The 144,179-nt window shown below is 37.0% G+C and overlaps 1 non-coding gene and 2 pseudogenes across 6 annotated transcripts; 1 reads left to right on the forward strand and 2 right to left on the reverse strand.

Annotated features, from left to right (window-relative positions):
• Positions 1 to 10,657: 10,657 nt before the first annotated feature.
• On the reverse strand, positions 10,658 to 10,764 carry LOC144309370 (U6 spliceosomal RNA). Its single transcript, XR_013375387.1, has one exon. It is a non-coding gene; the product is annotated as a U6 spliceosomal RNA (small nuclear RNA).
• A 40,716-nt stretch (positions 10,765 to 51,480) lies between these two features.
• Positions 51,481 to 112,465, reverse strand: LOC144307654 (protein GUCD1 pseudogene; annotated as a pseudogene). 5 transcript variants are annotated; one of them, XR_013374428.1, is made up of 4 exons: positions 108,137 to 108,290; positions 104,791 to 104,857; positions 63,492 to 63,571; positions 51,481 to 55,555 (listed from the first exon to the last, which is right to left on the reverse strand). The product of XR_013374428.1 is annotated as a protein GUCD1 pseudogene, transcript variant X1 (transcript). The 5 variants fall into 5 exon arrangements; XR_013374430.1 differs by lacking the exons at positions 104,791 to 104,857; positions 108,137 to 108,290 and adding an exon at positions 112,157 to 112,465; XR_013374429.1 differs by lacking the exon at positions 104,791 to 104,857 and having other exon boundaries at positions 108,137 to 108,291.
• On the forward strand, positions 78,080 to 79,422 carry LOC144308837 (F-box/WD repeat-containing protein 2 pseudogene; annotated as a pseudogene).
• Positions 112,466 to 144,179: the final 31,714 nt, after the last annotated feature.

Here is a 144,179-nt window from a genome sequence, read left to right on the forward strand (position 1 = left end):
ATGGAGAGATGTCAGTCAAAGGTTACAATCTTCTGGCCATAAGATAAATAAGTTTTGTAGATCTAATGTGCAAAAGGTGATTATAGTTAATAATACTGTATTACATACTTGAAAAATGCTAAGAGAGTAAATCTTAAGTGTTCTTACCACAGAAAATAAATGGTAATTATGTGATGTGATGGAGACATTAGCTAATACTATGGTAGTAATCATTTTACACTCTGTGAATGCATCAAATCAATACATTCTATACCTTGAACTTACACAGTGTTATATCTCAATTTTATCTCAACCTGGAAAAAAAAGTAAATCCACAATCAACCTTGAGTTAATTTTTGAATAAGAGGTGAAGTTGAGGATGATGTTTTGGGTTTTGGTTTGTTTGTTTGTTTTTGCTTTTGTCTATTGGTATCCAATTGCTCCACCATCATGTGTTAAAAAAAAGCCATCCCTTATCTCATTTAATTGTCTTTACTTTTTTTTTTAAATTAGCCATATTTGTACTGATTTAGTTCTAGATTTTCCATTCTATCATATTGGTTTATGTGTATATCCCAAAACTAGTATTATGACATCTCAATTATGGTAACTATATCTATCATACAACACATACAAGAGAGTGCATATAGGAAAAAATGGTTTCTTCTATAAATTGTGTTGGGAAAACTGGATATCCACATTCAAAAGAATAAAATTGAACCTTTATCTTACACCATATATAAAAATCAATCCAAAATGGATTAAAGTCTTAATTATAAGACCTGAAACTTTAAAACAACTAGGAAAAAATAGGGAAAAAGCATTTTGACATTAGCCTAAGCAATAATTTTTTGGATTTGATCCCAAAAGCACAGGCAACAAAAGCAAAAATAGACAAGTGGAACTACCTCAGAACTAAAAGCTTCTGTACAGCAAAGGAAAGAAACAACAGATTGAAGAGAAAACCTATGGAATGGAAGACAATATTTGTAAACCATATGCATGATAAGGGGTCAATATCCAAAATATATAAGAAACTCAAACATTTCAACAGCAAAGAATAAAAGAAAAGAAATAACCCATTTACAAAATGGGCAAAGGACTTGAATAAACATCTTTCCAAAGGAGACATACAAACAACCAATATGTATGTGAAAAGGTGTTCAACATTACTAATGATCAAGGAAATATAAAATATAAATATAAAATGAGATATCACCAGACACATTAGAATGGCTATTTAAAAACCACAAAAGATGACAACTGTTGGCAAAGATGCAGAGAGAAGGGACCCCTTGTGCACCCCTTGTGTAGGTCGCTATGTAAATTGGTACTGTCATTGTGGAAAGTAGTATGGAGGCTCCTCAGGAAATTAAAAATAGAACTATCATGTGATCCAGTAATCCTACTTCTGGATATATGTCCAAAGTAAATGAAGTCAGGATCTCAAAGAGATGTGTGTACTCTCATGTTCATGGCAGCATTATTCACAACAGCTAAAAGGTAGAAACAATCTAAATTTCTACTGGCAGATAAACAAATAAAGAAAATATGGTACATTTCAGGTATGGCATATATGTGATGGAATATTATTCAGTCTTACAGGAGAAGGACATCCTGCCTATTACCACGGCAAGGATGAATCTGAAGGACAGTATGCTAAATAAAATAGAGAGACAAATATTGTATGATCTCATATGTATGTGGAATCTAAAAATGTGAAACTCATAGCAGAGGGTGGAAGAGTGGTAGCCAGGGACAGGAGGGTGGGGCATCTAGAGAGATGCTGGTCAAAGAGTACAAAGTCTCAGTTATGCAGGATGAACAAGTTCTGGGAATCTGATAAACAGCACGGTGACTATATTTAATAATTGTTTATATACTTGAATTTTTTTAAAAAACTAGATCTTAAGTATTCTCATTGCAAGAAAAATGGTTAGTATGTGACATGATGGAAATGTTATTTAGCTTGGTGGTCAGGATTTCAGAGTGCATACATATATCAAAGCATCATGTTACGCATCTTAAATATATAAAATTTTTATTTGTCAATTATACCTCAATGAAGCTGGAAGAAAAGGCATATCATGATTATTTATGGGGTGCTTGGGTGGCTCACTTGCTAAGTGTCTGACTCTTGATTTCAGCTCAGGTTATGATCTCAGGGTTGTAGGATTGAGCCCTGAGTCACTCTCCTTCTGACCCTTCCCTCCCTCATGCATGCATGCTCTCTCTCTAAATAAATGAATAAATAATTTAAAAAGATGGAGAGACATTCCATGTTCTTTGATGCAATAGCTTAGTGTTTATAAAAATGTCAATTCTCTCTATAATAGTCCAGTTAAATTAAAATCCAAGATTTATATTTAACAAAAGACACTACAGACAAAAGTAAGGCGCAGTGACCGAATGGAACTAAATAAATTTAGTGTTTATAACCACACATATGATCCGTGTCTAGAAATCAACAACACAAAGAGAAGAGCCTCAATAGAAAAATGGTCAATGGATACAAACGAGTGGTTAACAGAAATGGAAACCTCAAAAGCTAGCAAACATATGAAGAGTTGCTCACACTCATCAGTAATGAAGGAATTACAAATTAAAATAGTAATGAGCTTTCACTTTAAATCTAAGAGACTAGTGAAAATCAGGAGACTGGATGAATCTGTGTGTTGGTAAGGAAATAGGGCTGTGGGAACTATGCCAGACATTCTGGTGTTGCTCCCATAGTTTTCTACCTCTCCTTTGATTTTAGTTCTGTGGTATGTATGAAGATTTACATCTCCCCTCATGCACATATAATGTGTCCCTACTTTCTATGCTGGGTTCTTCCAGTGTCTTCTCCCTCTCGGCCTCCCCTGGAAGCTTACTCTTGCCTTCTGAGATTACCTTCCAGATAAATGACCTGCAAATATGTACACCGTGGAATATTACACAGCTGTTAGAAGCATGTACATGTACCAACATGGATGGATCCTAAAAACACAATACTAGACGACAGTTTTAAAAAGGAACGGAATGAGATAAGATAGTATTGTTTACATAAATTATAAAAATATGCACAGATTAATACATGTTTCACAAAACACTCATTCAAATATGTGAATATATATTTAACATACTAAAATAGTTGCCTGTGGGGTAAAGAGAAATGGAAGTCAAGTGTAGGCCAAGTGTGAAGTTTAAAAAAAGGATAAATAAATAAGAGGGCCTTCTTTGACCAGTAATAATAATGAGTTATGAATTAAGAAATAAGATGAACTCAAACCTTTTTTTACTTGAGGTCCAAATGAAGAAAACATCATATTTTTCCTCAAAGATAGATAGATTTCTTTATTTCTTTATTTCTTTGAAAGTGAAAGGGAGAGAGTGGGGGGAGGGGCAAAGAGAATCCTCAAGCAGACATCCCACTGAACACAGAGCCCCACGTGGGGCTTGATCTCAGGACCCTGAAATCCTGAGCTGAGCAGAAATCAAGAGCCTCCTGCATAACCAACTGAACCACCCAGGTGCCCCCCAAATACCATATTTTTATATATATATGTATTGCCTCATATTTTAAATGATTTATTTATTTTAAAGAGGGTGGGGGAGAGAGTGCTTGAGCAGGGGGAGAGGCAGAAGGAGAGAGAGAGAGAGAGAGAGAGAGAGAGAATCCTCAAGCCAACACCCTGCTGAGCCCTGATCCCAACGCGGGGCTCAATTTCATGACCCTGGGATCATGACCTGAGCTGAAATCACCAGTCAGACAGGTGCCGTGCATTGCCTTATTTTTATCTTTAAGAAATTATATGCTTTTGGGGGTACTTGGGTGGCTCAGTTAGTTAAGCATCTGCCTTCAGCTCAGGTCATGATCCTGGGGTCCTGGGATGGAGCCCCGCATCGGGCTCCCTTCTCAGCCATTAGCCTGCTTCTCCCTCTCCTTCCTGCTCGGGCTCTCTCTCGCTATCTCTTTCACTATCTCTCTCTCTCTCTCTCTCTCTCTCTCTCTCTCTCTCTCATAAATAATTAAGGGGATCCCTGGGTGGCGCAGCGGTTTGGCGCCTGCCTTTGGCCCAGGGCGCGATCCTGGAGACCCGGGATCGAATCCCACGTCGGGCTCCCGGTGCATGGAGCCTGCTTCTCCCTCTGTCTGTGTCTCTGCCTCTCTCTCTCTCTGTGACTATCATAAATAAATTTAAAAAAATTTTTTTAAATAAATAAATAAATAAAATCTTTAAAAAAAGAAAAATTATATGCTTTTACTACTTAGAGTTTGATTCACTCCAAAGTCTTTCATCCTTTGAAATATAAATAAAATATTCAAGTCTCTTACTATGTACCAGTCCTCCTCCAGATACTTCCAATAAGTCAGTGAAGAAAAAAACAAACTTTGCCCTCATTAGGCTTACCTTCCGGTTAAGAGAACAGGTGCCAGTAAACATAAGTAATTATTGTGTTATGTTAGATTATTTTTTATGGTATGTTAAATGGCCATCAGAACTATGGGGGAAGATAGAGCAGAATTATAATAATAATAATAATAATAATAATAATAATAATAATAAGCAGATAAGAATACCCCCAGAATAATGAGGGTAGGGGAGTCAAGTGGGGAATGGTTTACAATTTTAAACAACATGAAAAGGGTAGGCTTCATGAAAAATTTGATGTATTTTATTTCCTTTCTCACAATATGCTCCATTTTAGTGGATATAACTTGGGTGGGGTATTTTTTTTCATTATGTATCTTTTTGTTTAAGAATATTTTTGTATTTTCTTACAGATTGACATTTTTATAAGGTCAATTCTATAGTTCAGTGTTTCTGGTAACATTGTACTGTGTTATGTTATTACTAATTTAATTATGTTAATTCTGGAACATTCCTACCTCTCTTTCCATATGAATCTGTTGCCTTATTTCATCAACGTTCACAGTTTTTCTCATGGATCCATATAGTAGTTCACTTAAACTTTATTGAATGCAGAAAGCAGATGTTTTCTACAAGTTACTTCTGCTTACTCTAGTAAAAAGTTTTTTAAATGTTCTCTTTTTTCTTGTTTTTTTCCAGGTTAAAAATAGGATGAGAATTTATTAATGGCATCAGATCATTTTCAGATAATAAAAACATACCCTTAATAGCTGCCCCTTTTACATGTTTTCACATATCATTGGTGGCATATATAAATACCCATATGGGATTTAAAAATATTTTGAAATATGGATTTCAGTAGTATACATTTTTAAAAAGCCAATTACAATTTTACTAGGTTAAAAATCTCTAACCTAAAATATGGGATCTACCCTCTTAACAATTTTTAAACGTACATTATTGTTAACTATGAGCTCTGCGTTATACAGTTGATCTCTAAAGCTCTTTCATCTTGCATGACCCAAACCTATGCCTATTGGACAGCAGCTTTACTTTTCCTCCTCCCAGCCCCTAGCAATCACCATTCTACTCCGTGCTTCAGAGAGTTTTACCACTTTAGGTACCTCATTTGTATAAATGGAATGACGCATTATTTGTCCTTCTATGACTGGCTTATGTATCACTCATCGTAATGCCCCCAAGATTTATCCACGTTGCTGCCTATGACAGGATTTTCTTCTTTTCGTGGCTGAATAATATTCCATTGTATCATATATCACATTTTCTTTATCTATTCATCCTTTTTTTTAAAGATTATTTATTTATTTATTTATTTATTCATGAGAGACACACAGAGAGAGAGGCAAAGACACAGGCAGAGGGAGAAGCAGGCTCCACACAGGGAGCCTGACATGGGACTCAATCCCTGGTCTGCAGGATCATGCCCTGGACTGAAGGCAGACACTCAACCGCTGAGCCATCCGGGCTGCCCTATCCATTCATCTTTTGATGGACATTTGGAGTTATTCCCACCTCTGGGCTGTTGTGCATAATGTTGCAATGAACATGGACACACATATATCTCTTCAAGATACTGACTTTATTTCCTTTGGATATATACCCAGAGGGGGGGTTGCTGGATCATACAGTGGTTCCATTTTTTAAAAGATTTTATTTATTCACGGAGACAGACAGAGAGAGGCAGAGACATGGGCAGAGGGAGAAGCAGGCTCCCCACAAGGAGTCTGATGCAGGACTCAATCCCAGGACCCTGGGATCACACCCTGAGCCAAAGGCAGATGCTCAACCACTGAGCCACCCAGGTGCTGCCAGTGGTTCCATTTTTTTTTATGTTTTAAGGAGATTCCATACTATTTCCGTAGTTGTGGCATTACTTCACATTCCCAGCAACAGTGTACAAATGTTGCAATTCCTACACATCCTCACAAACACTTATTTTCTGTTTCTGTTTTATAATGGCCATCCTAACAGATGTGAAGTGATATCTCATTGTGGTTTTGATTTGCATTTCTCTGATGATTAATGATGTTGAACATCCTTTCATATACCTGTTGGCCATTGGTATATTTTCTTTGTAGAAATGTCTATTTAAGATCTTTGCCTGTTTTTTTTTAATTGGGTAATTTGTTTTTTGCTTTTTCACTTTGATTGTTTCCTTTGTTCTCTACTTCTCCTACTTAAGTCTCATGCTTATCTATTTTCCTTTCATTTTGCAGGATACTTTTATAAGCCACATGCTGGTTTTACAAAATAAGTATTTATCTCTTAATTAGAGCAGGTCCATAGTAAACTGGTCAATGACCCAAATAAGCATAGAAGGAGTCTCTGCAAGCTTGCTCGTTGCGTCTCAACACTATTAGACTTAATGACTCAGAAGTTTTGCAGAAGGCCTGCATTGATGTGTATTTATATCACCAAATTCATGATACTGAGACCTGAGTGGGGAAGAGTTTAGAATTTGGGGGCTGTCCTTTTAGGGAAAATTAGTCTCTGCTTGCTTCCTCTTCATTGTTTGGCGAAGTGAGATTCCATGATTAAGAATTGTGTACCTATTTTTCCTCTGCTCTAAACTCTACTCCAGTTACAGAACATGTCTGTGTCAAGTCTCTTTCCTAGTGTCACTGTCAATTATTGCAGGTAACTGGTGGAAGCTGGGAGAAGGAAAATCCTACCACCGCCAGATTTGGGGTTAGATGTGGTCAGACTCAACTTTGCAGTCAGCTCACTGGTGAGACCAAGTGGTCTGCATCTGCAGTAATGAATTTGCTCCAAGTGCCTGTTCCACATTGGTTTCCAGTCTTATCCTATCTGCAGCCCACACCTTCCAGTTCAGGAGGTTCTTTCTGGCTTGGATTGGGCTGGGACTTCTCTAATTATCCACACACTGTATTGTGTATCTATGAAATAATATTTGGAAGTTTTTCAGGGCCTCTGATTAATCTTATTCTACCTTTAAATTAGCTAGTGGTAAGTCTTTAAATTATATATAGCATGTGAGTGTTTGCCCTCTTTTTAAAGATGCTTTTGGGATCCCTGGGTGGCGCAGCGGTTTGGCGCCTGCCTTTGGCCCAGGGCGCGATCCTGGAGACCCAGGATCGAGTCCCACATCGGGCTCCCGGTGCATGGAGCCTGCTTCTCCCTCTGCCTGTGTCTCTGTCTCTCTCTCTCTCTCTCTCTCTCTGTGACTATCATAAATAAATAAAAATTAAAAAAAAATTTAAAGATGCTTTTGATTATTTCAGTTGATTTTTATTACTGTGATTATAAAGGAGTATGTTAGAACGCAGTGTTCTAACCTCCATCTTTCTGGTAAATATTGTCATTTAATATATAGTATATGCCTTAACCACATGCTTTAACCACATGTTTACTAATCACAGTTATTGTTAAAATATTAACCAACTCCAAAAGTACAAGAAAATAAAATAACCCACTGTTTACATTTTTTTACATTTTTGTGTATCTTTTCCAACTACTTCTCTGAGTCTGGGAAAAATTTGTGTTCTTACCTTTTTTTTCCACATAACTGCTCTGTTTCATGAAGTAGATCACAAAGACTGTGTGTGTGCAAGTGCACACATGTGTCTATGCTTAATCAAACCCCATTACGTTCTACAGACAGTCTTTACGTTATACAGACATCCCCAACTTAGGATGATTTGACTTACAGTTTTTCACCTTTACAATGGTGCCAAAGTGATACCTGTTCAGTAGAGACTACAAAATCCAAATTTTGGATTTTGATCCTGTGATGGGCTAGCAATATGATAACTCTCTTGGAATATTGGGCAGTGGCATGTTCCAGTTAGCCATGCCATCACAATGGCCTATAACCATCTGGCTGTTCACTTCCAGTAGAGCATTTAATAAATTATGTAAGATAGTCAACACTTTATCATAAAACAAGCAGTGTTAGATTGTTTTGCTTACCTGTGGGCTAATGTAAATGTTCTGAGCACACTTAAGGTAGGCTAGGTTAAACTTTGATGTTCAGTAGGCTAGGTAGAGTAAATGCATTTTCGACTTAGGATAATTTTTTAAAGGATTGTTTTATTTGAGAGAGAGAGAGAGAGAGAGAGAGAGAGAGAATGAGTGGAGAGAGGGGCAGAATGACAAGCAGACTCCCCACTGAACCCGGGGCCTGGTGCCCCCCACCCCAACCAACCATGCGTCCAATACCAAGACCCTGGGATCATGACCTGAGCCAAAGTCAGATGCTTATCCACCTGACCCACCCAGGCGCCCTTCAACTTAGGATATGTTTAACTCATCCTAAGTTTAGGAAAATCTGTGGTTAGTGGACATTCCTTCCTAATTTAGGCGAAAAGATGTCTATAATCGTAGTTTTCTGAGGAGTTGTGTGTTTTACTTTGTACAAAATATATTCAGGTATTTCAGAAGGCAGGAGAGGCAGGGCACCTGGGTGGCTCAGTGAGTTAGGCTTCTGCCTTCGGCTGTCATGATCTCAGGGTTCTGGGATCTAGCCCCAGATTGGGCTCCCTGCTGAGCAGGGAGCCTGCTTCTTCCTCTGCCTTTCCCCTCTACTTGTGATCTCTCTCTCTCCTCTCTCTCTCTCTCCTTTTCTCTCTCAAGTAAATAAATAAATAAATAAAAAATAAAATCTTAAAAAAAAAAAGAAGGCAGGAGAAGCTATGACAGCAGCTGCTGGCCAGATGCCACTTATTAAAGACTCTGTTTTTGCTTTTTTGGTGTCAGGGGTATACCAAAGCAAGAGAATTCTTTTTCTTGTGCTCACAAAATAATTAAATCTGCAGGCATTGACTAGAAATCTCCTTCTATTACTTCTTTGACAAGATCGTTTTTCTTAGCTTTATGTTAAAATGTTTATTTTTTGTGGAAAGATCTTTCATGTGGAAGATTAAAATATATGCAATAATTTTATTCATATATGGCATCAAGTATCCCTCAGGATTGCAAAGTTGCTTTTAAGAATGTAATGAATGTAACAAAGTAAAATAAGTAAAATATTTTGTTAAAAACAAAGACCATGCATGATCTGTAATCAATTTATTCCAAATAACTAGACTGCTATGCACAAGCAGTTTCTATAATACATTATTGCCTTGAACTTTCTCTTTCTTAAATTTTCCCAAATGAACAAGTAAAATTCTCTTAAGTTTGAAGGCAGCAGGTAAACACATATCCTCCTGTTATTGTTTTTATGATGGATTTTAAGATTAGAAAAGTGAACTTCTGAAAATGGTCTAGCTAACTAATGCTGAGCTTATAATTTATGGGGTTCTCCTTTGACACCTTAATAGCACTGGTATATCTATCGACCTAATCTTGTTACTGCATTTACTTCAAGGGAAAGCATATTTATAAATACTGGATTGCTGCCCTTTCTTCAGGAAGGCTGCAGGAACCAGCAGCTGATTGTAACTCTCTTCTAAGTACCCTATAAGCATTTTCACACCTATGACAGATGCACATCCTGTGATTCTAAATTTCTAAAAGTGAAATCATCTATGTGAAATCACTCTGTGAAATATTAAAGGTCCTAGATATATTGAAGGTGTGAGATGACAATATGATGGCTTTATCAGAATACTGATTTTTTTTTTAAACTACGGGTTCATTCTCTATTCTTAATGGTTCTGGGCATAAAAAAGTTATAAAGTTATTCTCAAGGCTTTGAGGGGTTACCTGGGTATCTCTCCTAATTGGATGTAGGTAATTCTGTTTTCAGCTCACAAGAATTTTCTCCAAATCATATTTGATGTGTTTATTTATTAACACTTTTGAAATGTCATCCACCCTTGGTTTACTGATTCTCTCAAGAGGTTTTGGTGATGCTTCTAGTAGTTGAATTTTCTAATTTTTTTTTTTACTTCCCTCATGCTCCCCCACCCCACTCGTCTTTGGTTCTTTTCCTAGCTTTTTTATTTCAATACTCAATTATTTTCTCTACTTTTTGTTTTTAAGTATATATACTTAATGTTGCATATTTACCTGTAAGTACCACTTCAGTTTTGATATGTAGAACTTTCATTGTTTTGAAGGGAGTTTTAAATTCACTAAACATGTTTTTTTCCTTATAGTTAGACTCTGTGTCTCTCATTTAATGCAATGTTTTCAGACTATAATTTACATGATATTAACTCTTTGAAATTTCCACTTAACTCCAGTAAATTGTTTTTTCTTTTTTGAAAGATAATGTTCACTGAGTACTGGGAAAGATAATATGTGTTGAGTTGTATTTTAGATTAACTTTATTTCTGCTACTGCTCAAAATCTTTATATCTTTACTTACATTTTGTTTGATTTATCTTTTTTTTTTTTTAAATATGGAACGCTTCACGAATTTGCGTGTCATCCTTGCGCAGGGGCCATGCTAATCTTCTCTGTATCGTTCCAATTTTAGTATATGTGCTGCCGAAGCGAGCACTGATTTATCTTTTTTATACAAGTGACTTAAATATCTTCAACTATAATTATGAGTTTGTCAACTTTTGCTTCCAGTTTTATCAACACACACATACCTAATACACAAACACACACACGATGGTATTATATGTATTTGGGTTCATACTAATAATATCCTTCTGATTGGTTTTATTTTTTTAATATCAGATGGTAAACCTCTATCACTACGAATGCTTTTTAACTCAAATTTTATATATTTTAGTGTTAAGATTTTTGTGCCATCTTTTTTTGGCTAGTATTTACCTAGTATAACTTTTTAAAAATTATTCTTAATTTTAAACTTCCTGTGACCATTTATTTTAGTAGGTTTCCTTATAGCAATGGATTTCTGGCTTTAAAATATATATATCAATTAATCTTTGTTTCCAATAGGCAAGTTTAATCCTTTTGCATTTATTTTTAATGTGGATATGTTTTGAATTACATATATATTTTTAAAGATTTATTTACTTTGAGAGAGAGATAGAATGTGCATGCAGGGGGAGGGCAGAGAGAGAGGAAGATGGAGAATCCTGAAGCAGACTCCACACTGAGTGTGGAGCATGACATGGGGCTTGATCCCAGGAACCCCAGATTATGACCTGAGCCAAACTCAAGTCATCAGCTTAAATTACTGAGCCACTCAGGCATCCCTATTTTGAATTATATTTTAACATTAAAAATTTTTTCAATCTATCATCCCTTTATTCTTTTTTCATTCTCCATTCCTTACCTTAGCTTAGATTTATAATGTTCTATATGAACTCCTTCTCTTTCATTTGCTAATGTAGAAACAATGAGTTGTATTTATTATTATCTGTTTATTTGACAATTATAATATACACTGCATGCTACTCTTTTGTCCCATCCCCTTCAATCCAAAAGTAGCCAGTACTCTGGAATGCTTTTCTGTTTGTTAAAGTTGTATTGTTTTATGCATTTGGTTTTTTGGTATATTTTAAAAGATACAGCACCATATAAAATTTTGCTTTGTCATTCAACATTATGTTGCTAAGAGTCATGCATTTTGTTGCGCATATCTCTAGAATATTATTATATAAATATACCATAATTTATCTATTCTTCAGTCACTAAGCATTTGGATATTTCATCTTTTGTGACAGTGCTGCTGTAAATATTCTTGCAAATGTTTCTGGCACACGTGTACAAGAGTTCTCATGTTATTGTCGATTTATAAAGTATGTAAATATTCATCTTTATAGAAATACCTGAGTGTTTTCCAAAGTAGCTATACCAATTTATACTCTCAACAGCAATATATAAGAGATCCTGTGCATGTGACACTAGATCCTCTCCAACACTTCTCACTTTTTGTAAATCAAAATGAGGACATACTGTTATCACATTGTAGTTTGCACTTGTATTTCCCTTACTTGTAAAGTCGAACATATCTTTTTTTTTTTTTTAAAGATTTTATTTGTTTGAGAGAGAGCAAGTACAGAAGGAAAGGGAGAAGCAGACTCCTGGCTGAGCAGAGAGCCCAACGCGGGGGCTCAATCCCAGGACCCATGACATCATGACCTGAGCTGAAGGCAGACACTTCACCGATTGAGCCACCCAGGTGCCCCTGAAGTTGAACATACCTTATATGTTGATTCCTCACAAGCATTTCTATCCTACAAAATATTTGTTCAGATTTTGGCATCATTTTTTCTTTTGACTTTATGAGAATTCTTTATGTATCCTGACATAATCCTTTGCTAGTTACTTGTGTTGTAGTATCTTCTCTCAGTTTCTACATTATCTCTTAATGGACAGATATTCACCCTTTTACTATAGTCACATTTACCGAACTATTCAATTCTGGTGTTGTGACTCGTTTTGAAAATTTCTCCTTATCCTAAGGTCAGAAAGATATTCACCTGTATTTTATTCCAAAGTTTTAAAGTTGTTCCTTGAATTTTAAAAGGCTTAATCGACTGAAATTTATTTTTCTAGATGGTGAGATATAAACATATGCTTTGATTTTTTGCAAATAGATAACAAATGTTCTCAGCTCCGTTTATTAAATATTCTCTCTGTCCTCTAGTGACTTATTTATAATTATTATTTTATTTTTTATTGTAGTAGAGTTGACACAATGTTACATTAGTTTCAGGTGTACTAGTGATTTGACAAGTTTAAACCTTATGCTCTTCACCACAAGCGTAGCTCCCATCTGTCCCATTACATAGCTATTTCAGTATTATTGACTGTTTTCCTTATGCTTTACTTTTTATTCTTGTGACTTAGTCATTCCATAATGGGAGGCCTGTAACTCCCTCTGCTGTTCAACCATTTTGACCAACTCCCACCCCTTTCCCTTCGGGCAACTATCAGTTTGTTGTCTGCATTTATAGTTCTGATTCAGCTTTGTGTTTGTTTATTCATTTTTTAAGATTCCATTCATGAGTGGAATTATAGAATATTTGTCTTTTTTGGTCTGATTTATTTCACTTAGCACCATACCACCTAGGTCCATCCATGTTGTCTCAAATGGGGTAATATCATCCTTTTGAGGGCAGTGTAATATTCCATTGTGTATATATATCACATTGTCCTTATCCATTCATCTATTGACAGACACTTAGGTTGCTGTTGTAAATAATGTTGCAGTAGACATAGGGGTGCATATACCTTCTTGAATTAGCGTTTTCATTTTTGCTGGCGAAATACCCAAAAGTGGAATTATTGAATCTTAAGGCATTTCTGCTTTTAATTTTTTGAGAAACCTCCATACTGTTTTCCACAGTGACTGTATCAAGTTACATTCCCACCAAGAGTGCACAAGGGTTTCTTTTTTTCCACATCGTCACCAACACTTGTTTCTTCTCCTCTTTACCATTCTAACAAGTGTTAGATGACATCTCATTGTGGTTTTGGTTTGCATTTCCCTGATGATGAGTAATGATGAGCATCTTTTCGTGTGTCTGTTGGCCATCTGTATGTCTTCTTTGGAAAAATGCCTGTTCAGGTCTTCTGCCCATTTTTTAATTGCATTGTTTGTTCTTTTGGTGTTGAGTTGTATGAGTTCCTTATTTATTTTGGATATTAACCTTGTATTGGATATATCATTTACAAATATCTTCTCCCATTCAGTAGGTTGTCTTTCTTTGTTGTTGATATTTTCCTTTGATGTGCAGATGCTTTTGTTTTGATGTAGTCCCAATAGTATATTCTTGCTTTTATTTCCCTTACCTTAGAAGATATATCTCGAAAAATGTTGCTATGGCTGATGTCAGAGAAATTAGTGTTTGTGCTCTCTTCTAGGAATTTTATGGTTTCAGACCTCACATTTAGGTCCTTGATTCATTTTGAGAGGTTTTCTTTTGTATAATGTTAGAAAATAGTCTAATTTCATTCTTTAACATGTAGCTGTCCAGTTCTCCCAATATCATTTGCTGAAGACACTGTCTTCTTCCCATTACATATTCTTGCTTCCTTTTTCATAGATTAATTGACCATATAATATGTGGGTTTATTGCTACAGTCTCTATCCTGTTCCATTGATTTATGTGTCTGTTTTTGGGCTAGTACCATACTGTTTTGATTACTACAGCTTTGTAGTATATCTTGAAATCTGGGATTTTAATGCCTCAAGCTTTGTTCTTCTTTCTCAGAATTGCTTTGGCTATTTGGGGTCTTCCATGGTTCCATACAAATTTTAGAATATTTTTTGTTATAGTTTTTAAAAAATATACCTTTGGTATTTTGATAAGGATTGCATTGAATCTGTGGATTTCTTTGGGTAATATGGAAATTTTGACAATATTAATTCTTCCAATCCATGAGTATGGAATATCTTTCCATCTGTTTGTGTCATCTTCAATTTCCTTCATAACTGTTTTATAGTTTTCAGAGTACAGGACTTTCACCTCTTTGGTTAATTTTATTCCTAGGTATTTTATTCTTTTTCATGCAATTTTAAATGGTATTTTTTTTAAATTCCTCTTTCTGTGACTTCATTGTTAGTATATAGAAGTGCTACAAATTTCTGGATATTGATTTTGTATCCTGCCACTTTACTGAATTTATTAATTACTTCTAGTAGTTTTTTAGTGGAATATTGTGAATATCGATCCATCCTTTCATCCCAGTAATGAATCCCACCTGATTGTGGTAAATGATCTTTTTAATGTATTGCTGTATCTGCTTTGCTAATATTTTGTTGAGGATTTTTGCATCTGTGGCAATCAGGTATATTGGTCTCTAGTTTTCTTTTTTGGGGGCCATCTTTGTCTGGTTTGGGTATCAGGGTAATGCTGGCCTCATAAAGTGTATTTGGAATTTATCTTTTCTGTATTTTGAAATAATTTGAGGAGAATAGGTATCAAATCTATTTTAAATGATTGGTAAACTTCACTTGTGAATTCTGGACTTTTATTTTTCAGTAGGTTTTTTTAATTACCAATTCAGGTTCATTACTTGTAATCAGTCTATTTATATTTTCTATGTCTTCCTGGTGCAGTTTGAGAATATTGTATGTTTCTGGATTTTATCTACTTCTCAGTGGTCCAATTTGTTGGCATATAATTTTTATAGTATTCTATTATAATCCTTTGTATTTCTGTGGTATCAGTTGTTACTTCTCTCTTGATTCTGATTTTACTTATTTGGGTCCTTTCTCTTTTTTTTTCTTGATGAGTCTGGCTAAACGTTTGTCAATTTTGTTTACCTTTTCAAAGAACTAGCTCTTGGTTTCATTGATTTCTTTTCCCTTGTTCTTTTAAAGTTTTTATTTATTCATAAGAGACAGAGAGAGAGAGAGAGAGAGAGAGAGAGGCAGAGAGAGAAGCAGGCTCCATGCAGGGAGCCCGATGCGGGACTCGATCCCTGGACTCCGGAATCATGCCCTGGGCCGAAGGCAGGCACTTAACCACTAAGCCACCCAGGCGTCCCTCCCTTGTTCTTTTAGTCTCTACATTATTTATTTGTGCTTTGGTCTTTATTATTTTCTTTATTCTACTCACCTTGGTCTTTGCTTGTTCTTTTTTCTAGTTCCTTTAGGCATAACATTAGATTAGTTTTTATTGCTTTTTTTTTCTTGTTTCTTGAGGTAAGCCTATATTGCTCTATGCTTACTTCTTCAAACTGCTTTCACTGTGTCCCAGAGATATTGGATCATTGTGTTTTCATTTTCATTAGTTTCCATGTAGTTTTTTATTTCTTCTTTGACTGCTTCATTGACACATTGGTTGTTTAGTATCATATTGTTTAGTCTTCACATGTTTCCGGTTTATTTCTGGTTTCATACTATTGTGGTCAGAAAAGATGCATGGTATGATGCAATCTTCTTAAATTTATTGAGGCTTATTTTATGGTCCAATATGTGATCCGTTCTGGAGAATGTTCCATGTACACTTGAAAAAAATGTGTATCCTGCTGTTTTGGGATGGAATATATCTGTTACATCCATCTGGTTAAGTGTGCATTCAAAGACATTGTTTCCTTATTGATTTGCTAACTAGATTATCCATCTATTGATGTAAGTGGAATGTTAAAGTCCCCTATTATTATTATCTTACTATCAATTTTTCTCTGTATGTCCATTAATATTTGCATTATCTTTTTAGGTACTCCAGTGTTGGCTGACTAGATATTTACAATAGTTATCTCTTCTTATTGGATAGACCCATTTATCATTATGGAATGCCCTTCTTTGTCTCTTGTGACAGTCTTTTTTTAAAGTCTATTTTGTCTGATATAAGTATTGCTACTCTGACATTTTTTTTTTGGTTTTATTTACATGATGAATATTTTTCCATCTTTTCACTTTCCTTCTGTATGAGTCTCTAGGTCTGAGGTGAGTCTCTTGTAGGCAGCATATAGATGGGTCTTGTTTTGTTTTTCTTTTTTTAAAAATTTATTTTAATTCAATTTGCCAACATATAGCATAACACCCTGTGCTCATCTCATCTTTTGTTTTTCTTTATCTTTCCCTCACTCTGTCTTTTGATTGGAGCATGTAGGCCATTTACATTTAAAGTGATTATTGATAACTTTGTGCATATTACCATGTTAAAAATTTGTTTTTGTGTTGTTTTTTTAGTTCCTCTCTGTTCTTTTCTTCTTTCCTTGCTCTCTTTCTTTGCAGTTGATGAGTATCAGTATCCTTAGTGTTTCATTTGGCTTTCTTCCTCTTTGTATCTATGACTGGTTTGGGGTATGTTTACCATGAGGTTCATATATAGCATCCTAAGTAAATAGCAGTCTGTTATTGATTTGATGGTCATGGAATGCCTGGGTGGCTCAGTGGTTGAGCATCTGCCTTCAGCTCAGGACATAATCTTAGGGTTCTGGGATCGAGTCCCACATTGGGCTCCCTGTGGGGGACCCTGCTTCTCCCTCAGTCTACATTTCTGCCTCTCTCTCCATGTCTTTCATGAATAAATAAATAAATAAAATCTTTTAAAAAATTGATGGTCATTTAAATTTAAACACTTTCTAAAAATAAACAAAAAATACCCCCTTACTTTTATTTTTCCCTTCTCTTCTCTTTTTACTCCATGCTCCATATTTTGTGTATATGTTGTCATATTTTACATCTTTTTATTCATATTTTTCTTATGTCTGATTATGGCCATTTCTTTGCCACTTAAAGAAGTACGTTTAACATTTTGTGTGAGACTGGTTTACTAGTGATAAACATCTTTATATTTTGTTTTTCTGGGAAACTCTATCTCTCTTGTGAATCTGCATGATTACTGGGTAGAGTATTTTTGTTGTACGTTTTTTCCTTTTATCACTTTGAATATATCGTGCCAATCTTTTTTGGTTTGCAAAATGTCTGGTGTAAAACCAACTGATAATCTTATAGGTTTTCTCTTGTAGGTAACTTTTTATTTCTCTCTTGTTGCTTTTAGGAGTGTCTCTTTATCTTTAATCTTCAACATTTTAATTATTATGTGCTGTGGTCTGGACCTCCTCGGGTTCATCTTGCTTGGAATTCTATGGGCTTCAGGGAAGTTTTCAGTTATTTTTTCAGATATGTTTTCTACATTCTTCTTTCATTCTCTTCTTTTGAGACCCTTATAATACCAATGTTTTTTGCTTAATGTTGTCCAAGAGATCCCTTAATCTATTCTTATTTTTAAAAATTCTTTTCTCTTTTTGCTGCTCAGCTTGTGTGCTTTTTATTACCCTGTCTTCCAGATCCCTTATACATTCTTCTGAATCCTCTCATCTACTATGAATTCTCTCCAGTGTGTTTTGTATTTCAATTATTGTATTCTTCAGCTTTGATTGATTCTGTTCAATATTTTCTATCCCCTTATTGAAGCTCTCACTGAGTTTTTCCATTCTTTTCCCCAGCCCAATGAGTATTTTTACAATCAATACTTTAAATTCTTTTATCAGGCACATTGCTTATCTCTGTTATATTTAATTCTTTTACTGAGATTTTTTTCTTGTTCTTTCTTTCGTAGCATATTCCTTTGTCTCCCCATTTTGCTTGACTTTCTGTGTTTGTTTTTATGGATTAGGCAAAAGGGCTACTTCTCCTAAAGTTGCAGGAGTGGTTTTATGTATGGTAACCCCTATGCAGACTTTGGGTGTTTGATGACTTGCTTGCTGGCTGGAGCTGTGGCTGTGTATGCTAGTTACTCTTTTAAACTGTGGCTTTTTACAAATAGAATAAAGAAAAATAATAATAATAAAAGGAAAAGGAATTCAGAAAAAGAAAAGAAAAAAGAGAACAGAAAAGAATAAAATAAAAAACAAAACCAAAATGAGACAAATTTAAAAAGTAAAAGAAAATAATAAAGCAGAAAAATTTACAAAAATAAAAAACACAAAACCATGGTTTGTTTGCTGTGCCCCAGCACCATAGGGCAGCTGGTGTGGGCTTGTAGATCCTGGGCTCAGTGAGGTCACAAACTCACTGTGAGCTGGACTTGGCTCACATCTGGGCTTTTAAGATGGAGGGGGGAGAGAACATTCCAGCAGTTTCTAAACTCTTTTAATTTGGCTTTTTTTTCTTTGCCCCAGGGTGACTGGGGCTGGCATGAGCTTCAGGACCCTGGGCTTGCTGAGGCTGAAAGCTCCCTCTGATTACTGAAGCCACCCTATGGCATTAGGCTTTCCAATTATGGCATCTGAACCTGCCCCTTATGGCAGTCAGATCCTGCTCCAGTCTGGGCCCTTGAAATGGAGGGTAGAGAGCATTGCCTCAGTCCTCTGGCCCCTCTAAACCACAGCTTTTCTTCTGCATCTCAGCACATCTACGGCTGGTGTGGGCATGTGGATCCTAGACTCCCTGAAGTTGGAAGCCCACCGAGATGACTGGACCTGCCCACCGCGGTGTCGAAACTCTTCTTCATATCAGGTTTCCAAGGTAGAATGAGAAAGCAGACTGTATCCTCCAGTCTCTCTGACCTGGAGAGCTTTTCCACAGCAATTCTGCCACTTGGCAGGGTTCTAGTGTTGTCTTTTAAAAATACTAGTTGCTCTTTTAAACCACAGGTTTTTTTCTGTGCTCAAGGACAAAGGGATCTGTTTCTGGTCCCTGAATACTCTTCCTCCCCATTGACATTTTCAGTGTTGAGTACAGGACTTCTTTTTTTTTTTTTTTTTTACTGTGTCTCCATCTCTCTTGCTGTTCTCTTGGCATTCTCTCTGTCTTTGGTTGATCAGTAGCTGCTCAGTCAGCCCTGAGTTCTTCAGGAGGATCATTCTATTAAAAGGTATAATTTGGTGTGTTCTGTGGAAGAGGTGACTTCGGTCATCCTACATTGCCATTTTGAACCAGCCTGTACAAGCATGCATTTAAATACATTTGGTGGAGGTACTTAGAGATCTGTCCTACCTTTAGTGATTAGTGTGCCACACCCTCGACCTCTGGCTTTATAACAAGAGACTGACATTGATCTCATTTCAGATAGAAAATGTTTAGTCTTTAATACATTTCAGTAACCAAACTCCTGGCCCACACTACATGCTCCAGAGAACAGCAATTTTTCTTTTTTAAGATTTTATTTATTTACTCACGGGAGAGAGGGAGAGAGAGAGAGAGGCAGAGACACAGGCAGAGGGAGAAGCAGGCTCCATGCAGGAAGCTGGATGTGGGACTGGATCTCAGGTCTCCAGGATCACACCCTGGGCCGAAGGCAGCATCAAACCGCTGAGTCCCCCGGGCTGCCCGAGAATAGCAAATTTAACTGCCTTTCATTGTTGTTATATTTCTGGTTCTTAGCTATGTCCTTTTGTCTTTCTCTTTTTATATTGCACCTCTCTTTGCTAGATATTTAAAGCACAATTGGTATGTTAGACAGTAAAGTATTGACTGATTTTGACCAAACTTAGCTATCCATTTTTTAACGACATAAAACTAGATCATGAGATCTTTAAAAAGCAAGAATTTTGATTTAAATTCATATAATCTTCATATGAATATATAATAATATATAACTTGGTGTATAGTAAATCCTCAAAAAATGTTTGTTGGATAAAAGAAACAAGGGACTGTATGATCATTCATTGCCCTAGAAAGCCTGGAAAACATGAATGGAAAAATACACATGTGCAATAGCACAAGTCACCTTCTTAATTTTTGCTTTACTAAGATGTTTAAAATTGCTATTTTTAGTGATGAAATGATTAAGAAATGAACAGTATATGTAATTATCTGTTTGTCACTGTCATCACATCATGTTTTTACAAAGCTTTTGGGTTTTGTGCTTGAGCAAAATATGCATTCAAATAACCTCAGTAAAAAAAAAAATAACCTCAGTATATTTGTAAAACAATATTAAACTGCTTCTATAATGATTTAAAACTGGTTATCACTCTATCACAACACACCTATTTGAACAAATCATTTTTTTGAGGATTTAGTTATCATAAGTTAAACAAAACCCAATTGTCACTGAAATTTTAAAAATGCAATAATAATCTGTTTGCCTTATTCCTTTGCATAATCCAGCACTATACAGGACTAGAATATTCTTTGAGTGATATTTTATACATTATCCATTTAGCAAACTAACTATTTCTTTTTCTTTTCTTTTTTTTTTAAACTAACTATTTCTATTTTTGGAATTCCCAATACCATTTGCAGCATTAAGATAGCTGATTTTTCTAAAAATTTTTCAAGTTCGGTGTCTAGAACCTTTCTAATAAGCTACTAATTAATGTATCTCTCTGTTTTCCTTCCCCACATTCTTCTATTTGATGTGAAATGACCAACAGTGTTTTAATGGGCTTCTGTAGTAAACAAAATGTCACCATTAATATTGCACCTCTAGATAATTTTCAAAGCTTCTGGAGAAATTTAACATTAGCCAGAATGAATGTATTAAAGGCAATATATAAATAATGTTGGCATTAATTTATTTCAGATCCATATGCTTAAGACATACTAAATTAATTTTATTCAAAGTAGCATGGTAATCAGGGTACTTATACCATTTTATTGCGATATACTTAATAACCATGTAAAATTACTCTTTGAAGAACTAAGCTTAAAGAAATATATCACATTTATTTTGATAATGCCAATATCTTCCCTGAAACAAGGAGAGGTTTGTGCTACCTTGGAATATGGCTAATTAATGTCTCGATTTGAACATTTTAATCAAGAGTAGCATTGCATGCTCATTTACCAGGCAGCAACTGCAACTGACATGCTTCTAAGATTCTCAAATTCTATTTTGATATGCAAATAAGCAACTTTATGGTTGATTCCATCAATATTAAATTAATTCAGTATCCCTATCTTCTTCAATTCTTAATTAATTCAATTAATTAAATTCAATGTTCCTGCCTTCTTTTCTAAGTAAGTTATTGAGCATTAAATTTCTTCAGGTCAAGCATATAATAATTGGCTTAACTTTGTGCTTGGGAAGAGTAGTTAGATCATCAGACCCTAACCTAAATCTTTGAGCTTATTTGGAGTTATGAGTAGATATTGAGCTAAGTCCTAAAAGTGTGGATTGAACATAGACAGCAAATTCCATAAGGAGAAGGGTTTGGGTAGGAACTCTTTCTGGAGTTTTCTCTCCTTGCTGAAAATCTTCAAAAAGCTTATAAAAGAAAGCAAAGTCATTGCCACCAACTTAAAGAATCACTCAGTATAAAAAATGATAAAACAAATTTTACCACATATAAGTACTATTGTTAAGTACAAGTATGATGTTACTTAATCGTCTCAATAATCTATGAAATGGATTAATATCTCTATTTTATGGATAAAATAATGAAAAGAAAGTAAGTAGTAAGCACTTGATAAGTATTGACCATTTGGTTGGTGACCCTTGAGCTAAAGCTGTAAAGTAATCAGGGCCTAATCTTGGACTTAATTCTACTGTGGCATGTTTTGCTTTTGCCTCATTCTATTTTGCACTAGTTGCACTGCAACAATCCTGTCACTAGGGAGACTAGTAAGAATAATGTGGTTTAATCACTGAAATCTATCTTACAGGAATACATAAGTTCAGTATCACAAAAATATAACTATATATAAATGATATTCACAAAAGCTTGAATTTTATTCATACAAATTTAACAAGTTTTATTTATATTTATCACACCTAGCAATCAGATATAGCTGCCAATCAATCAAATAACTATTAAGTCAAAGGAAAAATGTGTTGTCTGACTTAATATGGAAAATGGAAAATGGTTGGCATCTCATTGTTTTTTGAGTTGACACATGATGTTAGATTAGTTTCAGATATACAACACAGTGGTTTAACAAGTTTATACATATATGTTCACCACAAGTGTAGCTCCCATTTGTCCCATTACATAGCTATTACAATATCATTGATTGTATCCCTTATCTTTTGCCTAGTGTCCCTATGACTTACTCATTCCATAACTGAAAGCCTGCAGCTCCCTCTCTCCTTCACCCATTTTGCCCAACTCCTATTCCTCTCCCTTCTGGCAACCATCAGTCCTCTGTATTTATAGGTCAGATTCTGCTTTTTGTTTATTCATTTTTTAAGTTACACTTATGAGTGAAATCATGGTATTTGTCTTTCTTAGTCTGACTTCTTTCTTTTTCTTTCTTTTCTTTTTGTAATTTAAGATTACTGTATTTCCTTACAAGAGAAACATTTGAACAAATTCTACAGGTAGTCAATCAACTCTTGTTCAAATTGGGCACACATCAAATCTAGCACTATGGGAGTTTTATTTATTTAGAAGTGAAATTTTAACTATCAATACAAATGCCAAGATACTACACAAAACAACCACAGGAACTCTTTTCATCATTTTTATGAATTGTTCACAAACATTCCCTACATAATCCAACATATAACAGAAAAATGGTACTTCTTTTTCCTTCAATTTGGAAAAACAAGTATAATAATAAAGTTTAACTACTAGCAGGCTGACAGTTTGTCTATAGGTGAGAAATTAGCTAATAAAAAATAATAAGAATTCATTTAGCATTGTCACTTCCATAACAAAGTATTATTCTGATTAATAAAACTTACTACCATTAGACTTGTGGCATATACTTATACCATTACTTAATTTGTAGTATTACTCCCCACCTTGGTTCTCTTTCACAGTTACTAACATAGAAAACTGTTGCATAGTAGGGACAAGCATTTGCAAGCAAAAAAATCCCCAGGTTATTTTAAGCATAAATGTGTATGATGGAATTTCTTCCCAAGCAATGGACTTTCAAATCATTAAGAAATAACCGAAATGGAATTTGCCAAGATACTATGTCTATGTCCAAGAAGAGATGCATTTATTTATATCCAACAGAGGAGCTGAAAATCAAACTTGGTGTTTAGTTTGGGGTGGGTTGGGGAATCCAGCCATTTGAAAAATGACTGTCCTGAAAAAAATGACCACCAAAAACATAGGTTCGCTAAATTTATTTTTAAAATGATATACATATCATACACACACACACACATATATATACATATGTGTATATATATTCTTTATCTATTTATCTGTTGATGGACACTTAGATTGTTTCCATATCTTGCCTGCTGTAGAAAACACAATGTAAATAACTCATTACAACACAAAGGGATAATGTGATAATAAATATATGCATATAATATTGACATCATATTGACATAATATAGTATAGATAACAATTCATTGAGAGGGGGTGGTCTAAAAGAAAGACTGCATAGGAAAAGTGATATCTGAGCATGACTGAGAGATGAGTAGGCATTTACCATGAAGGTAAGAATGGAAAAAGACAGTAAGAAACCATCATTGTTCAAATGTACACAACAGCATGTTGCATGTCTTTGGCTTTTTATTGATAAATTATTTACTTCTAGTCTTAAGAACTTGGATATGCTGCTTCAGAAATAGTATAAATAAAATCATTGTGCATTAATAGAGGCAAAGCAATCCAATTTGATGTGTTTCGAAGGATTATCTTGTACCTGGCACTGTACTAGGGATTATGAAGAATGAGATGCAATACTAAATTCTAAATAGGTCAGAGATGTCTCTTGTTGGTAGCTATCCAAAGTAATATACAGATTTAATGCACATCATATCAAAATTCCAATGATATTTTTCATAGATATAGAACAAACGATCCTAAAATTTACATGGAACCTATAAAGGACTCTAAATTGCGAAAGCAATCTGAACAAAGAAGAATAAAGCTGGAAGCATCATGTCCCTGATTTCAAACTATATTACAAAGCTATAGTTATTAAGACAGTATAGTATTGACATAAAAACAAAGACATAGATCAGTGGAACAGAATAGAGCCCAGAATATAGCCCAGAATAGAGCCCAGAAATAAACCCACACATATATGGTCAATAAATTTATAACAGAAGCCTCTATACAACAGGGAAAAGACAATCTTTTCAATAAATTGTGCTGGAAAAATTGGACAGCCACACACAAAACATTGAAACAGGATGACTATCTTGTACCATATATAAAAATCAACTCAAAGTGGGTTAAACACCTAAATTTAAGACCTAAAACCATAAAACTCCTAGAAGAAGATATAGACAGTAAGCTCCTTGACATAGGTCTTGGTGATGATTTTTTTAAAAATCTAACACCACAAACAAATAAACAAGCAGGACTACATCAAACTATAAAGCTTTTGTACATCAAAGTAAACCATCAACAAAATGAAAGGCAACATACTAAATGGAACAAAATAATTGCAAATCATGTATCATATAGGGGACTAATATTTCAAATATATAAGGAATTCATAGAACTCAATAGCACAAAAACAAATGTAAAAACCCAAACAATCGAATTAAAAATGGTCAGAAGATCTGAATAAACATTTTTTTCCCAAAGGAGACATGCAGATGGCCAACAAGTACATAAAAAATGCTTAACATTATTAATCATCAGGGAATTACAAATCAAAACCATAATGAGATATCATCTCACACTTGTTAGAATGGCTATTATAAAAGATAAGAAATAACAAGTGTTGGGACATCTGGGTGGCTCAGTGGTTGGGGCCTGCCTTCAGCTCAGGGCATGATCCCAGGATCCGGGATCGAATCCTGCATCGGACTCCCTGCAGGGAGTCTGCTTCTCTCTCTGCCTGTGTCTCTGCCTCTCTCTCTGTGTGTCGCTCATGAATAAATAAATAAATCTTTTTTTTTAAAAAGAAATAACAAGTGTTGGCAAGTATGTGGAGAAAAGAGAACCCTTGTGCACTCTTGGTAGGAATGTAAAATGGTGCAACCACTATGGAAAACAATATGGAATGTCTTTTAAAAATTAAAAGTACAGCCATCATATGATACCAGAATTATACTTCTAGGTATTTACTTTAAAATAATAAAAACACTAATTTGAAAAGATATATATACCCCCGTATTAAATTGCAGCATTATTTACAACAACCAAGATACAAAAGCAACCTAAGTGTCCATTGATGGATAAATGTATAAAGAACATGTAATATTATTCAACCATAAAAAAAATGAAATCTTGACATTTGTGACAACATGGATGTTCCTTGAGGGCATTATGCTAAGTGAAATAATTCAGACAGTAAAAGATAAATCCCATATATCTTTCTTATTTGTGAAATCTTAAAAAAAAAAAGCTGAAAATAGATTGGTGGTTGCAAGGGAGTGGGAGAAATGGGTGAGCTGGTTTTTGTTTTTTAGTTTAAATAAATAATTTTTTTAAAAAAAGAAATAGGTCAGAAATGTTTCTTACTAGTAGCTTTTAGGACTTTGTTAGTATAGTATTTCATTGTCACTGTTATCGCATTGCTCATAATAGTATCTTTTATATGTTGTGATGAATTTGGATGACAAGAATTATATTTATGGTATCTAGTTTAATAGACAATCATCTATAGTTATATATATTATGCATTACTTCTATCTGGCACATCTTTCCCATGACAGTCTTTATGCCACCAATAGAAGTGTCAACTTTCACAGCATAATACCCTTTGCCAATAAGTTTGGAATGATTTGCTAAATGGAAATGCCGAGTCATGGCTCAATTTCTGGCTAGCACACTTGATGCAAGAGTTCTTTTATGAAGATGTAATTTTGGGGAGAGTTGCATTGGAATAGAAATAATAAATGACACATTTTTTACCTTTGTTTTAAAAAAAAATTCAACTGAGTAAATTTAAAAGATTTTACTGGCTTTATTCAATGACTCATGACAATTAGACAGCAGCCTGTCTAGCAGATAGAAAGGAGCTACAGGGGTCTGTACAAAATGAAAGACTTTTATAAGTAGAAGGGAATGGGAAAAAGAAGACTAGCAAAAAGCAGATTGGTTGTAGCAAGTTCACTTTCCTTTAGGGGATGGCAGTCTTATCAGGCAGATTATCTCACTAGTGTTGACCAGATGATTCCTGATTGACTGGTTAAAATTCTATTTCTGGGAGAGTCAAAACTGTAATTACATTAAGTATTAAGCCTTGGTTTGATGACACGTGGCTTAGTACAAGTGACTCCATTTTGGGCCTGTCTTGTTTTTAACAATTTCCTAAATTTTAAATCAATGGAGACATACGAAAAAGAGAAACTGGATAGCATGCATTAGACTGCCTAATGACAAAGACTTTCATTATTACATCCTGGAAAGATCACAGGCACAGCTTAAACACCTCCAGACCACCCCTAACAGATGTAGAGATTGGACCACTTACTCTTCTATATGGTTGAGAGCAGAGCAGAATGTCCCTACTTTGTAATCAGACAGATCTCCCAAAGAGATATGTTGGAGCCAAAAACATCCAGTTCTCTGCTAAACTCACTAACCAAGTAAATAACTCCTCCTCCTCTAGGAGAGAGGGCAGAAGTATTATGGAAATTAATTCCCTTTCACATAGAAACCTGAAGTCCAGTAAAAGGGAGTCCTCTGAACATGAATGAACAGAAAAAAATGCACACATATGACAAAAATAAAACTATAGGGATCCCTGGGTGGCGCAGCAGTTTGGCGCCTGCCTTTGGCCCAGGGCACGATCCTGGAGACCCGGGATCGAATCCCACATCGGGCTCCCGGTGCATGGAGCCTGCTTCTCCCTCTGCCTATGTCTCTGCCTCTCTCTCTTTCTCTCTCTGTGACTATCATAAATAAATAAAAATTAAAAAAAAAATAAAACTATAGACATCAGATCAATGCCAAAAAGCTTCACAAAACTCTTATATTCATTGAGGGTGGAGTATGTCCATAAACTTAGATATTAAAGGGTAAAGGCCAGAGTTTTTCTGCCCTAGAAACTAGAGTTGCTGTGCTATCTACTACTAGATCAATTCATTTCCTAGTGGGCATCTTTTAATTAACAACTTAATAAATGTGGCTTTCTCTAATGGTAACTTTTCTCCCACTGTGTTGCCAGCTTTTTAAAGATTTATTTATTTGCGCATGAGAGACACACAGAGAGAGACAGAGACATAGGCAGAGGGAGAAGCAGACTCTCTGCCGGGAGCCCAATGTGGGACTCGAACCCAGGACCTGAGCTGAAGGCTGAAGCTTAAACACTGAGCCACCCAGGCACCCCTGTTGCCAGCTTCTTATTTAACATGACCCTGTTTTGTTTTTCTTTTTTCTAAGTTGTACTTTTCTGAGGACTTATTATGTATAAAAATCTATACTGCTTCATATTTCATTCAAAGAAACATCAATCAGGAATCTAAATATAAATGAAAAGCCATTAAAAATTTTATGTAGCCTTTTGATGAATTGTCAATGGGAGGTTTTATTCACAAAATACCATACAAACAGCAGCTGCTCCCTGGTCTCCTCCCCAACTCCATTGTGGGTGTCTGGTGAATCTCTGTGGCTTTACTGTTTTGTTTTGCTTTGTTTTCTCATTCATTATTGCTACCTTTAACTGGTTAGTTAAAGGGAATTGATTGTCCTTAGAAATTAGATGAAGAGAAAGGATAATTATTTTCCCCAATCACAATGATAATACTGCAAGCAAGGGGATTATTATTATTTTGGTGATGATCGGTTGAATCAATTTTCCAAGGGCATAGAACCAGTAAATGTGGCAAAAGTTAGATTTAAAGTCAGTTCTTCTCTCTCTCTCTTTCTCTCTCTCTCTCTCTCTCTCTCTTTTCCAGAAAATGAAACCATCAAAAAAGGATCTGGAATAAGTTCCACTGACCTGAAAGGGGTGAAAGAATTAGAAAAGAATGTATGCACTCAAAATATGCCTTGTAGATGGAGCAAAAATTCAGCATTATGAACTCTTGTGGGAATATTCTCTTGGGGAATTTCTAACTTCTAAGGATTTTTTTTTCCTTTTGGCGGTACTGTTTTGAAGAGGTGGACTTTGTGGAATTTATTTTGTGGTGGCGGGAAGAGGCTCTCTGTTCAGGCTAGATTCTTACCTATGTTAATTTTCTATGTTGATTTTCTTTTTTTTTGTTTTTGTTTTTGTTTTTGTTTTTGTTTTTGTTTTCTCCCCAGTGATTTCATTTTTTTTTTATTGGTGTTCAATTTACTAACATACAGAATAACCCCCAGTGCCCGTCACCCATTCACTCCCACCCCCCGCCCTCCTCCCCTTCCAACACCCCTAGTTCGTTTCCCAGAGTTAGCAGTCTTTATGTTCTGTCTCCCTTTCTGATATTTCCCACACATTTCTTCCCCCTTCCCTTATATTCCCTTTCACTATTATTTATATTCCCCAAATGAATGAGAACATATAATGTTTGTCCTTCTCCGACTATGTTGATTTTCTAATACATTTTATTTTTTGAACAGTTTTAGATTTATAGAAAAATTGACTGGATCATTCAGAGTTCCCACATACCATATAGTTTCCCCTATTATTAACATCTTATATTAGTATGATTATTTGTCAATATTAATGGCCAAATATTGATATATTATTCATTTAAGTCCATACTTTATTCAGATTTCCTGATTTTTAAATTAAAGTTATTTTGTCATTCCATGATTTTACTAATTTTCCATATGTAGTATTTCCATAATTAGTGTTATTAGTTATAATATTGATATTCCATGGATTTTATTAACCCATAATTGCATCCAGGAAACTGTATGTTACACTTAGTTGTCTTATCTCCTAAGGCTCTTCTTGGTTGTGAAAGTTTCTCAGGCTTTCCTTGTTTTTAATAATCTTGAGAGTTTGGAGGGGGTACTGGTTAGGAATATTATAGGAACTCCCTCTATTGGAATTTGTCTGATATTTTTTCTCATTGGGGTTTTGAGTTTCAGGGCAGAACACAAAGCCAAGTGACATTCTCATCACATTGTATCAAGAGTACAGACCACCAACATGACATATCACTCTTGTTAACCTTGACCACCGGGCTGAGGTAATGTTTGTCAGTTGTCTCCACTATAAAGTTGCCTTTCCTCTCTATTTTATGCTCTTTGGAAGGAAGTCACAAGGTGTAGCTTATGCTTAAGGAGTTGGGTATTTTTCTCCATCTCCTCAAAGGCAGAGTACCTACATAAATTATCGGGATTCTTCTGCATGGGAGATTTGTTTATTCTCTCCCTAATATGCTTTTTTTTCCATTATTTACTCAAGTTGCTTGTTTTCTTATTATTGGGTTTTAAGTGTTTGTACATTTTACACACAAACCCTTCATCACATATGCATTTTGCAAATATTTTCTCCCAGGCTGTGGCTTGACTTTTCAATCTCTTAACAGTGTCCTTTACAGAGCATGTGTTTTGAATTTTGATAAAATCTAATTGATTGTTTCTTTGATGACTCCTCTTTTGAGTATTCTATTTGAAAATTCAGCACCAAACCCAAGGTCATATAGATTTTCTCTTATGTTTTCTTCTAGAAATGCCAGAGGTTTTTCTTTTTTAATGATGTCCCAGGATCCATTTTAAGTTCATGTTTATGTAAGATTTAAAATGTATATCTAGGTTTTTTTCTTGACATATGGGTGTCTAATTGTTCTAGCACAATTTATTGAAAACACTATTTTTTTCCATTGAATTGCCTATCCACTTTTATCAAAGATTGGTTGACTATATAGGTATAGGTTTATTTCTGGACAATTTATTCTGTTCTATCGATCTATGTATCTATTCTTTCACCCAACATTATGCTATTTTGATTACTGTAGCCTTAGTGTAAGTCTTCCAACTCTATCCTTCTTCATATTATGTTGGCTATTCTAGGTTCCTTGTCTTACCATTTAAGTTTGTCAATAATTTAAAAATATCTTGTTGAGATTTTAAATCAGACTGTGTTGAATCTATAGATCAACTTGGGGAGAGGTTTTTTTTAAGATTTTATTTATTTATGCATGAGAGACACAGAGAGGCAGAGACATAGGCAGAGAGAGAAGCAGGCTCCCTGTAGGGAGCCCGATGCAAGACTCAATCCCATGACCCTGAGATCACGACCTGAGCCAAAGGCAGACTCTCAACCACTGAGCCACCCAGGTGCCCCAACTTGGGGAGAATTTACATTGTAACAATATTGAGTCTTCCAATTCATTTTCCAGTTCATCTCTCCATTAATTAGATCTTTGATTTTTTAAATTAGTGTTTTGTAGCTTTCGGCGTATAGTTCTTATATATATTTTGTTAGGTAAATACTTGAGTATTTCATTTTGGAGATGTGCTATTAATAACCATATTGTTTTGTTGAGTTTAAATTTCTAATTGTTCATTTATGGTATATAAGAAAGCAATTGACTTTAATATATTAACTTTGCATCCTGCAACCTTGTTATACTCAGTGGTTCCAGAAATCTTTTGTCCTTCTTTAGGGGATTTTTTACATAAACAAAGATGTTGTCTATGAATAAACATAGTTTTATTTCTTCCTTTTCAAGTTGTATAGTTTTCATGTTTTTATTTGTCTTATTGCACTAGCTAAGACTTTCATTATGATGTTAAATAGATGTGTTGAAAAAAGACATATTGTCTTAGTCCCGACCTTAGGGGAAAAGTGTCCATTTTTTTCTGATTAACCATAATATTACCTGTAGGTTTTTTGTGGATGTTCATATCAAATTGAGAAATTTCCCCTCTATTTCTAGTTTGCTGAGAGTTATTACCATGAGTGGGTGGTGGATTTTGTCAAATGCTTTTTCTGCATCAATTAATATGATCATGGGATCCCTGGGTGGCGCAGAGGTTTGGCGCCTGCCTTTGGCCCAGGGCATGATCCTGGAGACCCGGGATCGAATCCCACGTCGGGCTCCCGGTGCATTGAGCCTGCTTCTCCCTCTGCCTGTGTCTCTGCGCCTCTCTCTCTCTCTCTGTGACTATCATAAATAAATAAAAATTTTAAAAAAAATTAATATGATCATATGATTTTTCTTCTTTACTCTGTTGATGTGGTGGATTACATTAGGTGATTAATTTTTAAATGTTGAAACAGCCCCACAGACGATTTAGTAATGATGTATATTTTTTTAATACACTGTTGGATTCATTTTTGGTAACATTTTCTTAAGGATTTTTACTTTTGTGTTCATCACGGTTATCGGTCTGTTGCTTTTCTTTCTTGTAATCTCTTTATCTGATTTTGGCATTAGAGTAATGCTGGCTTGATAGAATGAGTTCTAAAATGTTCATTCTGCTACTATTTTTTGGTAAGAGATTGTGAAGAATTAGTGTCATTTCTTCCCTAAAAGTTTGCTAGAATTTACTGGTGAAATCATCTGGACTAGGTGATTTCTTTTTTGGAAGGTTATTAGGTTATTAATTATTGATTCATTTTTAGTTATCTATTTCAGACAGTTTCTGGTTATCTATTTTTCGTTGTGTGAGTTTTGGTAGTTTGTGTCTATAAGGAATTGATTCATTTCATTTAAATTATCAAATTGTGAACATCTTTTTTTTCTTAATATTCATTACTTTTAAATGCACATAAGACCAAAAATGATAACCTCTCTTTTATGTCTTACATCAGAAGTCTGTGTCTTCTTTTGTTCCTGCTTAGCCTGGCTAGAAATTCATAATTTTTATATATCTTTTCAAAAAAACATTTGGTTTCTTTGAATTTCTTTATCATTTTCCTGCTTTCAGTTTTATTGATTTCTGCTATAATGTTTATTATTTATTTTCTCCTACTTGCATAAGGCTTCAGTTGCTGTTTCTGCTCTAGTTTCTTAAAGTATATGCTTAGGTTGTTGATTTTAGATTTTTTCATAATATATGCACTTAGTGCTATACACCTCCCTCTAAGCACTCCTTTTGTTTTATCTCACAAATTTATATAGACATTTTTAGTTTAAGTATTTTTATTTTGTTCAAATATTATAAATTTCTTCTGAGACTTCTTTGACCCATTTGTTGTATATGATTTACTCCTGACGCTGGGAAACAAACAAAAGGGTTGCAGAAGGGGAGGTGGGTGGAGGGATGGGGTAAATGGGTGACAGGCATTAAGGAGGGCATGTGATGTGATGAGCACGGGGTGTTACACTATATGTTGGCAAATTGAATTTAAATTTTAAAAAGTAAAAAAATAAAAAAGAAAGAAGGAAATAAAAAATATGGTTTAATATTCAAATACGTGAGAATCCAGCTATGTTTCCAATATTGATTTTTAGTTTAATTTCAATGTGGTATAAGATCATACTTCTTATAATTTATTTTATTTTTTAAGGATTTATTTATTTATTTATTTATTTATTTATTTATGAGAGAGAGAGAGAGAGAGCATGTACAGGAGGGTCAGAATGTGGGAGAAACTCGAGCAGACTCTGTGCCCAGATCCCTGTGCGGGTCTCAATTTCATGACCAAGATCATGATCTGAGCCAAAACAAAGAGTTGGATGGTTAACTGGGCCATCCAGGTGCTCCTAAAATTTATTTTCTTTTAAATTTATTAAGTGTATTTTATGGCATAGGTCTGATCTGTCTTCTGTGTGTTCTATGTGAACTTGAAAAAAATGTATATTTTGCTGTTGTTGGTGTATTCTATAAATTGCAATTATATCAATTTGACTGATGGTGCTATTCAGGTGAACTATGTGCTTATTGGTTTTTCAGCCTGCTTGACCTATTAGTAACTGAGGGAAAGTATTAAAATGTCCAGCTATCATTGTGGTTTTTGCTATTTCTCCTTTTGGTACTATCAGTTTGCCTTGCATATTTTGGTGCCCAGTGTTTAAGTGCACATACACTTGATTCTTAGATCTTTTTGGAGAACTGACCCCCTCAAAATTATGTAGTGTCGTTTTCTATCCTCAATATTTTTTCTTATTTCTGAATTCTTTGTCTTACGTTAATATAGTACTATAGCTTTCTTATGATTGGTATTAGCATGGTATATCTTTCTCCATCCCTTTATTTTCTATCTATATGTCTTTATATTTGAAATGAATTTCTTGTAGGAAACAAATAATTGAGTGTTCTTTTAATCCACTCTGACAATCTTATCTTTCATTGGTGTGTTAGGATCACAAATATTTAAAATACTTATTGATAGATTTGAATTAATATTATCTATATCTGTAACTGGTTTCTATTTATTACGAGAAACTTATTTTTTAACATTTTCTGATTTTTAACTGAGCATTTATATTATTACATTTTATATAGATACACTCTCTTAGTGTATCAATTATACTTTTTTGAAAATATTTTAGTGATTGCAATATACAATCTAAACTAACCTAAGTCTACTTTAAAATACATGATGCCATTTCTTGCATAGTGTTAGTATTTTATAACCAAGCACTCCCATTCCTACCTCCTGGCCTGTATGATATTGCTGCCATTCATTTTGTTTATTCATAGGCTATAATCACCCAATACATGGTGACTATTACTATTTTCAGCAAACAGTTACCTTTAAGAAAAGCCAAGAATATGAAAAGGAATAGATTTTATTTTGCCTTTATTTATTTCTTCTCTGATTCTCTTCCTTTCTTTTATGTAGACCTAATACATTTCCCTTCTCCATGAAGATTTCCTTTAAACATTTCTTGGAGGACCAGTCTCCTGGAGATAAATTCTGTTAATTTTTTAAGGTGCGGTCTGCAAAACGCTTAATTTTGTCTTCATATTTAAGGGTAATTTCACTAGATATAGGATTCTGGGGTTTTTCTTTTAACATTTTAAATATCTCATGCCACTTTCCTTTTGTTTGTACATTTTTCTCCATCTTTAGATAAGCTGGCCCTAATTCTTATTTTTATTTTATTTTTTAATAATGAATTTTTTATTGGTGTTCAATTTGCCAACATACAGAATAACACCCAGTGTTCATCCTGTCAAGTGCCCACCTCAGTGCCAACCACCCAGTCACCCCCACCCCCAGCCCTCCCCTTCCACCACCCCTAGTTCGTTTCCCAGAGTTAGGAGTCTTCCATGTTCTGTCTCCCTTTCTGATATTTCCACTTATTTTTTCTCCTTTCCCCTTTATTCCCTTTCACTATTATTTATATTTCCCAAATGAATGAGACCATATAATGTTTGTCCTTCTCCAACTGACTTATTTCACTCGGCATAATACCCTCCAGTTCCATCCCTGTCGAAGCAAATGGGGGGTATTTGTCATTTCTAATGGCTGAGTAATATTCCATTGTATACATAAACCACATCTTCTTTATCCATTCATCTTTCGATGGACATTGAGGCTCCTTCCACAGTTTGGCTATTGTGGACATTGCTTCTGTGAACATTGGGGTGCAGGTGTCCCGGCGTTTTACTACATCTGAATCTTTGGGGTAAATCCCCAGAAGTGCAATAGCTGGGTCATAGGGCAGGTCTATTTTTAACTCTTTGAGGAACCTCCACACAGTTTTCCAGAGTGGCTGCACCAGTTCACATTCCCACCAACAGTGCAAGAGGGTTCCCTTTTCTCCACATCCTCTCCAACATTTGTTGTTTTCTGCCTTGTTAATGTTCCCCATTCTCACTGGTGTGAGGTGGTATCTCATTGTGGTTTTGATTTGTATTTCCCTGATGGCAAGTGATGCAGAGCATTTTCTCATGTGCTTGTTGGCCATGTCTATGTCTTCCTCTGTGAGATTTCTCTTCATGTCTTTTGCCCATTTCATGATTGGATTATTTGTTTCTTTGGTGTTGAGTTTAATAAGTTCTTTATAGATCTCGGAAACTAGCCCTTTATCTGATACGTCATTGGCAAATATCTTCTCCCATTCTGTAGGTTGTCTTTTAGTTTAGTTTTTTTTTAATTTTTATTTATTTATGATAGTCACACACACAGAGAGAGAGAGAGAGAGAGAAAGAGGCAGAGACATAGCAGAGGGAGAAGCAGGCTCCATGCACCGGGAGCCCGACGTGGGATTCGATCCCGGGTCTCCAGGATTGCGCCCTGGGCCAAAGGCAGGCGCTAAACCACTGCGCCACCCAGGGATCCCCTGTCTTTTAGATTTGTTGACTGTATCCTTTGCTGTGCAAAAGCTTCTTATCTTGATGAAGTCCCAATAGTTCATTTTTGCTTTTGTTTCTTTTGCCTTCCTGGATGTATCTTGCAAGAAGTTACTGTGGCCGAGTCCAAAAAGGGTGTTGCCTGTGTTCTCCTCTAGGATTTTGATGGAATCTTGTCTCACATTTAGATCTTGCCTTCATTTTGAGTTTATCTTTGTGAATGGTGCAAGAGAGTGGTCTAGTTTCATTCTTCTGCATGTGGATGTCCAATTTTCCTAGCACCTTTAAAATTATATTTCTTTGTCTTTGTTTTTCTGTCCTTTGAATAAGATATTCCTAGGTGTGGTGTTTTGGTATTTATTCTATTTGGCCTTTTCTGAACTTCCTGAATCTATGATTTAGTGACTCATTTTAGAAATTCCTCAGATGTTATTACTTGAAATATTTTTTTCTATTTTTATTTTCTTCTTCTTCTGGTATTTCAGTTATTTCCTTTGAAATTTTTGGATGTTCCAGTTGTTTTCTCCTTTTTTCCTTCATATTTCAACTTGAGAAGTTTCTCTTACTCTATCTTTGAGCTCACTAATTCTTTCCTTGTCTATGTCTACTCAACTGATGAGCCCAAAAAAGGCATTCTTCATTTCTGTTGGAGTTTTTAATGTATAGCATTGCTTTTTGATTCTTTTTTTTTTTAGAAATTTTCATCTCCCTGCTTATATTATTCATCATTTCTTGAATGTCTGCTTTTTTTTCTTTTTTTTTTGAATGTCTGCTTTTTTTCATTAGAGCCCTTAGCATATTAATTATAGTTATTTTAAATTCCCTGATAATTCCAGAATCTGTCTCATACCTGAGTCTGATTCTGATGCTTGCTTTATCTCTTCAGACTATGTTTTTCCTTCTGTCTTTTCAGCATACCTGGTATTTTGTGTTGTTAAAAATCAGATTGGATGCATTGGGTAAGAGGGACTGACATACACAGGCCTTTTGTGTGAGAATTTGTTAATTTTTCTAAGAATTACACTGTGTTGTATGCTTAGTGTAGCTTAGTGTAGATACTAAAAGCATCAAATTCCTATAATTTCCTCATTTTTTGTCTTCTTGAGTTGGGGACAACTTCTCAGAGAGATACTCTGTTTTGTAACTCTTTCAGTGGTAATCCACTGTTAGTATACTAAAGTCCTATTGGTGTTATTGTAATGTGTAGGGGAGGCAGAGCTTTCTAGAATTTTCTGATTAAATTTAGTTGTTCAGTAGGCTTATGACTTTGGTCTATGATCTTCACAAGTGTTTCTTCTTGTAAAGTTCTCCCACTCTTTCTTTGGTGAGACTATAATACTAGAGTGGGTTGCAATAGGAGATATATCATCCCTTCAGGTCGGAGAAGGTTCTGGTGAGGTCTTCTCCCCCTGAGAGTTGGCCTTTCTTATGGGGAATGCTCTGGGCATATTTCAAAATGGTTACTTTCCCCAATTCCTGCCAGAGACATCGAGGGATTTTTCTTGGCTCTTTAATAGAGAAACTGATAGAGGTCTTGAAGGTCAAACTCATAAAAGTCCCTCCTAAGTCTACGGCCCTCAGTTATTTCTTCCTTTCACATCCATCCACATTTAGCCTCTAACAGTTTATCAGAATGACCATTGAGGTATTCTTGCCAGTTTATGGCTCCAGCACTTTCTGCTTCAAGAAAGCAGATATCAGATGGTTTTCCTGATCGCTTGGCTATCTATTATTCATGGGGTGGTTTTCCTGCGAACCATGCTTTTTTGATGGGTTTCTTTGATTTTCAGTTTGTTCAGCGTTTCTCTTGTAAGGATGGGAGCAGTGACTTGCAACCTGCAACCAGTGACTTGCATGTCAGTGCTCTCTCCATAATGGATTTGGAGAGATTACTTTGGACCAGATTGCTGAGAAAGTAGTAAAAGTGTGTCTCATAAACCAAACCAAATACAAACGTTTTATGTGTGCCTATAATAATTATTCGTGGTTTTGTCTCTTCATAGTTGAATAAGTACGATTCACTTTTTTCCAGTTTGTGGACATGTCTGAAAGGATTTTATCAGAGTTCTGTCAATATTTAATACTTTTGTTACTTAGGGGGTATCCCTGGGTGGCTCAGCAGTTTAGCGCCTGCCTTCAGCCCAGGGCGTGATCCTGGAGTCCTAGGATTGAGTCCCACATCAGGCTTCCTGCATGGAGCCTGCTTCTCCCTCTGCCTGTGTCTCTGCCCCACCCCTCTGTGTGTGTGTGTGTGTGTGTGTGTGTGTGTGTGTGTCTCATGACTAAATAAATAAAATCCTTTAAAAAATTTTTTTGTTACTTAGGAAAAAAGTATAAGAGTGTTCTCTTTATTAAGTCCCCCAAATAGGGTGCTTCGGAGAGCTATTACATCCATTACATTTGAGGAAATAAAATGTTTATGAAACTTATTTCTGACATGAGTCTTATTTCTTAGTGGCACTGATCTGTTTGTTTCAATGAATGTCTTTTATGATTTGTCTCTATCTCAGATATTTAGCTCTAAGTCTGGTTTACCAAGACTGGACTTAGATTTAGTTGCAGAATATTAGAGTTAAAAGAAATCTAAGTGACTATCTAAAGGAGTGATGTGATTTACCCAAAGTCACAAACTAATTTAGAGACTGTTTTGGGACTGGAGCTGAGGTCTACTTCATATAGTTCTTAAATAAATAAATAAATAAATAAATAAATAAATAAATAAATAATTTTTATTTAGCAAACATTTGATGCAAGAATTTACATTATACATTATAAAAAGTTATGTAAGAATCAGTTCTTGCCATCCAAGCGTTTTCAACCTAGCTAGGAAGATAAGACAATTATACAAGTAGTTACTCTATATTGGAGAAAAGATTAAATGCCAGAGGTGGGACACAGTATATCTAGTGGAGAGATCGGTGATGTCAAGTTCCTTTTTTAATCTTTTACCAAACATATTGTCTGAAAAGAATTCCTTTCATGCTTTTCTGAATATTCAGACTTTAAGATTTTATTCTTCTGTTTAATAAAAAATAAGTATAAAACATTGATTAGGAAAAAAAAAAAAAAAAAAAAAAAAAAAAAAAAACATTGATTAGGAATTTGGACCCAAATAAGACAGACTTATGTTCAAAATCTAGCTCTATGATATGCTAATTATTTGACTAAGAACAAGCTCAATTTGATTCAATTCAATAAATATTTATCAACCACCTTCTATGTACCAGGCAGTTTTCTAAACACTTGAAATATCTTAATGAAAAAAAGTAGAAAAATTTGTTTGTCTGGTAAAGTTTACATTCTAGTAGATGTGTATTTTAATAGAATAATTGCATGCAATTTATGGCATGTAATTCAATTGTGCAGAGATCTTCAGGAAATGTAGTGATAGAACTTTTCTGAGCTTCTTTTTTTTCATTTATAAAATGGGGTGCTGATAATGCTTACCTCATAGGCTTGTTAGTAGAGTTAAATAACTTAACGTGGAATGCTTTTAGTGGAGTGCCTGGAATATAGGCCATCTACAATAAATGTGAACTGTTATTATTGTTAAGGACATAGTAATTCTTATAAACTGAATTATATCCTCCCAATTTACATGTTGAAGCTCGACTGCCAATGTGACTGTCGATATCTCCTATTTGGAGGTAGGGACTTTAAGGAGATAATTAAGGTTCACTAAAGTCATAAGGGTGGGGCCCTAATCCTATATGACTGGAATCCTTATAAGAAGAGGAGGAGGCACCAGAACTCTCTCTGCCCTGCCCTGCATAAAGAAAAAAACATGTCAGGACACAATGAGAACGTGCTGTCTGCAAGCGAAGGAGAGAGGTCTCACTAGAAACCAACCCTACTGATGTCTTGATCTTGGACTTCCAGCCTCCGGAACAGAGAAAAAAATACATTTCTATTTTTTAAAGCCCCAGAGCCCATGGTATTTTGTTATTGCAGCTCAACCGAGTAATATGGTGACCTATTTGGGGATATAATTTGCAGCTGTTGTTTAAATAATGTCCTTAGTTTGTGATTTGCTTATTTCCTTTCTGGACTAAGCAAAGTGCCACCTATTAGCATAAAAGAATAAAAGTGTAATTACTTTTTTAACAGAAAGAATTGTTCCCGTGCCCATTATGAACAGATACTACAAAATAGTTTACTAGCCTACTGACATCATACCACACTACTGGAAAACTTAAGGAACAGCTATGAAGCAAGATCGGGTCAGAGTATATAAATACCATTCAATGATGCAAACTCATTCATTCTGAGGTTACAATTTTGTTTCCTGATTTTTGACTGATTTATTATTTGAATTTGTTAATAGTGTTGAGGTATAAGTGACATAACATAAACTGCATATAATTAAGTTGTACATTTTAATAAGATTTGACATACAAAAACACCTGTAAAACCATCACCATAATCAAGGTACTGAGATAGTCAATACCCCAATTTCTTCGTATATCTTGATTCTCCCTTTTGTTCCTCATGAGCCCCTCCACCCTATCCAAGGCAACTATCAATCTCCTTTCTGTTATATAGACTATTTTGCACTGTGTAGAATTTTATATAAGTGTAATCAAACAGTATGGACTCCTACATCTGGCTTCTTTCACTCAGCATAATCATTTTGAGATTTGTCCTTATTGTGTGTATCAATGATTCATTCCTTTTTATTGTAGTGTTATATATATTTTATTGTATAAATATACCAAGAGTATTCATTCATCTTTTCAAGAACATGGTGGTTGTATAGTTTTTGGTGATTATGAATAAAACTTCTTTGAACCCCCATGAAAAATATTTGCATGAAGATAGGATTTTGTTTCCTTTGAGTAAATATCTAAGAATGGAATGACTAGATCATATGGTACGTATATGTTTAACTTTTTATAAAATTGCCAAACTGTTCTCCAAAGTTACACCTTTTTACATTCCCACTACCAGTGGATGAGAATTACAGTTTCTCCATATCTTCTCCACAACTTGGTAAGGACAGATATCTTAAATTTCACCATCTACTAGATGTGCAATGGTATCTCATGGTGCTTTTAATTTGCTTTTCCCTAATGAATATAAAGCTTAGGGTCTTTTCATCGCTTATTAGCCATCTGTATATCTTCTCTAGTAAAGTGACTATTGAAATCTTTTGCCCATTTTTAAATTGGGTTATTTCTTTTCATATTATTGAGTTTTGAGGGTTCTTCATATATTCTGGATATGTCTTTTATGTGATTATGATTTGCAAGTATTCTTTCCTAGGCTGCAGCTAGTATTTTCATCCTTAGCAGTGTCAAAAAGTGGGTATTTATTTTTAAAGATTTTATTTATTTATTCATGACTGACACAGAGAGAGAGAGGCAGAGACACAGGCAGAGGGAGAAGCAGGCTCCATGCAGGGACCCCAACGTGGGACTTGATCCCAGATCTCCAGGATCACACCCTGGGCCGAAGGCGGAGCTAAACCGCTGAGCCACCAGGGTTGCCCAAAAAGTGGGTATTTTGATGAAGTTCAGTTTGTCATTTTGTGATTATGCTTTCGGATCTGTATCTAAGAAAACGCTTAATCCAAAGTCACAAAAATTCCCTGCCAGGTGGTATGTTGTCTCCTGGGAGTTTTAAAGTTTTATGTTGTAAATTGCTCTCTGATCCATTTTGAGTTAATTTTTGTATATGATCTGGATCAAAGTTTATATTTTTGCATTATGAATATCCAATTCTTTATACCCTTTATTTAAAAGACTGTCTTATCTCCATGGAACTGTCTTTGATTCATAGGTTTGTAAGGTATATTTCAAATTTTCTTTTTTTTAAGGATTTATTTATTTATTTGATAGACATAGAGCATGAGTGGGGAGGAAAGACTCCTCCTTATTTATTTAAATAAAATAAGATTTTATTTATTTATTTGTAGACTTTAATGGATTTTCTACGTAGACATGCCATTTTATTTCTTCCTTCCCAATCTGGATGCCTTTTATTTCTTTTTTTTTAAGATTGATTGATTGATTGATTGATTGATGATAGACATAGAGAGAGAGAGGCAGAGACACAGGCTTTTTTTTAAAGATTTTATTTATTTATTCATGAGAGACACAGAGAGAGAGGCAGAGACACAGGCAGAGGGAGAAGCAGGCTCCATGCCGGGAGCCGGACGCGGGACTTGATCCCGGGACTCCAGCATTGCGCCCTGGGCCAAAGGCAGGCGCTAAACTGCTGAGCCACCCAGGGATCCCCCTATGCCTTTTATTTCTTTTTTGTCTAGTTGCACCAATCAGAACCTCTGATACAATGTTGAGTAGAATGAGAGTGGACATCTCTGCCTTGCTTCTAATCTTAAGAGGAAAGCACTCAGTTTTTCACCATTAAGTATGATTATAATTGTAGGTTTTGTGGATGCTTTTTATCAGGTTGAGAAAGTTCTCTTCTATTCCTAGTTTGATAAGAGGTTTTTTTTTCACCTTTATTGAGATAGACACTAACCTTCCCAATCCATGGAGAATACATTTCAAGTTGCCCAGTAGATGCCTGAAACTCTGAATAGTACCAAACCGTATACATACTATATTTTCTCTGTACATACATACCTATGACAAAGTGTGATTTATAAATTAGGCACTGTAAGAGATTAACACCAATAACTAATAATAAAATGGAACAATTATAACAACATACTGTAATAAAAGCTATGTAACCATGATCACTTTTACTCTCTCAAAATATCTTACTCTTCTGTACTCACCCTGCTTCCTATGATGTGAGATGATAAAATACCTATATGGTGAGATGAAATGAGAATGACGTAGGCATTGTTACATAGCTTTAAGCTACTAATGACCTTCTAAAGATACATCAGCAGGAGGATCATCTACTTTCAGACTATGGTTGACCACATGCAACTGAAACTGCAGAAACAGAAACCCTGGATAAAGGGGACTACTGTAATTGTCACATAACATTGTGTAGGTTTAAAGTAAACAATGTGCTGATTTGATACACATATATTGCAAAATGATTACCACAGTATTACCTAACACCTGCATCATGTCACATAATTATCATTGAATTTCTGTGATGAGAACATTTAAGATCTACTCTCGGCAACTTTCAAGTATATAATACAATATTATTAACTATAATCATCACGTTATATAGTAGATCCACAAAACTTACTCATCTTACTGGCTGGAAGTTTGTCCTCTTGGACCAGCACCTCCCTTTCAGCCCCTCCCACCCCCAACCCCCTGATAACCACCATTCTGGTCTCTCTTTCTGTGAATTTGTTTTTTTTAGAGTCCATGTGTAAGTGATATCATATAGTATTTATCTTTCTCTGTCTGAGTTATTTTGCTTGGAGAGTTTGTTCTTCATTACAAATGGATGCTTGATTTTGTCAAGTTCTTTTTTATGTCTATTGAGATGATCATATGGTTTCCCTTTTTTGGTTTGTTAATATAGTGAATTACATTGATTGATTCTGTAATGTTATACCAAAACTGCATTCCTCGGATAAACTCCACGTGGTCATGATCTATTATCTTTTCATATATTGTTAGATTCAATTTGCTAAAAATTATTTCCTGTTTCTTTACATCTTTACTTGTTTTTGAATCAATATTTGTAAGGTATATTGGCATGAACAGAAATCTCACAGAGGCCTGTAGTTTTCTTATCTTGTAATGCATGTGTGTGTTTCTGCTATTAGGATAATGCTGGCTTCATCAAATGAGTGAGAAATATCCCTCTTCTTCAATGCTTTGGAAAAGTATGTGTATATGTAAATGTAGAAATGACATTTTTTCCTGTAAGTCATTGGTACAATTCACCAGTAAAGCTAATAGGCTTTGAGTTTTTTTTTTTTTTTTTTGTGGAAAGATTTTTAACCAAAAAATAATTACTTTTGATAGATAGGTTGTATATTTCTTTTTGACTAAGCTTTGGTAGTTCATGGCTTTCAGGGAATTTTTCCATTTCATCTAAGTTGTTGAATTTGTAGGTATAAATTTGTTCATAATGTTCATTTTTATCATTTTTTAGAAGAATATGTAATGATGGTACCTCTCTCATTCCTAATACTGGTAACTTGTGTCTTCCTTCTTTTTCTTCCTCATCTGTCTGGCTAGAGGTTTATAAATTGAATTGATCCTCTCAAAGAGTCAGTTTTTGGTTCTATTGTTTTTGTGGGGTTTTTTTTATTTTATTGAGTTCCCCTTTTAACTGTTATTTCCATTGCTTACTTTGTCTGCTTACTTTGATATATAATTAGCTCTTTCTCTTACAAGTTTTTAATGTTGAAGAATATTTTTGTCCTTTAATGTAGGCATTTAGTGCTAGAAAATTCTCAAAAGTACTGCTTTAATGGCAGTATTAAACTTTCTGGATGCTTCTCCCTCTACTTTTTACCCCTGATTTACAGGAACTTGATTATGATGTGAGTTGGTATAGATTTCTTCATGTTCCTAAACATGGTGTTTGTGAGCTTCTCCAGACTGAACATTTTCATATATCTGGGGAGATTATGCCCATCATTATTTATTCAAATATATTTTGTATCACCACTATCTCCATTAAGGAGTCTAATTACATGTATATTAGGTTACTTGAAATAGTCCCACAGATCACAGATGCTCTTTTTTATGTCTGTAGAGTTTATTATTTTCCATTCTTTTACATTCAATCTGCCTTAATTATTATATATATTTGAAGCAAGTTTCTTACAGACTGCACCTAGTTGGATCATTCTTTTAATTGAAGTATTGTTGAAACACAATGTTACATTAATTTCAGGTGTACAATGTAGTTGTTCAGTGTGGATGCTCTTTTAATTTCACTAAATTATTTTTTGTCTGTGTGTTTAATTTTGGATGGTTTCTATTGTTACACCTTTGTTTTAAAGATTTATTTATTTGTTTGAAAGAGAGAGAGCGAGCAAGAGCACACAAAGAGAGAGAGAGGCAGAGGGAGAAGCAGACTCCCCACTGAGAATGGAGCCCGATGTGGGGCTCCCTCCCAGGATCCTGGGATCAGGACCTGAGTGGAAGGCAGGCGCTTAACCAATTGAGCTACCCAGGTGCCCTATATTGTTGTATCTTTATAACCTTATCTTCTGCAATGTCTAATTTATTGTCAATCTCCTTCAGTATATTTTTTATCTTATATATTTTCATTTTCACTTCCAGATATTTCATATGAATCTTAACTTTTGGAGCATATGCAATATAGTTACAATAATTTTTCATGTTTTCTCCACTAATCCCAACATTTGGATCAGTTTTAATCAATTGATTACTTTCTTATTATTGTGTGTTTTCCCATTTGTTTGCTGATCTTGTAGTCTTTAATTATATGTCAGACATTGGAATTTTTACTTTGTTGGGAACTGGATATTTTTTGCATTCCTGTATATATTCTTGAACTTTATCTTGGGATGAAATTAAAATACTCAGAATCAGTTTGATCATTTTGAGTCTTTTATAATTTGTTAGGAGGGACAACAACATTGTCCTAGGGCTAATTATTCCCATCTGCTGAGGCAAGAACTTCTTAAACACTATACCCATTGCCACATGGAATATGTGTTTTTCCAATCTGGCTGATGAAAAGAGGCATTATTACTGGCCCCATATGAACATGGGTCAGTCGTCCCGGATTTTTTTTTGTTATATTTCCCACTGCCCCCACCTCATGTAATTTCCTCATACATATGCACTTACCAGTTCTCAGCCAAATACCATAGGGGCATCCTCTGAAAATCCTTAGTATTCTCCGTCTGTGAAAGTTTCTTGTGTGGTATTCTGTTCTTTGAACTCTGGTCCCCTTGTCCTCTCTAGACTTTCTTTTTTTTTAATATTTTATTCATCCATTCTTGAGAGACAGAGAGAGAGAGGCAGAGACACAGGCAGAGGGAGGAGCAGGCTCCACACAGGGAGCCCGACATGGGACTCAATCCTGGGACTCCAGGATCATGCCCTGGACCAAAGGCAGACACTAAACCGCTGAGCCACCTGGGCTGCTCCTCTCTAGACTTTCAGCTCTATTTTCTTATCTCAGGGATACCAAAGTTAACCCACCTGAATTGTCCTACTCTGCTTAAAAGCTTGGAAACTCGAGCAGATAAATTCTCAACAAGATACTAGCAAATTGAATCCAACAGTACATTAAAAGAATTATTCATCATGGTCTAGTGGGATTTATTCCTGGGCTGCAGGGGTGGTTCAGTATTCACAAATCAATCAATGTGGTATAGCACATTAATAAAAGAAAGGGTAAGAACTATACGATCCTCGCAATAGACGCAGAAAAAGCATTTGACAAAATACAGCATCCATTCTTGATAAAAGCACTCAACAAAGTAGGTATAAATGGAACATACCTCAACATCATAAACGCCATATACAAAAGACTCACAGCAAATATCATCCTCAACGTGAAAAAACTGAGAGCTTTTCCTCTACAGTCAGGAACAAGACAGGGATGTCCACTCTCACCATTACTATTTAACATAGTACTAGAAGTCCTAGCCTCAGCAATCAGACAACAAAAAGAAATAAAAGGCATCCAAATCAGCAAGGAAGAAGTCAAACTTTCACTATTTGCAGACCACAGGATACTATACGTAGAAAACCCAGAGTCCATTAAAAATTGCTAGAACTAATACACAAATTTAACAGAATCACAGGATATAAAATCAACATACAGAAATCTGTTGCATTGCTACATACCAATAATGAAGCAGCAGAAAAAGAAATCAAGGAATTGATCCCACGAACAATTGCACCAAAAACAATAAGATAACAAGGAGTAAACCTACTCAAAGAGGTAAAAGATCTGAAGTCTGAAAGCTATAGAACACTTATGAAAGAAATTAAAGAGGACACAAGGAAATGGGAAAAAATTCCATCCTCATGGATTGGAAGAACAAACATTGTTAAAATGTCTATATTACCCAAAGCAATGTACACATGGAATGCAACCCTTATCAAAATGCCACCAGCATTTTTCATAGAGCTAGAACAGCAATCCTAAAATTTGTATGGAACCACAAGAGACTCCAAATAGCCAAAGCAATCCTGACCAAGAAAAGCAAAGTTGGAGGCATCACGATTCAGGACTTCAAGCTATATTACAAAGCGGTAGTAATCAAGACAGTGTGAAACTGGCACAAAAAAGAGACCCCGAGATCAATGGAGCAGAATAGAGACCCAGAAATGAACCCAAAACTCTATGGTCAACTAATCTTCAACAAAGTGGGAGAGAATATTCAGCACGTCTGGTGAACTTCAGGTCTGTCCTGTATTGGGACATAGTCATTACTTCATGATGTAGAGGTGACATGGAAGCACATGTTCTCAACTTGATAATAAATCCAGTGCTGAGGGAGAGAAGGGCTTAACCATGCTTGCACAGTTCATTCTAACAGGCTTACTGGTCAGCTAAGCCACTTCTCCTCTGATGGGAGAAAGGCCAAGAGTATTACACTAGGGAAAGTCCTCTCACATAGAACAAGTGGAGTGGAGGATAAGTAACCACCCACCTCCAAAAAAGCATTCAACTTTTGGAATAAACAGACAGGTAAGGGCTGCCTAGTATTCAAGTTGAATTATAAATCTCATTTCTTAATGGTTCCAAGTTAGATTAGAAGAAGTAATTGTATGAACTATCCTAAAATCATATATACACCAATCAGAATATTCGAAGAAATTAAAAGTAAGATTTTCTGTGGAAGATGTACTCTCAGATAATAAGGCTTTGACTATAATGGCATAGCCCCCATTGTAGTCTTTTTTTATGGAGGATATTCCATGCTAGATAATTGATCTTCCCAAAATCAAACTTTGAGAAAAGGATTTAGGGTATTGAGACAGATGCTCTTTCTGTGATTTACAAGAAATACCATTTCTTAATAAGACATTGATTAGTGATCACTCTGCAGAAAACATCCTGTGTACTGAAGCATGTAATAAACTGTCAGGAAACAAATTGAACCAGCAACTAACCTTTTGAAAATTCCCTTTAAATTTACTTGATCTTTTTCATAAAAAAGAAGGTGAAAAGACTTATTTCTTACCATTTTATTCTTGATTTGGATGCAGGTCAAATATAAGCAGGAATTATAAGTGATAATGTAATATCTAGCATGCAGAAGTGTGCGTCACCTGTGGTTTAGCTATTAGAATTGTATTGCTATTCTCTTTTCAGTTTATTTTATTACATGGATAAAAGTCTTTCTTTTATTTGTCTTAAATACAGGAATTAATATACCAACAGTAGGAAAAATCGTTATCCCTCCCCACAAAACATAAGGTTAATAGTATTTGCATAGTTAGACCAAACTAAGCTACCATGCCAGGTATTTGAATATATTGTATCTTCAGTCTTGGTTTCCATTTAACTTGGCAAATAAACATCAACTTCTTCATTTAGAATACAGTGCCAATAAAACTCTTAAGCAGAATAGATGGATTAAATTCCAACTATATAATATACCTTTTAATGCAAAATATATAGCTTCTCCGTCAAAGATTTTCTAGTCCAGTGAAATCACAAAACCATCAAATGCCCTTCAAAAGCATTGTTCTCTGGAAGTCTAAGAAAAGAGTGATAAGTACAGGTTTGGATGAATAGGAAGACTCTGTGGAGGAAATGTCCAGAAATGAGATTGGTGTGAAAGAACAATTCATGGGGAAATCTCACAATGAAGAATTAGTAGAAATAGGAGGGGGGATATAAGGTAGATCCCAAACATGGAAATCATGCAAAAGTGTTCAAGATTGATGCACTGACAAATGCATCATTAATGAATTCTGAGCAGAAGAACAATGTGCTCAAATTAGAGGTTATAAGGAAAGACAAGATACAAGAAAATTTAACAGGTCTCTGTAGTCACTGAGGCTTAAAATATAGAGGAAAAATGGAGAGCATTGCATAAGAAAATAAACAAATCTGTAATTATACCTAATTATACTAGGAGATTTTAGCACAAATTTTCCCAGAAATTGATAGATCACACAGACAAGACACAAATAAGGATATGAAAGATACGAAAAACAGTTTAAAATCTCTATCTGGAGAATATATATTTGCTCCCATCACTTAGATGATACGCATTCATATAACACAGATATTGACCACCTATAAGTCACAAAACAGGTCTAAAAACAAGATATGTAGCCTATTTTTGCTGATGACTATGTGATAAAATCAACAAAAAGAGAGTAACTTCCAAATATCTAGAAAATAAAAAACAAACAAAAAAATTTAGGCTATTAATAGCCCAAAGAAGAAGTCATAATAGAAATAAAACACTTGCAACTAAACAATAATAAAAACACTCCATTTCAGATTAGGGATGAAGCTGAAATGGTACATAAAAGAAAAATGTATATTCTTAAAATCTTTGCTTACAAGATAGGATTTTATTTTTTTATTTTATTTTTTTTTCAAGATAGGATTTTAAAAATAAAAATTGCATTTGTACCCAAGTTAAGAAGGTAGAAAAACTACAACAGAGTCAACTCAAAGAACTGGAAAAAGGAAATGATAAATAGATAATAGATAAAAGAAAATCAATTTCATGCACAAATAGTAACAAAAAGAGAAAACTGACAAAACCAAATGTTGGTTCTCTGAAAGGTCTACTGAAAGAGAAAAACTTCTCTTTCAAGATTCAAACTCTCTAAGAGAAGTTCCATGACCACAGAGATTACATGTGTGGTTTCGATGTTGTTAATCATTTCCCCCAACACTTTACCCCTAGAACCTAGTACAGATACTGAAAGACTGGAAATTCATTCACATTCCTTCTAGCTCTGACTTAAAACCTGAATCTGTTATTTACTTTTCTCAATTCGAAATCACAGATCTATTGATTTTTCATCCGTTTGTCATACCTTTTTGCCCACTAAGCTTCCTTGGATAACCTTGTCTGTTTTAACTTCTGATGTAGACCCAAGACCCGGAGCTGTTCCTAGTGATTACCAGCACTTGATAAATAAAGGTCAGCTGATTGAATAAACACTACAATGGAATAGATTCAAGACACAGAGTTTGAAGAGAGACCTATTGGTCATGAACAGTGAGATATACATGTACGTGACTTCGGTGAAATGTCCAGGGAGAGTTGTAGTTTTAGGAGGCCTTGGAATAGAGGTGCCAGCCAATGCTGTGAGGAAAAGGAATCATTTTTTAAAAATTGCGGACCTCTCCATTTTTTAATAACACCTAATTTTCTACTTTAAAGGTAATGCAGAGTCATTGTATAGAATTTGAAAAATTGAGAAATGTACAAAGGGGAAAACCACACACTTTAAAAATGGGTTTGAAAGTGCCTGCGATTCACTTAAAACTCTGGTTATAACAAGATAGATCAATTGTCTGATTGCTGAGGCTAGGACTTCCAGTACTATGTTGAAGAGCAGTGGTGAGAGTGGACATCCCTGACTTGTTCCTGATCTTAGGGGAAAGGCTCCCAGTGCCTCCCCATTGAGAATGATATTTGCTGTGGGCTTTTCGTAGATGGCTTTTAAGATGTTGAGGAATGTTCCCTCTATCCCTACACTCTGAAGAGTTTTGATCAGGAATGGATGCTGTATTTTGTCAAATGCTTTCTCTGCATCTAATGAGAGGATCATATGGTTCTTGGTTTTTCTCTTGCTGATATGATGAATGTGTTCCGTGTAAGGTTGTGGGTGGGTGGGTGGCAAAGGATTGGGAGTTGTTATTAAGCAGGCAGAAGACAGGCTCCTGTCCCTTAAAGAGTCCACAATTACATTGAAGGGACAAAACAAGCCCCATGAAATAATCAAGAATAATTCCCAAGTACTACATTATTAGGGGCGTAACCACACATAAAAATTAAAACTGAAATGCTGTGCCGAGAGCCAGAGGAGTAAGTCTATGATCAGTGTGGGCTGGAGAATGGAGTTAGTCAGAAGTTTCACAAAACAGGTAAATTTTTGCTTAGGCTCTGACTGGATCTCCAGGCTGGTAGGTGGTGAGGGTGACAAACAAGGGTAGGGAAGCAGGTAAATGGAAGGGAGAGACTGTATGCTGTTTGTGAGCTCTTGTGTAATGCAATGGTCTGGCAGCCATGAGACCTGAGATCTAGTTTCATCTCTGTCACTTATTCGATGTGAGTTCCTAGAGGAGTTGCCTCAAGCTCTGTACCTTCTTAGGAGTAGAGTTTCTTCTAGCTCCAGATAGTAAAGGAAATACACATCAAATCTGTCATTTCCACCACCACTCACCCATCCTGCCTCCTTTGATTTTCAGAGAAAGCCTGTTGTTAATGGAGAGTGCATGTTGATTTGAGAGGAAGAGCATTTATTTAGGCAAAACATGACTTCCCCAACTATGCTAATTTTTACAGATTTGAGAATGTTTTCCACCTGAGGCAAAGCCAAAGGCAGATTTACATAACGATTGGTATAAAAGCTACATCACCTCTCACTCAGTTTTTCAGCCTGCACCCAGGATGGGAAGAAGCCTCTGAAGCACAAATTTATGTAATGTGAAACTTTCCCTAAGAAGTACCAAATTGCATACTTAAGTACTTGTAACCAGGGATATGTTCAATGTTTTATAAGTACAGTGTAATTTTCAGAATCCACAGGCAATTTGCCTCCCGTGGAGAAATCCTCCTCAATGACTACTACATCCTCCTGCCAAAGGAAGATGAAACTCTGCTGTTTTAAAGGCAATGCCTTCCCTTTTTACCCCCTTGACAGTTTTAACAGCTCTTTCTTTCCCTTCCTTGTCTCTCGCTCTCGCTCTCTCTCCTGCCGTCTTCCTTCTTTCTCTTCATTTTCTTTCTGTTCTTTCTTACCTCTCCTTTCCCTTCTCTCTCTCCCTCTCTTCTCTCTCCCACTTCTTCTGTCCCTGTTTCTCTGTCTCTCTCTCTCTATTTCTAAGTTCCTTTCATTTTTCATATATAAGGCAGCTACACTCCCTCTCTTTTCCAATTATCCATTGAAGTTAAACTTCCCTCTATAACCCTTATTGACAAAGTTTTTTTTTTTTTTTCCCCTTTCTGGGAATCTACATTCAGACAGTTGAAATCTTTCTTGTCAGCTTGAACTCATGGAAAAGAACCAAAGGGGTGTTCAGGTTGCATAATAATAAGAATAATGAAAATTCATGTCAACATGTCAACAAGAAGCCCATGAAAGTGAGACCACACAGTACATTGTTTTATTAATACACCAGTTGAGTAAAAATGTGAAATCTGTCAGCTAGAGCAGCAGAAAATGAGAAGTCTCCGTTAGTATTCTGAAAAGCAAGCTCTTCATTGAGTCAATTAGTTCTTGCATTTCATTCTGGAAATGCAGGAGTTAGATTCTTCACAGGGTTTTTCATTCTCTTCCGCGGTCTGCAACACGTCTTTTTTACCCTGTTGTTTCAGAAATAGCTTTGCCATCATTTAAATGTCATTGGTAGATACCTCTTGAACTCTCATCCTCCTCTCCTCTTCATGTAACCCTTCTCTGTCTTCCACAGAGCCCCAAATGTGAACTTTCAGCCTACATACCAATCAAAATGTGTTTTTCATTTTTTAATTTAGAGCTGCCTAGAGATGGTATTACTAATGGCCATGATTTTTATGCTTTCAGAAATAACAAGATTATTCAGGACCAAAAGTACAGGCATTCATTTTTTCTTTCTTTCTTTCTTTCTTTCTTTCTTTCTTTCTTTCTTTCTTTTGCAGTGAGAATAATGTTTATTGAGAATGGCTCATTACAAACAAAAAATATATATGTAGAAAATCTCTGCAATGCAAAAGATCCCTTTTGTCCCTGTGTGGCTGGAGTGAACAAAACCAACTGTCCAGTGTGGCTTTGCTGGGCTCCCTGCATGTGGGCAGGGGTCATGGGTGCCACGTGCCATGGGCAGACGTTCCTGAAGCCTGGGTTTTCTCCAGCCTTGTTTTCATGACATGTGCAAGAACAGGTTTGCATTTGCATCCCATTCCCATGACCCTCCCAGGCAGACGGTACTATCGCAGGCACAGGTAGCTTTCTTGTTAATCTTCTAGAGGGTGACCTCTAATATGTGGCTGGCCCCGGGGACTCAGATGCTGTGACCACCCTCTGTGGAGGCTGCTTTCCATGACAGTTCCACCAGTCATCCAAAGCGTCACTTCTTCATGGCTTTCCTTGATGCGTCTATTCTCACCACAATTTTAGCCAGACCCTTCCTGAGGATTTCCAAATCCCACAGCTGCCACACGTGGTATTCCTGGGTATGAAACTGGAGCTCCCTGGGATCTCGGGCCACCCAACATTAAGGCAAAAGAGTAAGAACAGTCTGAAGACACTGCTAATCTCCGACACCAAGGTGGCTAACCTATTAGCTAACCAGCTAACAGCACCTCCCTCTGGGCCAAAGGCTGCATCTGGTGTTGAGGAGCAAATAGGCTGGGTGCTCTGACAGCCTTCTTCAGCAAAGCCCGTCTCTGGCCCCCAGAGCAGCCATGGTGGGGAGGTGCCAGCTGGCTGCTGGGAGAAGATGCTGAGCCTGTTTGCAGTCCAGAGGGGTAGCAGCTGCCACTGCATCATGCCTTGGCCAACAAGAGACCAAGACGCAGGGGGACGGGGCAGTGTGGTTGCTGGGGCAGCCCTGCTCCTCTACCAGACAGCTCATGAGGGGTGGGTGTCCTTGTCTCCTTTGGGAATGATCCAGTTCCCTTTGTTTTTCAGAGCAGATCTGGATTCAAAACCCAACCCCATCACTGTCCTGGACAAACTCTCCCCAGACTGATGGCCAGATTTTGTCTGTAAGGTAGGGTGAGGGGCCCTGGCACTCAGCATCCTCAGCTGTGAGTCCCTTTCTCTTTGAAAGGGAACTTGGGCTGGCTTCTCTGCTCTGTGAAGAGAGGTGTCAGTGGTTCCGAAGTACCTGTAATCTATTATTGTCTTACTTGAGGGTAACTCTCACTCCCCACAAGTGGAAAAACTTAATTCTCAAAGAAACCAAACAAGCCCCACCCCCCAAGAAAAGAAAAAAAAAATTTAAAAAGTAGGAAACAGCTCTAGTCCATGCTATGTGCAGTGCTGTGTGATCCTGGGCAGGTACCATCCTTCTCTGTCAAGACGGAAAAGCCTCAACATTCTGTGCAAAAGGTCCTGGCATGAATATTAGGGTGAGTGGGAGGCCAACGGCTGTCTCCCACCATGGCCTCAACAGCAGGCCCTAGCACCCCAGCACTCAGCCCTGTGAGGCCTGGGGCTCCCCATGCCCGGATAATGGGCCCCACTATCAGGGCTTATGCTAGTGTCAGGAGGCCTCATGGGTTAGGGGGGATCTTTGGGACCCAGGTGGCTGGCTGTGTCTGGCCTTCTGGGTCAGGCATTCTTGTACACTCAGCACTGCCAGCTAGCAAGAGTCAGGGCCCTGTCTACTCCCCTGAGGGCCCTCTACTCCACAGTGCTATGGTACCTAGAGGGTGAGGGGTACGGGGCCCAGGGTCCTTCTGGCCTGAGGCCCAGCCATCTCCAGGGCCCAGAGGCCTCACAACCAGCCACAGGAACTTGGGTGGGTTCCCATCTTGTGGCGGGAGGGAGTGGTGGCATCCACCAAAGGGCCCAGGGAGGTCTGTAGCACTTCTGGGGGTAGGCAGTTCTTAGCAAGGCCTGGAGCAGCCCACAGTCCTGGGGGCCAGAGTTGGCTACATGGTCTCCAAACACGTGGATACCATCCTGACAAGTGGCATCTCCAGCGTTCAGCCCCCAGATCTGTGGGGAGACAAGCTCAGGCTTCTCCTGTGCCCTGGATCTGGTATGCAGGCAACAAGGGCACCCACAGGGCTGGAAGTCCCTTGGGCACAGTTCAAGTCAGGCTTGGGGTCCTAGGAGAAGCTCTACTCAGATGCTCTGGGGACACCTCCACCAACCAGCAGGTGCGTAAGGTAAGTGGCAAGATGACACACGCAACGCTGGCAGACAAAGCAGGCATGCCTCCAGCGTCAAGAATTTCCTGGGGCTTTGTCACACAGGCCAAGGCTGCAGTTCTGCATCCAAGCCCGAGCATCTCGGGGCCTGGGCCAAGGCCTCCTGAGTTGGCCAGGCTAGGGTGGGGCAGGGTGGGGAGCCAGGGCCTGGGCACGCCAGGCTCCTGCTGTCAGCTATCCAGGTAGACTAAGAGGATGTCCTCATCTGTGCCGTAACTGGTTCTGGCTCCCTCGAAGTTACTGATGCTGGTGCTGCACATTCGGTCGGCGTAGGCTGGATTGTTGTAGAAGATGCAGCCCGTGGCCCGGCTGTAGCCGCACAGCACGATGAAGTGGCCCTGGTAGTCAGGGGTGCCACAGAAGCAGCGGTGGCCACTGGGGGCAAAGCAGGAGTACTTGACAGGACTGGAGCAAAGGTCGCAGTGCAGTACCCCAGAGTTCACCAGCACGATGGCCACGTGGCCCTGTGCCAGGTGCTCCTGGATGTCCTGCACGCTCACTGTGCATTTCTCCACGAGCACCTTGCAAGCCTTGGCTTGTGCAAACAACTGGTTCACCCGGGTCTCCTCTGTGTCAAAGTGCTTCCTGTAGAAGGACTGGTTCTTGTAGCCCTTGTCAACACCCAGGGTCTGTGTGCAGAAGCGGTGCCTCACACCAAAGTGGCGCATCAGGTAGGCCAGATCAATGGTCCAGATGTTCCTGGTTAGCTGCAGCTCCCGCAGGGCACTCTCAAACTCATTGTCGTCCACCTGGCCCAGGTACCGCAGCACCATCTTGGAGCAGGCCAGGCCGCAGTCCCAGTGGGAGAGCTGCTGGATGATGGGCACGGGCAGCTGCACAAAGTCTCCCGGCTCCAGCGGTGGCCCCGCTGCCTCCACCTCCGTCCTCAGGCCCCAAGGCCCCCGCCCGGCTGCAGCTTCGGCTCCGAGTGGGGCGGGAGCAAGGCTGGTGCGTGGCGGGTTCCTCCGCCGCCGCCACAGCCAGAGCCACAGCCGCCGCCGCCAGCGTGGCGGGGAGAAGACGGCATTCATGGTCTGATTTGTCTTCAGTTGATTTCCATCAGAAGGATTGTCAAATGTAAGGCTGAAGGAAAATGAATATATCGTAGGTAAGATGTCCTATTACTTTCTCTCATATCAATCATTTTTAGTGTTTGCAAGTCATCAAAAACAACTAAAACAACCAACAAAACAATAACAGATGCCCAACAAACCTCTAGGTACTTGCGTGTTTTTCTTTCTTGAGATCTATCCACTCTAAATTTGATTTATCATCATTGGATTCTGTTGAGCTTGGTGGGTAGTTCTGATGACGTAGGGAACTTGTTTGTTCCCCTAGTATAAGTCAAATAATTGTGGCACATTAATTCATTTATACATTTTGATCATTTTTAGATGTACCTGTCCACAAAGGGGTGGGGGTTGATGTTTACTGCTCTGGTTCTGTGCTTAGTAATGTAATCAACAAAAAATTAAAAAAAAAAAACAGAAGGAAGGCCCAGATATGCAGGGTTTCTGAGGAAAATTGCAAAGGTGTTTTGAACTTTGGCTGCCTTACTTGGAACTGCTCCAGAAAACCTATAACATGTGGTTACTGTAATTATAAACCACAACCATTAGAGAAGTTCATAGTTTTTAATTATTCACTAAGAAAAAATAATTACTATACTCATACTATTGAACAAGCTTTGCATTAAATTATTAATATAAAATACAGGCTGTACCTTCAAAGTATTCATAGGCCCTTAATTATTTTTTTTTACTTTTTATTTTATTTTTAAGTAATCTCTACACCCAACGTGGGGCTCAAACTCACAACCCCAAGATCAAGAGTCATATGCTCTACTGACCCAGCCAAAGCCTCCATAGGGCTCTTATTTTTAATCTATCATGTTCAAAAGTGTCATGGTTGATGTCCTCAAGCTCAGAATAACAAGGTACAAATGGATCTCCATTTCATCTTATTTTTTTCTTGGAGGCTAACCTCTAAGTAGACAGGAATAAGACTTCCTTCACATACTCATAATATATAAGGCCAAACTCATTTGGGCATAATCACTCTGTAGATGACACAAAGATACAGTTTGTCTCCAGAGAAAGCAATCTCTCAAGCATTGTTTTATGAGATAAAACAAGAAAAAATAAAGAAAACTATCTTTTTCATTCATACTACCATCGTCTTGTGTCAAGTACTCATTATTTCTCACTAATGTTAATCTAATACCTCTTACTGTGTCTTGTCCCCTTAAATATATCATATATCCTCTACACTACCTATAGAAGCATGTGTCTACAAATACAAATCATATCACTTCATTCCCCTGAGGAAAAAAAGTATGGATTGCTCACCATATCATTCAGATTTGATTCTAAATACAGCACTTTAACTCCCTTTATCCACTAGTCCCAACATACTTTTTTTTTTAAATCTCATCTCCAACTGGAGCCCTCTACACACACAGACTACAACCACACTGCCCACAAAGTTTAACAAGCAAGCAGCATAAGCTCAAATCTCCATGTATTTACTCACAGCTACTCCCACTACCTGAAGTACATTTTCCATCTAACGAAATTCATTTTATTCATTGCAGCTCACCTCCATGCCACATATTAAACTCACCCTGATTCTTTCAGTTGAAATCAATCTGTCTTTTTAAAGTAACCCCTTGCCCAAGCACTTTGTTTAAACCCTTGTTATAGCATATAGGTCATTCTAGTACGTGCAGATGGGAGCAACATCCTATGTCTTCTTGGGTGAGTTTCAGTAGTTTGTGTCTTTCTGAGAATCAGTCCATTTCTTCCAGGCTATCTGATTTGTTGACATGTAGTTATTCATAGATGCCCTCAAAATTATTTTCATTTTTATATTTCCATAAGGTTGGTAGTAATGTCCCTGCTTTCATCTCTGATCTTAGCAATTTTTAAAATCATTTTTAAAAAGATTTTATTTATTCATGAGAGATACATAGAGAGAGGCAGAGACATAGGCAGAGGGAGAAGCAGGCTCCCCGCGGGGAGCCCAATGCAGGACTCAATCCCAGGACCCTGGGATCACAACCTGAGCTGAAGGCAGACACTCAACCACTGAGCCATCCAGGTGCAACTTGACCTTAGTAGTTTTGAGTCTTCTCTGTTTTCTTGATCAAGCTAACTAAAGGTTGAGGTAACACCCTAAATAATCTTTTGTCTTCACGTGTGTATGGTAATTCTGCTTGTGGCTGCAGTACACTTTTAGTAATATCTAAGCTAGCTTCACAGTGACAGCTCTGACAATACATGTGCAGTGTACAAACTCAACTATTATCAATATATCAAAATACTTGATATGGAAAGATTAAAAGTTTAACACAAATTCATATTATGATAAGAAATTGTAACATTAAATTTACCAATGAAAAAACAGATAAACTGAGTTTTTTTCCAAAGTATCTAAATATACCCTTTAATTTCTTCACCTTTAAGAAAATTGAGGTATAATTTACATATAACATCACTTTCAGATGTACAACATAATGATTCAATATTTGAATAAATTGTGACATGATCACCACAATAAGTCTAGTTAATTTACACTAGCATAGGTAATTACAATTTTTTTCTTATGATGGGAACTTTTTAAGATCTATTCTTTTAGCTACTTTCAAATAGGCAATACAGTATTAATTTCTATATCTTTATTAACTACAGTCACCATGCTGTACATTGCATCCTTGTGACTTATTTTTAATTAGAATCTTCTACCTTTTGACTACTTTTACCCGTTCTACCCACTCCCCACACCTGCACCCACAAATCTGTTCTTTGTATTTGTGAGCTTGCTATTTTTTTGACTCTACTTGTTAGTGAGATGATAAGGTTATTTGTTTTATCTGATTTATTTCTTTTCACATACTGCTCTCAAGTTTCAACCATGTTGTGGCCAATGGCAAGATTTCATTCTTTTCATGGCTGAATAATAGTTCATTAAATATATATACCACATCTTCTTTATCCATTCATCCATCAATGGACACAGGTTGCTTCCATGTCTTAGTTTCTGTAAATAATGCTATAATAAACATGAGGATGCATATATCTTTATTAGTTCATTTTCATTTTCTTTGGATAAATACCCAGAAGTAGAATTGCTGGTTCATATAGTACTTCTATTTTTAATTTTTCTTTAAAGATGATAGATAGATAGATAGATAGATAGATAGATAGATAGATAGAATAGAGAGATTTTAAGAGTGCATGTTGTGGGTAGGGGCAGAGGGATAAGGAGAGAGAATCTTAAGCAGACTCTGTGCTGAGTGTGGAGCCTCACATGGGGCTTGATCTCATGACCCTGAGATCACAATCTAAGCCGAAACCAAGAGCTAGCCACTCACCTGACTGCACCAAACAGGCACTCCTATTTTTAATTTTTTGAGGAATCTCCATACTGTTTTCCATGGTGGCTGCACTAATTCTTATTCCAACCAGCAGTGCATGAGCACTACTCCTTAGTGGATAGCTGAATGATTTATCTTCAAGACTGCTAGTCTTCTACTTGCTCAAATCTGCTGTTGAGCTCCTGTAGCGAATTTTAAATTTTAATTGTTTTACCTTTCAGCTCTAGAATTTCTATTCCGATCCTTTTTAATAATTTCTATATCTTTATTGACAATTTCTATTTGACATCATTGTTTTGGCTTATTTTTAGTTCTTTGTTTATGGTTTCCTTCAGTTCCTTGAATGTATATAAGCAGTTGATTTAATTTCCTTTTCTAATATGTCCAGTGCTGGGGTTTCCTCACAGTTTTTATTTCTATATGTTTTTATGTGAATGAATCATAGTTTCTTATTTCTTTTCATACCCTGTTATTCTTATTGAAAATTGAAATTTTGAACATTATAATGTGGAAACTGTAGAAATCACATTTCCTTCCCTCTCTGGAGTTTGTTTTGCCATTTTTAATGGCTTTTTTACTTGTTTAGTGACTTTTTAAAACTTTTTTTGGTAAAATCTGTAATCGTTGTCATGTGTGATCATTGAAGTCTGTCTTCCATTAGTCATATGGTCAGCTACAGTTTTTTGACAGTTTTTTTTATTAAAAAAAATCTGAAGCATAAATAAATAAATAAATAAATAAATAAATAAATAAATAAATAAATCTTCCAGTCTTTACAGATTGAATAAGTGTTAGGACTTTTCTAGGCCATTGATAACTCTGCCTTAGCTTTCACTTCCTGCTTACACAGAGTCTTTAGATCAGCAAAAGGTGATAATTAGGTTTTCTCTGGACTTCCCTGAGGAAGTGGGCAGTCTTGGTCATACCCATGGCCATTTTTAATTTTTGGTATATATAGGGCCTTTTAAAAATCCCTTATTCCATCTCATATCTTCTTTCCTAACATCATCTTTCCCAGGTTTTCTGGTCTGCCTGCTGCTTGCCCCAACTCTTGTTTCTCGCCACAATCTGCCAAGAACTAAAACTTGCACCTTTAAATACTTCTGAAAATTCCAGTCAAAAAGCCATCCCTGCCCTGGGAACACTCCTCATTAAGCAAAACAGATGCAAGCTCATGGGTTTGTCCTTCATGAACCATCAGGCAGCTCAAATAAGACAACCACAATTCTTTAAGAATAAGGTCTTTATCATTCACTCTGATACTAGCAACCTGCACCATTACCTCATGGCCACTCTCAGTCTAGGAGTTGGCTATTTAAAATGCCACATTACTGTTTTATTGCAAGGCAGCACCTTCTTACTTCATTAAGCCTTACTTTGGTTGTTTCAAAAATTCTACTCTATTCCAGAGTTCTGTAAAAGTTGATCATGACAGTTTTTACCAGCTCATTAGTTGTTATTGTGGAGATGAAATCCTGTAGTTCCCTACTCCATCATTTTCCAGAAGGCATCTTTTAAAACTAATATATACATTCCATATTGGAGCATTTCAATTTTTCCCCAAAAGATAATGTCAGTTTTTGCTTCTGGCTATAAGGGAGTAAAGGTATATAAAATTAACTTCCAGCCATAAAAAAATTAGAAAATTGGATCACATATATGCAACATCTGTTTTCAGTTATTAGACCGAAATGGATAACATAGGATTATGATCCCAGAAAAAAGAAAAAGAGCTTAGCTAAGCCCTAAAATTACCTGGCTTTCTATCAGGAGGAAATTTCTGGGCCTCAGTGCAGGGAGGGGAAACTCAAACAGAGCATGGTGTACTTGTTGAGTTCAATAAAATAATATATGAGTTTTAAGAGGCTGAGGTAGCTAGAATTTGAAAGGCAGAATACTGCAAAAGAGGGAGCTACAAAGAAAAAGACATCTAGAGATTTGTATGAGTAGCTGAATGTTCATTTGCATACATATAAGGTGAAATCCCCCGATGTCTGGAAAGTACAACTTCTCGAGAAAAAATAATTACAAGTGCTGTAAGCCAAACTATCCCGGAGCTCACACAGGGCAAGGGATCATTTGAGTTCCTATTAAGCAAGGTGAAGAGACCTCACTGACAACACAGAGCATTCAGCATGGGCCCTAGGATTAGGCTTTAGTAGTGGGACAAAATTAGCTCTGGTCCAAAGGATAGTGTAGACCCACCACAAAAAAACTATAGAACAATCAGAGAAAGGAGCAAGGTATCTGCAAGTTACTAAAATGTCTGCCATATGCTTAATATATCCAGTGATTTAAAGAAGGATATAAAGAAAATGAGAAAACAGCAAATTATTTTTTTTAATTTAGAGGTGAAAATGCCATATTGGAAATTAATATTTTACTAAATGAGATTAATATCAAATTAGACATTATAGGAAAACAGATACATGAACTTGAAGATCTAGCAATAAAAATTATCCAACACAAAGCACAGTACAAAGACTTATAAGTCAAGATAACATAAGTAAAACATGACACAATATCAAGTATTCTAATAGACGCATGACTGGATTATATATATAATATATACTAATTAATATAATATAGTAATATATACTATATTATACTATGTGTATATAGTACACATAATATAGTATAGTATATACACTATAGTATAGCATCATATAGTATAGTATAGAATAGTATATACTATGTGTATAGAGCATATATTACTTTATACTATATGTACATATATACAGTATATAATATGTATCTTAGTATATGTATCTTAATTAGTGTATGTGTACTAATATTAGTACAAAGGAAGGAAGGGGGAAATGGAAGCCTACTTTTGAAAGGTTCTTATATTTGACATGAAGTAATACAGTATTATTTGAGGTTAGACAATGATAAGGTAAAGGTATATATTATAAAACTTAGAGCAATGATTATAAGAGTAAAACACAGATGGTTAATTAATAAGCTAATTGTGGAGACAAATAAAATCCTAAATAAATAATTAGTTATTCTAAATGAAGGCTGGAAATTGAAAAGAGGATAAAGAGATGAATCAAAAGCAAAGTTGGAGGACTTACATTCCCAAATTTCAACACTTATGAAAAGTTGCATTAATGATACTGGCATAAGGATAGAAAGACAGATAAATGGAATAAAGTACAGAAATAAACCCTTACATTTATGGTTGATTTATTTTCAATAAACGTGCCAATATAAATCAGTAGGGAAAGGAAAGTCTTTTTAATAAATGGTGCTGAAACAATTGGCTATCCATATGGAAATAAAATCACTTTGAAAATTACCTAACGCCATATGCTAAAGTTATCTCAAATGTATCACAGACCTTAATGTAAATGCTTAAATTATAAAACTTCTGGAAAAAATACCTAGGAGAAAAGTCTTATTAGAGAAGGCAAAGTTTTCTTTTTTTTTTTTTTTGGGGTAAATAAGCATTTTTTTTTTATTGGTGTTCAATTTACTAACATACAGAATAACACCCAGTGCCCGTCACCCATTCACTCCCACCCCCCGCCCTCCTCCCCTTCTACCACCCCTAGTTCGTTTCCCAGAGTTAGCAGTCTTTACGTTCTGTCTCCCTTTCTGATATAAGGACACAAAATGTATGAACTCTGAAAAATAAATTAACAAATTGGATCTAATCAAAATTGAAAACTTTGTTTTTCAAAGAACACCTATAATACTGAAAAGAAAAGCTCCAAAGCTATTCACAATACTTCTTTCTGACAAAGAATCTGTATCTAGCATATGTAAAGAATCCTTACAAGTCAGTAATAAGAAGATAAGTTCATAATAGTTAAAATAAAAAAATGAATGGCAATGCCAAGTGTTCACGTATGTAGAGCAAAGGTAATCCTTTTTTTTTTTTTTTTTTTTTTTGAGCAAAGGTAATTCTTATGCACTGATGGTGGGAGCATAAAATGATACAACCACTTTGGGAAACAATTTGACAGCTCCTTAAATGTTAAATGAATAGCATGGAACCCAACAATTCCACTGTACGGAAATCTATTGGAAAGCAATGAAATACATATTCATACAAAAATCTGAACATGAATGTTCATGAAATCTTGATTCGTCCTAGCCAAAAACTGTGAGCCACCCAAATAAATATCCATCAAATGGTGAATGGATAGGCAAATTGTGGTCTAGACAACAATGGAATCATGCTGAGGAAAAAAAACAATGGGTGACTGATACACAAAATAACATAAATGGACCGCAAAACCATTATGCTCAAGTAAAGGAACCAGAAAAAAAATAATACTACTCTATGATTCCATTTTTTATAAAGCACTTTAAAGGCCAAATTTAATCTGCAATCACAGAAAAAACAGTGATTCTCTGAGCTGAGGGCTGGAGAAGGATATTGACTAGAAGGGGCACAGGGAAATCTTCCATGATGATGGGAGTACTGCATATCTTGACAGTGGAGGTTGGTATACAAGTTTATATATCTCAACATGCCTCAAACTGTGATCCAAATGGGGGCACAACATTGTAAGTAAATAATCTTTTAATAAGGTTAAGAAGAAGATGGTTTCTTAAAAGTGAAAAAATAAAACAGTATTTTATGGTTCTGTGTGATATGGTGGCTTTTCTCAGTAATAAGATCGATCTGTGTACCTTCTGTCCTTTGAGGGACACTGCTTATTCCTGCTCCTCCATTTACCCTGGATCACTTGCCTTTACCTGGAACTAGACACCTAGAAAAGAAATTATAGTGTACTCAGTGCAGCCATTTAAACATGCTGGTTTACACAAATTCAAAGGGCACACGGAAGAAGGAAAAAAGGAATAAAAGAGAATGAGAAACAGGAAGGAAGAAAAGGAAGGAGGAATAGAGGAAGGGAAGAAGGGGGAAAATCGTGACAGAATAATACAGAGAACATCAAGAGCCATAAGTCTGATCTAATCCTGGCTCTCCCATTGTTTTAGCCCATTCAGGCTGCTGTAACAAAATGCCACACACCAGGTGGTTTATGAACAACAGGAATTAATTTCCCATAGCTCTGGAGGCTGGAAATCCGAGATCAAGGTGCCAGTGTGCTCAGATGAGGGCCCTCTTCTGGGTCTCAGATTTCTAATTATGTCGTTATGTGGTAGAAGGGTCTAAGGCGCTCTGTGGGGTCTCATATAAGAGCACTACTAACTTTCTTCATGAGGACTTCACCTTGAGGATTTGGGCACCTCCAAAGGCCTCACCTTCTTTTTTTAAGATTTTATTTATTTACTCATGAGAGACACACACAGAGAGAGACAGGCAGAGGGAGAAGCAGGCTCTCTGCAAGGAGCCTGATGTGGTACTCGATCCCAGGATCCCAGGATTATGACTTGAGTCGAAGGCAGACGCTCAACCACTGAGCCACCCAGGTGCCTTGGCCCCACCTTCTAATACCATCATATTGGGCATTAAGATTCCAACATACGAATTTGGGGGGATGCAAACATTCAAGCCATAGCAACCATATATTTTCAACCCCAAATGAAGCCACCTTTCCTCTCTGTGCCTCCTTTTCCCTACTTGTAAAAGAACAGAGAGTAGGGGTGGATTAAATCATTTCTACGTTCTAGATTTCTAAACTTCTGAATTTTATATCTCTAAAAAAGTGATATATACATTCAAATCCCATTTTTCAAAGAAATCAAACTGATTTGGTTATGTATTCTGATATAGTGAGGTGAGAGGTCAGCGGAATAGGTTCTGCAACCAGACTTCTTGGGTTTAAATCCCTGCCCTGCCACCGGTTTGTTTGTGACCTGAACAGATGACTTCACCTTGGTTTCTTCCTCAGTAATACAGAGACCAATATGAAGTATCACGCGGCTACATTATGTAGCTGTGGGTCTGATGAAATGAGCTCTATGATGCATGTAAAGTGCTTAGCTCAGTGCTTAGTCCATGGCAGTCCTCTACAAATGCTTGGTATGATGCAGGAAGTCAGATGGCAGGCCTTCGTGACGCTAGTGCCACACCTACTGATAAACATTCAAAGAAGAGGTAACCGCAGAAGGTCTGCTCCAGAGACCAATGTCAGCATGATGCAACTACAGAACACTATCAATAAACTTACACCTCCTTTAAACATTTATAAGAGGGCAGCCTAGGACGAGGCACCTGGGTGACTTTGCCCTGCCTCTTTTTCATGCTTTGCCCTGTCTCTTTTGCAGAGATGTCTTTATTTGAGGGGTCAAGCATCTTCCATAAAGCGGCTTTCATTTTCATGGAGCCTGTGAAAGCTCCCATAGAGAATGGAAAACACTCCCTTTGTTATAGTCAGCCAGGCTCTTCCTCAGTAGATGCATCCTAATGATCCAAACACGAGTAGGTCAATAGAATATTCAACTTTGTAGTTGGCTTGGAACTTTCTGCTAATATATTCATAATGGTTTTCAGCACACATCTTCTCAGCTTTCCTTAAGAAAAATCCTATCAGGTTGGTAATTTGGTCAAGTCACTGAAGGAGGAACATTGTCAGTTATTCTTATTGATAATGTACAAACTGCTTTTTTTTAATGTTTCTGGGAAATACTGAGTTTTTTCCCAAAGCATTACAGACTGTTTAAAAAACTGATTAAAAAATATCTGTTTTGGATTCATTAATCAAGTCCTGAAAGCAATAGCCTTAAAATGAAGCCAATTTAGAGACAATGAGGAGCCTTCTTTTTTCCCCAGAAACAAAGGTGCAAAATTAATAACTCTTTTGTCCCCCATCACCCTCCTCCCACCACGACGTCCTAATTGCCTTCAGGATACATCCAGAGAAATTAACTGGATCCGAGAATTTTCTTTGATTTCCTCCTTTTTCTAACTCTCTTTCCCAAACTGACATCTTTTACAATTCACCTTTTCCTCATAGATTTTCTAAGTGAATTTTTGTCAATAATATTGCTATCAGAGAATCTATTTGTGTTTTAGCATCACTTTCAATGCCTTAACCCAAAAGAATATAACAATTTTTGATAAGGGCAAGCCTTTAAGGACATTGGGGACATTTCCTTGTGCTTTTTTTTCTTGATAGAGATAATTGAAACTAGAATGTTCTGAAGGTAGCCCTTTTCCCCTAAAAGTGTCTCTGAAATATTCTCTGGAAATATGCAAGTGATTAAAAAAAGAAGATATAGCTAAATTATTGGAAATTCTTTAAAAAATTCAGTGGGGTATCCAGGAGGCCGGGGATTATCAGTTGTCTTGGGTGGTGTGCTGTTTTGAATAAACCAATATCAGCTGGTAGAGATTTTATGATTCTTTCTACTCCTGGGTATTATAAAATAGAAATACCATATTACTCAAGACTTTCAAGTTACAAAGTTTGTTTTATTTTTTCTTCCCTCACATTTATAGTTTTAATGTAAACTGAACAATGATCTAAAGATAGAGCAATTAGCATTAGACCCTTTCAAGGATTCAAAAATCTGTACATTTTTACCTTCTCCTCTCCTTTATTTTCAACTGAATGCCAATCAGTCAGTCCTTAATAAGCTCTTTCACCCTCTCTGTCTCTCCCCTCACTCCTCTCTTCACTCCCTTTCTCTCTTTCTCTCAAAGCCAAATATGGCTGATCATCAAGTACTGGTACACATACCTATAGTCCTATCCCCATAACTCAAAATGAATTAATATTGCCAACAACTTGGTCAGTATAAACAGCCAGAAAAATCAAGATGACCCATATAACCAGAAACACTTGCTGAGATCACTTTTTTATAGCTAAAGACTACAGATTCCCCATTATCCTATACTGGATAATATCCATTATCCTATTATTGGATCTAGGCAAACGATAAAGGGAAGGCATAGATCCACTCATTCATATAGCTTTCATTCATGGGAGACCGCTGATCCCTATTATTTCTGCCTATAATAATGATTGACACTTACTGAGCACTTAATTGGGACAAGAACTGTTCTAAATGTTATATATGCAATACCTCATTTAATCTTTTCCCCTGGATTATGCAATAAGTGCTATTTTTGTCTTCATGTTAAAAATGGGAAAACTAAGTTACAAGGAAGTTAAGTAGCCTGCAAAGTCACAGAGTTAGTAACAGACAGAGCCAATGATGTGAGTGCAGCGGTCTGGTCCCTACAGTAACTGTATCTTTAGAGGAAATCTGGACATTCTCTGGTGATAATAGTAGACCTGAACAGAAGTGGTTCTTTTGAAGGATGAAATAGGTTGCCTACTTTTAGGTAGGAATGAAGGAGTCAAGATATGCACTAGCCACATCTAAAATTGTTTCCTCACCACCCAATTACAATACTTGGAGTTTGTTTGTTTTACTTTGAATAGGATCATAAGGTTGCTTTTATAACAAGAATTTACCCAAGAATGGTAGTATATTAAAACCATGGCCATCCATTACCAAGTTGGCTACTCATCAGATTTATTAGTAAAATGAAGGAACACTCAAAACAGGGAAAAGGACACGAGATATGGTTTCCAAATTACACCAGTGTACCACAGGAAGATACAGGAAATTCACAGGGGCACTGTGGGATATTTTAAAACTTAAAGGGAAACAGTATGATATTTGACACATACCAGTCAGCACACTGAGTACTAGCTCAAGATATTTCACAATTTCAACATTAGATTGTGCTACATTGTTTCTGATGACATCAGACATTTACTAAGCTGGGATTTTGGCAATTCTTGTGATTGAAAAGCAAGTACTATGTGAAAACCATGTTGAACATGAAATGATGATATCCAAGCTGATTTTAAAAGTTTAAAACATTGAGGAGGAACATGTATCACATAAGTAAGCAATATAATAAGTAAGTGAATAATAAGTAAGTGAAATATAAATATACTTTCCTCAATTTATGTATACAGTTTTTTTTCAGGTTGCCACTAAGCTGTTAGGACATAAAGAGTTTCTAAGACTTCCAGGGAAGATGGCCAAGAGGACTGTAAGCTCACCTCATTCCATGGATACAACTAGATAACACCCATAAATAGTGTAAATAGCCCAGAACACAACCTAAAGACTGGCAGAACCAACTCTCTGCCTCTAAATGTAAAAGAGTTACACTGAAGAGGGCAGGAAGGGCACAAAAGCTATCAGGAGATAAATGGACCTACAGGTCCATCTATGGGAGTAGGGACACTGCAGGCATGGAAAGAGGAGAGAAACAGATTCTCACACAGGGGAGCCCACATGGGAAGATGAATCCCCATAACATTTGGCTTTGAAAACCAGAGGGGCCGGGGATCCCTGGGTGGCGCAGCGGTTTGGCACCTGCCTTTGGCCCAGGGCACGATCCTGGAGACCCGGGATCGAATCCCACGTCGGGCTCCCGGTGCATGGAGCCTGCTTCTCCCTCTGCCTATGTCTCTGCCTCTCTCTCTCTCTCTCTCACTATCATAAATAAATTTAAAAAAAAGAAAACCAGAGGGGCCAAATTTCATGAGTTCTTACAATTAGCAGGACTTAAAAGCTAGAACCTTAAAAAATCAACAGGCTCAGGGCACCTGGGTGGCTCAGTTGGTTAAGCATCTGCCTTCAGCCCAGGTCATTATCTCAGGGTCCTGGGATTGAGCCCCGAATCAGATTCCTTGCTCAGTGCGGAGTCTGCTTCTCCTTCTGCCCCTCTCCCTGCTCATGCTCTCTCTCTCAAATAAATAAATAAAATCTTTCTTAAAAAAATCATCAAGCCCATGGAAGAGCCAGGAGGGCAAGAGGAAACTGAATCCTGCACTTAAAGAGACAGCATAACAAACAGCCCTGCAGAGATACAGCACGGAAGCAGCAGTTTGAAAAACACTTTGGAGGTATGAGAGGAAGACTTGTTTACTAATCTCAGAGCACATGCTATAGGAATAGGGATCATTGGGACACTTCTCCAAGAACAAAGGAACTTTAGGGCACCGTCTCCCACTCTAACCCCCCAGCCTAGACACATGGACATCTGTAGGAACTAATGCAATGCCAGCACTCACTGCCTAACTTGCTAACAGTGATCCCTCCACTGTGTTTCAACACACATATCAGACAATCCTGAGGCTCCAGGTTCTGGTGATCAAGAGACATTGCGCTGCAGGGCACTATAGGACTTCTTCTTCATAAGGACAGTACTTTGAAAAGCAGAAGACAAAGCTGAATTTCCTAACACAGAGACACAGACAGGAAAAATGAGAACACAGAGGAAAATGTCTGAAATGAAAGAACAGGGAATAATCACAGCAAGAGACCTAAATGAAATGGAGATAAGTAATATGCCTGATAAAGAATTTAAAGTAATTGCCATAAAGACCCTCACTGGATTTGAGAAAAGAGTGGAGGATGTCAATGGTACCCTTAACAAAAAATAGAAATCATAAAAAAGAATAAATTAGACTTGAAGAACTTGATAATTGAAATTCAAAACACACTAGATGAAATATATGGACTAGAGGAAGCAGAAAATATCAGTGACCTGGAGGACAGAGTAATGGAAAGCAGTCAAGCTGACAGGTGAGAGAAAAATAACAATAAAAAATAAGAATAGACTTAGGGAACTTAGCCAGAACATCATGCATAAAAACATTTGCCTTATAGAGTTCTCAGAAGGAGGAGAGAGAGAAAATTTATTAAAGAAACAATAGCTGAAAACTTCCTAAATCTGGCGAAAGAAACAGAAATCCAGATGCAGGAGGTACAGACAGCCTTCAAAATCAGCCCAAAGAGGTCCACAACAATACACATAATAATATAAATGGCAAATAGTAGTATGATGAGAGAGTTTTAAGAGCACTAAGAGAAAAGAAAACTGTTACATACAAGGCAAATACCTTAAGCTAATTTTTTAGCAGACATTTTGCAGGCCTGAAGGGAATGACATGATATATTCAAAGTGCTCAAAGAAAAAAACTGCAGCCAAGAATACTCTATCTAAAAGGCTAGCTTTAAGAAAAGAAAGAGACATATAGTTTCCTAAACAAATAAAAGTTAAAGGAATTCATCACCACTAAACCAGCACTACAAGAAATGGTAAAGGGGACTCTCTGACTGGAAAGGTGAGACCAGAAGTAATTTCTCTGACATCTGCCATAGTGACATTTTTCTAGATATGTCTCCTGAGGCAAGGGAAATAAAAGCAGAAATAAACTACTGGGACTACATCAAAATAAAATGCTTTGCACAGCAAGGAAATAATCAACACAACTAAAAGACAACCTACTGAATGGGAGAAGATATTCTCAAATGACATACCCAATAAAGGGTTAGTACCCAAAATATATAAAGAACTTGTACAACTCAACACCAAAAAACAATCTATTTAAAATTTAAAAATGGACAGAAGACATGAACAGACATTTCTCTAAAGAAGACGAACATATGGCAAACAAACACATAAAAAGATGCTCAACATCACTCATCATCAGGGAAATGCAAATCAAAACTACAATAAGATATCATCTTACACTTGACAGAATGACTAAAATAAAAACCACAATGAGTTTTGGCAAGGATGTAGAGTAAAAGGAACCCTCATGCACTGTTGGTGGGAATTCAAACTGGTGCAGCCACTGTGGAAAACAGTAGGGAGTTCCTCAAAAAATTAAAAATAGAATTACCATATGATCCAGTAGTTCCACTACTAAATACCAGTACTACTTGGTATTTAACCAAGGAATATGAAAACACTAATTTGAAAAGAAATGCATTCCTCTGTTTAGTGTGGCATTACTTACAATAGCCAAATTATAGAGTCTATCAGTAGATGAATAGAAAAAGAAGATGTGATATATATCATATATATGTAATGGAGTATATATATGTATACACACATATATATGTATAGTGTGTGTATATATATATATATATATATATATATATATATATATATATAATATATGATGAAATATTCCTCAGCCATAAAAAAAGAATGAAATCTTGCCATTTCCCATGACATGGATAGATCTAGAGAGTATGGTGCTAAGTGAAATAGTTCAGTCAAAGAAAGGCAAACATACGATTTCACTCAGCTGTGGAATTTTAAGAAAAAAAAAGCAAATAAAATAAAAAAGAGACAAACCAAAAAAGACTCTTACCTATAGAGAACAAACTGATGGCCACCATAGGGGAGGTGGATGGGGGGATGGGTGAAATGGGTGAAAGCGATTAAGAGTACACTTATCTTCATGAACACTGAGTAATTTAGGGGATTTTTGAATCATTATACTGCACACCTGAAATGAGTATAACACTGTATATTAACTACACTGAAATTAGAAACAAACTGCAAAAAATACCACTTACCAAATTGTTTGAAATTAACTACTAATTTGTTTGAAATTGAGATCTTTTGGTCTGGTGGGGGTGGAAAGTGAACATAATTATTGAGACACTAAGTGATCTGTGAACAGAGGAATTTGGGGAACCTCTGTGAACAGATTATAGCACACATTTATTTTGTGAGTAGAAAGTAGAAAGAGGGGCAGTCCAATATCTGGGCAGGCAGGCATTGCACCATCTGAATGGGCATGTGAATGGGAAGAAAGTGTCACAAAACAGAAATGGAGCAGCTCTAAAGGAAAACTATAGACCTAAATCAGCCATGAGTCCATTAGACTTCAGGCTCTGTGAGGAAAGACAGAGACTATGTGAATTTAATTCTCTTGTGATTTCTCCATTTCTAGCATATTTTCTGACAGAGCAAACATTTTCTGAAGGAAGAATGAATGGTATCTTTTTTCTAGCATTATCTCAATAGTTCAGTTTGGTCAGCTGGCAAATAAAGTTGATAATTGCACTTCTTGTCTTTAGCCATCTAAAATGGAAAGACTGTGTTTGATTATATCGTAGCTCACAAGCACTGCTCTCTGAGCCAACAATGACTGCCTCTGTAGTTTAGGGACACCTTTACTCTGATACTACTTATGACCTAAACTGGGGATACCTAAACACCTCCATTGGGAAATAAATTTAGTATCAGGCTCAAGACAATTGATGACTTCAGAACACTGCTGTTGGGGACATTGATATTGATTCATTGATTTTTTTTTTTACTTGTCTTGTCTTGGTTAATTTAAGTATAATTAGGAGTTTGTACTACAGCCTTTACTTGCTAAGCAATTGGTCTTGAGCTTGTTTCTGACCCCTGGTAATCTGAAATGCCATATGACTCACACCTGAGACACACAAAGGGATAGAAGGGAACTTCCTCAATGCAGTATAGAGTATTTAAGAGAACTTTATACAGCACATCAGACATTATGGCAAAAACGGTGGTAGTGTTTACTTTAAAATCAGGAACAAGATAGTATAGCTCACTATCAGTATTTGTATTTTTCATGGGCCAGAAGTCCTTGCAGTGTAGGAAACAATGAAAAGAAGCACAAAGTGTAAGTTTTGGAAAGCTTGAAACAAAAAGTTATTATTTATACATGATAAAATGGGCTATATCAAAAACTAAAAAAGTAACCACAGATAAAGTATCAGAACGTGCTTAGAAAAGTAAGGCTACTGGATGTAAAACATTGAAGTTCATTTCTATATATCAGTATCAAAAAACTAGAAAGTACAATTCAATATCAAACAACTTATAAGAGAAATTTTTTACAAGTCAGTTTCCATTTTCTGCTTCTAGTATGATGGAATAAATGTGGGTTTTTTTGATGGAATAAATGTAAAAGGTACTAGTTCTTCTAAAACAACTAGAAAGCTGGAAAGTATTTTTAACAACTGTTTACAAACATTAGACAATAGAAAGGGAATGACTTTTACCCTGGGGAGGAGTGAAAATAATGAGATGAGCTTTCTGATCATTTTGTCTCTCTTCCTGGAGACACTCTCTGGACCAAAAGCACAAGGAGTGGAAAGCTAAGCACAGAATAGACATTTCACTGATTTAAGAAGATAGATATTGGCATTTGGGAAGGCTGAGGCACTTGACATTTGTGAACAAAAGGGATCTATTCAAAGAAAGTGTTCTAGAGTATTTGTAGGTGATTCCCCGAGTCTGTTGCACAATACTGACACCCATGAAGAAGGTGAAAATCCGTGGTGAAATCAAAATAAAATAGCTCTGAGACAACAATTCTCAGAGATTTCCCAGGGCAGCAAAATAGTCTGATTCTAAGCAGCTAGTGTGAAATTTGCCATGCATCTAAATAATTCAGTTGAGATCCCACTGGTGTCATACCTTAGAGACAGGACTATGCAAGCCCTAGAGAAGTGCCACCCCAAACTCATGCCACAAAGCCTAAAACTGGCTTCAAAAGAATCAGGCTGATCCAAAAGTACACTTAATGCCAATCATAACACAATCCAATACTGGCTAAAGCAAGATAACAAATTTCCACTATTTGGCAGCATAAACTTCACACTCTTGAAGCATCCAATTCCTATTAATAGACATGCAAAGAGGCAGGAAAATGTGACCTATAACTTGAAGGAAAATAAGTCAATAGGAACCGACCCAGAAATTAGAAAGATGGTAGAATTTGCAGACAAACATTTTAAACAGCTGTTGTAAAGATGCCCAAGGAATTCCAGAAACACAGGAAAATAAGGAGAGAAACCAGGGCTGCAAAAAGAGCCAAATGAATATTCTAGTGGTGAGCAATATATTATTGAGAATGAAAATCTTACTGGATGAGAAAATCAGTGAGTTAAATACTGGAGAATAAAGGATAAACTCTTTAAGATACAGAAACAGAAACTATCCAAACTGAGCTACCATGTTAGAAAATAATGAATAAATGGCAGACCATCAGGGAATCTGGTTAACATATGTATGACTGTAATATCAGAAGTGAACAAGGGCAAAAAATTTAGAAAATAATGGCTGAAGTTTTCCAGGTTTGAAAAGAAGTATTAATACAGATCCAAGAATCTCAGCAAACTTCAAGCAGGAAAAAAAAAACACCACCAAAGCACATCATGATCAAATAACTGAAAACCAGTAACAAGGAAAAAAGTCATTCAATCAACCAAAAGAAGGATAAATACACAAAGAGAGAGAATTATTTTTAAAAAATTAGTTTATTTTAGAGAGAGAGATAGTATAAGCAGGAAGGGAAGAAGCAGAAGGAGAAAGAAAAATCTCAAGCAGATGCCCCACTGAGTGCAGACCTCCATGTGGGGCTCCATCTCATTACCTTGAGATCACAACCTAAACCAAAACCAAGAGTCAGATGTTCAACGAACTGCGCCATCCACGTACCCCAAGAAAAGATTCTTTTTAAAAGATGGCAGGTATATGATCAGAAAAGAAATGTATACCGGAAGACAGTGAAACTCAGTAAGTGCTGAAAGAAACAACAAAAAAATGTTAGAAGGCACAATGAAAACACAAGATTAGTCAAACAAAAGCTGTGATAATTCAGTGTCAGTGGTCATGGATTACAAAAACTAGTTAAAGGAGGTTCTTCAGATTGAAGGCAAAATTATATCAGTGATGATTTAAAATTATATGAAAGAATCTCAAGCAATAAACATGAATAATATGTGGGTGAATACAGTAGTTACATTTATCATTGACTTACCATATGAAACAACAAATAAACCATGCAAGTATATTAAAATTGATCCTTCAAATACTGGACACTGGGTAATTATGGCCATTGATCTCCAAGAATCAGAGAAGAAATAATCTGTTCCCTAATATTGCCCAAGTAGTGCCTAGAGCAAATCCCCAGGCCACAGAGAATAGAATGGGCGACTCTAGTGGAATACAGCAGTCTCCCTGAGCTGAAGAGATGGAGCTGGGAGTCTGGGGAGGTCAAGGCAGCTAGAATTCATAGGGACAAGTAGGGAAGGGAGTACTGCACAAAGAAGTCCATATCTGCAAAGCAATCTCCCGGAGTATTTTGTTTAAAGATTTTATATATTTACTTGAGAAGAGAGAGAAAGCATGAGCAGGCAGAGAGGAACAGAGGGAGAGGGAGAAGCAGACTCCCTGCTGAACAGGAAGCCCAACTCAGGGCTCAATCCCAGAACCCTGGGATCACAACCTGATCCAAAGGCAGACACTTAACAGACTGAGCCACCCAGGTACCCCTCTCCTAGAGTACTTAGTTAAATATTGATCATTACATATGTGTGAGGTTGCAGAAAGAATCATAATAAAAGAATTACAGAGAACAATCTTCAGAGCTTATACAAGGCTAGGCATAAAGCCCATTCCCACTATCCAGAGTGAACAATCTCATAATTAAGAGCATCGAGTAGATTCTCAGAAGTTTTTTGTTTGTTTTCATTTTTGTTTTTAACTCAGGAACGGGAAAAAATAAGTAAGACTAGACTAAACACTGCTTTCGTGTCACCTAACAACAATAAAAATAATACCCAAAGGTATAAAACTTTTTCCATGTAATTTAAATATGTCCCAGAATGAAGCTTAAGAACATTTTTAGGAATGCCAGCATATCCATCACCAAACAAGATGAAATTCACAATGGCTGTTATCCAGCCAAAATTAACAAGGCATGCAATAAATAAGGAACATAGAAACTTAACAATGAAAAACATTTATCAGTCATATACGACTCCAAGTTGATATTATACATTAGGTAGACAAAGACATGAAAATAGTTATTGGTATAATTTCCATATTTTTAAGAAGTTACAGAAAAATTGAATATATTACATAGAGACATGGAAAATATAAATAGATCCAAATAAAATTCCTAGAGAAAAAAATCCCAACGTCTAAGATAAAAAAAATACACGGAATGTTATTAACAGCAGAGCAGACAGTGCAAAATAAAGGATTAGTGAATGCAAGTGTTGTAATAGAAACTATCTGAAATGAAGCAGAGGGGAAAAATAAATAGGGCATACATGCACAATAAAAAAAATCCAAGCTGCCAATATATGTGGAATTCGAGTTCCTGAAGGAGAGGAGAAAGTGGGGGAACAGAAAGAATATTTGAGTCAATGACTCCAACGTTGATGAAAATATTCAACTTACAGTTTCAGGAAGCTGAATGAACTCTAAACATAAGACACATGAAGAAAGTGACCTTAAGTTACGCTGAAATCAAATCATGTAAACACATCAATAAAGAGAAAATCTTTAAAGCATTTAGAGGAGAGAACATGCTTATTATATGCACCAGAACAGAGATAAGAATGATGATAGATTTCTTATTGAAAATATGAGCTAGAACACGGTGGAGCACAAATTCCTTACTCAGTGAAAGTTTTTTTTTTTTTTTTTTTTTTTTCAAAAATGAAGATGAAGAAAGCGGAGGTGGAAGGGACTTCCAGTATGTTGAATGACCATCTTGGTCATTACTGTCCTGGAAAAGCAGTAATAAAAATGGACAAAATTATTTAAAAAAAAAAACAACTACAATTTAAAGACTCTGGAAATTTGTCAAAGGCATTAAACAATGTAAGAAGTGTTCAAGAAAGTTTGCTGTACTTAGTAAGAACAGTTGAAATCCATGGTGTTTTTACCTAGGGCCGCTCCCAACACAACCACCCCTCCTGATGCTGTAATGAAGAAATATGACCGGGCAGTAGGAGGACTGAGCCCTAACCGAAGAACTAGCAACATGCACCTGACTGGATTCCTAAATTGCTGTGGACCAGTGACTCCAACATGCCTCATGCTTTCCTCCTTTTGCAAAGGAAAATCTGTGGCTGTCAAACATTTCGTGTTGGCGTTTGTATGTTTGTGTGTGGGTGTGAGTGACAGATAACATCTCTTTAATTCACAAGATTTTCAAATCAAGAGGAGCTATACTTGACAACATGTATATGTTGATTAGGTATGACAGCTGAGCAGCCTCATCCAACATAGGACAGATCTAGGTGGGAAATTGGGTCTTGAGTTTGAACCTGTTACTTAATGGGATGAGAGTCTGGGGGTTCTGTAAGAGGCACATGTGAATTTTGTATGTAAGAGAAATGTGAATTATTTTGATCAGTGGACAGATTGTGGCAAATGGCAGATCCATGGCAAATATATGTCACATGTATATTACAATGTGAGTGATGTCTCCTCCCTCTGATGTCCCTCCCTCCCTCCTCCCTCCCTCCCTCCTTTCCTCTCCTCTCCTCTCCTCCTTAAAAGTCTTTAAGTCTTTGAGGTTTCTGTTCTCTCCCAGTTGAATCTGGGTAGGGAATTGTAACTTCTCTGACCAACACAGTGTAGTAGAAATAATGTTGTGTGATTTCGGGGTAGGTCATAAAATGGATATAGTTTATATATGTTCTTCCTTTTTCTTGAGATAGTTGCCCAGACACCATGTTCTGAGGAACTCTAGGTCACATGGAGATGCCATATGTAGGATTACCAACTGATAATACAAACTAAGGTCCCAATGGAGAGTTGGCATTAACTTACACATTAGTATAAGTGTCTTCAAAGGATTATAATTCTCAGGTATTGGGTCTTCCAACTGGGGTCCCAGACATCACTGGGGCCCCAGTAAGACAAGGCATTTCTACTAAGCCCAGTGTTAATTCCTGTCCCACAGAATATGTAATCCAACAATTTTTTGGATCGATTTTTATCTAGCCTTAGTCAAACAAAAAGATTTTCTTGGCACAGGCAAAAATGGGTCACAAAATGCATGAACTATAAAAGAAAAAAGTTAACAAATTTGACATTCTGAAAATCATACTTTTATATACTTAAAGGTGCCATAAAGAAAGTGAAAAGCTAAGCCACTGAATAGGAAAAAAATAATAAGGCCCCCAAAAGTTTTGTTTTTCTTTCATGAGCATATTTTTATACAAGCATACTAATTTTATATATTGCAAGGCAGATTAATAAAGCTTATTTTTTCATATTAAAAAAAGAATAGGAAGATATACTTGAATACATATATCTTTAAGAGAACATTTTAGCCAAAATATAAAGATTCTTTTTTTAAAGGCTTTATTCATTTATTTGAGAGGAAAAGAGAGCACAAACAGGGGGAGGGGCAGAGGTTAGAGGGAGAAGCAGACTTCCCACTGAGCAGGGAGCCCAACTCAGAACTCCATCTCAGGACCCCAAGATCATGACCTGAATCGAAGGCAGACATTTAACCAACTGAGCCACCCAGGTGCCTCTACAATTCTTTATTAAGAACTCTTGTACATTGCTGGTGGAAGTTAAAAATGTTGCCACTGGTGCCAGAGTCCTTTGTCTTTCTTTTACTACCTGCAGGTGCCAGGGATGCCCAGCAGACCTGCTACTGGAGGCTCTGGCAGCCCAACTCACCTACTTGGTGTGAGCCTGGCACGAGGTCCCTGGCCCTTGGGGCACTTGCTCAGGTCAATTTTTCCATAACTTCATGGAGAGAAGGGACTTGGAGGCATGGCTTGGTAACATTTCTGTTACATGTCTTTCTCTAAGGGACTGGCAGAAAAATTAAACTCTGGATCACCTGATTAGTCTGAGTGGGGCAGTCCAGCTCAGGCATCTCTCCAATAACTTGGAGACTTTTTCAAACTCCTCCCCCAGGAGCTCCATTTTTATTTGTTAAAATGGCTCAATCCTCGGGCTTGACTCACATGCTGCCTCATGTCTAAACAGTGGAAGAAGGTGATAAGTGCCCATACAGAGGTGTCGCAAACCACGTGTAAAAATTTGAGCTGGTACATAGATGATTCTGTTCAGGATGCCTTGCACTGGTAGAAGCTTTGAAGGCCTATTTGAGAAAGAGGCAACTGGAGGACCTTGAAGCCTTTGAGACCTCATCATTAATTGGACACAGTGCCAGAGCGTATGTGCTCTACTACAAAGATGCATTTCTCTGCACACGGTCAGATGACTTGTCTGCAAAACTGTGGTATGTGAGCACAGGGGAGTGCATTTATGGCATTCAGACCCACAGTGGTGCAGCAGTGAGGTTTGATGAGCAGAAGCTTGTGACAGACTCCTTTGACAACACTGTGGCCTGTTGGGAATGGAGTTCTGGAGCCAGCACCTAGCACTTCTGGGGGCACACAGAGGCCGTATTTAACATTGACTACAATGATGAACTAGATACCTTGGTGAATGGATCTGAAGATTTCACTGTGGAAATAAGAGCTTTGTCTCCTGGGACAAGCCTGAAAACACTCAATGGCGCATGGAATGGGTCACCAAGGTGGTTTTGCAAAAGTGCGAAGTCTTTTTTGCACAGCCCTGGAGACTACATACCCCCACGTGTGGACAAATATGAGATCAAGATTTGGCCAACTGGGAGAGAAATCAATTGTAAGTGCTTAAAGATGTTGTCTGTCTCTGAGGACAGAAGTATCTGCCTGCAGCCAGGATTTCAGTTTGATGGCAGATACATTGTAGTTTGGCACTGCATCTCTACCCATGAGGCTTTGCCAGTTGTGATATTCGCAGGGTCATCAAGACTCCTGAGGTAGCAAACTTGGCCTTGCTTGGCTTTAAAGATATCTTTGCCCTGCTGTTTGACAACCATTCCCTGTATATCGTGGACTTGCAAACAGAGAGCCCAATTCTCTGCTGGCCTCTGCCAGAGTAGCAGAAATCAAGGATAGGCTCAAGCTTCCCGCGGGTGAAGCATCCTGGCTCGATGGATTGGATGGGCACAATGATATGGGCTTGGTCTTTGCCACCAGCATGCCTGACCACACCATTACCTGGTGTTGTGGTGTTGTGGCATGACTGATGCCACAAGCTTACCATCGCTGACTGACTTAGGTGCTAAGGGTGTGGGTTTTCAGTGCCCCCTCGATGGCAGTTAGTCAACTGCATGAACCAAAGTTCTCGCCTAACAGTATCATCACACAATGCACAATCATTTACCTGCATTTGCCCCAGGGCAGGGGTTCAGGGCCAGGGAAGGCTTGTTTTATTGGTATACAGCCTAGGACGCTAATGGGGTACACCATTGACTTCATTTGTACTTAGCTATGTTGTTCAGTATAGAAGGATGCATTTTGGGTCATATTTCTCAAATTTTAGTTTAAAGTAAAGAGAGTTATATGGTTCATTAATCTGCTCATTGGTTGCCTGTAAAACATACCCATCTTTAAAAAATTTTTTTAATAAAATGCTACTACCAGTTTGGATGCCATTTTAGCTATTTCTTTTTTTTTTAATTTATTTTTTATTGGTGTTCAATTTACTAACATACAGAATAACCCCCAGTGCCCGTCACCCATTCACTCCCACCCCCCGCCCTCCTCCCCTTCCACCACCCCTAGTTCGTTTCCCAGAGTTAGCAGTCTTTACGTTCTGTCTCCCTTTCTGATATTTCCCACACATTTCTTCCCCCTTCCCTTATATTCCCTTTCACTACTATTTATATTCCCCAAATGAATGAGAACATATAATGTTTGTCCTTCTCCGATTGACTTACTTCACTCAGCATAATACCTTCCAGTTCCATCCACGTTGAAGCGAATGGTGGGTATTTGTCATTTCTAATCGCTGAGTAATATTCCATTCTATACATAAACCACATGTTCTTTATCCATTCATCTTTCGATGGACACCGAGGCTCCTTCCACAGTTTGGCTATCGTGGCCATTGCTGCTATAAACATTGGGGTGCAGGTGTCCCGGCGTTTCACTGCATCTGTATCTTTGGGGTAAATCCCCAACAGTGCAATTGCTGGGTCGTAGGGCAGGTCTATTTTTAACTGTTTGAGGAACCTCCACACAGTTTTCCAGAGTGGCTGCACCAGTTCACATTCCCACCAACAGTGTAAGAGGGTTCCCTTTTCTCCACATCCTCTCCAACATTTGTTGTTTCCTGCCTTGTTAATTTTCCCCATTCTCACTGGTGTGAGGTGGTATTTCTTATAAAGTAAAACATATATTTAACGTACAACCCCACAGTTACAATCCTAGGCATATATCTAAGTTTAAAGAATACATATCTTCTCACAAAACATACGTTCAGCCATTTTCTGTTTGTGTTTTAATATTTCCATGGGAGGGTAATGAGGGGCTGGAGCTTCATAGCTCTTTTACTCCTGATATGTTTGCCATGTTTTAAGACAAACCATGAGAGACTCCTAACTTTAGGAAACAAACAAAGGGTTGCAGAAGGAGACGTGGGTGTGGGGATGGGGTAACTGGGTGATAGGAACTAAGGAGTGCATGTGATGAGATGAACACTGGAAGTAATATGTTGGCACAGTGAATTTAAATAAAAAATTAAAAATTAAATAGAAATCAACTACACTGTGATATAATTTCATAGCAGCCTTATTAATAATTGCCAAAAATTGGAGAAAAAATCCAAACTTTTCTCACCAAATTATGAATGTGTAAACAAATTGAGGTGGGGGCCCCTGGGTGGCTCAGTGGTTGAACATCTGCCTTCAGCTCAGGTCATGATCCTGGATCCTGGGATCGAGTCCCCGTCAGGCTCCTCACAGCCTACTTCTCCCTCTGCCTATGTCTCTGTCCATCTTCTCTGTGTCTCTCATGAATAAATAGCTAAAATCTTAAAAAGAAAATTGAGTTGCATCTGTCCAAAGGAATAATACTAAGTGATAAAAAGGAAGGAACTACTGATGCATTTAATTAAATAGATGTATCTTAGGGATCCCTGGGTGGCGCAGCGGTTTGGCGCCTGCCTTTGGCCCGGGGCACGATCCTGGAGACCCGGGATCGAATCCCACGTCGGGCTCCCGGTGCATGGAGCCTGCTTCTCCCTCTGCCTGTGTCTCTGCCTCTCTCTCTCTCTCTGTGACTATCATAAATAAATAAAAATTTAAAAAAAAAATAGATGTATCTTAGAAATGTTATGCTGGGGTGACTGGGTGGCGGGCACTGAGGGGGGCACTTGACGGGATGAGCACTGAGTGTTATTCTGTATGTTGGCAAATTGAACACCAATAAAAAATAAATTTATAATTAAAAAATAAAATAAAATAAAATCCAAAGAATACCCATCTCATCAGAACAAATAAAAAATCAAAATTACTCACTCAAAAAAAAAAGAAAATAGCTATATATGAAGTATGATTCACTTTATATGAAATTTTAGAAGAAGTCAAATGAATCTATAGTGACTCTGGGGCCAGGATTGTTGGGGGAATTGATTGAAAAGATTTAAGGGGAAACTGTTGGAGTGATGGAAATGTTTTCTGTATTGAGTATAACAGCAGTTATGCAGATATATACATTTGTCAAAACTCATGAATGTTTGCATATAACGTGTATATTTTATGTTATGTAAATCATACTCCAATAAAGTTTATATAATCGGATGTATCATCAATATCACAAATAATTAGGGAAATGCAAATGAAAACCATTGCCTACTAATTAGGATGGTGTTTCTGTCCGAGTTCTCTACGAAAACAGGACCAATAGGATGTACAGGTGTGATTGTGTGGTTGATTTAAAGGCATTGGCTCACAAGATTGTGGAGACTGGCGAGTTCACAAATTTCAAGGTGGGCCAGCAGAATGGAGATCCAGGGAAGAGTTGATACTGTGGTTGGGATCCAAAGGCATTCTGCTGCAGAGTTCCCTCTTCTTGAAAGGAGATCAGTCTGTTTCCATTAAGATCTTCCAGTGATTAGATGAGGCCCACCCACATCATGATGGGTAATCTAATGTATTCATTGTCTACTGGTTTAAATTTTAATAACATCTAAAAACAGACCTCCAAAGAAACATAAAGAATAATGTTTGAGGGATGCCTGGGTGGCTCAGCAGTTGGGCATCTGCCTTCGGCTCAGGGCATGATCCAGCAGTCCCAAGATTGAGTCCCGCATCCAGCTCCCTGCAGGGAGTCTGCTTCTCCCTTTGCCTGTGTCTCTGTCTCTCTTTGTGTTTCCAATGAATACATAAATAAATCTTTTTTAAAAAAGAATAATTTTTGACCAGATATCTGTCTGTGGCCTAGACAAGTTGACACATAAAATTAACCATCACAGATGGCAGTTATTGAAAAAAATAATAACATGTTGGCAAGGATGTGGAGAAATTAGAAAGCTTGCAATTGTTTGGTGAAATGTAAACTAGTGCAGTCACTGTGGAAAACAGCATGGTGGCCCTTCAGAAAAACAAACATAGAATTACCTCATGATGTAACAAGTCCCCTTCTAGGAATATGCCCAGAGCAACTGAAGGCATGGACTCACAGAGACAGTTGTGCTAATGAAAAGAACCAGACTCAAAAGCCCACAGATTGTCTGATGCCATTTACATAAAATGTCCAGAGGAGGCAAACCTAAGGAGATATAAAGTATATCGGTCACTGCTTAGGCCTCAGAGACAGATGGAAAAGGTTAGAACTTGAAGACTAACAGAACTGGGATTTTTTGGTTGGGTAAATAAAAGTGTTCTTTTTTTTAATTTCATTTATTTATGATAGTCACAGAGAGAGAGAGAGAGGCAGAGACATAGGCAGAAGGAGAAGCAGGCTCCATGCACCAGGAGCCGGACGTGGGACTCGATCCCGGGTCTCCAGGATCGTGCCCTGGGCCAAAGGCAGGCGCTAACCCGCTGCGCCACTCAGGGATCCCCATAAAAGTGTTCTAAAATTGATTGTGGCAATGGTGACACAATTCTGTGCCTATAGTAAAAACCATTGAATTGTACACTTTTTTTAAGATTTTATTTTTCATTAATCTCTACACTCAACGTGGGGTTAGAACTTACAACTCCAAGATCAAGAGCTGCATGCTTTACTGACTGAGCCAGCCAGGTGCTCTGAACTGTACACTTTATATGAGTGAATTGCATAGTATGTGAATTATATTTCAATAAAGATTTTTAAAAATCATAATATATGGCACTTATAGTTGAAGTAATAAAAGATATCTAAGAACATTATGGTGGCAGTTATAAAACTGTATTGAAAAATAACTAAAGATGACATAAGTAGATGGTAAAATTAATTTTGTTCTTATATAGGAAAACCAATACAAAATGTCACTTCTTCCAATATTCATCTATAGATTCAATGCATTCCAATGCAAGTAATGGCAGTGTTTTTCTTAGACATAACATGATCTTGGAATTCATGTGGCAAAGCTAGAAGCGAAGACACTGCTGAAGAAGTAAAATGAAAATATTGCTCTATCTAGAAAGTTTATATAAAATACAGAAATTGAGATGATATGGTGCTGGATCAGGGCTACATAAGTAGATCAGTGGATCATAATGGAAAAGAAGGAAGGAGGGAAATGAAGGAGGAAGGCAGTCTGGGAGGGAGGGAGGAAAGGAGGAAGAAGATAGATGATAATTGGACGATAGATAGATACATGACAGGGGTGCCATTGCAAGTAAAAGGAAAGGGAATGACCATTCAGTAAGTGATGAAATAGTGCTGAGAGAAATGTTTAGAGATAAAGGTTTATCCATTTTAGATACAAAATATAAAGGTATATTCAATTGAAATACAAAAACCATACACCACACACACACAACAATAAATTCACAGTAGATTAAATGCTTAAATGTGAAAATCAAAACTTTCTTAGAAGAATGTATGGAAGAATATCTTTATGATCTCAGGTAAGAATGGATTTCTTTATAAATCTACAAAATACAAATTCTATAAAGGAAAAGACAGATGCATTTGATTATGTTAAAATTAAGATAGTCTGTTCATCAAAAACACTATATAAAGACAAGTCAAAAATTAAATGAAGATATTTACAACAGTGCATATAATTGCCAAACTACTGATATAATAAATAACCCCTATGATTAAACATAGAAAACCACAAATGACTCAACACAAAATGGACTAACTCTATGAATAGAATTTCACATAAAATGAAGCTCAAAAATTACAGTAATATTTGCTAGTTTTCATTAGTGTTCAAGGAATTGAGAGTTAAAGGCACATGAAATACAGTTTTATACCTTCCAAACTACAAAAATAAAAAGCCTGCACATTCCAATTGTTTTCCAAAATATGAAGTAATAGGAACTCTTACATACTACCGTTGGGATTCAAATTTGGGAAACTACTTTGGAAAATAATTTGACATTATCTGAAAAATTCAAAAATTCACATATCTAGGAATCCTACTTTTATACATACACCTTTAGAAAACTTCTTACACATGAGTGCCATATGACATGGACAAGGAGGAGCCCAAATGCACATCAGCAGGAGAATGGATAAATAATGGTATATTCTATATGAATAAAAAAGAAAGCAACTCTGGCAGCATTCATAAATGGTTGATTTCAGATTCATAATGTTGGTTGAAAAGACCAAGTCATAGACGAGTACATATAGTATGCTACTGTTTATAAGTTCAAAGGTAAATAGTAGCTTTCTTGTTAATGATCTGTTCTGTGCATGGAGGTGTGTCATCCACATGGCACTATTCTTCCCAATTAAAAGTGGGAGCTATGTTTTCAAGATTCCTCCTCCCTATATAACTCTTCATTTGAGTTGGCCATTTGGAGAGCAGAAGTGAAACAGAAGCTAATACATTAGGAACTTTGTGGAAGGGAGTTATAGTGATAGACAAAGAAGCTTAGAGGACCCTATCTTGTCCTGCTCTTCTGTTCCATTCATTGCCAGCTCATCTTTCTGATGAATGGCCTTACCAATCAGTGGCAGGCTCAAGTGCATCAACAAGGGCTTGGGCATGGTCTCAGAGAAGCAGTTTCCACTAACGGAACAGGTATTGCAGAGATGACAGTTTCCATAGAACTCTCCATTAAATCTTTCATGGTATGAATTAGCAGCCACATGTGTTCTGTTTCTCAAATGTCCTCACATTCTCTGACATTCTCTTCCATCCACCCTTATTAATGATTCCGGTGGATGTAAGATCTGATTGCCACCATAAACCATGTATTGACATTGGATTAGTCTGTTAGGGCCACAATAACAAAATAACACAGACTGGGTGGCTTACACAACAGAAATTTATTTTCTTACAGTTTAGTCCATAACACTCATAATATGTGTCATGGTCCTGTTTTCCTGACACATCTACACATGTAATCCCACTATAATAAGAAGCAATGAAACTATAAACACACAAATGAGGATAGTAGTTACTCTGGGCAGAAATATTTCATTTAGCACCTTTTTTAGCAAAACTCCATTTCCTGGGTGCTCTTTGCCCAAAGAAACCATTCAGTTAATATTTTCCTCTGTGACCTGGGAAGTGTCTTAAACCATTGCTAACTCATCATTTTTCATCCTTTTCACTCTCTTCAAAACTGTCCATTTTCCTTTCTTATCTCTCTCATTTCACAAATCTTTTCACTTATAGAAGAGAAATTGTGAAGTCGTGACTCCCAGGCCACATCTTGGCTACAGATACATATTTTGTTTAGTCCATAATTTAAAAAATGGTTAAACATGTAACGAGTTAACTGCCAACATTTTAAAATTGGGAGATTTTACATTGCAATCTAGACTTCTGACTTTTCTCACAGTTGAAAGATCTGGAAATATTGACCATATATACTCCTGTAGTGGCAGCTGGATGGCAACTGTGCTCTGTAGTTGCGTGATCCAGTTCTCTACAACCCCCCACACTATATCGTCTTACATGCAGCCAGCTTCCTTCACTTGTTGGTATTTTATTGATTCTTGCACTGTTGGCATGTGAGCTGGTCACCACAATCCCTGGTAAAAAAGTTAGCATACACAATATTTTCTTCATTTTCAGTTGCTCATGACTCCAAGACAATGTGTTCATTCTCTCCTGATCCCTACTCTCAGGAGAAAATGCAGCTGATCCTAGTGCTTTAAAGATTGAATCATTTATGACTGATTAGTAGATTAGCTGTCAGCTCTCCCAGGAATATCTTCATTTTTAACAAGGTTACCTGGAGAAAGGAGAAAACTCCGCTATGCATCCCGCTGCTCATTTGCCTTGCTTTTCATTCAACTCACATGTTATTTGCTTGATGTTATTTTCCACAGTAGGTAAGTTCTTATGCGGGCAGAAATCATGTCTGTTTTTTTTTTCACTGCTGTTTTTCCAGTATTATCTCAATCTGTATCATTCAGCCCTGAATAAATATTTTTGAATGAGTAAAAGGATGAAATGAGTATTATATCCCTGTTTTTCTTAATAATCTTGGTTTGAAGCAAGCATGATGATTGCTGTCTAGATTAGCTTTGTTTGATAGCAACTAATCCAGAAGACTAATCCTATGGAGTTGGTTTTGTACCCTTATCTAATCTACTGAACCAGATTTAAATAAGATAATTTTTCAGCAGATCACAGAAATTGTATCTCTGAGTAAACACTTGTTGGTTCACAACTTGGGAGTTTCCCAGGTGAAATTCGAAATTGGCATGTACTATGGAGAAAGAGACCACTCTGGAGTGGTAGGTGACAGGTTTAATATACAAGGGAACTTACATATGGGGCTTGTCTTGGATGGCCACAAGACAAGTAGATCTCTGCATCTGCCCAATAGAATATTAAAAGTTTATATCTCTATACAATTATATATTAATAATATGTATCTCAGCTGGGTTCAGTTATATACACAGTCCAGAGTGTCTCAACATCACGTTACTGTCTCAAGGCTACATTCTTAAAATGGCTCCTGGTGTGAAATGATTGGTGGAATGTATATTCCAAGGACAGAGAAGTAGGTGAGCAACCGCCAGTTCCCCTGGTTCAGCATTAAGGTCAACAGACAGTCACATCATCTCAATGACCTACTTCGACACCATTATGCAGGAGGAGTGTATTTAGATAAAATGCAAAAGAGTTTCTAATGCCTTATGATCAACCCAACCTCCTTTAAAAAGTGTGTGTGTGTGTGTGTGTGAGAGAGAGAGAGAGAGAGAGAGAGAGAAACAGAGACAGAGAAGCAGAAAGATAATGATTGGTTCTGTCCTCTGTGCTATTAAATGCCTAAACACAACAGGAGAAATAGGCTCCACCAAACTAGAGACTAGGGAACAAAGCAAAAATTTTCAAGAACCCGAAAGAAGATACAGACTAGGGCTTGGAAATATTAGAAGATCTGAATTTTAAGTTTGGCCAAAGTGCTCTTTCAATTTGCACAATCTATTGATTAAGTGCCTCAACAAATTAAATCAAAATTGCATTTCTCATTTCAAAAAGTCTTTTTCCATTTATCCAAACAAGCATGACTTTACTTTAAATACATTTTATCCATTACAGGTTGGTGTAATGTAATTTACAGATCGGTCTCAGAGAGCAGGATTGGAATGGTGAGCTATTTTAAGTCATTTGAAGATTTCATTTGAGGCCAAAGATCCTTTCTATACTCATCATTAGGTGAGCAAATTGGAGTGCCTACTGAATTGGCTTCTCTTTTTTTCCTCCTCAGCTTTACTGAAGTATAATTGACAAAATTGTAATATATTTAAAGTGTGAAACCTTGATGATTTGATATATGTATACATTGTGAAACAATCCCCCTCATCGAGTTAATTAACATATCCACTGCTTCACTTTTTTGGAGGGAGGTGAGTACATTTAAGTTCCACTCTTTTAACAAATTACACTCAGACAATACAGTATTACCAACTGTAGTGATGATGTTGCACGTTAGATCCTCAGAACTTATTCATCTTATAACTGAAAGTTTGTTATGATTTTACCAAGGTCTCCCTATTTCCCCTACTCCTGATAATCATTTTTTTGTTCATTGTTTCACTGCATTCAACTTTTTAAAAAATTCCACATATAAGTGATACCATGCAGTATTTGTCTTTCTCTGTTTGGCTTATTTCATTTAGCATAATGCCCTCTAAGGTCATTCATGTTGTTGCAAATGACAGGATTTCTTTTTTTTTAAAGGCTGAATAACACTCCATTGTGTGTGTGTGTGTGTGTGTGTGTGTGTGTGTGTGTGTGTTACATTTTCTTGATTCACTTTTCTATTGGCAGACACTTAGGTTGTCTCCATACCTTGGCTATTATGAATAAGGTTGCAATGAACATTGGGAATACAGACATCTCTTTGAGATAATGGTTTCATTTCCTTTGGATATATACACAGAAATGGGATTGGTGGATCAAATAGTTCTTTTTTTAATTTCTTGAGGAACCTCTGCATAGAGTCCTACAGTGGCCATACCAGTTAACATTTTCACCAACAGTGTATGAGACAACTTAGATAATGGGAGACAATATTTGCAAGCCACATATCCAATAAAGGGGTAACATCCAAAATATATAAGTAACTCATACAACTCAATAGCTAAAAAACCCCAAACAACCCAATTTAAAAAAGGACAAAGGAACTGAATAGAAATTTTTCCAGAGAAGACATACAGATTACCGACAGGTACATGAAAAGGTGCTCAACATCACTCATCATTGAGAAAATGCAAATCAAAACCACAATGAGACATCACCTCACACCTGTTAGAATGGCTATCACCAAGAAGACATGAGACAACAAAAGCTGGCAAGAATGTGGAATAAAGAAACACTGAAACTGGCTTCACTTTTAAAATAGCTCATAGACATTAATTTTGTTACTATTTTCTCTGAGAAAGCCCACTATAACAGTAAAAGTATAACAATGCATGAACATGACCTTTCTGCTCACCAGCATAGATATCAGGAGAGCACCGTAGTAAGACTAGCTGAAATTATTGTTCATATTTTCCTCTCAGGGAAAATATTGAGCTTTTTATTTAAGTTCCAGTACACACATACTATAGAGTCACTTATTTTATATCATAATTAAATTGCAACACTTGGTTTCAAGTGTTAGCTTCACCAGTCGCTAGCATTTAAGCCAAAGTAATTGAGCTTAAATAGTAATTGAAGAGAGATTTGGGGACATGGGAAAGTCTTTTGCAGGGTGAGTATCACAGCCAAGAGCTTTAGGTAGGGAAGAGGGAAGCATCATAGGATAAAGGCTAAATCACTATAACAAAGAGACCAAAAAATGCAATGGCTAACAAAAGATAGAAATGTATTTCTTTTTCACATTAAAAAAAAACTTGAGTTGGAGGGCGCCTGGGTGGCTCAGCTTGTTAAGCATCTGACTCTTGATTTCGGCTCAGGGTAGTGAGGTTGAACCCCATATCAGGCTCCATGCTGGGCATGAAACCTGCTTAAAATTCTCCCTCTCTCTCTCTTCCTCTGCCCCTCCCCACCACTGATTGTGTGCATGAGCTCTCTCTCTCTGAAGGAAGGAAAGAAAGAAAGAAGAAAGAAGAAAGAAAAGAAAGAAAGAAAGAAAGAAAGAAAGAAAGAAAGAAGAAAGAAAGAAAGAAAGAAAGAAGAAAGAAAGAAGAAGAAAGAAAGAAAGAAAGAAAGAAAGAAAGAAAGAAAGAAAGAAAGAAAAAGAAGGAAGGAAGGAAGGAAGGAAGGAAGGAAGGAAGGAAGGAAGGAAGGAAAATTTAAAAATTCCCGGGTGAGTAAATGGACTCTGCTTCACGAATTGATCCTGGGATCCCAGATTAGTAGAAAAGTTCTGCAATCCTTAGTAAAGTTTTTAACATCATTACTCCAACCTTCAAATTCTCCAGTCAGCAGGAAGGTAAAGGCATAGTGATCCAAGAGAGATCTTCATTTTTTAAAAAATGACTCAAATTGCACAGACCACTTCCAAGCTCATCCTTTGGAAAGTTCATCATCATTTAGCTCCACTTAGACATGAGGGATGCTGGGTAATTAATATAGCTTAGCTAGGCAATCACGTGTCCAGCTACAGCTCAATTACTACAGAAGATATGGAGGATGGAATTTGATAGACAAGTAGCAGTCTCTGCCATAGGGCGTATGATAGAGCTGAGGCTCTGGATTAGCAAACTTGGTTTTGTAATGGGTCAAGTAATAAATATTTTAAACTGCTTGCCTTTGACAAGTTTCCTATGACATATGTCCTCTGTTGCATACTTTTTTTTTTTTGCCTTTTAAAATGTAAAACCAATCTTAGTTTGAAGGCCATGCAAACACAGGATGTAAGCTCTCAGACAGTGGTTTTTCTGACCTCTGTCCCAAGGCAAAGCTGATTCATTTACTCATTCACCTATTTGCTACTAGGCTTTGGAGAAATCACTTCACTTTTGTAAACCTCAGGCTCCTTCTTATTTATCTTTATCGAATGATGTGTTAGTAAATATTTCACAGCTGGCTGGAAGATACGTTTTTGTAGCATTTGTTGGGGACAGGTACTTTTCTGTAGCATTTGTTGATTTGCAAAGCGCTAATACTTCTACTATGGCCAATTTCAAGCTATTGCCATGACACCACTGAACATAGACTTGGTGAGAGATGCACAAAATTGGTTCTTACAAGCTGATGTCAATCAGGGCACTGACACTATTTCTCTTGTCTACTTCACTGGATTGTTTTAAGAATCAGAATCAGGGTGCCTGGTGGCTTAGTTGGTTAAACGTCTGCCTTTGGCTCAGGTCGTGATCTCAGGGATCAAGACCCTAAGATCAAGACCCATGTCAGCCTCCCTGCTCAGTGGGAAGCCTGCTTCTCCAACTCCCTCCACTGCACCCCCTGCCCCCCACTTGTGCTCCCTGGCTCTCTCTCTCTCTGCCAAATAAGTAAACAAAATATTTTTTAAAATGCTTTGAAAATATAAAGTATTTGTGAGTGAACGAAATGATAATTATTATGTGAAGAAACTTTTTCCAAGATGGCATAGTCTTGGTAGAAATTTTTTTCTTCAAGTAAACCAAAATCAACATAGGAAAATTTTGAACCATTAATATGAACTGTATGTCTCCTAAGTCAAACAGAATAATTTTACTCTTTCACATGGCAGCCATTCAATATCTTAAGGCAGCCATTCTATTCACCCTCAGGCTTTCAGGATACTATTTCAATTATTTGGATTACATTCTGTAGGCCATGGGTAATTTTCATGTACTTCTTTATTTGACAATGGAGAGTGGCTGTGCAGATTCATTTAATACACCTGAATCACTCATGTACCCTCCAAACCAGAACACAATGTGCAAGCTTTTTACAATTTTAATATACTCTTTGATTAAGGCGTGTGAGAAACAAACATTTTGTCCACTGAATGGTGTCCCTTGAACTTCCAGCAGGATTTCAGAAAAAAGTCCTGACAGAAATAAATATGAGTCCATATTTAATCAAAATCATAGTGCAAAATTCTGGCATTCAGTTCCAGGAGTGATTTGTCTTTGTCAGAAACATTTTGTTTTCTTTGATAGGTTGATCAAAAGGCAATTTGCTCACATGCTCTCTGGCACGCTAATTCAAGGCCCATGTTCGGTTTGACTATGAATCAAGGAGAAAGAATGTTGATCATTGTTGTAACAATTTTATATCGATCAAGGGGCAAACTTTGCATAGTCACCTTAGAATGTTCTCCAAGTTCTGACTGGCACAGTGCTGCTAACCAACCAACCCGTGGTTGAACTTCTCTGAAAGTCTCCCGGTGGCCCTTCAGAGGGATCATTTAGTTCTGCCCCCTTCCCCCACTGGGTTTAGAATGTATGTTCCCTGGACCACCATATACAAATTCAGAACCCAGGACTCCCTGAGATGAGGAAATGGTGCTGAGTGTGGGGAGACCAAAACACCTAGACAGGACAGAATGCCAGAGTGGGGAGAAAACTCAGGAGTCCTCAGAAAACCCCTTGCTAGTATTTAGCCAAGGACTAGAAAGTTAATGTATGCAAGGAAACTAACTGACACTGGAAAAATGACTGTCCTAAAAGATTAGAGATAATGATGCCTGGTGCTCACACAGGGAAAGAAATAGTGTTGACTTCTACCAAAAAGATAAGAAAACATCATGACTCATGAAACATTAGGTACAGTGTACATAAAGATCTTGCCTTAATAACTGGAAATAATTCACCCTAGACTGAACAATTCTCTGGTCCCATCCCAAATAAGCCTAAAGTAAGATCCAAAAAGATAAAAACAGTTTCCAAGTAAATTCACCATGTCCCAGAAAAAACGCTTAAGAATATTGATGGGAATAAAAATTATTCAGCAGTTAACAAGGTAAAATTCACAATATCTGACTTTTAATCAAAGATTACCAGGCACATGGAGCAGGTGGGTAGGTCAGTTGGTTAAGCATTTGTCTTTGGCTCAGGTGGTGATCCCAGCTGGAGTCTTGGGATCAAGTCCTGAGTTGGGCTTTCAGCTTCTCCCTCTCCCTCTGCCCCTCCATCTTCTCATGCTCTCTCTCTCTCTCTCTCTCTCTCTCTCTCTCTCATGCGCTTGCTTTCTCTCATAAATAAATAAATAAATAAATAAATAAATAAATAAAAATTTAAAAAGAAATATTACCAGGCATGCAAAAAGGCAGAAAGATATGAGGAGAATAATCAGTTAAAAGCAACCTGAAACTGATGCAAATGTTAGAATTAACTGAAAAAGACATTAAAAAAGTTATTGCAACTGTGTTCTGTATGTTCAAAAGTTTAAATATGCAAGAGATTTTTAATAAGTTAAAATATGCAAGAGTTTTTTAAAGAAGAACCAAATCAACTGTCTTGAAATGAAAATGACACTATATGAGACGAAAACTATGCTTGATAGGTTAATGACAGATTAGCTATTGCCAAAGAATAGATTAGTAAACTAGAAGACACCATGATAGAAAAAACTAGAAATGAAACAGAGAAAAAAGTATTGAAAGCAAAGAAAATGGCCTCAGTTAGCTGAAGGATAACTTCAAGAGCCTGATGTACAATACAACATAAACACATACAAAATACAATAATAAATAAATAAATAAATAAATAAATAAATAAATAAATAAATAAGAAATACATTATTTTTTCTGTGCGTCCCCTCCTTTGGAGGCACAGGAAAAATATTTCATGATATAATGTCCATAATGATCATTTATGTAGATAATGTTACAGAATTTACAACAAAGCTGATAGAAATAATGAATTTAGCAAGGTTGTAGGATACAAAATCAACATATAAAAAACAATTTTATTTCTATGTTCTAGCAATAAACAATGGTAAACTGAATGAAAAATCATCTAAAAGACCATCGAGAATATGAACTATTTGGCAATAAACTTGACAAAAGACTTGAAAAACGTTTATGCTAAAAATGACAGAACCTTGCTAAAGGAAATAAAGGAAGGCCTAAATAAATGGAAAGGTATAATTTCTTCATTGACTGGCAAGCTGGGTATTCAATATCAATTCTCCTCAAATGGATCTGTAGATTTAATGTAATTCAAATCAAAATACCTGAACTCTTTTTTTTTCTAGAAAGTGACATTCCTCAAGTCATGTGAAAGTCCAAAGAAGTTTGAATAGTCAAAAAAACTTTGAAAAAGAACAAATATTGAGAACCAATGTTACCTAATTTCAAGACATATTATAAAATCACATTAATCAATGATACAAATGTTGATACAAATAGAGACAAATAGGCCAGTGAAAGAGAATTTACTGTCCAGAAATAGACCCATACATATATGGAAAACTAATCTTTGACACAGGTGAGACGGGAAGTCAATAGATAAAGAATAGTTCCACAGATGGAACTGGAAATCAGATATCCATTTGCTTATAAAAAGGAAGTTCAATCCATACTTCAAAGCAAATACAGAAATTAATCCAATATGGATCATACATCCTAATGTAAACCCTACACGTGTACAAATTCTGGAAGAAAGCACAGAATTTGTGTGTGTATGAGTCTGCATTAAGGTAAATTTTGCAGGAGGGCTCAACACCAGTAGTCCAACTATAAGAGAATGAATTGGCTAGGTTTTACTTTGTCAAAATAAAAAAACTCTTATCCTGAAGGACAACTATTAAGAATGAAAACACAAGGGACACCTGGGTGCCTCAGTGGTTGAGCATCTGCCTTTAGCTCTGGTCGTGATTCCAGGGTCCTGGGATCGAGTCCCACATCAGACTCCCTGAAGGGAGCCTGCTTCTCCCTCTGCCTGTCTCTGCCTCTCTATGTCTCTCATGAATAAAAAAATAAAATCTTAAAAAAAAAGAATGAAAATGCAAGCCACTGACTAAGATAAAATATTTCTGAGTCGTCATGTTTGCTACAGGACTTCTATCCAGAACACAGTGTGCACTCTCAAAACTCAATAATAAGAAAATAATTAAAAATAGGTAAGACGTTTAATAGACACTTTATAAAAAAAACCTGTTGAGTGGAAAAGGCACATGAAAAGTTGATCAACATTAATCGTCATTAAGGGATGCATAATAAAACCACAATACAATACCATTACTCATATATTAGACTTGCTAAAATTCAAATGGGTCCTACCTAGTTTCAAACACTGCTGGTAGGAATTAAAATGATGCAACCACATTGGAAAAAAGTTTGACAGAACTGTTTTAGGTTAGACTTATACCTACCATATGATCCAGTCTTTCTATTCCTAGTTATTTGCTCAAGATGAAGACATATATTCCCACAAAAATTGATATACACAAATATTTATAGCAGCTTGATTTTAACAGACCCAAATTAGAAATAATCCAGATGTTCATCAAATCAACAAACAATAATCCATGGTATAGTCACATAATGGAATACTCTTCAGTAATATAAGAGAATGAACTATTGATACCCACAACATGGATGAATCTCAAAATAATTATACAGAGTGGAACAAATAAAACAACCATTAAAAAGTACAGACTTTAAGAATAAATTTATATAAAATTCTAGAAAATGCAGACTACAGTGTGAAAGGAAACCTTGAGACAGAATGGGTGGTGGCTAGGGGTGGGAGAAAATATGGGCCTACAGACTAGACTGTGTCCTTGCAGAATTTCTGTGTTGAGGCTCTAACTTCCAATAGGATGGTATTTGGAGATAGGCCTTTGGAAGGTAATTAGGTCTGCAGGATGTCATGAGGGTGGGGCTCTTGTGATGGGATTAGTGTCCTTCTATAAAGAAACACCAGAAAATTTGTTTTCTCTCCCTTTGAGATGTTAACCCAACATCCTGTGGGAAGTTGTTCTTAAGAGGCAAAAAAGCAGAGGAAAGACCAAAAAAGTGGGAGTTTCCAGTTTTGAAAAGGCTCAGGATTTACCAGACTAAAATTAAGGAAAGGAAGAAAACACAACAAAGTGAGCCAGACATTCTGAGCAACTTTTCTTCTCCAGACATTCAATAATTTCTAAGTGGCATAGAACAAGAAAGAGAAAAGCCAAGCAGATAGCAGCTGCTAATAAATTGAAAAGCTAAGCATAGCTATTGACTGTCTTCATAGTACTAAGGATGAAAAAAAAATAGTGATGATGGCACCTGATGGTTCCTGGGCCCTAGGAAACAGCCCAGACTATCAACTGGGACCTCAGAGAACTCTATTAGTGGAGTTAGGGAGAGCTAGAAATACACCACACTTACAAACTGAACTTATCCTCAAAGTATCTCAATTCCTTATTGGATTAAGATAATCTGATCCATTTCTAGCTGCTTGCTAGATCTTAAAGAAAATCTTGCCTGGAGAAAGATAATATTTTCCATATGACGCTAATGTAAACTTAATTGCAAAAATGGGACATGAACAGTTTAGGAAAAGGAAAATCAGAGGTCACTCTCACTCTTAAATAGAAGGGCCAAAATTCTAACAAAAGGAAAAACAAAAGCAAACCACGTCTATCAGTGTTCAGCAAAAACGTGAGGACTTCTGGAATGGTGGATTGAGGACTTCTATAAATGTAATCCTCTATAAAAGCAATGAAGACACTGACTCCCCAAAATGGTCTAAATCAACTTTTTTCAGAACTCTGGAAATTTAAAAAAAAAAAAAGGCTTTCAAAAATCTCAGAAGGATTTTTTCAAGAAAACTGGAGGACCTCCATGAGAATAGCAGGATTTGAGGTATTTTGAGTTAGACTACTCCAAGTCCCTCTCCTCAGCTCAATGGCAACCCTGAAAAAAAAAAAGCAGCCTTCCATCATCCCCAGTTCACAATCACTGTGAAAACCAGCAGCCACAAAGGGAGATGACTTGATCTAGAGCCTCTTGAAAAGCCCCATTCCCAGAGAATGGTCCCTATTTCACCTGTCTCACATCTCCCTAGAAAAGCCCTAATCACAGGGCCTTTTCATTATTTGAACTGAACCAAAAGTTCACTTCTTGGGGAAAGCATTACCACTGGGGTTTGGTGAAAATAGTCAGGGGCAATGATGTGTGACATTGCAGCTGGGACAAACAAGAGCCTGACCAAAAACCTAAAAAGAAGATCTGAGGAGGAATACAGTGTCCATGAGGACCTTTGAAAAACTTCAGTGAGTTTTTGAAGAACTAAAAGGCTGTATAACTATTCAGGGTTGGGCACATGTCTGAGAAAGACCTGAAAAGACCCATAACCCTCCACTCTGCCTGACCTTGGGGCCTTGCAAAATGTTATGTAAATAAATGAAGACCAACCAAATGAGAACTTAAAGTGAATGTTGTTTGCTCAGGGCTTGTTATATAGTAATAGATTCAGCCACTACCATGTATGCTTTGGCAGAGACTCCAAGTCAGGAAGGGGTGTGAGAAAGCTTTCTAAGTAGAAAAAAGAGACAGCTTCAAGTATGCCCTGATTGGAGGCCATGGCCATGGGGAAGCCATAAGTGGGCTAACTAGAAGCCTGGCATCGCATATGATTGGTTAGGGAATACATATTTGGCTTTCTCTGGTTGGTCCTCAGTTAGAAACAGAGACAAAGATTAGCGAAGCTGCCAGTTATTAATCAAGTTATGGCCCTCTGGGGTCAACTCTTATAGGGATCAATATTCAGCTTCCTGAACTGGTTGTTATAGATAGTGACCCGATTTCCTACAGGTCTGACTTTTAGATAGCATGCTGGCTTCCTGGGCTGATTTCTGTAGATAATGGGTTGTTTCCCTAGGCTGATGATGCAGATTGTGGATCTGAGTTCTATTTTTAAAAAATATTTATTTATTTGAGAGAAAGAGATACACACACACACACACACACACAGAATCTTTAAGCAGACTCCCTGTTGAGCATCGAGCCCAATATGGGACTTGATCCCAGGACCCTGAGATCATGACCTGACCAAGTCAAGAGTTGGTTGCTTAACTGACTGAGCCACCCAGATGCCCCAGAGTTTTATTTTTATATATAGTCTGGCCTATTGTACATATTCAGTCTATTATATTTTAATGAACAGTTTTAATATTTTGAAATAAACATGTTATATAATTAGAGGAGAGGAAATGAGAAGGAAATAATTTAGAATAAATGCTGGTTAGAAATATAACTTAAACTGGGGATCCCTGGGTGGCGCAGCGGTTTGGCGCCTGCCTTTGGCCCAGGGCGCGATCCTGGAGACCCAGGATCGAATCCCACGTCGGGCTCCCGGTGCATGGAGCCTGCTTCTCCCTCTGCCTGTGTCTCTGCCTCTCTCTCTCTGTGACTATCATAAATAAATAAAAAAATTAAAAAAAAATATTTAAAAAAAAGAAATATAACTTAAACTAAAGAAATTAAGCAAATCTATGAGAATAAATGAGCTTGAAAAGACAGAGACAGATTGGTTAAAATACAATTTTGTTGCTGAGGCCAAAGATTCCTGAAAGAGGCTCTATAGACCCTTCAAGATGTGAGAAAAGACCAGTCTTTCAGATACTGGATCTAAAAATCTCAGTTATTAAGTGGAAGTATATATCATACTTAAGTCAAATTACCACAGAGAGAAATGTATTGGTGAGAATCATAAAGTGGAATCAAAAGAAAGGGTTGCAGGGTATGGGGGACCCCTAGGTGGCTCAGTCAGTTAAGCATCTGACTCTTGGTTTTGGCTCTGGTCATGATCTCAGAGTCATGGGATTGAGCCTCACCAAAGAAGACAAATAAAAATATTAGAACACACAAGAAAAATTAAAATAGGAAGAAACAATCGTGAGGAAATATGATTGGAATTTGTACAATTTATACAATTACCTCCAACAAATTCCATCTTGAAAGCAAGATCAACCACAAATTTCTTTTAAAAAATGGGGAACGAGGGGTGCCTTGGTGACTCAGTTTGTTAAGTGTCTGCCTTCAACTCAGGTCATGATCTCAGGGTCCTGGGATCAAGCCCCATGTCAGGCTTCCTGCTCAGCAGGGGTCTGCTTCTCCCTCTCCCTCTGTGCTCTCTCTCTTTCAGGTAAATACAAATTAATCTTTAAAAAAATGAGGAAGGAAAGAAGGTTTGTTACAGAAGGCATGCAGGGTGTTTTCTTCCTAAAATGAACTTGACTGTCATGGAAGAAGCAGACCATACAGGATGACAGGAAGAACCTACCTAGAAGGAAACTTGATTGCCAAAAGCAGAGAGACTTTGATCCTGCTGGGTATTAGAGAGGCAGGCTATGTGTGTTCAGGATGGGCGCAAGACCCTGACATTTTTCGTAGAAGTGTAGGCTAAAGAAAACAATCTATTCATAAGGAGGATTTTGCCCAAAGACATGAAGAACCATAGCAGAACTCAGGTTTTCCTTCTTTTTTTTCTTTTTACTTTTTTTCCTCTCCCAGGAGGAATCTCTTCACAGACAACCCATCTGTAAAATGTAATTTAAATAAATGGGTCTGTCCTAAAGTTACATGAATTCCAAAGAAAATAAACCATCTAAAATTCTTATTCCTATAATTCAACATCTGTTGTTTTTCTTTTCACTTTTTCTCAAATACAAGAAAAAATTTCACTGCTGGACTGAATGGAACATTTCATACCAAATTTTTATAGAAGGGTTTTTTAATACTTGAGTGATTGGGCTATAAAGTGAAAAATTCTAAATTAATTTGAGATGATGCTAAAATGTATCCCTTCATTTCTCCCATCTTTTCTTGGAAAAAAGCTTTATCACCTTGCCTTCAGTATTCCGTGATCTTCCTTCTATAGTGTTCCAGAAACTGTTTAGCTTGGCTGCTGAAACATGGGGTTGAATTTACAGGCCATGCTTGATTACTAATCTTCATTTTGAATGCAAATTTAAGTATGGATATGAGAGGTGGGGCTGAGTGGCTAAGAAGGGTGGTGGGGAGAAATGCAAGTGGAGAATATGCCAGTTAAAATCTATGATCTTTCAGAAGGTATCATAGAAAACAGCAATAGTTCTCCCAAAAAAACCCTACTACTGTATGTATTGCCTATACTGCTTAGATGGTATTGTAGAAACATATTGTTTGGCATTGTGGCTAATTCTGTGTTCTGCTAATGCCTTTTGCTAGACAACAAACTCCAAGAAAGAAGTATCTTAGACACTATACCTGTGATATTGTCTGGTACCAAAAATAAAAAAGCAGGGGAGGCACCTGGGGTGGCTCAGAGGTTGAGCGTCTGCCTTTGGCTCAGGGCGTGATCCTGGGATCCAGGAACGAGTCCCTCATCGGGCTCCCTGCGGGGAGCCTGCTTCTCCCTCTTCCTGTGTCTCTGCCTCTCTCTGTGTGTCTCTCATGAATAAATAAATCAAATATTAAAAAAGAAAGCTCAGCAAATGTGCACTGAATGAATATACATAAGAAAGAAAGGAGGGAAAGAGAAGGAAACAGGAAGGCAGGGAGGGAAGTCAGTAGGAAAGGCTATGCCGGGAACTGGCAGGCATCACTACATGGAAATAGAATGCTTCGTATAACAGTAGTGTCCTCCAAATCAAAGAGTAAATTGGAGATGCGGGATGAAATCCTTTCTCTTTCCTAGATTTGTTTTTGTCTCCCACCTCGGCCATTTTCGCCACTCAACCAACAAGCAAATCAGTAAGAAAATAACATAATGATTGGATAGCAGGAAACCCCAAACTCCTTTAAAAACATCAGTAGCTTTTTTTTTTTAAATGAAATTGCTTTTAATGTAATGATCCTTAGCTTAAATTTTACTTTCCCTCTTGTCTACCTCATCCGACACTGAACTCTTTTGACTTTGATAGTTTTAACATTTTACACTACTAGGAATCTTTATTATATAAAACTTGTATTCCATTTAATGTCACTATGTTCTATTCAACTACATATATTGTAAACTTCTAGAGGGATTTGGATATGGCTTAGCATTCTTAAAATTTTTCATATCGCCTGCATGATGTTTTGCATCCAGCAGTTATTCAGTAAATAAATTTTTTTAATTAAAATACTGTGGAATGCAAGGTGCCTGGGTGGCTCAGTCGGTTAAGTGCCTGCCTTTGTATCAGGTCATGATCCCAGGATCCTGGGATCAGTCCCACATAGGGCTCCCTGCTCCTCGGGGAGCCTACTTCTCCCTCTCCTTCTGCTTGTGCTCTCTTTCGATCTCTGTCAAATAAATAAAGTCATAAAATTAAAATAAAATAAAATAAAATAAAATAAAATAAAATAAAATAAAATAAAATAAAATAAAATAAAATAAAATAAAATATTATGGAATGAGGGGCACCTGGGTGGCTTAGTTGGTTAAGGGTCTGCCTTCAGCTCAGGTCATGATCCCTGTGTCAGGCTCCCTGTTCAGTGGGGAGTATGCTTCTCCCTCTGCCTCTCCCCCTGCTTGTGCTTGCTCTTTCCCTCTCTCTCTCGCACGCGCTCTCTCACATAAATAAAAATCTTTTAAAAATAAATAAATAAATAAATAAATAAATAAATAAACAAAACTTCCATGGAATGGGATACCCATTTCTGCTAAAATGGAGCATCCCTATTCCTCCCATGTTTTTCATCTTACTATTAATAAACAAGAACGGGGAGATTCTGAAAGTTGGAAGACGTAGATTATCTGCCTAAGGACATGGGGACTTGAGGAGTGACATGGTCCTGAGTTCTCTAGGTTTTCCTATTGCCTCCTATATATCAAAGAAAAGGTGCTATGGAATCCTCCAACCCGAAACTGCCAACAAGCCCAGGCCAAAAAAACATGATCCAAGAAACATCTGTTCCTTCCACAAGGACCAGAAAAAGCTTGACCCAATAACAACAAAGTTTTTGCAGCTCTCACAGTACTCCAGCCATCCAGTCAACAGAAAAACCACACACTACTCTCCCGTGGTTTCAGTAGGGCCGAGTGGGGAGTAGTTGATCCTCCACTCTATCCCCAACCCTGACAAAAGTCGGTAGCAGTGTTCTCATTCCCCAACCAGTGGTAAGTGCAGTCAAGCATGAGACTAAACTTTCATCTGCCACCGGGCAGAAGACAGTGGTCCTCCAATTCCCAAGCCATGGAGTGTCAACACAGACCAGCAGTGATCAGAGCCTCCACTCCCATGGGCATAAAGAAACTTAATGAGATGAAGTGACGTGAAGTGGGCCAGTCACCACCATATTTCACCTCCTGTCTCATAGCAACAGGGCCAATAAGTAGGCTGAGCCTCCACCCTGGCCTTCAAGCTACATCTCGCAGTAACTGCCTGCTGAAATAGGAGAAACAATAGGATCCAGAGCCTCATAATTATTATATACAAAACACTCAGGATACAAGAGAAATTTACCTATAGTACAAAGATCCAAAAAATGACAATGTGAATGAGGAAAGTGAATAAACAGACACCAACACCAAGACTAATGAGGTGTAGGAGCTTTCTGACATGAATTTTACAGCACCCATCATAAAAAAATGTTTCAACAAGCAATGTTTTTGATACATTCTATTTTTTAAGGGCAGTTTAGGTTCAAAAGAGTATTAAGATGTAGAGATTTCCCATATACTCTGTGCCTCCACCTATGCATAGCCTCTCCCATTTTCAGCATCTGCCACCAGAGTACATTTGTCACAGTTGTTCAGCTGCTAAACCTACATTGACACATCATTGTCACCCAAAGTCCATCGCTTGCATTAGGGTGTTGGTGGTGTACATCCTATGGGTTTGGACAAATATATAATGACATATATCTTCCACTATAGTATCATACAGAGTTGTTTCGCTGGTCCTAAAGATCTTCTGTGCTCTGCCTATTTATCCCTCCCTTCCCCCTAATTCCTAGAAATCACTGATCTTTTTACTGTCTCCATAGTTTTGTCTTTTCTGGAATGTCACCCAGTTGGAAACATACAGTATGGAGACTTTTCAGATTGGCTTTTTTCACTTAGTAAAATATTTTGCCGAGAAACTAATCTGAACATTTGTGCAGCCATCAACACCCAAGTTCGGATACAGAAGCAGAGAAGACTAATTTTAAGATTGCTCCAAATGTGATGATCCGTAAGGGTGCTTAGAAAGAATTAAGGGTGCTGGTCAGAGAATACTTCAGTGATCGGCCATTGGATCGAGGCTGGGAAAAAGTCTACTGAGTTGAGAGCTAATGAACTGAGAGTTGAAAAAATGTGACAGAAAAACAATAGTTTCATAAAGCAGGTGTAATGGGAAGGAATGAGCTGGAAAAAGAGAAGGTGGTGGTCAGAGAGTAGGATCAGAATTCAAGACGTCACGTGGAAATGGGTTAGTAAAATCCAGCTCATGTGAATGTTTGGGGAGTCAAGGGCCTGTGAGTGGTTAATGGGTTTTCAAGTCATCCTAGAAAATGAAAGGACCAGGAGTTGGGGGGGGGGAGAAAGGTAAATAAGGAGCAATGTGCTTTAGATGAACAGATCAGCAGCAGCAGCAGCAGCAGCAGCAAATACTCATATAGCTTTTGCTAAACACAGGGAGTGATCTAAGTTCTGTTTATATATTATGTTCTGTAATTGTCACAGCTTCCTTATTAGGAAGGCATTATTGACACTTTATAGATGAGAAAACAGACACGGGGATGGTAAGTACCTTGTCCAGCTGCACTGCCAAGTACGTAAAAGAACTAGGATTGAAGCACCATCTGGTGCCAGAGTTCCCATTCTTTCCTGCTATGCGGTGGCACCTGAAAGTCGGCGGAAGAGAGGCAGAGGCCGTAATAACTCGGTGGCTAACAATATAGGTCATTAAGTCCGTGGGTATTAACAGATATTAACAGTATCTGTTTGAGAAGGCCACTCGTGAAACAGTGTGTTCCTTGAAAAGATCGATCATGGCAAGGAATTTATGTCAGAGAAGGCTGGTGCCCCAGGCATAGGCTTCCCTTCTATGCCAAGGAACTTCGGCTGCAAGCTGCCCTAACTCTCTGCGGGAAGACTTCCTGTGTGGCCAGGAGCCTGGGGATGTAACGCTGGGAAACAGACCTGGAAGGGGGCATACCGGCCCCCTGCTGATGCCCGCAGCTTCATTCTAGGAAACTGCGACTCTGTCAGGTAACACACGATAAGAAAAATCCAAGGTTTCCAATCAGACAACCTTGCTTTAGGAAGATCATCCTGAATTATCTGGGTGATGGAAGTGGGAGGCAGAAGAGGGAGAGCCAGGCAGATGGCCCCTGAGAAGGACTTCGCTTAACGTTGCTGGCTTCGAAGTTGAAGGAAGGGCACTGTGAGGCACAGGAAGCCTCCAGAATTGGAGAATGCAAGGAAGTATGTTCACCCCTAGGGCCTCCTGAGGGAAATGTCGCAGGCTGACATTGTGGTTTTATTTTATTTTTATTTAAAAAATTTTTTGTTGGAGTTCAGTTTGCCAACATATAGCGTAACACCCAGTGCTCATCCTGCCAAGTGCCCCCCTCAGTGCCCGTCACCCAGTCACCCCATCCCCCCCACCACCTCCCCTCCACTACCCCTTGTTAGTTTCCCAGAGTTAGGTGTCTCTCATGTTCTGTCTCCCTCACTGATATTTTCACTCATTTTCTCTCCTTTCTCTTTATTCCCTTTCACTAACATTATATGGTCTCATTCATTTGGGGAATATAAAAATCAGTGACATTGTGGTTTTAGCGCGCCGCGATTCACCGTGGACTCCCGACTAACAGACCTGGAAGATGATTGATGATCGTAACCTTAGGCATCATAATAACAAGCAAGATAATATGACTTTTGTGATGCTTTTTAAATCAGCCGTGGTAAACTAATACAACCCTAAGCCAACAATAGCCGGGAACTGGAAGAATGAGCACCCCTGCTTCCTCTCCCTTGCATGGAGCACCTTAAATGAATCATTCTCAGAGGTCCCTAGGAAGACGGAACACTAGTTACCCACACCCCGACCTGCTAATTAAAACACAGTATTGACGTTCTTCCTTTACCTGTTTCACTTCTTTACTGATACTCCCTGGGGGATCGTTTCTCTCGTGAACCACTTACACACTAATCCCTGGGACTGCTTCTGCTTCTGCGGGAACCCAAAGTAGGATAGGTATTGAAGAAAACTTACTATGAAATTCAGGAGGATGCAGGGGACATTTTTTTCTTACAAAGTGACGATTTCCAATAGAAACTGTCTGTAAGGAGGATTGCGGAGAGATAATGAGCCATATTTCTGGGACATTCAGAATGATACCAGTTTTGATCAAGATTTTCAATTGCATAGATGGTGCTTATTCGTTTATTAAAACATAATTATTCAAATGGAATTAGTTTCTTAAATAGATTAATATGATTTTGTCTCATCTCTTAAATATCACGGAAATGGTCAAAACGTAATTTTCATGAAAATAAATTGAATTTAGATTTAATTAAACCATCCTTTTGAACTTTGCAAACTGCAATGCAAAGTGAATTGTTATTAATACTTTAATTAACCATCTTTCTAACATTTATTTAATTTATATAAACCCTGATTTAGAATAGTACCTTCAAGTTTAAAATGTACATATACCCGATATTTTCCTGAAAAACTAAAGATTATATCCATTTTGTGCCATGCATCTATCCCCATTTGATTTATGTCTATAACCATATTCCAATAAGTTAATAACTTAATTTCACCTATTCACAGGCCATCTAAGAGTTCTGGTTTATGTAATGAAACTCAAGTGACATTACCTGCTAATCATTTTTTTTTATTTTTATTTACTTATGATAGTCACACACAGAGAGAGAGAGAGAGGCAGAGACACAGGCAGAGGGAGAAGCAGGCTCCATGCACCGGGAGCCCGACGCGGGATTCGATCCCGGGACTCCAGGATCGCGCCCTGGGCCAAAGGCAGGCGCCAAACCGCTGCGCCACCCAGGGATCCCCCTGCTAATCATTATAGTTGAAATTATGGTTGAAAATATTGCCTTATGAAGTCAGTCAACTCTTTTTAATTTAGCGGATCCTATACATGTAGAATTTGGCTCACTTCAGTAGCCTTCCCTGGATGTTTTTACTTCTAGGCAGTGGAAGAGTAGTGGTTTAAATGCTACAATGGAAAGAGAGCAAACAAACGCTTCTATAATCCTGGCCCCATCACAGCTACACACACTGCTCTGTGCTCTGTCGCATATGGGAATGGGATGACATGCAGGATCCAACAAGAGTGATGAGGGAGGGGGAGAATCTTCTTTTAAGAACAAAGAGGAGGGGGATCCCTGGGTGGCTCAATGGTTTAGCGCCTGCCTTCGACCCAGGGTGTGATCCTGGAGTCCCGGGATCGAGTCCCACATTGGGCTCCCTGCATCATGGAGCCTGCTTCTCCCTCTGCCTGTGTCTCTGCCTCTCTCTCTCTCTGTGTGTGTGTGTGTGTGTGTCTCTCATGAATACTAAATAAAATCTTTTAAAAAAATAAGAACAAAGAGGATTAAATGTTCAGTGATAAAGTTGAGCATGTCTGGAGGTTAGTTAATCCTTGAGTAGAGGACCCAATCAAAAATCTTAGGAAAGAGTCAAGAGAGAGAAGGATTACAAACAATAAGAGGGCATGTTTAGAACTTTGGTAGATACTTGTGTTCATACAGAGGGGTAGAAAATCAGTATTCTTGGGCACTAATAAGTATCATAACCATATTTTCCAAACTTGTGATTGGAACATATAATCTGACAAAGGTGAATGTATTTATAGAGTAGAATGGGATAAGACGTTTGAAATTCACACGAGATTTGAAGATTCAGATCCCCATAGCTTTGGAGAATACATCATTTCACCCACAAGAACGTAACCATGGGAGGTTGGAGAGGCTCACACAAGTGAAATTAGCAGTGTACAATGTAAGACGGTGCTTAATTCTCTGAAACCAGCTTTGCCTGTCTCAAAGGAAATTGAAACGGACCTAAACTTGGAAGAACATATCGGATTCGAACAAATAAAAAAATGAAGAAGAAACGTTGTATTTTAGGGGATTAGTTCAGTCTGGCACAGTTGTAACTTCAGGGTATGGGAAACAGGGTTCACAATATCTGTGGGATGTGTGTTGAGAGGGGACGTAGAATGGAGGGACATGGGAAGAAAATACAACCCATTTAAGACTTCCTGATAATTGACACTGTGTGCAGCCAACCATCTTACAACTATCTAGCCTTCAAATGATTTCTTTTTAGAACAGGTCTGTATCATAATGCCACTGACCTTATGATCTCTCTTGGAATGATTTATTATCATGTTTTGAGATCGTGTTTGATCAGAACTGGAGACAAAAATCATGAAATTACGGAAAATTTATTATTAACGTCCTAGACTTTCCTTTCTTTCCTCTATTTTGGCTGTCCTCTTGTCCTTTCCTACATATCAGAGTCTCAATCCCCGAACTCCCATGTTGCCGACCCATCTTTCATGTCAGAGAAGAAATAAAGCTAAAGAAAGAATGCACAATTTCTAATAATCATGGAACCCATCTCATTTTTAGAAAGATTTTCTCATAGGTGATATAATAACATTCAATTCTGAATTGCTAGCTGTGGATTTTTTCTACACTGCTGGATAGAGGACTACTGTGGGTGAATGGTGTGAATCGTATCACATGGGTCATTAATTATTGACTATATCTACCTTTGAGGCTATGCCTGCCTATGCAAATTCAGAGTTGTGACTTGTTCCATCATGCAAATAGGGTTTTCTCTGTTTTTTGCCTCCTATGCTAATCCTAGAATATGAATATTCTTGCGTGGCTAAACTTTCATATTGCAATATGAAATTACAAAACCTCAAGTGTGGGCATTTTTACTAATTTCTCTACTTGTACCAAAGGACAAGCACCCAGAGTGTCCTCAGGATTACTGGTTATGCTTCTAAATAAACAGCTTATCTGTGTCTCTAATTTTATGCAAGTTGATATTGACAAAAGAACTTGGTGTTTGTGTTTATATATCCTGGCTCAGTGGTGCTTAAATATGCAAATGAACTTTCTATTTACATATGCTTAAACAATACCATTGATGCTGGTTAGAATTAAAAAGTAAAAAAAAAAAAAAAATCACATAATAAACTACTCTAAGTGAAACTGTATCAGATATGTAGAAAAGAACAAAGCAATCCAAAGGCAAAAACAAGGGGCCCTGGTGGATGATGAGATATAACCTAAAATTAATTTCTGCTTCCTTTTTTAAAAAATATATTTTTATTAGAAAAAAAATGTCATCTTGTTCTTACTGCTACTGGGGTCATGATAGACTAAGATTTTTGAATGCCTGTATTTCTTTTTATCCTTCCCCCTCTTTTCCCTTTTTGCTCTTTGTGGAGAGAAATTTTCATTTCTTTATTAAATGGAGAAAATAAATCATCATTTACTTTCCATCTTCCCATATCATTTTTTAGGTGTACAACATAGTGACTGAACATTTATGTGCATTATAAAATGCTTACCATTTTAAGTGTAGTTACTGGGATCCCTGGGTGGCGCAGTGGTTTAGTGCCTGCCTTTGGCCCAGGGCGCGATCCTGGAGACCTGGGATCGAATCCCACGTTGGGCTCCCGGTGCATGGAGCCTGCTTCTCCCTCTGCCTCTCTCTCTCTCTCTGTGTGTGTGACTATCATAAATAAAAATTTAAAAAAAATATTTAAGTGTAGTTACTATCTGTCACCATACAACATTATTACAATATTATTGACTATAATTCCTTTGCTGTACTTTTTTCATCCCCATGACTGACTTATTTTATAACTGGAAGTTTGTAGCACTTAATCCCCTATACCTACTTTGCCCATTTCCCCAACCCCTTCCCCTCTGGCAACCACCAATTTGTTCTCTGTATTTAGGAGGGCTTTTTTTTTTCTTTCCTGTTTTTGTTTGTCTGTTTTGTTTCTGAGATTTTGCATGTAAGTGAAATCATATAATATTTGTCTTCCTCTCTATGACTTATTTTACTTTGCAGAATACCCTCTATGTTGTCCATCCATGTTGTCCCAAATGACAAGATTTGATTTTATATTTTTATGGCTGAGCAATACTTTATTGTATATGTATATATACCACCATTTCTTTATCCATTCATCTATAGATGATACTTAGGCTGTTTCCATATTTGGCTACTGTAAATAATGCCACAGTAAACATAGGGTTGCAGATACCTTTTTGAATTAGCACTTTTGGGTTTTTGGGTAAATGCCCAGAAGTGTAATTACTGAATCGTATAGTCTATTTTTAATTTTTTGAGGAACCTCCATACCGTTTTCCACAGCGGCTGAACCAATTTACATTCCCACCAACAGTGCATGAGAGTTCCCTTTTCTCCACATCCTCATCAACACTTGCTATTTCTTGTCTAAAATTTTAACACTAGTCATTGTGACTGTTGTAAGGTGATATCTCCATTTTGGTTTTGATTTGCATTTTCCTGATGATTAGTTATGTTGTATGTCTCTTCATGTGTCTGCTGACCATCTGTATGTCTTCTTTGGAAAAATGTCTATTCAGTGGTACCTTGGTGGCTCAGTGGTTGAGCCTCTGCCTTCCACCTGGCTCAGGACATGATCCCAGGATTCTGGGATTCCCACAGGGAGCCTGCTTCTCCCTCTGCCTATGTCTCTGTCTCTCTCTGTGTGTCTATCATGAATGAATAAATAAAATCTTAAAAAAAGAAATTAAAAGGAAAAGGAAAAATGTCTATTCAGATCCTCTGCCTAATTTTAAAGCAGGATTGATTTTTTTGGTGTTGAGTTGTAACCCCTATATTTAGAGGCTATTAGCCCCTTATTGCATATATCATTTGAGTGATTTCTGCTTCCTTAAGCAAATAAAAATACAGATCAATCTGTGTTTTACATAGAAATGATACTGAATGGATTTATTTAAAAAGGCATAATCACCCTGAGCCAGACTGACCAGGTTCTGTGGTTTTGATCTCTACATCAAATCTATTTAATTTTTATCAGTAGAAACCCAGACATTCTGAACTAAACCCTTTGGGCGACACTTTACATTTTTTACTAATTATTTCAACCATTATTAAAAATTAAAACACTTCTACAAGACTAATTAAGAAATTCTCCACCACTACTGTCTATTGGCACGGTTAGATCAACATTCAGAGCATAGACATTACGATTAAATCAGATTCACATCTGAGCCATGAATTGAAAATAATTACACATCCTTCCTGGTACAATGTTCTATTTCCTGAAATTTCTTTTTTTTCTCTTTAAAAATTTATGTACTTATGACTAATTTTCTGGAAATGCAAATTTCCTCTCAGTACATATGTACTGAGAAAATACTTTTGGTAATCTATTAATTTTGTCTCTTTTCTGGAGATAGTTTTACTGGAGCCCTCCATCATTCTATTTCAACTTAGACCAGTGTTAACTAAGCCTCAGTCACTCTTATTGATCCCCTGTTTCTGGATCCCATTTTTTTCTGTTTCTTGCTGTCTCCCACTTATTTTGGTAGAGCACTTCTATTGCATACTTACAAGGGATGTAATGGAGGCAAATATTTGAGAACTTGTACATGTGAAAATTCTGCACTTCTGTTTAGTTGACAAAGAATTCAAGGTTGGAAATAATTTTTCTTCAAAATATTGAAGACCTTGCTTCCGGAGTGTTACTTTGAAGAAATCTGTTGCCATCTTGATTGAATTTTCATCTGCTGAAATTCATGTACTTCTAAAAACTTACTTTTATGTGTTGCAACCAGAAAAATTGCATAGAATGCTATGTGCAATCTGACTATGATTCCATACAAGATTAGTATTTTGCTCTCTGGTAGTCACAGAAGTTGGGGAGTGGGGGGGTTCTATTATAAAATTTTAAAACCCATTTTTTCGTTATATTTATTCCTAAATCTTTTATACTTCAAAACAAAACAGTCAGGTGATGTTATTAGTGTATTTTTCTTTTAATCAAATGCACAAGACTACTACATGTTATTGTTAAAGATACATTTTTGCACCTAGATGCCTGGAAAATCACATTGTTCAAATCAGATGTTTATTAAAGCATTACTTAGATGTTTTTTAAGATTTTATTTATTTGAGAGAGAGAGCACAAGTGGGGGAAGGGGCAGAGGGAGAAGGAGAAGCAGACTCCCCACTGTGGATGGAGCCTGATGTGGGGCTCAATCCCAGGGCCTTGAGATCAGACCTGAGCTGAGATAGGAAGCTTAACCTACTGAGCAACCTAAGCACCCCTAGATATTTTTATGATCTGGATGGGCAACCATTTTAGGCTATACTTGTCTGTTTATAAAAAAAAAATATGTTAGCCATTAACTAATCTTTCATAATAATGGTTGATGGTCATTTTAATGTTTTATTTGTTCCTGTGTAATAGGAATTATCCAGAATCATATTTCATAGAAAACATTGCTACTATGGTTAGTCTATATTCAGCTATTTTAGTGCCTCACCTAGGATAGAATTCTCAAGCAAAAGGATACAACCACTACTTCAGTGTTTAAAGTTTATGACACCTATCTATATTTAGCAACATACAATCCTTGCCCACATAACTCCAGAGAACTGTCTGTTATTGTCTGAAGGACATGAAATACAGCCACTCTATTGTATGATGCGAATGGAGACTGTGAGCATAATAATTTTAATAATAAGAAAAGTAATAATAATAGCAGTGGTCACTTCCTGGATTGTGTCCAACAGGCCTTATCTCATGCAGAACTTAAAATGTATTCATGATTTTCTTCTTTTTATAATAAAGATTTTATTTATTTATTTGAGAGAGAGTATGTGAGAGAGAGAGCACAAGCAGGAGGGAGAGAGAGAAGCAGACTCCCCACTGAGCAGGGAGCCTGATGCAGGGCTCCTTCAAGGACCCTGGGATCATGACCTGAGCCAAAGGCAGACGTTTAACTGACTGAGCCACCCAGGTGCCCCTTTATGAATTATTAATATAATTCTAGTTTTATAAATAAGAAAACTGAGGCTCACTGTGTTTGAGTAACTTGCCTATTCTAGTGTCAGGCCGGTATTTGAAACTGTGTGTTGGACTCCACATCAGGGGCGCGGAAGAACATGAGTCTGTGTTGATTTATGCTGGGGACAGTGACTTGGTAAGATGTGAAAGTGTGAACTTAGAAATTTAGAGAGGACCAATACTTCTGGGTGCACAGTGACATTCATCCTTCTGGGTTTGTCAATGAGGATGCTCATAAATTGTCTCTGGGGATTATGGAGGCTGGTGAATACAATATCTGCAGTGTGAGCCAGTAGACTAGAGACCCAGAGGAGCCGAAAGTGCCCACCAAGTCCAAAGGCAACCTGCTGGAGATGTCACAAATTAGAAAGATTAAACTTGCTGGTGGTAGCAGGTTCTTCTAAGGTTGTACTTAGCCAGAGAGAAGGAGAAAGACTGATAAAGTACCAACTAGGAAAAAGGGGAATTAAAATAAGATTCAGTTAAAAATTGAAATTAGAAATAATCCTTGCTTACCTTTATCACTTGGCATCTAAGCTTCATTGAACACGGTGTTTTTCCTCCTCTGATAAAAATCTCACGGGTAAGGATGGCACCAAAAAATGAGTCTTTGACCTCATTATATATCTTTAAAAATTATTTTAAGAGCAGTATCTTCAATTCTCTGTTTTTTTTACAGTAAAACAAAAGTGTGAGAAAGGGAAAAAATTAAAAACCTAGCCCCTGACATCTGGGAACTGGTCTGACACTTCAAGCTAGGCCTCAGGCTTTTTCAGAAGCTGGCCTGACACAGCTAGTCCAAATTGTTCTTCTGTTGGGCATAAGCAATTTCCCAGAACACCAACATCAGACAAGGTCACTCTGTGACCATGATAGAGTAAGACAAAATGAGGTCCCTTCATAATATTATCTAAGCACAGACTGAAATAAGGTCACTGTGCAACCTACAAAATATTGTATACATACTCTCTTGGACAGAATGTTATTTCTTTATCAGTTTTAGTCTGTCCTCCCTTTAAAGACGGTTTATTGTGATACATAGGATTGCCCCTGAGTTTTAGGAGCACCCAATCCCCCAAATTCCCCAACCAAAGCAGGGAGGCCATAATAGGTTCTTTCTAACACCCTCTTCCTGAGACACACTGTGGTTCCCCAGGGTGTTCGTCCTCCCTCACTCCAATGAGTAGTAAATCCAGCTTGTTAAACTACAGGTGTGTGCCTGGTGGTCTTTGGCTGGAGGGCAAAGAATCTTTGGGGAAATATATCATGGTCTTCTTGTTGTTTCAAATCATTTCAACAAGACAACATAAAAAAGAAAACAATTGATCCTGAAACATCCATTATGAATCAAGCAAAAATCTATTCAGGGAATAGAAGGGGAATGCTTTTATTGACTAACCTGCCTTCTGTTGCATAAGACAAGTACAATGCTTTATTGTGTTTTTTAAATTATGTTTTTCATCAAGGAAATAAGTGTATGTCCAGCATGACATCATGATAATCAGTTCATTCAGTCATTAAAAAAAAATCTAAACACTTAAACTCATGCACACACCCACCCACACACACTCCAAACTAAACGAAAATCAATTGCTAGACAGAATGGAATGACCAACTATTCCCAAATACACCTTCATTACAACAACCATTTGAAAATACACATACTGGCATTTGTGATTTCACCATTTTTTCTAAAAGCATCCAAAATCATAAAATGCAAGTTCCCCTTATACCTTCATTGTTGGTGTTAGTATACAATGGTGGAATGGGATTGCTCAGCAAAGAGTACATGTATGTGCATATATGCTTCTATCACGTGAAGTAGCCTTAAGTTTTTTGGGAGGATGGGGAGACAAAGGAAGGGTAGTTCTTATTTTCAACAAGAAGTTCTCTCTACTTCACTTAACATTTCTGAATTTTATTTTATAATACTTAACATTAAGCCTTGAGCTAACTTTTTATAGCTTTGGTACATTTCTTCAATTTCAACTAAACAAGAAATATTTAAATTGACACATTCTTTAAATTCTGTCATTTTGATTTCCAATTTAGTCCTTTTCTGAATCAAAATAATTGAAATAGTCACACTAATGACCGCATGGTTATATCATGAAATGAGACCAGTAAACATGCAATTAAGTGATAGAAATTCTATAATCTAATAAAGGCCTTGCCATCATAGAGGACAGATAAAAATTTGTTGTGTTAGTTGCCTGAGATATCTTTTCCCTAGGTAAATGTCAAAGCTAGATATGTTTTAATTCCCAGTTATATAGTAAAGATTCCCAAACTTCTCTATTTCTGGATACCGATGAGAAAATGTTGCAACGTGGTGCAGAGTTAAAAGCAGTTAAAACAGAATATAAGGCCAGGAAAAGACAAGAGAACAGACTACACGAGCAAGAGATGAAATAAGCATAAATGTAAAATAACTCAGCATGAGTTCTAAAGATTTAAGAAGAAGCTTGACTTAAGCTCACATCAAAAGATGAATGTTACAAAAGTGAACTTCAGCCAAAAGAGGAAAAGGGCATAGAATCCACAAGACATAGTTCCATTTTTATAAAGTTGAACACCAGGCAAAATCAAATTATATTTTTTAGGAATGCATGCAATGATGGTTAAATGTAGAACTACAAACTAGGAAATCATTACCATAAAAAATCAAGATAGTGATTACTTCTAGAGGGCTGGGGAGAAATCGTGATCAGGAAAGGACTCAGGGTAATGTAAGGATTGCCTCTTACAAAGTTCTATTCCCTGATGTGGATAGCCAAGATGCACGTTTATCTTCTGTTTGATGGGCTATATGTATTTGCTTTAGGCCTTTTTTTTCTTCTGTACATTTCAGAATTTTAAAAAACTGTTTACAAGGGTTTTTTTAAAAAGGTGTTTGAAATGGTTCTCAAAGGTACCTTCTTGTCTTATTGCCCACACTTGTAGCATGTTCCACCCATCCCCACATACCATATATAGAAATAGCTACAAATACAAAATTACGGAGAAACCAGGAAAATTAGAATGACTGCAAAACCAAAGGAATGATGCTTAGTGTAATATATTTAGGCTTCATTAAAGAATATTGCTTTTGAAAAAAAAATTCACAAGACCAATAAAGTTCAGATCTCTTCTCTAGATTTTGCCGTTAGTAAACTTGCTTGGCCCATATGATTTGTTGACATTACCCACAGGATCTGCTCAGCTAGATTAAATTAAAAGTAGTACAGTCAAAGAGAAGAAAAGATTTAGCTCATAAGTGCCTTAGGGTAGGCACATATAAACTTGATATTAAATATTATTTTTTAAAAGATTTTATTTATTTATTCATGAGAGACACAGTGGCAGAAGCACAGGCAGAGGGAGAAGCAGGCTCCATGCAGGGAGCCCGACGTGGGACTCTATCCCAGGACCCCGGGATCATGCCCTAGGCTGAAGGCGGCGCTAAACCGCTAAGCCACCCGGGCATCCCTAAATATTATATTTTTGAGATGTATTTCACATAGGTTAAAATGAACTGATCTTAATTGTGTAAGTTAATGAATGACTGACAAAAATATGCAAATATAACCATCTCCTGAATTGAGTTGTAAAATATTTTCACCACCCCAAGTGGTTCTCTCATGCCTTTCTCCAATCACAATTTCCTAGAGGGAATAATTGATCTGGTCTCTTTCATCACCATGCAATAATTTTGTCTCATATACTTAGAATAATACACTATATACTCTTTTATGACAGGCTTATTTTGCTCGACATTGTGTCTGTGAGATGTGTCATGTTGTTTGTATCAGCAGTCTGTTCCTTTTGACTGCAGAGTAGTATTCTATTATTTAAATATTGCACCCTTTTTATCTATTTTCCCACTGAAAGACATTTACATTGTTTTCCATTTCTGGCTATTCGAAATAGAGATACAATAAACAATATTGTACAAATCTTTTTGAGTACTTATGTGTTGAATCCTTTTGAGTAAATACAGAGGAGTAGATCTTTATCAGTTTTTTAAAATAGCTATCTTTTTGTAGTATATATGTACAATGGAATATTACTGAGCCATCAGAATGAACAAAATCTTACCATTTACATCCATGTGGATGGAACTGGAGGGTATCATGCTGAGTGAAATAAGTCAATCAGAGAAAGACAATTACCACATGGTTTCACTCATATGAAGAATATTAGAAACAACACAGAGGATCATAGGAGAAGGAAGGAAAAAATGCAATGGGAAGAAATCAGAGAGGGAGACAAACCATGGGAGACTCTTAACTATGGGAAACAAACTGAGGGTCGCTGGAAGGGAGGGGGTGGAGGATGGGGTAACTGGGTGATGGGCATTAAGTAGGACACGTGATATAATGAGTACTGGGTATTATATGCAACTGATGAGTCACTGAATTCTACCTCTGAAACTAATAATGTTCTATATGTTGGCTAACTGAATTTAAGTTAATAAAATAAAATAGCTATCTTTTGGTTTCATTGGATTTCCTCTAAGTTTTGTTCATTTTTTCAACTGTTTTGACTGTGGAAAAATTCACATAACAAAAGATCAACCACTTTAAAGCACACAGTTTAGTGGCATTCGGTACATTGACAGTGTTGAGAAAACATCTCTTCTAAAAAGTGATCCTTTTCCAAATACTTTTCCTCACCCCAAAAGGTGATTCCCATGCCCATTAAGCAGTCACTTCTCATTTGTCTCTGTTCCCAGCCCCTGAAAACCACTTATCTACGTTCTATCTCTACGGTTTTGTCCGTTCTTAAAATTTCAATAAGTGCCATATACAATTTGTTACCTTTTGTGTCTGACTTCTTTCTCTTAGCACGTTTTCAACGTTCCTTCATGTTATAGCATGTGTCAGTACTTCATTCCTTTTTATAAGAGAATAATTTTCCTTTTCATGTATATACCACAAGTTGTCTTTTCATGCATTAGTTGATGGACATTTGGGTTGTTACCACCTTTTTTTGATGGCTGTGAATAGCTCTGCCATAAACATTTGTGTACAATATTTTGAATACCCATTTTCAATTATTTTGAAATATACCTAGGAATGGAATATATGGGTCACATACTTCGAGCTTTACCTCTTTGATAAACTACTAAACCCTTTCTCACAGTTGTGGTACTGTTTTATATTCCCACCACTAATTATGAAGATTCATACATTTTATATTTCTGCCACTAAGGTATGAGAATTCCAATATCTGCACCTCCTTGCCAATGCTTGCTGTTTCCCACTTTTGAAACTATTATTGTTACAGTCACTCTAATGGTTATGGAGTGATATCTTACGGTTTTGATTTGCATGCCTCTGTTATCTAATGGTGTTGAACATCTTTTCATGCATTAGTTGGTCATTTGCATATCTTCTTTAGAGAAATATCTCTTCAAAGCTTTTGCCCATTTTTTAAGTGGGATGTGTATCTTTATATTGCTGAGGTTTTTGGTTTTTGGGTTTTTTTAATATCTTGGAAATTTGACCTTTACTAGACATATGACTAGCAAACATTTTCTTCAATTCTACAGACTTTCACGTCCTTGATAGTGTCTTTTGATAGGTTTTTAGTTCTAATAAAAGCTTTTAGTCCTAATAAAGTACAATATGTTGTGTTGTTGCTTTCACTTTTATTGTCATATTTAAGAATTGCTAAATCTACTATCACAGGGATTTTTTGGCATGTTTCTTTCTAAGTTTTATAATTTTACCTCTTAAGTTGAGGTCTGGGTCCATTTTGAGTTAATTTTTGTATATGGTATGCGGTATGATCCAACTTCATATTTTTGCATGTAGATATCCACCATTGTCATAAAATCAATTCTTTCCTCATTGATTGGTTTTGGCACTTTTGTCAAAAATCAGATGGCCATACTAAAATCAAAAACACAAGAAACAAGTGTTGGTGAGAATGTGGAGAAAAAGGAAATCTTGTGCCCTGTTGGTGGGTATGCCAACCAGTGCAGCCACTGTGGAAAAGAGTATGAGGTTCCTCAAAAAATTAAAAATAGAACTACCCTATGATCCAGTAATTCCACTACTGGGTATTTATTCAAAGAATATGAAAACATTAATTTGAAAAGATATGTGTGCTCCTATGTTTATTGAAGCGTTATTTACCATAGACAAATTATGGAAGCAGCCCAAGTAAACATGAGTAGATGAATAGATAAAGAAGTCATGAGATATCTATATATCTACATATCTATATTATAGACTATTATCCATAAAAAATGAAATTTTGTTTTTTGCAACAACATGGATGGATCCAGAAAGTATAATGCTAAGTGAAATCAGCCAGAGAAACACAAATACCATATGATTTCACTCATATGTGGAATTTAAGAAACAAAACAAAGAAAAAAAGAGACAAACCAAAAAAGCAGGCTCTTAACCACAGAGAACAAACTGGTGGTTACCGGAGGGGAGGTGAAGATGATTAAGAGTATGCTTATCATGAACAACACTGAGTAATGTATAGAAATGTTGAATCACTATATTGTACACCTGAAACTAATATAACATTGTTTATTAACTATACTGCAACTTAAAAAAAGTCAATCAACTGTAGATGTATGAGTTTTTTTCCAGACTCTCAATTTTATTCCATTGGTCTATATGTTTGTTCATCCTTGCATCAACACTAGCTTTGTAGTTAAGATTTGACATCTTGGAAGCATGAGTTTTACAACGTTTTCTTTTATTTTTTATTTTTTCTATTTTTTTAATTTTTATTTATTTATGATAGTCACACACAGAGAGAGAGAGAGAGGCAGAGACACAGGCAGAGGGAGAAGCAGACTCCATGCACTGGGAGCCCGACGTGGGATTCGATCCTGGGTCTCCAGGATCGCACCCTGGGCCAAAGGCAGGTGCCAAACCACTGCGCCACCCAGGGATCCCTACAACGTTTTCTTTTTCAAGATTGTCTTGGCTATTTGGGGTCACTTGTAATTCCATATATTTGTTAAAGGTTTTTGTTATTGGTTTGCTTGAGTTACTTTTCTAAATAGTTTTTGTAAAATCTGTATTATTTGTCCTGGGCACCGTTGGACTCTACATTGTTAGTTTATTGGACCAGCCAGCATTTTAATGGTTTCCTTGAATTCTGGGAGCAAATGAAAAAAAATAGAAAGAAAAATAAAGGGAAAAAAGAGAACAAAATAAAGCAATAAAGTATTTTCCCAGGTGTGGCAGACTGGCACTCTGGGGGGCACTCCTTAGGTGCTTACCTAGGCCATTTACAACTCTGCCTTGGCCTTCACTTTATGCTTGTTGGATCTTCATGGTCAGTCAGGGGTGATAGCTCAGGGTCTTCTCAAGTCTTTTCTGTGCAGGCATCCAACCCTGAGCATGTGGTCAGTCTTTTCTATTCCCCAGTGTATGTGGGAGCCTTTAACAACTCCACCCCCCGCCCCCACACTGTCCATGTATCTCCTTTCTCAATTCCTTTTCTCTCAGACTTTGTAGCCTGTCTGTTGCTTATCCTGGCTGTTATTCCCTTGCCCTGAGCTGCTGCGGCCAATACTTTTGCTTCAAAGGCTCTCAACAAATGCCACCTGGCAGCAAATGCCACTTTGGAAGATACTCCAGGCCTAGGAATTCTCTTTATTTGTAAAAATGAATGAATGAATGAATGAACAAATGAATGAAGTCCTTGCACTGGTTCCTAGAGAGCCACCACACAGAACAACACAACCACAATTCTTTGAGCATATGGTCCTCACTGCCTCTCTGCATGAAAAATCTTGCCCCCCGCACATAGGTTTCTATCTTTGTAGCCATGGGGCATCTGAAGGATGGGAGACAACCCAAGGTAGTTAGTTACTTAAAATGTCACAGGGCTCTCTTACCACAGGGCAGCAGCTTCTTTCTTCGCTAAAGTTTCCTCTAGTTGTTGTAAATTTTTTATCAGATCTCAGATTCTATGAAACTTGATTCTGATTGTTTTCACCAGCATTTTGTCATTGTGGAGGGATGGAGCCCCAGAGTTCCCTACTCTGCTATTTTTGGTGATATCATTCTCATTTATGTTTATTTCCTTATTATCCACCTAGGAGAGACTAAGCTGTGTACTCCCCCACCCAAATTCACATGTTAAAGTCCTCACCCCACCCCACCTCACAGCTGTACCTCAGAAAATGATGGTATCTGGAGAAAAGGACCTTTTTTTTTAAGATTTTATTTACTTATTCATGAGAGACACACAGAGAGAGGCAGAGACACAGGCAGAGGGAGAAGCAGGCTCCATGCAGGGAGCCCGATGTGGGACTCTATCCCAGTACCCCAGGATCGCGCCCGGGGGCCCATGGCGGCGCTAAACCGCTGAGCCACCCAGGGATCCCTGGAGAAAGGGACTTTACAGAGGTAAGTTAAAATGAAATGGGGGCTAGTCCAACATGACTGGTGTCTTCATAAGAAGTTTGCACATAGGGATCCCTGGGTGGCGCAGCGGTTTAGCGCCTGCCTTTGGCCCAGGGTGCGATCCTGGAGACTCGGGATCGAATCCCACGTCGGCTCCCGGTGCATGGAGCCTGCTTCTCCCTCTGCCTATGTCTCTGCTTCTCTCTCTCTCTCTCTCTGTGTGTGACTATCATAAATAAATAAAAATTTAAAAAAAAAAAAAAAAGTTTGCACATAGACACAGAGGAAAGGAAATGTGAAGACACAGGGAGAAGATTATTGAGAGATAGATGTTGTAATCTGTGCCGCTTATTTTAGATTTGTTTATTTATCCTTTGAATTTTACCAAATTTTGTCCAATGTATTTTGGGCACAGTATTAATTTTATAAGTATCAGGAAGATAATAATAATATTTTAATTTGAAATCTTTTCCTGTTAAATACAATGTCTAAATACAATTGGAGTCATTTTTAAAAAATTTTTTAGAAAATCAACAATTTATGTATGTATTATTCTCCAGCTTTGTTGACATACAACTGACATATAACATTCTGTAAGTTTAAAATATACAACATAATGATTTGTTGTATGTATATCCTGCACAATGATTAACACAGTAAGATTGGTTAACACATCCATAACCTTACATTGTTACTTTTCTCGTGGTGAGAATTTTAATAATCTACTCTGTCACTTTTCAAATATACAATTGAGTATATTAACTATGGACACCATGATGTACATCACATCGTTAGAACTTGTTCATCTTAAAACGATGTTTGTATCCTTTGACCACCTTCACCCGTCTTTCCCCACTCCCCAACCCCTACCCCTGAAACCACTAATCTGTTCTCCATTTCTGAGTTGTTTTTTAGATTACACATATAAGTGATATAATACTGTGTATATATATATATACACACTCATACACACTGTATTATATCACTTTATCTTTATTAATTCATTGATGGACACTTAGATTTTTTCCATGTTTTGCCTGTTGTAAATAATGCTGCAGTGAACACAGGGTGCAGAAGTCACTTTGCAATAGTGATTTCATTTCTTTTGGACATATACCCAGAAGTAGAAGTGATAGATCATATGGTAGTTGTATTTTTAATTTTTTTGAGGCACTGCCATTCCATTTTCCATAATGGCTGTATCAATTTACATTCACATAAAAAATGTATAAGGCTTCTCCCCAGCACTTGACATCTCTTGTCATTTTTTATAATAGCCATTTTAACTACCTTTGTCCAGTTTTGGTATCAGGGTAATATTAGCTGTGTAAGATAAAGTGGAAAATATTTCCACCTCTTATTTTCTGGAAGAGCTTGTGTACATTTGGCATTCATTCTGTAAACATTTTGTGGAATTTTCTAATGAAACCCTTTAGATCTAGAGTTTTTTTGGTGGGGAGAGTTTGTAAATTAAAACTCCAATTTCTAAAAACAAAAATTCTCCAATTTCTTCGAGACTAATATGACCTTTTGAATTATCTATTTTGTATTGTATCAGTTGTGATAGATTGAGACTTTCAATGAACTGGTATATTTCATTTAAGTTGTCAAGCTTATGTAAGTTGTTTATAGTGTTTCCTTATGAACCTTCTGATGGAGTGATAGCCCTTGTTCCATTCCTGATACTAGTAATTTGTATTCTTTCTGTTTTTGTTAGTCTTAGTAGAGGTATAATTAACATTTGTAAGATAAATCTTTTCCCATCGTTTTAATTTCAACCCACATCTAGCATTACATTTAAAGTGAGCTTCTTGGGCAGCCCCGGTGGCGCAGAGGTTTGGCTCCACCTGCAGCCTGGGGTGTGATCCTGGAGACCCGGGATCGAGTCCCACATCGGGCTCCCTGCGTGGAGCCTGCTTCTCCCTCTCCTTCTGCCTGTGTCCCTGCCTCTCTCTGTGTCTATGAATAAATAAATAAAATCTTTTAAAAAAATAAAGTGAACTTCTTATATACAGTGTAAAAGTTGGTTCTTTATTTTTTCATCCAGGTTGCCAATCTCTTGTCTTTTCATTGGCATATTTAGTCTTTAGAGTTTAAAAAAAATTTTTTTATTTATTCATGAGAAACACACAGAGAGAGGCAGAGACGTAGGCAGAGAGAGAAGCAGGGTCCCCTAAGAGAGCCCGACACAGACTGATCCCAGGACCCCGGGATCACAAACTGTGCCACAAGCAGATGCTCAACCGCTGAGCCACCCAGATGTCCCTAGTCTTTAGGTTTTATGTAAGTCTAGATATGATAGAATTTAAATCTTCCATTAGATTTTTAAAAAAGATTTTATTTATTTGAGAGAGACAGTATGCACAAGCAGGGGGTAGGTGGTAGAGGGATGGGGAAGGAGCAGAGGGAGAGGGAGAAACAAACTTCCCCCTGAGCAGGGACCCTGAGGTGGGGCTTGATCCCAGGACTGGGGGATCATGACCTGAGCCGAAGGCAGACACTTAACTGAGTGGGCCACCCAGACTCTTCCGCCATTTTAATTTTTGTTTTCTGTTTTTACCTCGTGTGTTTCATGTCTTTGTTTTCATTTTCCTGCTTTCCTGTGGGTTACATTAATTTTTTTTAGAATTCCGTCTTAACATATCGATTGTTTTTGTTATATTTTCGTATAGCTTTTTCAGTGGTTTCTGTAGGCATTCTATGTTATATTCATACCTGTAACAGTCTGCTTGTTCCGTCATTTTCACAGTTTAAGTGATGTGTAGAAACTCATCTCTCTTTATGTTGCTTTACCTTCACTCTATTAGCATTGCCTTAAATAGTTCTCCTACATACATTTAAAACCACAGCGTTATAACAGTGTTAGACAGTGTTATAATTTTTACTTCATCTTGCTTATTTTAGAAAACTGAAGAGCAGAAGGAAAGCCTGTTGTATTTATTCATTTTTTGCTTTCTGTATTTATTCTTTTTGATGCTCTGAAGTTCCTTGTTGTATTATTTTATTTTGTTTTTTTTTAAGATTTTATTTATTTATTCATGAGAGACACACAGAGAGAGGCAGAGACACAGGCTGAGGGAGAAGCAGGCTCCATGCAGGGAGACTGATGTGGGACTCGATCTCGGGACTCTGGGATCACGCCCTGAGCCAAAGGCAGGTGCTCAACCACTGAGCCACCCAGGCATTCCTTATTATTTTATTTTTGTTTAGGGAACTTCCTTTAGCCATTCTTTTAGAGCAAGCCTACTGGTGACAAATTTCTTTTCCTTCATCTGAGAATGGCTTTATTTTCCCTTTATTCCTGAAGGATATTTTCACTGGATATAAAATTCTGAATCAACAGCTCTTTCTTCTCAACGCCTAAATAATGTGTCATTCATATTGCTATCCATAGTTTCAAATGAGAAACTGCCTGTCATTTGAGTTGTTTTCCCCCCATAGGTCAAGTGTCTGTCACTGTTTTCAAGATTTTGTCTTTTGCTCTCAAAAGTTTTAACTATTATTTTTCCTGACATGAATTTCTTTGGTTTTATCCTGTTAACTCAGCTTCTTCAAGTTGTAGATTTATGTTGTTTGTTAAAGTTGGAAAAACTTCAGCCTTTATTTCTTCTTCTTTTTTTTCTCACCCTCCTTTTTCTCTCTTTCTGGGACTCTGATTACACAAATGTTAGATTTTTTATTTTTATTTTTTGCTATAGTCCCCATGAACAGGAAACACTTGAATACCAATAAAATTGTTTCTTGACATTGCATTTGGAATTTATGTGAGCTTTGTGGAGAAGGTAGTAATTTCAGAATAAGCCAAAGTAATAGTTTTGGAATGAGCTACAATGGACTATACTTCATTAAATGTGAAGCAATTACATATATTTCCTTTCTCCAAGAAAAAGAAGATAAAAAAGAAGTAAAGGAATACATAGAAAAATAATCTTTAAAATAATGAAAACATTCAGACATCATGCTGACAACCAATGTAAAGCAGCTCCTAAACAAATGTTTATGTGCTGAGGGGTGCCTGGTTGGCCCAGTCAGTTAAGCATCCAACTCTTGGTTTCAGCTCAGGTCATGATCTTGGGATCATGGGATTGAGCCCTGGGTCTGGCTCTGCACTGAGCACAGAGTCTGCTGGAGATTATCTCCCTCTCTGTTTTTCTCCCTGCTCACTCTCTCTCTCTCTCATAAATTCAAAATCATTTAAAAAATTGTTTATGCACTGAATCATGTCACTATGGATGGAGTAAAGATAATGTATGGTGAGACAAAGGGCAAACAAACAAATATGGCTGTGTGTTTTAAGGATAAATTTGATGAACCCCAAGAAATTGTTATACTTTAAATAAATTGATGAGTATAAACTCCATATAGTTTTTGCATGTTAATTGATTCAAGTTCTTAAACAAAATATATTAAAATTATGTCTTTCCATTATTGATTATTATCCAAACCTCCTGCCATAGTCAGTGTCATTGTTACCTAACAGAACATCATTCTCATTTCTTTCTTGTAATATTTATGATGTTAGACCCCAAATATGGACAAAAGCTGGAATAATTAAGTCAGTTGGAAGTTATTGGTTTTAAGTGTTGTCAACAGTTACTAACTTCAACTTACTAAGTTCCTTTCTGGATATTTGAAATTGTTTTTTGAAGGCACATTAAAAACAAACAGACAATGAGATAGGGTCCTAGACTTTCCATTATGCCATTCTGACTGCCTTTGATGAATGGATCCAAGGGCTGACCAAGTGAGAATTTTCATACCATTATTGCCAATAACTGAAGTAGTAAAGATTTACTTCATGTGAGAAATCTAGTTACCTAATGAAGCTCTCTGAAGTTGAGCACGATTAAGAAAGTATGGAGTAAGATAACATTAAAATTGGTAGGAGGAAGGAGATAAAAAGTTAAAAGCAGGGACATCTGAGTGGCTCAGTGGTTGCGCATCTGCCTTGGGCTCAGGTCAGGATCCTGGGGTCCTGGGATCCAGTCCTGCATCAGGCTCCCCACAGGGAGCCTGCTTCTCCCTCTGCCTATGTCTCTGCCTCGCTCTGTGTCTCTCATGAGTAAATAAATAAAATCTTTTTTAAAAAGTTAAAAGCATGTTTTGGAGGTATAATTGAATACTGAAGATATATCAAGTGAGGCACTGTGAATTATCTTTTTCTTTCACTTTAAAATTTAATTTATGTTGTTTGCAAAAGGAATAATGATCTATAATTAGAATTTTAGGTGCATAACTTACAACAAGCATTTACTCATAAATATTTTCAACATGAAACCCAGTATGTACAAAATGTTTACTCATTTGAATGCAAAACCCAAAGTATTTGAGCATATTTATTTTATTTAGCTAGTTAAGGGCTTTGAGCATTTATAACAGGCTCCCTCATTTATAACATGACTGAGAGTGCACAGAAATGTGCCTGTAATGGTAAAAAGGTTGATGCATCACTTTCCTTTGCTAAGCTCAAATCCCAATATTTATTGGATTTTTTCCCCAATTACACCTATAACAAGCTGCAAGAGCACAAATATGTAAAAACATGGATCACTGGAAATAGAGGTTCAAAAATATATCCTGAAGACTTTGTTTCTTGGTGTCTTTCCCTCTTAATTTTTAGATTACCCAAGCAAATGGCCTCTTGTCGGTGCTTCCAAATTTTTGTTCTTGCAGTATAATGCTGTTGACGCTACTGAGATTCTTTCCTTCCTTGGTTTCTGAGGCTCTATTCTCTTCTTCTCACACTTTCCTGACCACTTTTTCCATGTCTCTTCCCAGAGTTCAACCTGTTTTTAAACATGAGTACTCCCCTGAGTTTCATTAAGCCATAGTTTTCCCAATCAAGTGGCCTCCCTGAGTTATGATGTCCACTTTAAAGACTTCGACTAACACATATATAATCAACATAATTCAAAATATTTCTCTTTTGAAATAGAGATCTGCATATCTAATGGATTACAGAACCCTTCTGCCCAGATGACTGTCAGGAATTTCACTTACTCACCAATACCTTATTCAGCATCTGTGATGTCTTAAAGAATACACTAAGTGCTAGGGATAAAACAGCTGATGAATTGGATAAAGTTCCTGACCTCACTGTCCATGTAGGATAGAAGTTGCTAGAAACAAGTAGCCAAATTACAGGAAAAAAAATGAAGTCTAAGCTAAGTCCCAGATAATAAGTAGGAGTGAGCAAGAGGCAGGAAATCATGTTTAGTCAGGTGTGGAGGGGAGGACAATGTATAAACAAAGATACAAGGATTCAGTGGTTGGAGAGAGTGCAGGATTTTAGAACTGTATAGTTCAATATGGCTGTAATGGATGGAAAGTGGGGAGTGCTAACTGCTTAAGTTAACGATGTTGGTCACAATTCAACTTCTAGAATCTTAGGTCATGGAACATACTGAATAGGATTTGGACTATGGAAAAGAATTATCTTAAACCTTACTTCCTTTTTTCTTCATTGTTTTTGAAGAATAACTGACAAATATAATTGCGTGTAATCAAAGTGTATATTGTAATGGTTTGATATACATTGTGGAATAATTACTGAGATCAAGATAACACAGCCATCATCTCACAGAAATAACTCTTGTTTTGTGTATGAGAAGAACACTTTAAGATTTACTGTTAGCAATTTTCAAACACATAATACCTTATTATTAACTATAGTCACCATACTATACATTAGACTCTCAGAAGATATTCTACTTATAACTGAAGGTTTACCTTTTAACATACATCTCTTCATTTCCCCCTCCCCTCAGCCCATAGAAACCACCATTCTATTTTCTGCTTCCATGAAATCAGCTTTTTTTTCTTTTTTTTTTTTTTTAAGATTCCATATATAATAGATACCATACAGTATTTGTGCAGTACTTGTCTTTCTCTGTCTGGCTACTTCACTTAGCATAATGCCATCCAGTTTCATCCATATTATCACAAATGGCAGGATTTCCTTCTTTTTTTCCTTTCCAATTCTTCTTTTTAATTTAAATTCAATTATTCAACATACAGTACATCATTCGTTTCAGATGTAGAGTTTAGTAATTCATCAGTTGTGTATAACACCCAGTGCTCATCCCATCACATGCCCTCCTTAATACCCATTACCCAGTTACACCATTCTGCAACCCATCTCCTCTCCAACAACCTTCAGTTTGTTTCCAATAGTTAAGAATCTCTCGATTGCACTACTAGTATTTACCCCAAAGATACAAATATAGTGATCTGAAGGGACACCTGCACCCCAATGTTTATAGCAGCAATGTCTGCAATAACCAAAATATGGAAAGAGCCCAGATGTCCATCTACAGATGAATGGATAAAGAAGATGTGGTACACACACACACACACACACACACACACACACACACAGGAATATTACTCAGCCATCAAAAAGGAGGAAATCCTACCATTTACATTGATGTGGATGGAACTGGAGGGTATTATGCTGAGTGAAATAAGTCAATCAGAGAAAGTACTATCATATGGTTTCACTCATATGTGGAATATAAGAAACAATACAGAGGATCATAGGGGAAGGGAGGAAAAACTGAATGGGAAGAGACCAGAGAGGGAGATTTCCTTCTATTTTATGGCTCAATCATATTCCATTGTAAATATATGTACCACAAATTCTTTTTCCATTCATCAGTCGAAGGGCACTTAGGTTGTTTCCACATCTGGATTATTTTGAATAATTCTGCAATGAACATGATAATACAGATAGCTTTTTGAAGTACTGATTTTATTTCCTTCAGATATATACTCAGGAGTGGGATTTGCTGGATCCTATGGTAGATCTATTTTTAGTTTTTTGAGGATCTACAATACTCTTTTCCGAATTGACTGTACCAGTTTACATTTCCACTGAGAGTACACAAGGGTTTCCTTTTCTCCATATCCTCACCAAATTGTTATTTTCTCATTAACAGCCATCCTAATAGGTGTGAGGTGATATTGTGGATTTGATTTGCATTTCCTGATGATTAGTAACATCAAGTACCTTTTCGTGTATGTATTGGGCATTTGAATATCTTCTTCAGAAAAGTATCTATTTAGGTCCTTTTCCCGTTTTTTAAATGGATTATTTGCTTTTTTGCTTTTGAGTTGTAGGAGTTCTTTATGTATTTTAGATAGTAACCCCTTATCAGATATTTGGTTTGCAAACATTTTTCCCATCCTGTAGGTTGTCTTTTCAGTTTATTGATTTCTTCCTTTGCTGTGCAGAAGCTCTTAACTTTGATACAGTCTCATGTGTTTGTTTTAGCTTTTGTTGCCTATATATTTTATGTCTTATCCAAGTAATCATTGCCAAGACAAACATCAAGGAACTTTTTCTCTATGTTTTCTTTTATCAGTTTTACAGTTTCAGGTCTTACATTTAAGTCTTTAATCCATTTAGAATTAGTTTTTGTAAATCGCATGAGATAGGGGTCCAGTTTCATTCCTTTGCATGTGGATTTTCAGTTTTCCCACCACCCTTCATAAGGAGACTGTCCTTTCTCCACTGTGTATTCTTGATGTTGTCAAAAATGAGTTGAATGTATATGCATGGGTTTATTTCTTGACCTTTTATGCTGTTCCATTGGTTTATGTGCCTGTTCCTATGCCAGTAAAATATTGCCTTAATTACTAAAGTTTTGTAGTATAGTTTAGGATCAGAGACCATGATGCCACCGGCTTTGTTCTTTCTCAAGATTGCTTTGGTTGTTAGAACCATTTGTGGTACCATACAAATATTAGGATAATTTATCTATTTCTATGAAAAAGGTCAATGTAATTTTGAAAGGGATCTCACTGAATCTGTAGATTGCTTTGGATAATATGGGTCACAATATTAATTCTTTCAATCCATGAGCACAGAATATCTTTCCATTTATTTGTCTTCATGTTCTTTCATCAGTATCTTCTAGTTTTCAGTGTAGAAGTCTTTTACTCTCTTGGTTAAATTTATCTCTAAATATTTATTGGTTTTGATGCTATTGTAAATGGAAATGCTTTCTTAATTTATTTCTGGTAGTTTATTGTTAGCAGATAGAAACACAACTGCTTTTTGCACATTCATTTTGTATCCTACCACTTTACTGAATTAATTTAATCTGAAGAAAAATTTTTTGGTGGAGTCTTCAGCTTTTTCTATATATATTATTGGCAAACAGATGATTTTACTTCTTCCTTTCTATTATGTACTTTCCCCCCTATCTCTTGCCCAAGTTTTGTGGCTAGGACTTCTAGTTTTTGTTGAATAGAAGTGGCAAGAGTAGGCATCTTTGTTGTGTTCCTGATCTTAGAGGAAAGGCTTTTAGCCTTTCATCATCAAGTATAATATCAGCTGAGGGCTTGTCTTATATAGGTTTTATTAGTCAAGGTATGTTCTTTCTATACCTAACCTGTTGAAAGTTTTTATCAGGACAAGTTGTTGAATTTTGTAAAATGCACTTTCAGCATCTATTGAAATAATCATATGATTTTTATCCTTCATTTTATTAAATGGCTTATCACATTTATTGATTTGCATGTGTTGAAACATCTTGGCACCACAGAGATCAATCCCACTTGATCATGGTGCATGATCTTTTAAATGTGCTATTGAATAAAGTTTGCCAGTATTTTGTTGAGGATTTTTGTATCTATGTCCATTAGGGATATTGGCCTGTAATATTATTTTCTTGCAGGGTCCTTGTCTGGTTTCAGTAGCAGGGTAATGCTGACCTTGTGAAATGAGTTTGGGAGAGTTCCTTCTTTTTCATTTTTTGGGGAAGATTTTGATAAGGATCAGTATTAATTCTTCTTTAGATATTTAGAAGGATTTTATTAGTGAAGCCATCTAGTCCTGGGTTTTATTTGTTGGGAGATTTTTGATTTGTGATTCAATTTCCTTGCTTATTGGTCTGTTAAGAGTTTCTACGACCTCATGATTCAGTCTCGGTAATTGTATGTTTCTAGGAATATATTGATTTCTTCTAAGTTATCTCATTTGTTGGCATATAATTGTTTATTGTAACATCTTATAATTCTTTGTACTTTTGTGGTATCAGTTGTAATATCTCCTCTTTCATTTATAATTGTGTTGAGTCATGTTTCTTTTCTTAATCTAGTTAAAGATTTGCCAATTTAAAAAAAAAAGATTTGCCAATTTTGTTTATCTTTTTAATAAACAAACTCATTTTTATGGGTGTTTTCTATTGTCTTTCTAGTTTTATTTCATTTATTTCTGCTCTGTTCTTTATCATTTCCTTTCTCCTACTAACTTTGGGCTTAGTTTGTTCTTATTCTAGTTCCTTGAGGTGTAAGTTTAGGTTGATTATTTGGGTCTTTCTTTTTTCTTAATATAGACAACTATTGCTTTAAAACTCCCTCTTAGATCTACTTTTGCTGCATCCCATAAGCTTTGGAATGTCATGTCTCCAGTTTCATTTGTTTCAAGATATCTTTTAATTTCACTTTTCATTTTTTTTTAAAGATTTTATTTATTTATTCATGATAGTCACAGAGAGAGAGAGAGGCAGAGACACAGGCAGAGGGAGAAGCGGGCTCCATGCACCGGGAGCCCGACGTGGGATTCGATCCCGAGTCTCCAGGATCGCGCCCTGGGCCAAAGGCAGGCGCCAAACCGCTGCGCCACCCAGGGATCCCTCACTTTTCATTTTTAAACCCATTTGTTGTTCAGAAGTGTGTTGTTTAATACTTATCTGTGATATTCCAGCTTTCTTCCTGTTTTTGATTATTTAGTTTCATATCACGGTGGCTATAAAAGATACTTGGTACTAATTCAATCTTAAATTTGTTAAGACTTGTTTTGTGACCTAATATATGTTCTATCCAGGAGAATATTCTATGCATGATTTAAAAAATGTGCATTTTGCTTCTGTTGGATGGAAAGTTCTGTATATGTCTATTAGGTCCATTTGGTCTAAAGTGTCTTTCGAGTCCATTATTTCTTTATTAATACTCTGTTGGGATGATCTAACCATTGTTGAAAGTGGAATGTTGAAATCACCTACTGTTAATTGCATTGCTGTCTCTTTCTGCCTCCAGATTTGTTGATAACTGTTAAACATATTTATATGCTCTGATATTGAGTATGTGTATATTTACAATTATTATATCCTCTTGATGAATGGGCCTTTATCATTATATAATGACCACCTTTGTCTCTTGTTACAACCTTTGACTTAAAGTCTACTTTGTTTCATATAAGCATTATGACCTCTGCTTTCTTTTATTTCCCATTTGCATGGAATATGTTATTTCACCCCTATGAGTGTCCTTAAAGCTTAGGTGAGTCTCTTACAGGCAGTAAATAGATGGGTCATGTGGGTTTTTTTTAACTGTTCAAGCCATTTTATGTCTTTTAACTGGAGAACTTAAATTATTAGCATCTAGAGTAAGTTTTGATTGATAATCACGATTTTGATAATTGTTTTCTGATTATTTTGTAGTTTCTCTGCTCTTTTATCCCCCTCTCTTGCGGTCTTTGTGAAATAATGATTTTTCATAGTGGTATGTTTAATTCTTTTCTCTTTGTCATTTGTGCATCTATTATAGGTTTTTGCCTTGTTATTACCATGAGGTTTCCATAATACATCTTATAGTTATAACAGACCATTTTAAATTGATAACAACTTCAATTGCATAAAGGTGTTCTACACATTTATTTGTTCCCCATATTTTATGTTGTTTGTTATATTTTACATCATTTAATATTGTGTATCATTCACAAAGTATTGTATCTATAGCTTTGTTTAACAATTTTGTCCTTTAATCTATATGCTAGAGTTAAAAGTGCAAACAACAGGGACACCTGGGTAGCTCAATCAGTTAAACATCCACCTTCAGCTCAGGTCATGATCCCTGGTGTCCTGGGATCAAGCCTGACTCCAGATCAGGCTTCCTGCCCAACAGGGAGTCTGCTTCTCCCTCTGCCCCTCCCCTGCTGGAGCATGCTCTCCCTCTCTTTCAAATAGGTAAATAAAGTCTTTTTTAAAAAGTGAAAACAATAACATGAATTGGTTTTACTGGTTTATACTACATTATTCTGGAAAAGATTGGCCATTTTAAAACATGAAGCTAAGATTTTTCTAGGGTATATGTTCTGTAAAATAAAAAGGCATAACTGCATTTTATTGACAAGTGGTTAGAACTGTACAAAGGACAGCTGTTGTAGGAAAATAAGGTATTGATCAGAAAAGTGGCATAAATCCCAGAGGAAAGTTATAGACATATGACAGATTGTATTCGCCAAAGATATCTGAAGTCGTATCTTCCTCTAAGTCCTTTTGTCTGAAGGGTCTAGGAGGTGCTATCATAAGTCTTTTGGAGAAATAAAAAAATGTTTCACAGTAATATTTACCTGGAGATATTTTCTTTACCAGGAGATATTTTCTTGTAGCACCTTAAACTTGGTCTTTGCTTTGAAGCCTTGTGATGGCTATTTTATGTGTCAACTTGACTGGTCTGCACCATTCCCAGATATTTGGTTGAACATTGCTGTAAGTGTTTCTGTGAGAGTGTTTTTTAGATGAGTTTCTCATTTAAACCAGTAGACTGAATAAAGCTCATGTGGGTGGGTTTCATCCAATCAGTTGAAGGCCCTCCTAGAACAAAGTTTGACCCTCTCCTAAATAAGAGGGAACTCCTCCTGTCTGATTGGCTTCAAACTGGGACATCAGTTTTTATTCTGGCTTCAGATCCAAATTCAAACATTAGGTCTTCCTTCCATTCAAGCCTACTGGCCTTCAGTCTGGAACTATACCATCAGCTCTCCTGGTTTTCTAGCTTGTTGACTACAGATATTGAGACTTATCAGCCTCCATGATCATGTGAGCCAATATAACTAACAATATATAAATATATATTCATGTAAATCTATATGTGTAGATAGATAGCTAGACATCCCATTAGTTCTGTTTCTCTGGAGAACTCTGACTAATACAAGCCCTTTCTTTGATAACCTTCTGTTAAGAAAATTGGTAGCTATAGTCTTATTTTCAAAAACAGTAAGTTATTGATTCTTTATATTTTGTGTAAATTGTGCTTGAAACTTATAAATAATTCCTTCTTTAGCCTTTTTCTAAACATACCTTATGATACTCAGCTAACAAGAAAAACTGATGCTTTTGATATCTTACATGGAAATACTGAGCCAGACCATCAATTCATAAGGGATATCTTCTCCATTTCCCATATAATCATAAATGATAATTTTGCTAAACTTTTTGTCGGTACACATCAAAAATCTCATTTCCTCCCACTTTTTAAAAAAGATTTGTTTGTTTGTTTGTTTGTTTATGAGAAACACAAAGAGAGACAGAGACACAGGCAGAGGGAGAAGCAGGTTCCTTGCAGGGAGCCCGATGTGGAACTCAATCTCAGGACCCTGGGATCACACCCTGAGCCAAAGGCAGACACTCAACCACTGAGCCACCCAGGCGTCCCTCCTCCTGCTATTAACTTCATTTTTCCCACACTTTTTTAAACTCACATTGGCAGCCTCCTTGAGGCCCCTTTAGGCTCACACCAATAGTCTGAGGACCATTCCAGTTTCTACTACATGGTCCCAAACCACCACTACATGTTTTTTGTTTTGGGTTTTTTTTTTTTTTTTTTTGGCTCAGCAATAGCGTCTCTCCAGGTACCAAAATCTGTACCTTTTCATGATTTTATGGGTCAGAAATCTGAACAGGAAGTGGCAGAAATGACTTGATCTGTTTTACAATATCAGGGACTTCATCTGGGAAGATTCAAAGACTTGAGTGACACAGTAGTAGAGCAGGGAAAGGAAAAACAGCTATAAACTTCTTTACTTACACAATTTGTGCCTAAACTAGTATGATTTGAAGACTAGAACTATTGGCCAGACTGCTACAGGCAATCTCCCCATAACTGTTTGATAGACTGGCAACTCCAGGATGGTAAGACTTCTCAGATGGTGGCTCAGGGCTTCTACTGTGGTTGCTCAAAGAGAACCAGCCAGGAGCCTCATGGTTTTGTTTGACATAGACTGAGAATTGCTCAGTGTACTACCGCTATAACTTGCTTGTAATAGGTATAAAACTAAAGTCAACCCAGACCCAAGGCAGAGGGACATAGATCTCCTCTCTTGGTAGAAGGAGTTTAAAAAAAAAATCAGTGGCCTGTTTTTATATCATTGCACAAAACTAGAAGACAAGGAAGCCCATAATTTGAGAGAAACTTATCATGAAGAATGTTTGTGCTCTGAACATGAGGATGGAGGCCTTCAAAACATCAATATTTATAATCTTTCATTTAGATACAGAGGAAGAAAAATGTATGTAAATCAGAGGAAACAATATAGAGTTAGGCAATGTTTCTTGGCTACACATTAGAAAAACCTGAGGAGCTTTTAAGAATTCTTAGGCTCAGGCAGCATTCCAGACCAATGAAACTAGAATCTCAGTGGGGGAGTGGGGATGGTGGTGGAAGTATGTAGGCATCAGTAGTTTTAAAAGTTTCCCAGATGACTCCATTGTAATGTTGGAGTCCACTGACTGAGCTGATTCTGAGGTTATCAAAAAATTAATGACCTTCATTTTAATTGACTCATAACAGGCCAGATTAACTGACCTCTAATGGCTCTCTAAGAGACCCCTAATAGTGACTATGGGCCGGTAATGTATGTATTGCAGAGAGCCTGAGAAAAGTTAACTCTTACTGGAGTTGTTAGATGATAAGCCTGGGGTCCTAAGCTTTGTACCACCCCCCAAAGAATCTGATTCCAAAAAAAGCACAACAGAAATATATTAAAAAGCATACTAGAAAAAAATTATAATGAGTACCAGGGTTGTATTAAGCTGTAACAGATGATAGTCAACTGTTAGGAGAAATTTTTACATTTCTGAAAATTTGCTCTTTGAGATAATCTACTTTCCTATTTAATTTTATACTTTTGATATGCTAAGCCAGTAATGGTGCCTTTATGTGTTAATGTTGGATATACATGTGTTTGTTTCTCCAGTTTGGTCTTGAGCTATTTGAGGATAGGAAGCAAGTTTTATTAACCACTGCAGCCTAAGTTCTTGGAAAAATTTCTTTATAGATTTTGTTTATTTATTCATGAGAATACACAGAGAGGAGAGAGAGAGAGGCAGAGACACAGGCAGAGGGAGAAGCAGGCTCCACTCAGGGAGCCTGACGTGGGACTCGATCCAGGGTCTCCAGGATCAGGCCCTGGACTGAAGGCGGCGCTAAACTACTGAGCCACCCGGGCTGCCCCAGTACTTGGAAAATTGTAAGGCTCAATAATGTCTGTTAAGTTAAATCACTGGACTGAGAAACCAAAAATTCTGTTAAGACAAAGAGGGGCAATTTTCATAAGTAAGTAAAGTGCTTAAGTGGGAAAACATGAGATTGAGTGCAGAAGTATATATGAAAACAACAAAGTGATTAGAAATGGTATGTACTGCCCTAAACAATTTCCTAAAAAGGCCACTAATACATCTTAAGGTTTTGAATAATCTAGCAAAAGAAGCAATGATGATAATAACAAAATGATATGAAACTATGAACGTATACTCCCATTACACACACACACACACACACACACACACACACATACTCCCATTACACCATTTTATTTATGCTACCTAAGTGTTCAGCCTGAAAGAAAGAGTAGTGGTATGTAACTAAGAAAGCATTCTTTATTTATAACTACTGAAAATAGTTTCTGCTACAGGTAGAAAAGGTAAACTTTATTTGTCCTGGATTTTTATTATATTAAAAATTGTAACATATGCAGCAAAGACTTGGGAATGAGATTTTGTGTGTGGTAGCATTCTTTGAATGAATAAGTTGCTCTGAATGCCAGATATCAAGACTTTTGTTATTAGGTAGCAGTTATTCAAGGTGAAAAGAACCCTAGGAAAAATCTACTCTATCATTTCTTGTTTGAACCTAAGATCCTTGGCCCGCAGAAAACATTCACATGGGCTCTCTGGCCCTGACTACAGATAAATCTTTACTCATGTACCTATAGATTACTTTAAATTGCCATAGGCTGACTGTGCCCTTGAATCCTGCAGCTCCAAATGTTGAAAAATGCCAAAAACATTTAATATTCCTACAAAAATAATGTAATTTCCTAAAGATATTTCTAAGAAGTCTTCTCTAGAGAGGATCCTGATTTCGAGTTAATTCTATGTTTGTGATTAGATGCTATCTATCTAATCAGGTCCTTTCAAGAATAAAGGAGCCAGGACATTTTCATGCTGAATACAGCATCCATAGACTTCTGCTTTTTTTCCCCCGTCTCTGCCCTGTATATAAAGAATGTGTAACTGGACTTCAACTATAACTCTTAACACTTTTAAAAGATCTGATGTTTGCCGACACTGCTAAGTAGCCCAGAAATTGGAACCAAAAACTTCACTTTACCTTGGCCCCCTTTCAGGACCAAGAAGTCACAAGGGAATATCTTCCCACTGTACGTCCAGCAATCGTTTATGTCATAGGTGTTATCTCTCTGTGAATTTACAAACATTGGATTTTAACAAGCAGAAGAATTGCTCTAAAAATCTCTCCATGTGAGCACACTATTTTCTTAGCTCCCTTTGCCTTGAGCTTCCTTTTCGTGCATGCGGAGCTTCATTATTTAAATTCAGACAGATGCATAGAGCTGAATGGTTCTTTGGAGACTTGAAAGTCTAGCCTTTTGCTTATTCTGGGATACTCATTATAAACCAGACATAACAGCTTAAGAAAATATCATAAATGCTCTGTCTCCATGTAATAGCATCATGAATATTGATGTTCGTTTCTGTCAATCCTGTGGCTCTTTTTCATTTCATTCAAGTGATAAGATAAGAAGATAGTCTTGCTATGATATACGCAAAATCACAGACTGAAAGTTTATGTATAATACTTTCTTAGGCTTTCGCTTGCCCTGGAATGGAAATACTAGGTAAAGGTGTCTTTGTTCTTAGAGTAGCGATACCTATCTTTAAGGAGAGAAAATTGAGTCTCATAGTATTTGTTTGCCCAAAATCTCACTTACTAGCTAATAAGTAGCAGAGCTGGTATTTGAATCCAGATCTTCCCTATATGAAAGTAAAGTGGCCTTTCTGTATCTAATATTATGTTAGCATTTTCTCAATAAATGGTGTATGAAGAAATAATTTTAAAAAGAAACAGTTGATCAGCCCATGCTGATGGCCTGGATTACAAACAAATGAAAGCAAATTTAAAAAGGGTTTTCTTAGAATTAGAGGATCTTTGGCTGCTAGATACCTACTTCATATACCACGGCAAGGCAGGCAGCTGTATTCAGCCTATATGTCCTCTCCAATACGGTAATCAATTCTGTCAAAGGATAGAGGTTCTATGCATTGGGGACAGAGGATATGCCCACATGAAAACTGATTTGCTATAGCTTAGTTTCAAAATAGCAGAATGATTCATACATTAAATTGAAAATGATAAAAAAAGATAAAAAAATTGAAAATGATAGCTTTTATTAATAAGTGAAAATTGTTCAAAATCAATTGACTTTGAAGAAACTTAACAGAACCAAAATAAGAACAAATGTGAGACATTTGTTTTACAAAATGTTATTTCTTTCAAAGCTGTAGATTAAAGAATGTTTATTGATGTTAAATGTTGTATGGTAGCGAACATTTGAAATGTTAGATACTAACTGGTCAAATTGCACCACTTACCAGCAGAGGGACTATCAGGTTAGTCTTGATTATTCAACACCCTCCTAGCTACTATCACCAGTACATAAAAACATCACATTAATCTCAAGTGCAAACACTTTTAAAGGAAAATATGATATCTCTCTAGCTTCTATTTGTCTGAGAAAGCACCCTTAGGATTAGTGCCTATTCATCTGAAAACATGGAATCTACTTTAGACAACACCTAGCATGCAAGATCCAAAAGATTACAACAGATTAACACTCCAGACAGTTCAGGAGGATTAGAGATTGTGTCTTATAGCTTCTTGGTACAGAAAATCCTTATATAGTTAAACAGGCACGGGCAGCATAGGAACTGTAAAGTCATCAGAAGGTCTATGTAAAGACAGTAGATTTTCCCACAAAGTATTAAAGGCCTAAAAGTTAAACTTGGAGGTCAAAACATTTGGAAGTAAAGGATTACAATCTACCTGGAATTATTTCCTCTGTCAAAAGAACTTCATTTAAGGGTAGCCCTAGTGGCTCAGTGGTTTAGTGTCGCCTTCAGCCCAGGGCCTGATCCTGGAGACCCAGGATTGAGTCCCACATCAGGCTCCCCGTATGGAGCCTGCTTCTCCCTCTGCCTGTGTCTCTCTGCCTCTCTTTCTCTCTCTCTCTCTCTGTCTCTCATGGATAAATAAATAAAATATTTTAAAAAAGAATTTCATTTAGTATTTCTTGAAATACAGGTGTGTGATTGGTGAATTCTTTTTATCTTTTGCGTATTTGATAATGCCCTTATTTTCATTTATTTTTGAATGCTACTTTTCCTGGGTTTAAAATTCTATGTTAGAAGTGTTTCTCTATGCATTTAAAAATATTATATATATATGAGAGAGACAGAGACAGAGAGCAGAGGGAGGGGCAGAGGGAGAGGGAGGCAAAATCTCAAGCAGACTCCACGCTGAGCATGGAGCCCAATACGGAACTTGATCTCACAACCCTGATATCATGACCTGAGCTGAAACCAAGAGTTAGACACTTAACCAACTGAGCCTCCCACGAGTCCCTCTCTCTGCATTTTTAAAGATGTCATGCATTGGCTTTTCATAGTTTCTACTGAAATGTCATTTCTCCATCTTTTTGTTCTTCTTCTGAAGGTAATATGTCTTTTTTTCCTCCAAGTACTTTGAAGATTTTACCTTCATCACTGGTTTTCCACAGTTTGGCTAGGATAAACCTAAGGTTTTTATGTGCGTTTATCTTGTTTGGAGTTTGCGGAGTGTTACCAGTCTGCGAAATGAGGCCTTTCATCATATCTGGAATGAAAGAAATAATATTCATACATTATTTTAAACTGAAGTCTGTATTTTATTCAGATTCCTCAGTTTTATTTTTTTTTTAATTTTTATTTATTTATGATAGTCATAGAGAGAGAGAGAGAGAGGCAGAGACATAGGCAGAGGGAGAAGCAGGCTCCATGCACCGGGAGCCCGATGTGGGACCCGATCCCGGGTCTCCAGGATCGCGCCCTGGGCCAAAGGCAGGCGCCAAACCGCTGCGCCACCCAGGGATCCCCAGATTCCTCAGTTTTAAAGAAATCTAGTGTCCTTTTTTAATTTCAGGGTCTCATCCAGGAAGTTATGATACATTTAGCCATCATGTTTCCTTAGGCTCCTAAAGACTGGTATTTTGTAGAACGTCCCTTGATTGAGGTTTCTACTGGTGTCCTTATTTTACCATTCTGGGTGAAGTGTAGAATTCTCACCTCTTTTTATGTCTTATTTCCCTCCCCTTTCTATAATATATTTGTCTTTTTAAAAAGAATGAGAGACACACACAGAGAGGCAGAGACATAGGCAGAGGGAGAAGCAGGACTTGTTCCCAGGACCCCGGGATCACGCCCTGAGCCAAAGGCAGACACTCAACCTCTAAGCCACCCAGGCATCCCTAATTTTTTTATTTTTTTAAAGCTTTATTTATTTGAGACAGAGAGAGCATGAATGGGGAGAGGGGCAGAGGGAGAGAGAGAGAATCTCAAGCAGACTCCCCACTGAGCATGGAGCCTGACATGAGGCTCATCTGAGGTTCAATCTCAGGACCCTGAGATCATGACCTGAGTCAAAATCAAAAGTCTGATTTAACCAACTGAGTCACCCAGGTGCCCCAACAAGATTTTTTAGATGGATAGCTGTATCACATTGATGGATATATTAAGAATTATCAACATTTCAATTCTCTTGAATTTGGTCTAGATTCAGTCCAACCCTGTTCAAAACTCCATTAATAATTTTTGTGGTACTTGATGAGTTACTTCTGGCATGTGCTTTGGGACATATGCAAGTCTATGAAGGAAAGACTAATGATAGCTAAGACATATTTGAAAAAAAGGAATAAGATGTAAAACATGGTCTATTATATGCCAGTATTTACTTTAAAAAATTGCACAGTGCAAAGAAATAAAACACTAGAACAGATTAGAGAAGCCAGAGATAAAAAATGTATGTATCTTTACTATATGGCAGAGATATTTGTATTATAGGTGTCTGGGTGAAGGAGAAACTATTCAACAAATTATGTTATAATAATTGGTTTTCCATATGAAAACAAGAAATTGGATCCTTACGTCATTCACAAAAATCAGTTTCAAATGGACTAATGACTCAAATGTGAATGCCAACATTTAAAAATATTTAGAAGAAAATATAGGGGAATAAATTTCTCGACTAAAGATAGGGAAAGATTTTTAAATAAGAAACAACCTGCTGATCATTTTCAAAAATGATAAACTTGGTTACTATAAGTAAGAACATCAGTATATTTTGTTACATCAATTTAATTATTTTATTTATGAAATTATATCATAAAATGAATGAAGAAACAAGTCACTACCTGGGAACGGATATATGCTACATAGATTAATCAAAATGATTATTATTATTAATATATTTATAATATGTAAAACTCAAGAACATAAAAAAGAAAGAACAACACAATGGAAAACAAGGAAAGATATTAGCAAGCATTTTTAAAAAGATTTTATACATTTATTCATGAGAGACACAGAGAGAGAGAGGCAGAGGCATAGGCAGAAGGAGAAGCAGGCTGCCTGAGGAGAGCCTGAAGTGGGACTTGATCCCAGGACTCCGAGATCACAACCTGAGCTGAAGGCAGGTGCTCAACCACTGAGCCACCTAGGCACCCAGCCTGCATTTTTATAAAGAAACAAAATGAAGGCAGCCCGGTGGCTCAGCAGTTTAGCACCGCCTTCAGCCCAGGGCCTGATCCTGGAGACCCAGGATCGAGTCCCACGTCGGGCTCCCTGCATGGAGCCTGCTTCTCCCTCTGCCTGTGTCTCTGCTTCTCTCTCTCTCTCTGTCTCTCATGAATAAATAAATAAAATCCTTTAAAAAAAATAATAAATACAAATTAAGACCATTACACCCACTAGACTGGTAAAAATTTAAAGAAATTGTAGTAAATACCCACTGCTGGCAGTATTTTAAGCAACGTGTACTACTTTGTAAAGCTACTTCAGAGCCAATCTATTCATTTGCATGTACATACTTTGGAGAAATTCTTACACTTGTGCATCTGAAGATATGTACAATAATGCTTCTAACACCCCTGTTCACAGAAGCAAACAATGAAAACCTAGACTAACCTTGATATCTATTAACAATAGACTAGACAAATAAATTGTAGCATATTAATAATTAAGTGCTGTACAGCAGGAAAAAATAAATGAAGAACTACTATACACAAACACCTAGATGGAACTTTGAAATATAATAATGAAAAAAAAGAAGACAAAGCACAATACTATTTCTAAAGCTGAAATACATGCAAAACTAGATATTTGGCAACATGAATGCAAAGTGAGCAAGATAATATTAATTAAAGATCCAGGATCATGGTTATTTCTTATGGAAGAAACAGAGGATTAAGGTAGAGGAGGAATCGTAGGTGGACATAATGTTGATAATATTCTAGTTCTTGAGTTGAGGACTCTGGGTTCTCATTTTATTGTGCTTTACAACTTACATATGTTTATATATTTTGTATGAAGTGCTATATCAAAATAATAATTTAAAAATCAAGGCCTTGAAAAAAAACAACCTGTAGATACTTATACATTAGAATATGGGCTTTGTTAATAGCTAAGAAAAAGATCTTTGTTGGAATGAAGCATAGGACATAATATAGAGAAAGCTAATTAGCTGATAAAGGGGTTCATAATAGGCCTTCCCAAGATACAACTCTTTGATATGGGGACTAGTTTGAGCTGAAGGCAATCAAGACCCTGTGTGCTTAAGAGAAATCTTATCCTTTCTTTAGCTACCTAGAAGAATGCAAAGTGGGGTCTTTCCCCAAATAAAGGTTATTACTGGAGGTAAATTTTATCTCACTGACCCAACTGTGTGGTATGGCAAATATTTAAGTACCAAACATTTTGCTGTTTAGTGCCCTTTATTCTCCTGTTAATCTGTCTCATTTCGATGTAATGCTTAAGCCAGCCAGAAGAACTTTTGAAAGATACAGGTGAATCTTTCCTCCCCAACACTAGATAGATCGGTAGATAGAGATATAGATGATAAATGGGAGAGAAAGAAGAAGAAGAAAAAATAATAATAGACAAATAAAAAGCATTGAATAAAGAATTTTAAAAGTACCAAAGCCAACTTGCCTCCCATTCCTACCTCCATTCAGAGTATTATAATTAATTTTAATTACAATTAATAATTCCACAATTATTAACGGCAAATGAGAATCAGTGAGGTACCAGTGAAGTAGATGCATTGTTCAAGAATAATTAGAAAGAGCCTAATTTAAGAAGATAGAGGAAGACAGTAATGTATAGATGCCTTGAATTTTCAATCTGTTGAAATTTCTGAAAATGTGCTAAAGCTCCAAATGACTTTAATTAGTGAAATGCCAAACTCGATTAGCCTGAAATGAGTAGAGTTAAACAGCAGAGTGTCTTCTAAACTAGACAGAAATCTGTTTTACAAAACTCATTTCTTAATCAGAAGTTCTTAAAAATCAATCCTGCTGAGTTTTCAGAGCTTCTCAAGATTTTGAAATTCTGTCTTCAAATGTATTTGGGCTTATTTTAGGACAGGCAGCACACCCACATACAGATTGCTTTGCGCTATCACACAGCTCTGCTATAGGGCGATAGAACAAGAATGTTCCAGTGACAATCAAAATCCATCTCTCTCTCTTTCTCTCTCTCAATCTCTGTGTGTATGTGTGCATGCACACATGAGTGCACACACACGCACATATGTACACTTCCCTCTGCTGATGTACCATAGGGTTTTTAAAATTTGACTATAATTAGTAAGGGAGCTGTGGGGAGAATTGAATCTACCTGAACAATCAATGCTGGTTTAGCCTCCCATCATTCACAATGCCCTGTTAATAGTAGCATGTATTAATCCAAGACAAGATAACGGGTCTATCTATATTTCTATATTACCTGAAGACTTAAGAGTGTGAAGGGAAAACTGCTTAGTTAAATATTCAAAGTACAAAGGGCACCTATTGGTTAACTACTGTCCTTTGAACAATCCAAAAATCACTGGTTTCTCCAGCAGTATTTGTCACAATCAGCACTTGTTCAACCTTGAAATAGAGCAGAATTTGCCAGCCCAAAATATGACTCTTCGGCATAAGGATTATTTTAGGCTGATTACTTTTAAGAAATCGTAGACAATGTAAAAACTCCAAAATATGAGTAGAAGTTACCCTTTTGTAGGAGACATTTACACTTATAAGGGAGATCTTCATTTGTAAGTTTGTCTGTCATTCTGGTTGTACCAGGAAGAGGAGGATGACTCTAAATCTCTAGAAACTCTTATCAGTGGAGAAGGTAATTGACTTAAGTCTGCATAACAACCCTACCCATACTTACTGGGCTTTTCCTGGTAACCTCTCATAATTGGCCCCCACGCACAATGTCTTTTGCCTTACCTGGAGATGGTGTAGAAAGAGATGACTTGCACCGTTTGGGAGAATTACTCAGTTTTCCTAAGTATGTCCTATATATACGGGAGGTATACATGTTACTGAACTTCTGTTTGTTTTTCTCCTGTTAATCTGTCTTTTTATTATAGAGGGCTCTCAGCCAAGAACATGGAAGGGTGGAGGGAAAATTATTTTTCCTCCCTTACACAACACAGGCAGATTTCTGGGATCTGGTTCTTGTCAAGTCACTAATGTGAAAAGGTGGTGTTGTCACTATGCAGAAAGAGGCCAGACTGCATCATTTTGGGCTACACTGTGTTTTCCTCTTTCCTTTTGCAAGATCTGTTTCCAGCTCTGGATTCAGTTTTCTGCTGTGGGGAGTCTCAGCTCACTCCCATAGAACTTCAAGGCAAATCCATAAAATGTCATATACACAGAAAAAAAAAGCCTTACTATGCAAACAGATTATAAATGACTTATACTTTCTGGAGAAATGGTATGAGAAAAATTGCTATTCTCAATGCATAACAATATTTTGCCTTTATTGCCTTTAATCATATACAGC

The sequence above is a fragment of the Canis aureus genome, chromosome X (genome assembly GCF_053574225.1).
Source record: "Canis aureus isolate CA01 chromosome X, VMU_Caureus_v.1.0, whole genome shotgun sequence".
Taxonomy (NCBI): domain Eukaryota; kingdom Metazoa; phylum Chordata; class Mammalia; order Carnivora; family Canidae; genus Canis; species Canis aureus.